Raw genomic sequence first — 144,179 nt, forward strand, 5'->3', positions numbered from 1 at the left:
GGCACTGAAAAACTTGCGATTTAGACCTCTTCCGTCAGATTCCTCTTTCGTCAGATCTCTAATTTTTTCCGTATAAGTCAGAATTTTTAAACTACTGACTAAACAGCATTCTCATGACAAACACGTCCGTCAGATTCCCCTTTCGTCAGATATCTTGATCTGCAATTGTACATCCTCAAGAGAATTAATATTTAATAAGTACGTAATCCTTGCAACGCTAATCCGACTTGCACTTAGGTATCCGGTTCTTTCTCTCCCAAAGATAGAACTGACGACAGCGGAATCTGACGCTGGGAATTGGAGGTACTCCACATAGGTCATTCCTGACGACATTGAACTAAAATGCTAAAAAAAACTGCTTCTGACGAAAGAGGAAACTGGCGGATGAGTTTCTAAACTTCTAAATCAATCGCGTTTCGGTTTGTGTGTTTATGTAGTACTTAGGATGTATGTATGAAGTAAATGACTAAACAGGATCACTACAAGAATATGTACCAGCAGCGGCTGATGGTCCATAAAGCCGATTCCCACCGGCTTACCTAAAATTGATAAAATTGATAAGTAGTAAAGTAATAAGTAATTAATTAAGTAAGTAAGTAATTAAGTGTTGCCTAGCAGAAATTTTCACCAGCCGCCACTGATATGTTCCTATATTTCCAGGAAGTACCAGTTATATACGAGTATTTCGTTCTTTTTGGATCGCTTATCTTCAAGACTTTCAACCGCATTCTTGTTACTGGTCTTCTGGTGTCTCATCTGCAACAGCAAATGTCCGTCACCAAGCTGGCCTGCCTTCGTGTCATAAATGAAGCCTCAAATAGTAAGACAACATGACAATTTGATTAATTATGTACCTACCTACCAGAACATCTGCAATCGATTTTCTGAACACTAACCCGCTTATTCAATAATCGTTCACTAAAGTTTATCAAGCCGATAAAAATCCATTGTCCCTTTCCGACGTATTGATGAAAGGGACAAACGACGTATTGATAGAAATTTTTATCGGCTTGTTAACTTTAGTGAACGTTTATGAACAAGGGGGTAAATGTATCTATTAGGTACTGTGACGTCATGAGATGATTATAATAAAAGGAAGGTCAGTTGACACTCGCCCGGAGCGGGGCGGGGGGTAGGCATTCTGCCTGCAACCCTGGCAGCGAGCGGACGAGTGCAAACTGGACATTCGAAATCCGTAAATATTGTGTTATTTCATTCCCCAATACCTAATACGTGAGGCAGGACGTCACAGGTACCAACCAGATCTAGGTACCAACAGAGAATTTTTATGTGTGTATTCCATACAGGCGAATATCATAATAACGATTAGGATCGGACCTAAGGAGCCTAACTAAGTAACTACATGTTTTTTTTTTCTAATAGACGATTTTTTTTCATACATAATAATTCAGCACGCACACATCCACATCAATTAGCGTACCTACCTAATTGTCATTACGACATGACGTTTATGTCATTTCAAATTAAGTTGGACGCCGTACATTGCCGCTTGGTCAGATTTAAAAAAATAAGTACTCTTAATTAATACCCACCACTTTTTAACAAAATGATTAGCCTATACGATTCGTATGATCAGATACTATAACTGGATACATTATTCGCCCGTATGGAATCCACACGCTGTATACCTATTTTCGTTAGGTACATTGTGTAAGTAATAAGGGCCTAAAAAATTACCGTGGGGAACATAGATAGAAACCGTTCGTCAGCTCGTTTGACATGCACGCCCCGCTGTATGCTCAATATAAGCGTGAACTCAGGCAACACTTACGGCCCAGCGTCGACATTGGTCTAAGCACGAAAGCGGTGAGCGGCGGCCATATATTGGAGCGAGACATAGGGATGGGACTTTTCATTCACACGTATGGCTGCCGCTCACTGCTGTCGCGCTTATACCAATGTCGTGAGCGGGCCGTTATCATTACAGAGTGGTCCCGCCGGCACGCAAAGAACATGCTTCGTCTGCTGTCCCTCACGCGGCCCATGGCGGTCTTCGGCACCTTCACCATCAGCTCGATGCCAGTGAAGCTGCTAGCCCTCACCGCAACTTACGCCGTGGTGCTACTGCAGTTCTACTTCCAAGGATAAGTTGCCAAAGTGTAGAATTCTGAATCGCATGCGCTGATCCCTTTGGATCTATGGCGGATTCCTTGGAGCAAAATCTATTATTATTATATCAGTAATATCAAAAATTAGGCCGCTTATTTTATGTTTTGAAGATTATGGAATAAAACAATAGGTATATAGTATAATGCTTAGGACAAATGAGTTTTAGGATAACCATTACATTATGGGAAATAATCGTTATAGGGCATTTTCAGAATTTGAGACACCCCAATTAGCGTAAGTTGTTAACAAAAATTAACTCGCTGTCAGTTTTGTGACGACAATTAAGCATAAAATCTGTCGCTGCAATTAAGCATAAACGCTGTAAAGAGTTCGAAACGTCGGGATGTATTTTAAATTCATTATACGCGATTTAATCCGTTTCCATAGTTTTATTTCATGAACTTACGCTACTTAAGTGGGGGGTCCCAAATTCTGAAAATGCCTTATAGCGAGTAATTAATAGGGCGGCTGATCACTAGGTCAAAACAGTTAGGGCAAGTGATTTTTTTTTATATCGACATATAAGTATGTTTAATCTACTATTCTGTGCAATATCTAAATAAGTAATAAAATCATTATTGATTATTAATTAATTTTGAAGCAAATGTACCTAATGTGAATTTTAAGTAATGTACGACAAAAAATTTACCTAACGATGGAGCAGTCTATTCCTAAGTAGGTACATAATGTTTCAGCTTTTCCTGCTTTGTCTACACATGTTTTGCAACCAACCGTGGAAAAATTCATCACCGTAATAACGGCGATATTTAAAAGCAAAATACTGCAGGATATTTATGTCCTACCTTTGGTGCAGTCAAGAATGAATGGCCGTTGCACAAAACGGGCATTAAATGCACTTGTGGACTTAATGGAGGACATATTCACTGTAATAGAAACTTAAGAGTTGGGAAAAATCCATTACCTTAGTGTGCTGACTCATGATGATGTGACGCGGTGGTTGTTCGGGTCTAAATTATTTTCGTTGTCTTGTTCCTAACCAAGTAGGTTAAGGCCTGTCCACGAACTATGAACTGTTAGGAATAAAATCCCATCAATAACCGAAATGAACTGAATCTTTCCGTGCTCTGTGAATCGGTCTTTGCTCATTTAGTTCAGTATAGGATCGGCGAGCGCGAGCGGTTAGGATCAAGAAAGAGTATGTGACGGCGCCGACCGGGAGCGAGGTATTTAGCAAAGCGACACAAACACGTCAAGTTTTCATATTAAACTTCGGTTACTTACAACCTTTCGGCCCGGAATTGTTATTGTCTGTGGAATATTCGTATCATTTTGACACTAGTCGGTCCCGTTCGTTCTGATCTTTCCGACCGTAGTGGTCGCTGGTCTGACTGAATTAAATGAGCAAAGACCTAAAAGAGCGAACTAGTTCGTGGGAGCGATTGAACGAGATCGGAGCGCTCCGATCAACGAACGATATGGCACAAGCCTACCCTATGCAGCTGAGCGTCGACTCAGGGCACTTGTATTGTATGAGCTTCAATGGCACGCCGCTCGCCCTGCCCCGCTGCACAGTGCACACCCAACCCAATTAGCGTGCAATCTTACACTTACGCCGTGGCTTGCGTGGGCGACGGTCGGTCGGTTTCGGATGCGACGCATACGAAATCAAACCTTATCGATTTGGAAGTATGAGACGCGATGGCGACCGTCGCCCACGCAAGACACGGCGTTAGGCTTGTATTAGAAAAGACATGAAATACACAGCAAGCAGCAGTAAGAAAGATATGCAACATTATGCAATAAATGAATGCACGTTATTATAGGAGTAGATTATAAAATACATATTATTGCACACCTCAATAAAAAACAACATAACAATACAAAAGAACCTAGGAACACATCAGTCGCTTGCCTTTATCGCAGTCACATGGATAAAGGCAAGCGAATGACGGAAGGCAGGGGGCACCCGTCATCTCATCATGAACTTCCGTTCTCTCATACAGTCTATCCACCATTTCGCCTTTTTTATGTGGATGCGCACGACCGCACAAACTTTGACTACCCTGCCTAATATTGCCTGGTTTGAAAATAGCAAATAGCTTGATTATTAGTTACAATTTTCTGACAGTATGCCTTTCCAACCTGTATAAGAAGCGGCCGGGTGCGCGCACGACCGCACAAAAGCCGCCGCCGCGTCACTTTAAGCTTAATTACAATAACTATTTGTTACAATTTTGTGACAGTATGACAGTCCATCCTGTATTTTAAGAAACGGCCGGGAGCGCGCACGACCGCACAAAAGCCGCCGCCGCACAAACACGCCGTTTGATGCCCACACGTGCATTTATGTCGAGGATGACGAAACTGTGGATATGCCAGTCAGCCGGCCTAGCCAGATGACAATCGTTGACGCTAGACGCCAATCGTAACGCAACCTGACCCTGTCGCGCCTATACGGAAGAGTGGTAGAGATAGCTAGCTACAATAAGATTATAAGTAGCGTACGGACATGTGGTGGCATTCCGGACAGAGCGGGCAATGGAGTCGCCTAGATACATTTTATGATTAAATGAATAACGATTAAATGATTTATCTAAAACATAGGTATTATACTTTTTAATTATTATTCAAGTAGTGACAAAGTTTCTAAACTAATAAAAGTATACATTTTATTGCCTCAATATAACTTGGGAAAAAGGAATTGAAAATTTAAGCTACGGTCTAGCTCTAGAGTCTAAGAACAAACGAGGACCTACCATTACCCAGAAATGGGGCACTCAATAATTAGTTTTTACATGTTTTCAGGAGGTCTTACGCCATTGATTACTTTAATAAGAATTAAATTGTGAATATCGTGATCACTAATGGGCCACTTGCAATATCGAAGTTTTTACGTTTGTCAAAAAAATACTTTTGATAGCTACTGTAAATGTCATATTCAATTTTAATTTATTCATTCAATCATAAAAATTTTGTTAATAATAACGACTCCATTGCCCGCTCTATCCAGAATACCACCACATGTCCGTAGTGTCCGTACACTAGTTATAAGTCACAAGTATGTTACTAACCAATGGATCCTAAAGTAATCTGAATAAAGAAATTATATTATTATGTGTATCCGTTTAAAACTCCCGGGCCTTTGAACCTGGTCATTTATAAGGCGTGCGTAGGGATACAGATCCAACACGTAGAGGCCGTTTGGGGAGCTTTGACGTCATGTAGAACGCCTGCTGGAACGCTGCCATTCAAGGGAACATGAATAAACTCCTAGCCATAGCCATCTTCCAATAATGCCATGTTCATATTGTCATGCAGCCAATTTGGACTTTTAAAAGCAACTTTTTAGACAACCTCTTACAACAACTATGGGAACAAATCAAATTAGTTTAACAAATATTTTGATTTGTGTTTTTTATGTAGTCACACTACTATATATAAATTAAAAACCGGCCAAGTGCGAGTCGGACTCGCCCACCGAGGGTTCCGTACCTACAAAACTTTTACGTTACTCACATAATTCTAAAGACTGGGCTAGGCTAGGCTAGAAGTATAGGTTCTCTAATGAGCATAACTGTGTTTAGCGCCACCTCTCGACGAATTCGCGAACTAATTAGCACAGCTTGCGTGAGGTCTTTTATAATGTTAACCAAATTCAACATTTTTTATTTTATTTTAAAGTAGGTGTTTTATGTAAAATTTCGTAGCTATAAATTTTAACACCCTTATTCATACACTAAAGTGTCATAAATAAATAAATCATAAATCATAAATCATATTTTATTTGTAAACATAGGTACATATAGATCTTACATGGAGTTGTGTCAGTGTCGCTATGCTTTGCCTGTAGGCATACAAATATTTTTTGTGGCGATTGAGCATGCAGCAAATATTAAACAAATGACCTGAGACTAAACCTAATCTTAATGATATTCTACAATTCAGAATCGGAGAGAAATTCTTTAATAGAATAGTAGGCTTTCCTTGCCAAAAATTTAAATAGACTTTTTTTAAAATCTACCATGTCACCTAATTCTAGTATGTTGTTTGGTAATTTATTGTAAACCTCTGTCCAGTCGATAAAGTTCGTTTGTCCCTTTCTATCACACCAATACGTCGGAAAGGGACAAACGAAATTTATCGGCTTGATAACTTTAGTGTACGTTTATGAATAACGCGGTAAGTAAGTATGGTAAACATCAGAAAGGGTGAGTAAAACAATCTGAAAGGTTCTAAGTTTTACTTAAAGGTTTTTTTAATCTAATCCAAATTTGGTTATGGTAGCTGAAAAAGTATACAGAATAGTATAACGCAAGTTTCTAGCGGGAAATTACTAAAAATATTATTTAAATTTTAACTTCTGATTAGCAGAAACGTCTGCGCTGGAGTATCGATTCAGAGGCCGTGAGTTCAAGTCTCACCCAAGGCAGACATTTTCCACTTTTAAATTTAAAAATATTATTTAGTAAATACATTATCTATTGTTGTATTTTGCCTTGAACCTTGTAGTACCTATAGGTACTCTTGTATATGCGAACTAAAGCCAAGCGATAAAAGGTAGCTGAATAATGTCAGATTGTACGGCAACGAGAGACGTGAGCCGACTGCGCGAATGAGTCGCGCTTTCTTACGTCAGAAATTGCTTGACAAATATACCGGGTGCACCTGCCCGGTAATTAATGGACAACCTTTTAACCACCAAGAGGGCACCTTACAGAAAATCGACATTAAGGTTTAGTAAAAGTCGCCTGGTTTTCGAGATTTTCACACTTTTTAATATTTTGGGTAGTAGGTATTAAAATTTTAAAAATTATGAAAATCTCGAAAACCAGGCGACTTTTACTAAACCTTAAAGTCGATTTTCTGGACCAATATAAGGTGCCACTCTTGGCAAATAAGGGGTTAAAAGAAAACGAAACTATGGCATTGCAGTGACAGCTGGGCGTTGCCAGCCTCTCGCCTACACCACAATTTAACCAATATCCCATAGATTTTCTGGACCAGTATAAGGTGCCCTCTTGGTGGTTAAAAGGTTGTCCATTAATTACCGGGCACCCTGTATAATATCAAATCGTACGAGAGCAGCGAACGTGTGCAGGCAGCGAAGGGAGCCGACCGCGCGAATGATGAGTTCGCGCGGCGAATCCCGCGTGACATCGTCCATCGACACCCCTCCTCCCTCCCAAACCCGCCCGCAGCGGCGCGCGGTGTCTCCGCCCGCCTGTGTATCGTCCTTCAATTTCTTTACATATCGAAACTTATTACTGAAGAAGAAGGTTCAAAATTGAATGAATACAGGTGTATAGATATTTATGTAGCTGACTGTACGATAAAAAGTATAATTCGCACACTTAATTGTAAAAATATAATGTATACGGATTAATTAATTTAATATAGATAGGTAATTATTGATATATGGCAAAACGAAGGAAATTGTTTACACCTCCGCAAATAAGTATCAAATGATAATTTTTAATTTACCATGTTACTTCACGTACCTAGGTACTTATTTTAAAAACCCTAAAAATGTCTATTGAGTTTCTGCCACAGACCACCATGTGGTTTCTGCATATTCTGCGCTGTGCATAGAATTTGCAGAGACATTGCAGAGAGCGCACGCAGACACCGGCGCGGCGCCAGTGGACGCGTCTGTGTGTGTGAGCTAGGTATGCATACAACTACAACTACTGTAGGCACCGCCCCCCTCAGTAGATCGATGCGATAACATCAATTTAAAAACTTCCCGAGCCTCGTGGCGCCCACCATACAAAATTTTTGCTAGGGAATTTTGATTCTTATTGTACTTGAGATTGAATTCAATTTCAGTTATTCGAAAAATTTTATAAACAAAAGAAATTATATTTTATTTGTTTATGAGAGTTAAAATTCCATTGAAACCATTATGTACTTTAGAAAGTACATTCGGCGCCACGAGGCTAGATACACTGTCACCTACAAATTCGACACTCAAAAGTGTCCGATCGCTTAGTTGCAAATGTTTGCGTCTAGTTGACATAAACGAAAACTTCGCAATGTAGTAAAAACTACTTTCATTTTTTTACAAAAACAACGTAATTAAAGTTCATTTCTTAGTAATTAAAGTTCAATTTCAAATGTAAGCAATTGGCGGTTATGACATTAATAAATGTGATCATCGCGCAAGCCATAAAATTTTATTACCGCAGGTGGCAAGTGTGCATATTTTTAAACAAATCTACGTCTTATCTTATTGCAACCAACATAAGTTTAATTCAGTTCGCGCTGCTGCGCGGTAGTTTAGAACGATGCGATAGTCCATCAATAATCAGCATAATCACCTAAAAACGCGACGAACGCCGTCCACTGCCGCGATCTAGATAATGAATATGACACTGAAAACCGTGGACGTGGCCTTGAGCGTTCGGATGAATCGGATGGTGTCCTACCGCAATCTGAGGCGCTGAATGTTTTAAGACTGTGCACACTTACGCCGTGTCTTGCGTGGGCGACGGTCGCGCGACCGTCGCCTTCACGTCTCATCGCATCGTCTACTTCCATATCGATAAGGTTTGATTTCGTATGCGTCGCATCGCCGTCGCGCGACCATCGCGCGACCGTCGCCCACGCAAGCCATCGGCTTATCAGTCGCGGTCGTCAGACGCGTTCCATAATTTGTTTCAAGCTTTATACACAAGTTTTCCTTTCAATAGCAATAGCTAACGTAACGCTTGGCTTGAGTAATAAAAACTGTATAGTTAAATTAATGAAATATGTATAAGTAGGATATTGAAATCTTCTTTCTTCGTTGAGCCATCACAGCTAACTTTAACTTACAAACGGTCTTAAGCACCTGCACTTCTGAAGGCGCTTAAGTCATTTTTACTAATAAAAAAAACCACAACGTTCTATGAACATTGGTCAAGTGCGAGTCGGATTTCGACTTTTCCATACAAAGAACTCATGAGCGCCTGAACGACTATGATGGCAAAGTTAACGTTTCGCACTTTCAAGACTTTACGTATATATCTCGGAAACGATAAGAGATAGAGCAAAATGGACTTCAGATTTGGGCTTTCGGTGGCACAAATTCTATGTTTTCATCAACAGACACCTTTTTTGGACCGATTTGAATAAAATTTTGCTCAGTCAATTTATAAACAGTCTTAAGCGCCTCTTTTTTAGTAGGAACTTAAGTCATTTTGTACAAATGAAAAAAAAATTGAACAAGTTCTAAAAGGAAAAAGACAGAAATGAATTTCTTTATACCTGTCCAACTCGCTTACACAATTTTAAGACGTTTAGTAACTACTTGCAGCGGCAGTGAGTGAAATTCGCAATCTGAGTTTTTTTCTCTTAAGTCCGACTTACGCTTGACTGTAGATTTCTAATAGGTTTTCCTGTAATCTACAGGGAGAGGGCTATCTCGTGTATTTTTTGAAAATTTTACGCTAAGTAGTTTCGGAGATAAGGGGGGGGGAATGGTCATTTTTTGCTTATTTTCTTAAATTACTTCTAAATTACCAAAACAAAAAATAAAAAAAATATATATTTCAGATGCTGATAAAATGCTCTTTCATTTGATATGTAACACAATATAGTTTTAATAACTTTGATTTTTAATTTTCAATTTAACCCCCCAAAAGTGACCCCTGTGATTAAATTTCATTTAATTAAATTACATGTCCGTCTTTGGGCCACAGGTTTACATACGTGTGCCAAATTTCAAGTAAATCGGTCCAGTAGTTTCGGAGAAATCGGCTGTGACAGAAGGACAGACAGACACGCGAGTGATCCTATAAGGGTTCCGTTTTTCCTCTTTGAGGTACGGAACCCTAAAAATCGAAATAAGATGTCATAAATTAAAGAAAAAATGACGAGCACCACCAGTGGTGAAGGCCGGATTCGAACCGGCGTCTTTTAGCAATCCGGGCTTAAGAGGGCATTCAACGAAAACGTCGTAATAATGTAAAATTGATAGTTTTAGTCGGCAAAATGCTACACTTTCCGTCATCTAAAAGACTTATTAAGTTCAGGATTCGATTAGGACATCTTCTTAACTTACATGTTGTGAGACTGGATTTTTAAAAACTAACTCACTTAATTAATTATGATTTTTTTTCTGGTGCATGTTTAGGAAAACCCGCGAAAAGTGCTGACTTAGTCCGTCTAATTTGTAAAATTTGGATAGTTTTGAATGCTTCAAGTGGTAAATTTGTATTATGTATATCCTGTACTACACTGGTGGTGCTCGTCATTTTTTCTTTAATATGTGACATCTTATTTCGATTTTTAAACCTCTTACAAGTTAGACTACGCACATGCCTCCTCCACAATACATCTCATCCCCCAGTTAAATTAGTTACGTTTTCAGTATGCCGCCCGCAACGGTTGCTTTTTCGTCCGCGAGAGGGCGCTCGTGCGTGATACCGACCAACCACCTATTTGCACTTTTATTGCTATGCTACTGAAGTTGAAATTTGATCGTGTGGGGGCTGGAGATGAATTGGCCGTTCGTTTTTGTAGGAATAGGGCCCGATGGCTTAGATAGTAAATAAGGTTGGAATTGTTGGAAACCGGTAATAATAAACACTACTGTTTATATAATAGGTACAATATTAACAGTCTGCCATATTGTACTACCAAGAAAGTGGACAGTTGAATATAGGATAACTAGCTTTTGCCCGCGGCTTCGCTCGCGTTAGAAAGAGGCAAAAAGTAGCCTATGTCACTCTCCATCCCTTCAAATATCTCCACTTAAAAAATCACGTCAATTCGTTGCTCCGTTTTGCCGTGAAAGACGGACAAACAAACAGACACACTCACTTTCCCATTTCTAATATTAGTAAGTATAGTAAGTATTAGTAGACGACCGGTCTGGCGCAGTCGGTAGTGATCCTGCCTGCTACGCCGCGGTCCCGGGTTCGAATCCCGGTAAGGGCATTTATTTGTGTGATTAGCACAGATATTTGTTCCTGAGTCATGGATGTTTTCTATGTATATTTATGTATTATAAGTATTTATATATTATATATATATCGTTGTCTGAGTACCCACAACACAAGCCTTCTTGAGCTTACCGTGGGCCTCAGTCAATCTGTGTAAGAATGTCCTATAATATTTACTAGCTTTTACCCGCGGCTTCGCCCGCGTAATAAAAGTATTAATTAAGATTTTCATTTGGATCCTTAGGTTTCTCTGTAGGTATATTTATCTGCGATTATTTCGATTGCACATAATACTTTTGCTTGCAATGATTGTAGAAATATTACACATCGACCACAGCGTAATAGGTAATTCTATATACGCTGGGGAAACCTTTACAAACATCCCACATAGCCCGTATTTCGACACTATGATCGGTGGGTAAAAAGTACTTTTTTCTATTATCCCTTAAAATTTTTTACATTTTGCTTATACTTATCGCAAACGTAATCTTCAAGCAAGCAAACAACGATCGTCTTAGAGCACATTGATTGTAAGAGACCGCCGACCGATTATCCGTATCCCTCTAACGATACCCATATTATCCGTATCCGTATCCGTATCCGTATCGCTATCGCTATCCCTATCCCTATCCCTATCCCAATCCCAATTCCTATCCCTATCCCTATCCGTTATCAAGATGTTCAATGATTTCTTATCAAGTGCTAAAATATAAAGTTTCATGGTTTTATCTTTTAAAATTAAGAAATCCCATACAAACTTTCAACCTCTTTTTCAACCCCTTCATCCCTTTTTTTCGAAATAAAAAGTAGCCTATGTTCTGTCTCAGGGTCTAAAGATTGTCTGTTCCAAATTTCATCAAAATCGGTTGCGTGGTTTAAGCGGGAAAGCGTAACAGACAGACAGACAGACAGACAGAGTTACTTTCGCATTTATAATATTAGTATGGATTATTTATTTAAAATCTTCATACTAAGAATCGTACCTCGATTTCTTTGCGCCCATTGATGTATCATAGGTAGGTACCTATATATATTTAGTCTAAGTTTGCGCCCTATTAAATACTAGAGTCTGGCTAATGAAAGTAGAACCCGAAAAAACTAGGCAATTTCAAAAAAATTGGAGCTGGCAACACATTGATAACATGGTTTCTTTTGTATTATTTCTAATTTATTTACAGCACTTACTTTACTAATTTTTATGGTGTTATTCATTATTATTTATAGATTTCGCTGTTAACTTTTACCGAAATTCGTTAAAGTGACAGTCACACTGACAGATGACAGTAGATGATATGACATCCAGAGTTGCTGTTTTAAAAAAAATTGTTCTTAAAAAAAAACACGCAAACATATTTGGGGAAAATATGATTTTGACCACTTCCGCTGCGAAACAGCGCCATCTAGTTTTAAGCCTAAAAGGCCCATACATTTCAGGGGTACGCTTTTTTGTATGAGCTTTGTCTGTCCCGGTATTATATGGTCCTTGATTGAATATAGCCTAAGAACGGTGCGATATTTTTGAAAATAATTCTACAACAGTAGTTTTTTTTCATATACAGCGTTTAATCGCAATTTAAAAAACCTATATTTTCGAATCCACCAATAGTTTGGAATGGAAGATATTAAAAAAAACTACGCCCAAAAAATAAGCGTTTTCTTTCAGCAAAATACCTTACAGTAATTTAATGGTGGACACATGTAAAAAAAAAATCAGTTTTTAAGGTTTACAACCCGAAGCCACCTAAATATATGACGGGAAATAAGACTTTTTTTAATGTTATAGAATTTTTGAATTTTTTCTAACGTGCTCTAGAGCAAATATAACAACAGATATTTTTAAGCAGAAATGAATAGCACATAATATTTCAGAGATTTAGCATATAAAAACCACCAATATATTTATATGGAAATAAAAAAATGTAAATATTTGACCGGGCAAATTAGGAACAGATAATAGTACGAGGTTGACTTTTACTGTCCCTATTTAACAATATTAACAGCATGATAATCCACCCAATAAGTTTGACCTTTATTTAATAATATATTTACATTTTTTGCGTGGTTTGGTTTGGACCTTAGTGTCTTACATTTAGGAATCCATATGGCAAACCACCACGCCAGTGGAACTGGGCCGAGAGTAGGTGATGAGCCGTGTCGCATGCTTTTTATTCTGTTCTTCTATTACATATTAACGTAAATGAGGAGGCACACTGACATTTTACCCCGCCAGGCGGCGCCTATGCAAGAGTCTAGGCATGTCACTGTCATTCATATGTGTGAGAGAGAGAGAAAAAAACATAATTATCAGCTTCTCGCTCTCACGTCTCACGGACTAATAGGGTGGCGCCATCTGTCGTATCCTTTGAGTGTCCCGCCTCATTACATGCCTATTTCTACATAAGTAATATTTTAGGTAGATTAAAAACAGACGTTTCCCACCGATAATAAAGTCCAAAGTAATTTAAAAAATTACATATTTATTTTAGGCATGCGATTTGACAGTCGTCGAAAAGAGTATATACTTGTCAGTACATACATCTATCTCACGTTTTTCTCTTCTACCATTTGACAGATCTCCGTCATCTTGTGAAATGTATTCTTCCATTCTTCAGAATCGTTGAAGCAACGCTTGTTACAAACACGCGAAAGCTATGCAAACTTTGATTAAAGTAAAATAGCGGAAGATAGGTGACGCGCCACTCAAATGTGGCCCTCAAAAATCAAGCTCCCGTCGCTTGATTGCCTTCAGTTGCAATCGGCACTGCGTGCGCATCGGATGTCGTGAGACGTGTGACGTGAGGAAATTATAAATTATTTTTTATAGGTAAAACGTAACCAAAATGCTTTCGTGTGCTTTTATGCGTTGCACAAACCATTCTAAAAGGAAAAACCAATCGCATGGAATCACATTTCACTCGTAAGTACATGAAAAAAATTATTTTCTAAGATAATTTATAAATTCAGTCTTTGTTTTGACGGCCATTTTGTAGAGCGGGATAGAAATATAAGTTTCATTGACGTGCGACCAAATACGCATGATACATTAAGGCGATATATTTCCGTAGACGCTGCGCGCACTCGTTTTTTGAAGCCGTTAAAAACATAGGAAAACGCAATGGAAAAATCTGAAAACGATATATGTTAAATTTCAGGATCTAATGAGTATGTTATGGAGTTGAACAACATGAATGTTACAACTTCGCTCGATAGAAAATGACTCCAAAGTTACCTCTTCTCTTAACAATAAATCGTTCCCATGGCTATGATAAGAACTTTTTTGACTTGTTTTTTACTTCAATATATAGGTAATAAGATTATCTAGATGAATCTGATGAGTTTGTGCCGGTAGCGTCATTAAAATAATATAATATTTACCAAATACTACCAAATCCGCAAAGGAAAGATGGAACAACTATGAACCCAATTTTAAGACCTGTTACTAATCCTGTTTTTGCAAAAAAAAATTTTTTTTGAAAATTGTTTTGAAATTGAAAACATTTTCGATGGCACTTATGGCCTCTTCAGTCGCGCGGCGGCGCTTTCAGAGGATGGACCTGTGTCAGTTTTCTCCGCGTGGTCACGTGTCATTGAAGCAATGGGGAACAAAGCTTTGAGGAGGCAAAAAAATAATTGCGTGCTAGAAAACAAATAAATAAAGAAAATTCTAATCAAAGCCCGTGAAAAGGTAAGAAAATGATAATTTATATATACACGTAAGTATTTCATTTTCATATGATGTTATCAAGTGACATTTACGATATCTAAACATCATAGATTTTAGAAACCCCTAGATGACGGGTCTGTGACGTCATTACAGCACAACTTTTCCACTTAGAAAATATATGACTGATGTCCAGCTAGTGAACAAACTTACGCAAAATTTTCATAAAAATATTGAATTGTTCGAAAGAAAAGGCGGCGGTAGGTACAGTACTGTTTGAAGATCAGGTACGGTAGGTATTTCTGTCTTTCAAAATTTGGTATAAGGTTAATTAGATCGTGCTACCCTCCGTCTATATTTTTTCTGTGTCTATGCCAAACATGTGGCCAGCCTGACAGAAATTTTGTTTGACAACTATCGCCATTTTTCCACAATAGTTAAAAGATTTCAGTATTTTAACTTCTCAATAAATTTTGATGTAAGTCCATAATCATACATTGATAAAGCTGGACAATTTTTTTTTATTTTTATTTGGTGGGTATAGTTTAGTTTAGTTTAGTTTATTTATTTCATAATGGTAAATTACAGTATAAATTATTCTACGTTAACCTATATGAATTTACATTATGATCGTCAATTATAATAATTTGGCATGCAAAGATACAATAATATAACGTCAATAATACTATGATTACGGTACTTGATATTTAAAGATATTTGTCTAATTTGCAAGATTATACGAATCCTTCAACAAGCTGTCTGACTCCTTTGACAATAGTTGATACTTGATATGAATATTACTTGAGAATTTAAGGTAGGCATAGAATGGTATTGATAATTTATCCTGTGCTGGGTTGTATTCCATTTGGAGGTACGGTAGTGGCGGTAGTGCCCCCGCCAACACGAGTCAAGCGAAGAGAAAAGCTGTTTTCTGGAAGCATTTTGTCGTTCTTCTGAATCCTCGAATTTTGGGTCTGGTTTAAACCAGATAAATATAATTGTCAGGATATGATATCAATAGCAACTTTATTAAATAGACAAAGTTTCAATTGCATAGTTTTCATACTTTAGATTTTATTCATATCTTAATATAAATAGCACAGATTTCATCAGTGATTGGCTGAGTGACTTCATCATGTTTGAAGTTGTAGGTTCATAAACAACAAGAATAAAATTCGAAACTTTGGCATATATACCGCTTAAAGGCTTTTAATATGAAAAAGAAAAAGCGTTATTTATTGACGACTGACAAATTTTATGTGTCTTTTTAAACAACAGTGACATGACATAATATCTTTTTACATAAAGTCTATGGTCAAAGAAGCTGATGGTTACTGTGTTCTGTTAACAATAGGTTTATAAGAAAAAACTTCTACATAAAGTAGAAAACACGCCAAGATGTTAATCTTTCCCCTCCTCCCGCCTCCCCATTTTTATATCCCCATTTTCAGTTTTTTTATATATTCAGGAAAACCGTAAAAGCTACGGTTATGATGTTTAGGAGAAGTAGGTATATTTCCATAAAATTCTCTACACAGTATTATCTTTGCAGGTAAATAATTGTAACTCGTAATTTTCAAATTATGCTCCTATTTATTATGGGACTAATGATGAAAACGCAAAAAAAAAATCTATTGTATACATTTCGACTGTTATGATACAGCTCATTTCTATGGAACGTCCAATTTTTTTTTCGTGGTTTCAGCATTGGACCCTTAATAAAAGTTGTTCATAATGACATCAAAAGTCACTATGCAAAGTTTGAATGGTCCTTTTCATTTCACCCTCTCGATCTGTAGCTAAGTGCGATTACTAAGAAGTTTCGACGATGGCAGTTGGAGAATCCGAAAAAATCGATTTGTAGCTTAGGGACGTCCTTAAAAGCAACGACAACGCTGACCAAACATACTGTAACTATAAATCATTCGTATTACTTACACAAATGATGAAACCTAATAAAAAAAAATAAGGCGGTGATCGTTTACTATCAGGCGATACAGCTGCTCATTTGCCTCCTATTTCATGAAAAAACTAAGAAAGCCCAGTTAAAATACGGCGATCATTATACTGCGATCCGTCTGTGTCATGCTGCCGCGCGAATTTGAGTTCCCGTGTGCGATAAGCGAACAGAGCCGCGCGGGCGGGGCGGCCCGGACGCCGCGCACCTCACCCCCTTGGTTTGGTTAGTTTGACAGATCATCTCGCCTTAATGACGCTCAAAGATTGCCTTTTGTGATTTGCCTTCGCGGTAGCGTCAGCATAAAATGTTGATCATAATAAATCATCATCATCACTACATAGTATAAAACAAAGTCGCTTTCTCTGTCCCTATGTCCCTATGTCCCTATGTATGCTTAAATCTTTAAAACTACGCAACGGATTTTAATGCGTTTTTTTTTAATAGACAGAGTAATTCTAGAGGAAGGTTTACATGTAGGTATAGTACCCGTGCGAAGCCGGGGCGGGTCGCTAGTAATTTATATAATAAAACTTTTACCTGGTATTGATTGTTGATTGATTAATGATTATATTATTTTTTCGTTAAATGATATTTGACCTCATTTTTGCAACAAACTTTAGTAGTACATTATTTTGTTATTTTTATTTACAAATAATAAAATAATGATCAACTAAAGTTTGTTGCAAAAATGCTTGCCTTATCGACAAGATTTTTTTTAATTCACTCGCACCAAATATGTTTATTTGTTTTCTAGTTTTCCTGGAGATGAACTTGTCAGACACAAAAGGCTTATTGTAGTGCGTAAACAACTACAAGAGCCAGACTGGACGCCTCGACTTTTCTCGCTATGGTGAGGGGAAAAGTTTTGTAAATAACTATTATTCTAAGTATAGGAAAGTACCCTATCGTAAGCAATTTTAATAAAGTTTGTCTTAAAGAAAAAATATGAGGTCACTATTTTAGTTCCATCAATTTCTGCCATTTCATATTTTCAAAAAGTAATAGTGTGTTATGAGTGAGATTCGGGTTGCAAATAGAAAAAAAACAAATGTTTTTTTTTCAGAATTATGAAAAAAAAAACCGAGCACCATGGTTTTTTTTCTAAATATGTTTTTTTTTTCACATGAACAAATAATTCGACAATAACGGTTTTTCGTGACTTGTAACGTGTTTAAATAACAATAACGTAAATTTTAATACGATTAACATTCAGTATACAAACGTTTATTGGGGAATCCCCGAAGCTACGTGCAGCGTGGAGAGCCGGTCGTGTTGCCAACAGTAGTAAATAGTGATAACTACCAACTACAGATTTCGTAAATGTTACTTTTATAAGACCAGAACTTTAAGTTATTTGATTAAATTCGTTTAATAGTTAACATTAAGTCTAAAACTGCTTTGCAAATTTTGAGATTTCGTACTTTAGAAAAAAACATACTCCAGAAAAAAAGTTGGTTTTTTTTCACGTTTTTTTTCCATGTTTTTTTAAGCCAGAAAAAACCGTATTTTTTGCAACCCTAAGTGAGATACATGTCATCAAGCTCTTATATTTTCATTTCAATTTTACGAAGTTTCACTTCTTTCGCGCGGAGTAACTCCACGCGCTTTTTTCTAATGTCTGTATCAAATAAGATATTGTTGACAGTTGTGGCAAAAAGTGCCTCATCTAAATTTTGGTTAATAAGTTCATAATTTAGTTTTTAAGAGCGCTATGACAAAAAAGGCGATATATTGTAAAATGTACAATATTTATCGGCAAAATTGTACACTTTACTCATACTAAAAGACAGTAAAAGTACTTGTTTCAGTTAGAAAATCTAATTAACTGTCGGTTCATTAAAAAACATATGGAAGAAAAAGCTTTTTCAATTAGTAATGATTTTTTTCTGATGCTCGTTTAGGAAAAACCGCGCGAAGCACAGATTTCGGAGCTCTTATTATGTACAATTTGATAAGCTCACTCTCATAAATGCGGTAAATTTAAATTCCTAATATCTTGTACTTTAGGCCCATTAAACAATATTTATCATTTAATCCTTTGAAATTGAGAAATTGAAAGTAAAACGAACTCAATTTTGTCTTGAAAATACATCGAAACAAGTGATCATTTCTCCGAAAATCTACATGTTATCGAAGTTATTTTAGTATATAAATAATCTGCACAATGTGCTTAAATTGCTGTTATCCATTTGTCGTTATAATATTTTATCATGATTTTTTGCCAATTTTTTGAAAACTAGCCTTCCTGTCGCTATTTTACCGGCGACGGACGCCTGCGATTTCAGTGCCGCGCCGGAGCTCGAGGAGGTGAGACGTATGTCGCTTCGCTCTCCGAGTTTTCATCGCAAACGTCGAGAATATTTATCGTTGTGTGGGTCGGACGCCTTGTTTATACACGGGCTATCCTCGCATTGTGTGTGTGTAAACAGCGACCAACGAATTTGATCCTAGATCCGTAAATATTTGCTTTTGTAATATTTTGTTATGTTTGAATGTTAAAGTATTACAACGTTATGATGATAAATATGTGAAAATTACAATACGGTCAAGATGATAAGACACATCAAGATGGTACTCGGGATCTGATGATGGAGCCAGAAGGTGGTCACCAGTACCAGTGAACCATGTAAGTAAACGACTTCGTGTTTAGGCTCGTTGGGTTCGTCTCAACAAGACCTTTGACAAGAGGTGGTACTCAGGGTCTGATGATGGAGCCAGATGGTGGTCACCAGTACCAATGAACCATATGACTAAACCACTTCGTATTTAGGCTCAATGGGATCGTCTCAATAAGACCTTTGACAAGAGGTGGTACTCGGGATCTGATGATGGAGCCAGAAGGTGGTCACCAGTACCAGTGAACCATGTAAGTAAACGACTTCGTGTTTAGGCTCGTTGGGTTCGTCTCAACAAGACCTTTGACAAGAGGTGGTACTCAGGGTCTGATGATGGAGACAGATGGTTGTCACCAGTACCAATGAACCATATGACTAAACCACTTTGTGTTTAGCCTTATTGGGTTCATCTCAATAAGACCTTTAACAAGAGGTGGTACTCAGGGTCTGATGATGGGGCCAGATGGTGGTCACCAGTACCAATGAACCATGGAACTAAACCACTTCGTATGTAGGCTCATTGAAATCGTCTCAACAAGACCTTCGACAAGAGGTGGTACTCAGGGTCTGATGATGGACCCAGATGGTGGTTACCAGTACCAATGAACCATATGACTAAACCACATCGTCTTTAGGCTCATTGGGATCGTCTCAATAAGACCTTTGACAAGAGGTGGTACTCAGGGTCTGATGATGGAGCCAGATGGTGGTCACCAGTACCAGTGATCCATGTAACTAAACCATTTAGTAATCAGGCTCATTGGGTTCTTACTTCTTCTTAATAAGACCTTTGACAAGAGGTGGTACTGAGGGTCTGATGTTGGAGCCAGATGGTGGTCACCGGTACCAATAAACCCATGTAACTGAACCACTTCGTTTTTTTATGTTATTCAAATATGCGAGTTGATTTTTGGTGACCACAATCTCTCTCCATCATCAGACCCTGAGTAACACCTCTTGTCAAAGATCTTGTCGAGACACCCAATGAGCCTAAACACGAAGTGGTTTAGTCATATGGTTCATTGGTACTGGTGACCACCATCTGTCTCCATAATCAGACCCTGAGTACCAGCTCTTGTCAAAGGTCTTATTGAGACGATCCCATTGAGCCTAAACACGAAGTGTTTTAGTCATATGGTTCATTGGTACTGGTGATCACCATCTGGCTCCATCATCAGACCCTGAGTACCACCTCTTGTCAAAGGTCTTGTTGAGCCGAACCCAATGAGCCCAAATACGAAGTGGTTTAGTCATATGGTTCATTGGTACTGGTGACCACCATCTGGCTCCATCATCAGACCCTGAGTACCACCTCTTGTCAAAGGTCTTGTTGAGATGAACCCAATGAGCCCAAACACGAAGTGGTTTAGTTATATGGTTCATTGGTACAGGTGACCACCATCTGGCTCCATCATCAGACCCTGAGTACCACCTTGAAGTAATTAGAATTATATTTGACTTATTTTATCATCATATTAATATATACTTTACTCTAATACTTATCATATAACAAAAGCAAACATTTGGGATGGGATCTACTTAAATATGATCACAGTTTATAATTATTACTTTAAATTTTTAAATAAATTTTAACGTAATTAATATTATTTTGCGCTATATTCTAGTCTTTTCGTACAAAATAATGTTTATTAGAAATCAAAAGTTTATATCGAGATAGTAGATTGTGGTTGTTATCAAAATTCCATAGGAAGGATCAAGATTGTTTTGTCCATTATTGTAGTGCGAGCGAGTGATAAGACGTGCTAGAAAGGGTCGGCATATTGGCGCGCTCGCGCGGCGGGTAAAATACCTAATTTCGCCCGACGCCGAAATGTTATAACGCTCTTAAAAAATACATAGCAAAAAGTATAGAAAGAACCTACTACTTTTCGACTTTTTATTTACACTACATACCGACCATACAACTGACTCTAATTAATCTTGGTTTTCAAAAGTGTAAAATGTAGACCTAAGTGCGTTTTCGCATTATCCGATCCGATATCGGATGTCGGACCGATATCCCGTACATTACAGGCGGAATCTTGGATTCGTCTATTGATATCCTTCCGACATCCGTTATCGGATCGGATAATGTGAAAACGGTCTAATAGCGACTCAATTAGTTTTTGTTCCTTGGCGGTCATTAATTTGAACTAATAAAATTATTTATTTAAGTCTATACAATTACAAAGAGTATTATAATGTATTATACATTCATTTTGTAATGTAATCCAACGAAATAACTTATAGAAATATATTCTACCCTTTTTGCTTGTTTTCCGATTACTATTTAGCCAATTTTTCATTGAGTCATACCATGGACTTTCAATAGGGACTGAGCTCACACTTTTTTTGCCATAATAAATTGAACTTTGTCACCGGTGCAGAAAAACGTTCTTATTAGGATAGTAAAAGTGTATCCACATGAGAGGGTCAAAGTTGGGGCTGCAAATTCAATTATTGAACCACGGAATGAGGGAACAGATGAACATACATACATACATACCCACATACATACCGGTGCCCGTGTGGTGACGGGTTAAGAATTTCACCACCGCCTTTCCTCCCGTGGGTGTCGTAGAAGGCGACTGTGGGATATGGGTTTAAATTGTGGCGTAGGCGAGAGGCTGGCAACCTGTCACTGCAATGTCAGTTTCGTTTTCTTTCAACCCCTTATTTGCCAAGAGTAGCACTGTAACTTTAGCAGTTTCATGTGCTCTGCCTAGTCTGCCTACCCCTTTATGGGATACAGGCGTGACTGTATGTATGTATACCGGTCAAAATCATAACCCTCCTTTTGCGTTTCCGTAGTCGGGTAATAAAATACAAATATGTATCTACTCTTTACTGCACAGTTGCACACCTCTATACAGGAAACAACATAGTAAGTAGGTATATGTCTCAGGCACATTATATCGTATTATTTGTGACAACAGACATATGTAAGACATATGTAACTCCGTATAGACAGCTACAATCTAAGAAAAAAATATAGATAAAGGTACGGTAGGTACGGTGGCCTAGATGGCGTTACACCTTTGGGGGACGCTCGGCTATATGGCGCTAATATTATTTTCCCCTCACTAGCTCGGAAACACGTGTTTTGTCCTTTAATACCAGCGGGTAAAAACGCATTTTATCCACTAGTGGGTAAAGTAATTTGACCTTCAATAACGTCAAACTAACTACTTTAAAATTGATAAAAGTAGGTGAATCTAGTACTTAATAAAGATTATTTACCACCTGTGGAACTACTGGAAGCAGTGATAAACGCATTTTTTGCATTGTAGTTTCCTCGCTATAGTGAGGGGAAAAGTTTTGTGTTACACTCGGGTGCAAATGTATTTTACTTCTCGTATGTTAAAAAACTCGCAAGTTCAGGATTCTATTCTCGAACCACTCGCTTCGCTCGTGGTTCAAATATAGAATCCTTTCACTTGCTCGTTTTTCAATTCCACACTCGGCGTTAAAATACAACTTTGCCCCCTTGTATAACAAATAACTATTAGTTACTACCTAATTTTAACACAATCAAGCTAAGAATATGGGCCAAATTGTCAAAACTGAGGTTTAAAAGTTTTAAGCTTGTGACGATAGATAGCAGTCTATGCACTGTGATTGGTGATTACATATTTTACTTTGACAGTAACTCTCTATAATACTTGATCCTCTTTGGTATTACACATTACATAGCAACATAAGAGATAAAACAACTGGTGGTCTTAATACCTCTAAAATGCTATATATTCCAGATAACCTTTAGGTAGCGGAAACTAATTTTATATTGGAAATATTTTTTAACCGACTTCAAAAAAGGAGGAGGTTCTCAATTCGACTGAATGTTTACTGACTCGAATCTGTATGCCATACGAATTAGACAAGTAAAATGTGTGAAAAGTTTTAATTCACACATTTTATTCAATATCTAATCAAGGCCAAAAAAATCACGTTGGCTAAGCTAAGAGCTTCAACCAAATACGCTGCCCAAACATTTTTTTTATACTACGTCGGTGAAAAACAAGCATACGGTCCGCCTGATGGAAAGCGGTCACCGTAACCTATGGACGCCTGCAACTCAAGTAGTGTCACATGCGCGTCGCCAATCCATTAGAAATCAAGTTCTGAGGAAGGTTCGGATTGCCGACGACTCAAAGGACAATAGACGGAACAAATTAGTTCCGTAGGTCCTTCCGTCACCAGCACACCGCACCCTCGTTGAGCTCTGGCAGCCTTACTCTTAGCCCTTAATTGGACAGTGTTCGCTGTGGCGAACATACATTTCAAAAAAATCTACTGGTCACATTTTCATCTTTGTTTATATTTCTTTCGACTCAAATTGTAGCTTTGTGTTATTTTAATTGGTAGAAAATTAATTCATTGCTGACACAATATTCGTATGTCAGCAGTGCACGCAAAATCGCGGCAAGACGGCAACTGCGAAGTATCATCAAGTTATTTATGACATTATATTAGATTTTTATGGTGTCACATTAATAAAAACGACATTTATCGGTTACCAATGAGGTAATTAATCGTACTAAAGAGTTTCTAGTTTAGTGTATGTCTTAATTTAGTGACAGTGACACTTAAAATGTCATGTTCGTGGTACCGAACATTGCCATCTTCACAGTGAAATAGTAGGTTTGTTACATGTTCGGTGTGGCGAACACCGCCAGCTACGCAGTGTTTGAATTCCAGGGTTGCATGTTCGGTGTGACGAACATTGCCAACTTATCGGTGGACCTTATACCAAAATATTTATTTTACAAAAGAGCACAAAACTAAATTAAATTACATTAATATAATGTCTAAATAAAAAAAATGAATAGCTAACTCTAACCTAATTACGCACATCCCGATGCAGAAGTACCTACCACTATTCTTGCCGCGTTACCGTGTTGAAGCGCGATGGATGTGCATAAGGAAGGTCCTACAGCGAGGATTCAGACCCCTTTTCCTCATGAGTCTTCCTACTTCCCCAAAAATACTTTCTAAGAGTAGATTCATCCATCATCATTCATCCAAGTAAAAAATTCTCAATACTCTCATCCGAGGTTCGCTTCACTCAAAGTGTAGTTAGGCATGCATTTTTTGCCCTCGTTGTCAATAAGTCCAATGGGCCTGAGGGTATTCCAGCTATTGTGCTGAAAACGTGCGCTGCGGAGCTTACCCCAGTTTTAATTCGCGTTTTTTGGCATTCATACTGCTCAGGTAAATGCTCGTCATCCTGAAAGACTGCTTGAGTCCATCCAACCACAAAGAAGGGTGATCGCACAAACCCTACACACTGTCGGCCCATTGAGGCCCAGATGAGAGAACCTCTCTTCTCTCCAAGGCAATGAAGTAAGTGGATAATAACCAGGTCTTGGCGTACCTGATGAACACCAGATTATAGTGACCGGCAATACGGCTTCCGCCATAGTCGTGGCGCTGGTGTTCTTTTGGTATACTTATAGTTGGGCCACCGCCATTGAGAACAAGGGAGAGGCATTGGCAGTTAGCCTAGATATCGCTACCTAAGGTTTTTGATAGAGTTTATCATAAGACGCATCTCCCCAAGCTACCCTCGTATACGCGGGCTCCCAGAAAGGCTTTGCACGTGGGTCGCCAGCTTTCTACCTGGGCGAAGCATTTCAGTTTTCATCGACGATCAATACTCAGAAATCCGGCCCATTAACGGAGGTGTACCCCAAGGATCTATGCTATCACCGACCCTGTTCTTCCTTCATATCAATGATAAGCTAGAAACTAGCAATATCTATTGCTATGCGGATGACAGCACAGATGATAGCCAGTACACAGGTCGTGCAAATGCCTATCGTGAGCAGGTTTTGGAAAGCAGAATGCAACTTGTGTCTCAAATCGATGCCTCTCTTGAGCAGGTATCCGAGTGGAGTAAACATAATCTCGTCTAGTTGAACCCCAGTAAGAAGTTTTGCACATTTTCCGCATATAAAACCCCATTTGACATAACATAGCGCCTAAATTCCAGGACATCCCCTTTAACGTCTCCAAGAGTATCGAGATATTCGGTGTCAACATTACGAAGGAGGTCTAGTTTCGGGGTCACAAAGTACAAAAAGGGCACACAAAGTGTAGGCAATACTTTTATGTTCATTTTCTACGAAAAATTTGTATGTTTCTTAACATTTATATAGCAAATTATTTCACACTTTTAATTCTTGATTAGCTGGCAGTGTTCGCCACACCGAACATAATTTTCCTGAAAAACTGAAAGATTATGATTTTTTTCATTATTTTTTCGGGGCTCCTTATGACCCATAAAAATAGTATTCAACAAAAAAAAATGGTATTTTTAATGTTTCTATGTCTGCCAAATTAAGGGTTAGGCAGGAACACAAAAATATGAGTAACTATAACAAGTGCTATTTGGCTGCGGTCTTCTGTAAGGCGGAGGCCATTTGTGCTAACATCTCAATCTAATCTCGGCTATCTTTTGAGGGTAACTTTTTATGGTTTATTTCCCATGCCCGGCTTGTCGTAATAGTATTGTAATAAAAATACATGAAGTATTATTAAAACGCAACATGATTCAAACGAAAACATTTATTTAATAACAATTTTGTACACAAAATAAACTTAAGTTCAACAAAAAATAACTAATATTCATTGATCTAACACAGATCTAATCTCACAGCATTTAGTAATGCACTATATATTAATATACCTAGATATTTTTCTGGCACGAATGTCAAGTTGTAAGTGCTTGACAAAATAGAAACATCGACAATCCTTTTATCGATAAAATAGCCTTACATAAAGTTAATAATTAACACTAATAATAACCTCTAAAATCTTGAAAAATAATGTAAGAACTTATAATAAATAATAATAATAAATATTATAGGACATTCTTACACAGATTGACTGAGGGCCCACGGTAAGCTCAAGAAGGCTTGTGTTGTGGGTACTCAGACAACGATATATTTAATATATAAATACTTATATACATAGAAAACATCCATGACTCAGGAACAAATATCTGTGCTCATCACACAAATGAATGCCCTTACCGGGATTCGAACCCGGGACCGCGGCGCAGCAGACAGGGTCACTACCGACTGTGCCAGACCGGTCGTCAAAATATTATACTTATGTAAATGTAAACTATTAAAATATGGTTCGTTTTATTATTATTGTCCATTTATTTTCAAACATGTGACATTTGTATAAAACATTAATGTTATATTATACACCTAAATTCAAGCCTATATTTCCTAAACGGGGTAGGCAGAGCACATGAAACTACTCAAGATCCAGTGCCACGGCAATAATTAATGACATAATTATAATAATCAATCATATATTATAATGTAAGTTATCGATGAACTAAATATCGGAAGTCACTAGTGTCACTTCGTTCGTGCTAGAAAAATATCTAGGTATAATTATTAACGACGGTGGCCGATGTAAAATTCCTTTGTAATTTTTTGACGGTAGTACAAGTAGTAGACTAATAGAGAGAGCGGACAAGCCGACGGCGAACGTGTCGCAGTTATTAGCTCATTGAGCATTCAGTCACAGTATAATAAAGAGTACTAGCGTACGAAAGTGCCGCCGTCCCCCTCTCGGTTACCTCACAGTTACCGCCTGTCAAAAACGCGAACAGTCGACCTTCATATATTTCACTCATACAAGCATGGTACGCGTTCACCTACACGACTGTGCTTAGACTGTGTGCTAGGAACGCGCCTCTTTGCCGCTCACCGCTGTCGCGCTGACGCAAGTCGTGCCGGGCCGGCAGGGTGCGCGAGTGCTGCCGGCGCTGCGTAGCGGGGCCCTGTCGGCTTAGGGAACGAGATAGATTTTCAAACACGATATGCCTAGGAATTTTACTATACAGCGAAATGATCGGCCACCGACATAGTTACATATGGAGATATATGTTCTATATATCGTATGAAATCATCGTATCTACAATCTACATTCACTTTTCGTTATCAGGTCACAAGTGGTAACTTGACGGGGGGAAATTATTCCAACATTATGACGCTGCGTTTGACAGGCTGCAATCTACACTATTGTTACTATTATCAGAACCTGTATTTTTGCTAATATTTCTGGTTAATTGAACAAAAAAGTTTAAAAACCGATTATCTACATTATATGATTCTACGTATAATCACATATAAAACCAATTTATCTACAATTTAGTTTCGGTCATCAGGTCACAAGCTTTTAGCCTTCCTGTCTTTCAAAAGGCTAGTAATAAAGAACTCCCCAGCTCTATATGAAGACCTAACTAAAGGGCCACTAGCGGTATACAAGAAGCCAAGTTCGTTGCCTTTGCGTTCCCAGTGCTGGAACTTGGCCGGGGTGACGTATTCGAACACTTTGAGATGGCGCTTGGTGGGCTGCATGTATTGGCCGAGGGTGAGACAGTCGACGCCTACGGAACGTAAGTCTGGAAAATAAATAATGAATAATATAAATCCTGCACTGAGAGAAATTTGCATTGTGAATTTAACAAGTTCGACTTGTTGCGGTTTATCCGTTTGAATCAGCCAAACGTATGTTTAAAACAATATGTGTCAGGTTGTTTTTATAAAATCGACTTGTTGATTCAAATATATTGCCGATTCAAATGACAAGTAGCTTGTTGTTTGAACCAAAGAGCACGTAGCCGCTATTTTAACCAAAAAACTTGTTGAACGAACTTATGTTCTGGTTGAATTTTCTTTCAGTGTGGACATTGTTGAGCAGATAGCGCACTTTAAGGCACTGGTCCCACCGCGAGCTAGTAAGCTATGAGCTATCGGCTATAAAAACGAACAAAAGATAATCACTCCCATGTAAAAGAGACACGGCGATGTTTATAGTTACTCGCCCACCGGTGAGCTATCAATATCGCCGTCTCTTTTATTAGCACGGGAGTGCTTATCTTTTGTTAATTTTATAGCCGATAGCTCATAGCTTACTAGCTCGCGGTGAGACCAGTGCCTATATCAAGAATACTTGACTTTGAAGTACTCAAACAACGATAAGGTACATCGGGGCAATTTCGACTCATCCATTTCACGTTTTGCAATGTTTACATTGTTAAACAGTGTCCACCGGTTATGTATGACACGCGTGTTTAGTTGATACATGGGGAACTCAACTTAATAGTGTAATAATGAAAAAAATGGATCAGTTACAATTGCCCCCCCAGTGGAATTTGCCCCGCTGTACCTTATAAAAATAAAAATGTATGTATATTTCCATCATGGAATATACATTTTTATTTTGGTACAAATAAAATACGCTCCTTTCAAAAATTCTGATAAAAAGGATCTTATTGCCAATTAAGAATAAGTAAAAACAATTTTACTTATACTTTTACTTATGCTTCTAGTGCAATAAGGTCAATTACATCTAAAATTACAAGCGAATTTTGTCCATACTGCAGATGAAACATAAGGACACTTTAAACGTAGAATGCCACATATTTGACTATCTCAAGTAAAAAGTACCACACCATTGCTTAAATAAGGACGAAATTTTGTTACAATTTTCTTTTTTCAGTTTTGTTACAAGTTAGTCATAAGTTAGTGTAGTGACAAGTCAAGTTAAGTGACCTTGTGACACCTTTTGCTTCATAAAAGCACATATAATCTTGCGTACCTTTCATGGTCTGTTCCACTTGTTCGTCTGTCTCGCCTAAACCCAGCATGATGGACGTCTTAGTGACGAGATCCGGGTTCGACTCCTTGGCCGTTTCTAGGACTTTCAGCGTTTGTCGGTACCTGTAGCATTTTATTATAATTTTATAATAAATATTGCTTAAAATTATTATAAGTTTAGAATTATTATGTTGGCTACTTTGAGGAATTTTCATTTTACTTGCATCTATAATTTTTTTTGCAATAGGGAACTTGACTGTAGTTAAAATAAAATATTTTATACCATGCACGAAATAAAGCATCAGATAATTATAAGAAAAACATGGACAGCAGTTATTTTTAAATCCAATTTCTATTTAATAAGTCAGGTAGAAATATATAAAGTAACTGAGTTGACCGTGACGTCACTCAATTCGATTTCATATAAATTCCATATTAGCAAGTCGTTCAAATTCGTTCTGACAGTTCTTGAAAAGAAGCTGATTTGACTAGGAGGCAAGTAGCCTAAGTATTACTGTGAGTGTACGGATTTCCTTATTTCTTCTTTAATCTTCTTTAATGAGAACCTTCTCGTGACGACAATAATACAACAAAACAGAACAAGCGAAATTAATTCAGCCGTTCAAACGTGTTGTGACTAAAGGCAAGCGCTGGAAACCTAGCAGGAAGCACTGTTGCCACTTTCGAAGTTATACGTTTTTTTGCTAGGCTGTACAAGACAGTTCATATCTCCCGAAAAACGTTTCGGGAGATATGTAACAAATCGCACACATACTGAGCAAGTGTGATGAAAAGAGTATAAACTCGCCCCGACCGGCGGTCCCGGACGAAGGGCGTGAGTCGCTCGACGATCTCGATGTTGTGCGCGAACACGTCCAGGCCGCAGTTGGCGATGGCGTCTATGCACTCGCGGTTCCCTCGGAAATCGGGCACCAGGCATTCCACCACACACCAAAAGGAGCAGTATGTGTGAGAAAACGGAATGACACTACGATGTTGCCACTTTTAAATTTCTACTCTTTTTGGTCAGAGCGTCAATAAGAGCGTCAGAATTCGCGTCAGACGTATTCAAAATCAGGAGAGGCTCACTCCGCGATTCTATCGCCGCGCTACAAGTAAATGCCGGGGGCCGCGAGTTCGCGGCCCTTTCAGTGGCGACGACCTTCGCGCGGCACAATATAATTCAATGTCGTCTGCTCGCGTGCGACCCGTTTGTTAATGTAGGTAAGAATTTAGAATGGCGGCTTTTTGTGAATATGAAAGGAGTGAGCCTTCTGTACTTGTACTATTATATATTTTGTGCTGTCGGCTATAAAAACGAACAAAAGATAAGCACTCCCGTGCAAGTAAAAGACACACGGCGATATTGATAGTTCACCGCAGGGTAACTATAAACATCGCCGTGTCTCTTTTATTTACACTGGAGTGATTATCTTTTGTTCGTTTTATAGCCGATAGCTCATAGTTTACTAGCTCGCGGTGGGACCAGTGCCTTAATGTAGGTAAGAATTTAGAATGGCGGCATTTTATGAATATCAAAAGAGTGAACCTTCTGCATTTGTACTATTATATATTACCAGCTTTAGCCCACAGCTTCGCTCGCGTTAGACAGAGACAAAATGTAGCCTATGTCATTCTCCATCACTTCAACTATCTCAACTTAAAAAATCACGTCAATCCGTCGCTCCGTTTTGCTGTGAAAGATCGACAAACAAACAGACACACACACTTTGCCATTTATAATATTAGTATGGATGTACCAATATCGCCCGGCATTACCGATCTCCTTCTTCTATCTGTGGTTATTTGGCTGTGGATTTATAAGTTAAAGTCGAGTATGAACTGACCCCGCCCTGCGGTCCCGGACGAAGGGCGTGAGTCGCTCGACGGTCTCGATGTTGTGCGCGAACACGTCCAGGCCGCAGTTGGCGATGATGTCTATGCACTCGCGGTTCCCTCGGAAATCGGGCACCAGGCATTCCACTAGAATCTCCTTGTTCCTGGAAAATAAACAGAAAAATAAGAAGCTTGAGTCCGACTATACTTCGTTTTTCTTAGCATTAGAGAAACCTATCAAGAACGAGATATAAGGTTTTTTATCGGGCACATTCTGCGGATCGAACAGTGAATACGAGCAGGAGCGGCTCACTCCGCGATTCTATCGCCGCGCTACAAGTACATGCTGGCAGCCGCGAGTTCTCGGCCTAATCAGGGGTGGCGCGTGTTCTCACGGAACGCACGTTCGCACTTTCTAATGTTACTTTAAGTCGCGAGTTTTTTTTAAGTTCATATGCGACGTCCGCATGTGGAATGGCTAATAATGCTTAGTTAAATAGATATCATGAATCAAATAAATACCATAGGACATGTTTACACAGATCTACTATTGATTAAGTCCCCCGAAAAGATTCAATAAAGCTTATGATGTTGGAACAAACAAAAATATATAAATACTATATATATGTATATACCTAGAAACTACCCAAGACTTTAATATAATAGTATAACATTTTATCTGAGTATTAAATTGTTTAAATCCGTAGGCAACCCTATCACCGGGCGCCGCACACGTGCGGCTCGTTTCTTTGTTAGAATTTTGTAGGCATTTAAAAAGGCGGCATGTCGTGAACATCAAAGCAGTGGGCCTTCTGTACTTGTACTATTGTATATTCTGTGATACGAGTTAATAAATATCTCGTATTTATTATGATATTTTATTAATAAATTCATTACTCAGCGTTGTGAACAGATAAGAAACATAACTTTGGTTAATTTATATTCTAAGATGAAAAGCTAAGAATTTTAATAAATTGTGTTGTACCTATTGTAAAAATTATATGGTATGCAATGCAAATAAAGAACTATTGAACTATAGGCAAAGTAGGTATAATTCAGAATGACAATTGATATTTTATTTATATTACTAAATAATTTCTTATAAGCGCTGGTAGCCTAGCGGTAAGTGCGTACGACTTTCGTTCCAGAGGTCGCGGGTTAGAACCCCGGCTCACACCAATGAGTTTTTCGGAAGTTATGTGCGAAATTTGATATTTGCCAGTCGCTTTTCGGTGAAGGAAAACATCGTGAGGAAACCGGACTTGCCAATAAGGTCTAGTACCCTTCGGGTTGGAAGGTCAGATGGCAGTCGCTTTCGTAAAACTAGTGCCTACGCCAAATCTTGTGATTATTTGTCAAAGCGGACCCCAGGCTCCCATGAGCCGTGGAAAATGCCGGGATAACGCAAGGAGGATGATGACTAAATAATTTCTTAAATTTTGGCTTGGATTGATTATATATATTAAGAGCGTTATAACATTTCGGCGTCGGGCGAAATTAGGTATTTTACCCGCCGCGCGAGCCCAATATGCCGACCCTTTCTAGCACGTCTTATCACTCGCTCGCACTACAATAATAGACAAAACAATCTTGATCCTTCCTATGGAATTTTGATAACAACCACAATCTACTATCTCGATACAAACTTTTATTTTTTAAACATTATTTTGTACGAAAATACTGGAATATAGCGCAAAATAATATTAATTATGTTAAAATTTATTTAAAAATTTAAAGTAATAATTATAAACTGTGATCATATTTAAGTAGATCCCATTCCAAATATTTGCTTTTGTTATATGATAAGTATTAGAGTAAAGTATATATTAATATGATGATAAGTCAAATACAATTCTAATTACTTCAAGGTGGTACTCAGGGTCTGATGATGGAGCCAGATGGTGGTCACCAGTACCAATGAACCATATGACTGTACCACTTCGTGTTTGGTTGGACTCATTGGGTTCATTTCAACAAGACCTTTGACAGGAGGTGGTACTCAGGGTCTGATGATGGAGCCAGATGGTGGTCACCAGTACCAATGAACCATATGACTACCACTTCGTGTTTAGGCTCATTGAGTTTGTCTCAACAAGACCTTTGACAAGAGGTGGTACCTACTCAGGGTCTGGTGATGGAGAGAGATGGTGGTCACCAAAAAATAAACTCGCATATGTGAATAACATAAAAAACAAGAAGTGATTCAGTTACATGGGTTCATTGGTACCGGTGACAACCATCTGGCTCCATCATCAGACCCTCAGCTCTTGTCAAAGGTCTTGTTGAGAAGAAGTAAGAACCCAATGAGCCTGATTACTAAATGGTTTAGTTACATGGATCACTGGTACTAGTGACCACCATCTGGCTCCATCATCAGACCCTGAGTACCACTTCTTGTCAAAGGTCTTATTGAGACGATTCCAATGAGCCTAAACACGATGTGGTTTAGTCATATGGTTCATTGGTACTGGTGACCACCATCTGAGTCCATCATCAGACCCTGAGTACCACCTCTTGTGGAAGGTCTTGTTGAGACGATTCCAATGAGCCTACATACGAAGGGGTTTAGTTCCATGGTTCATTGGTACTGGTGACCACCATCTGGCCTCATCATCAGACCCTGAGTACCACCTCTTGTCAAAGGTCTTATTGAGACGACCCCATTGAGCCTAAACACGAAGTGGTTTAGTCATATGGTTCATTGGTACTGGTGATCACCATCTGGCTCCATCATCAGACCCTGAGTACCACCTCTTGTTAAAGGTCTTATGGAGATGAACCCAATGAGCCTAAACACGAAGTGGAATAGTTCCATGGTTCATTGGTACTGGTGACCACAATCTGGCTCCATCATCAGACCCTACCACCTCCTGTCAAAGGTCTTGTTGAAATGAACCCAATGAGTCCAAACACGAAGTGGTATAGTCATATGGTTCATTGGTACTGGTGACCACCATCTGATGGCTCCATCATCAGACCCTGAGTACCACCTCTTGTCAAAGGTCTTGTTGAGACGAACCCATTGGGCCTAAACACGAAGTGGTTTAGTCATATGGTTCATTGGTACTGGTGACCACCATCTGGCTCCATCATCAGACCCTGAGTACCACCTCTTGTCAAAGGTCTTGTTGAGACGAACCCAACGAGCCTAAACCATCGTGTTTACTTACATGGTTCACTGGAACTGGTGACCACCTTCTGGCTCCATCATCAGATCCCGAGTACCATCTTGATGTGTCTTATCATCTTGACCGTATTGTAATTTTTACATATTTATCATCATAACGTTGTAATACTTTAACATTCAAACATAACAAAATATTACAAAAGCAAATATTTTCGGATCTAGGATCAAATTCGTTGGTCGCTGTTTACACACACACAATGCGAGGATAGCCCGTGTATAAACAAGGCGTCCGACCCACACAACAATAAATATTCTCGTCGTTCGCGATCAAAATTCGGAGAGCGGAGTGACATACGTCTCACCTTCACGAGCTCCGACGCGGTACTGAAATCGCGAGCGTCCGTCACCGGTAAAATAGCGACAGGAAGGCTAGTTTTCAAAAAATTGCCAAAAAATCATTATACAATATTATAACGACAAATGGATAACAGCAATTTAAGCAGATTGTGCAGATTATTTATATACTAAAATAACTTCGATGACATGTAGATTTTCGGAGAAATGATCACTTGTTTCGATGTATTTTCAAGACAAAATTGAGTTCGTTTTACTTTCAATTTCTCAATTTCAAAGTATTAAATGATAAATATTGTTTAATGGGACTAAAATACAAGATATTAGGAACTTAAATTTACCGCATTTATGGGAGTGAGCTTATCAAATTGTACATAATAAGAGCTCCGAAATCTGTGCTTCACGCGGTTTTTTCTAAACGAGCATCAGAAAAAAAATCATTACTAATTGGAAAAGCTTTTTCTTTCATATGTTTTTTAATTAACCGACAGTTAATAAGATGTTCTAACTGAAACAAGTACTTTTACTGTCTTTTAGTATGAGTAAAGTGTACAATTTTGTCGATAAATATTGTGCATTTTACAATATATCGCCTTTTTTTGTCATAGCGCTCTTAACGGTTTTGAACAGCAGCTGACCAACGGCCGCCATCTTGCCGTGCAAATTTGCTCGGGCGAGGTAACCGTCCGCGCATGAGCACGGACGTTTTTCTCGCGGCTAGTCATGAAAGCTAGGGTGAATATTTCATTGTATGAGTGAAATCTGTATTGGCATACAGTACAAGCCCTTATGTACTTACTGTCTTTTTATTTCCCTAACTGTTTCTGCAAAGTGAGCTGATCCTCCGTCCGGCAAATCTGTGAAAACATAAAAGCATGAGATTAGTCAAACACGAAAGAACAAAACAAAACCAACAAAAAAAAAAGAACAGTGAATAACACTAAAGACATATGTAACTCCGTATAGACAGAAAAAAACGTACCTCAAAACCATACAGAAAAAAGTACGGTGACCTAGATGACGATACACCTTTGGGGAACGCTCGGCTAGATGGCGCTAATATTAATATTTGAAATTTTAACACACATCAAGCTAAGAATATGGCCCAAATCGTCAAAACTGAGGTTCAAAAGTTTTAAGCTTGTGTCGAGAGATGGCTGTCTAGTGTCTATGCACTGTGGTTACACATTTTACTTTGACAGTAACTCTCTATAATACTCGATCCTCTTTGATAACACTAAAGGAAACAGTGTGTCCATATTTTGCTAGACATAGATATCTACGAGCGTTTCGTTTCGTGACAACAGAGGTCAGCACGATGTAGACAAGCACCGACTGCGTGGCTCCAGCAGATCAAGCAGTGGCCGAGCGCGCGAAGTTTTCACTGCACTGCTCGAACACATTACAAGTATATCTCACCGTCTCTATCGACAGAGGTCAGCACGATGTACCCAAGGCCCCACTGTGCCACAGCAGTAGCCGTGTTCCGTGGCTCAAGTGGGTCGAGCGGCGGCGGGGCGCGGGAAGTCTTCACTGAGCAGAACATGCAGCCCCGCGTGCAAGTGTCGCCCATAAGCTGTAAAGATAAAGAAAACATACAATAAATAATTTGTTCTAGCATTAACAGATGTTGATGAAACAACTCCCAGAAGACGTGGTCTCAACATAAAATGTGAATCAGTTTAAAAATAGACTACAAGCACACCACATCGTGATCGGCAAAAATTGTCACGATTTGGATGCCGCAAGACGGGCGAATATCTGGCACTTCTGGCAGACCCAGGCGGAGATGGCGGGAAGACCTGGACGCATATCATGGCGACTGGCCAGAGAATTCCCAAGACCGTGTGGAGATCCATGGGGGAGGCCTTTGCCCAGCAGTGAGACACTATGAAGGCGTATAATAATAACAAAATTACCATAATTGTAGCCGTAGACATGCCCTGCTTGCCACCGCTCCAACATTCCCTGATGTTCGGACAGCGAGCCTCCTCGCACACAGTACTGAGCTTCAGACTACGTAATTGTTCCTTCACCTCATTGAATTTTGAGCCTGAAATAATTGTACACGAATACATCAGCTTTTTCACCAACAATTCTGAGTCTCTGGTGATTCTCATAACATTCTCTTTCATAACATTTCGTTTCGTGTGTGTCTTTAAAAAAGTGTACAAAACGCGAGAACTTGTGTTATAGTGTTTCTGTTTATTAGATCTAACCCACTTATATGTTGTTACCACAGATGTCATATATACCATAGATCAAGCAAAAGTATCTACTTAGCGTGTCAAATGAACTCAGTGAAATCCACTGAGTTGTCCGTCTTTACTCGCAGCTTGCAGCTTTCGGGCGTCAATTTTTGTAAGTTGAAGTCAACCAAAACATAAAAAATGCCTCGTTACGTGATATTCAATTGCAACAACACAAAAATTATGAACAATCAAGAGCCTGAGACATATTTAAAATTACAGGCAAGAATCAACTTCAGTACAAAATTTGACACGCTCGGCCCCTATACAAATATATGAATTTGTTTCTTCTATCTAAATTAAGTTCTGTGGTTGTTACATACACAGTAAAAAACATACATACATACATACATACAATCACGCCTGTATCCCATAAAGGGGTAGGCAGAGCACATGAAACTACTAAAGCTTCAGGGCCACTCTTGGCAAATAAGGGGTTAAAAGAAAACGAAACTGTGGCATTGCAGTGACAGGTTGCCTCTCGCCTACGCGGCCTACGCCACAATTTAACCCATATCCCATAGTCGCCTTCTACGACACCCACGAGAAGAAAGGGGGTGATGAAATTCTTAACCCGTCACCACACAGGCCACACACACAGGGCACAGTAAAAAACATACCAAAAAAATTCAATGTCCCCTGAGCCACACCTCGGACAATGACGATTAAATACATGAAAGAGGTGCGTTCCTATGCACACAGTCTAAGCTCGTGTGGATGAATGCGTGCCATGCTTGTATGAGTGAGATATGACAGATCGACTGTTCGCGTCCTCAACTGGCGGTAACTGTGTGAGGTAACTGAAAGCACTTTCGGCAGGTAGCGGGAGTGGCCAAACGGTATGTTAGTACTCTTTATTATACTGTGCCTGAGCTGTGAAATAGCCCATTATGTCATAAATATAATCAATTGAGCCTCTTGGACTTTTTCATAACAAAGAGGATATTGATTTTGTCATTCACATTGATAATACAAATAGCATGATAATAAAAGCCGAAACATAAATCTTTGTGAATGAAACAATCAATACTTTAACACCTTCGATGTGGCAATTGAGTTAACTCGCAATTAACCATACTTCATATAAGGTCTTTCAGGCCAGTACAACTGCAAACATTATGGTGATATTCGGCAATGTCTGAAAGCTGTGACAGATTTGTACAAAAGTTGATTGACAAAATCATTGTTTGCTTTGATATCAACAAACATTGATATCAACAAATATCTAACTTGAAAAGGTTTTTAACAACTAATGATGGACATTAAGGTTTATTAATTTAAGTAAAAGTCATTATATGCAATTAGTTGAGTACCTTAAAGACCCAAGCATTAATGCAATATCTTATAGCAACATGACAGGATTTCAATTAAATCATACTTAAACTATAGAATATGTACTATGTCATCAGACTCTCTACACAAATAACTTATTATAATTATGCACATTTGGAGGTAAAAAAACATCCTGGTATTAAATAAAAAAAAATAACACAGACAATTGGGACAACTAACAGATAACTAAGCTAGCGCCAACTATAAAGTGAAGTTTCTGACCAATGTCCTAGACAAATCTAACTCTAAATATACTTAATTTCATTCACCATGGTGGGATTTCACGATCAATAAGTGTAGATGATAAGACTAGGGCCTTGATTTAGACAGCGTGTGAACTCGCATGCGATTGTAGTCACATTGCGGGCTCTGAGGTTACACACAATTTTGCACATCCATCAAATACCGCAATGTAATAAAACGCGTATGCGAGTTCTCGTACCGTCTAAATGGGCCCTAAGAATCATTAAAGCAAGAGCTAATAAAAAACAAATGTTGACAACTCTGCCGTGTCAACATTATGGTTTTCTGTGTGCAATTTCTAGAGAAATGCCGTCATGGTACCAGAAATAGGCTTTACCTGTCGGTATAGAAGTCTTCAACCATGGTGGAAGCCTCAATCGCTCTTGTTCGCCCTTCTCCCGTTTCAGTTTCCCTTCATACTCTTCCCAATCCTTGGGTCTGTCTTCCGCTATAAAATTAGATAGCCCAGGCCCCTCACGGAGCTTCTCTCTTATCGCATCCAACTTCGCCGTGTGCTTGCACCTCTGAAACGGAAAAAAACTACATGTAAAAACAACGTGACGTTTCGTCACATCTTCAGCGACACTTCAGAGTAATGGTATTATAAATAGGTTAATACTTCTTGGCTTCGGCTGATCAAACAAGTTTTTATCGGATTACGAAACATATTCTTAATATTTAATTTATTTGCGCCTGCACGTAATAACACTCAGCTGATAGTTTCAACTTGATTTTGATTTGATCTGACTTCTGACGTCTTTGACGTTGACGTTTGGCGCTAATGGTCAATAAGCTAGGAACATACTACGCGGACGTCCGTCGTAAAACGACCGCGACCGCGACCGAACAGTGTGCACGGAACAAAACATCCAGCGAGCCAGATTTCGAACGGACGTCCATGCGCTCAAGGCCACGTCCACGTCCGTCGACCGATAGTTTGCACGGCTATGTGTATTTCCATTGTCCAGATTCCCGTCCGCGGTCGATTCACGACGGACGTCCGCGTAGTATGTTCCTAGCTTGCGTTTCGTTACGTTGGGGACGTTAGCAATGTTACCAAATTCTGAAATTTAGTCGCCATAAATAAAGCTAAGAACATACTACGCGGACGTCCGTCGTAAAACGACCGCGACCGCGACCTATCAGTGTGCACGGAACAAAACATCCAGAGAGCCAGATTTCGATCGGACGTCCGTGCGCTCAAGGCCACGTCCGCGTCCGTCGACCGATAGTTTGCACGGTCATATGTATTTCCATTGTCCAGATTCCCTATCCATTGATTTTCTATCGACCGCGGACGGGAATCTGGACAATGGAAATACATATGACCGTGCAAACTATCGGTCGACGGACGCGGACGTGGCCTTGAGCGCACGGACGTCCGATCGAAATCTGGCTCTCTGGATGTTTTGTTCCGTGCACACTGATAGGTCGCGGTCGCGGTCGTTTTACGACGGACGTCCGCGTAGTATGTTCCTAGCTTTATATTGGTGTTTTGTTGTATATGTGTGGGTTGTTAACGTTCGTGATGTAAACTTTGTCGGTAGTTAATGGCTAAAAAGAAATAAATTCATTAAGAATTCATTCATATTTACACATCATTTAAGTAACGTTAACGACCGTTTAAAAATTGTACGTTCGGTCTTTATGGCCATTATTATTTTGAATGATTCACGGTTATTTTCTTTAGACTTCTGTTAACCAAGTACCTTTTTGAGTTTTCCGTGACCATGATGCATGTAATTGCTTCGAAACGTCGGGAGCTAGCCAAAAAACAAAAAGGCAATCACCATTGAGGTATATGTACTACGTACTAGAGGCGACGTTGCCAAGCGAAAACTCTGCACATGCTGACAAATGCGCGGGGTGCGGGGAGCGGTTATTTACGCGTAGAGTAGGTCTACCACCAGATGTGACACATTATTATATTCTGCCTAGCGGGAATTTTACATTATAGTTAAATAAAATACGGATGTTCTAGTCAAACTTATTTATTTATTTACAACTTAAACAACACAAATTAATACAAAATAATTGTGCTGTATTTATCTTCTTCTTTAAAATACACAATGAACATGTGTGGTCAGTTGGTAACCAAGTTTCCTCAGCACGATTCTTTTGGACAAAGCGTATCAATTGTTCCCTTTTTTCATGACCAGGCCGAAGAAAACTGCAAAAAGTGAGCGTGCTAAAAATACAATTTTACTCAAAAACTATTAACTATATATATGAAACAAATAAACTTTTTTTATATTTTAGTAACATAATTAATGAAATAGTAAGTAGTTACTTAATAATTTTCCAAATATAAATATTTATATTTCGCAACTCTATTAGAGGATTTAGAGGTGAAACACATTAGTAGGAACAGTGTAAATGGCACATCTGCGCGGTTAATTTTTTATAGTCTATGATTGCGTCACCAAAATGGCGGCAGTGTCGCTCCCGCTCGCGAGTTTGTAGAATATTCAATCTTAAAATATTATAGACGAGTTTTTTGTTTAATTTACCGATGAAATGTCACACCTTGGCTTTTATTTGATTTCCTCGAGTGATTAGTACAATTTTTAAGTACACGAGAAGGCATTATTCACGTGGAAAGTAAAGGCATCACGGCACGTCACTGCACCGCAAGGACCTGGTAAGGACTGACAACGTTGCGGTCCATGGACCGCAGTGCGTTGTGTAAAAATTCTCTTAGCAACGTCGCCTCTAGTACGTAGTACATATACCTCAATGATCCCGGGCAATATAATCATTCTAAACTCTTATTAACTTTCATTGTTAAAAGTAACACCGAATTTTTATGTTACAAAAATAATGAAATAGGTAATCATCTTCCTTGCCATTCACCACGGCTCATGGGACTTTGCCAACTAATCCCAAGAATTGGCGTTACTAAAATAATGAAATATGGGCACGAATCAAATCAGGCAGGCAAGCATGGTTGCGTGATAAACGATATACGAGTAACGTCAGGCCGCCCTTTTCGCACTATTTGTATCATTTGTATGTGTGATAGGGAATAGGGATGCACCGATGCGATAAAGTTTATCCTACTAGTGTGCTACGCCCGCAGCTTAGCTAACTTTAACTCCATCTTTTGCCATCATATGATATACAATCTGACCAAAAAGAGTAGAAATTAAGCTTCTGTACCGTTATTTGAAGCCTATTTAATATATTGAGAGACAGCGATACTGCTTGTAGATGCGTAGCGGTTCACAGCAGGTACCTACAGCTGAACACCTGTAAACAACTTGCAACTCCAGTTTTACGATTCAGGTTTCCCCTTCCACCAGGCGACCCGTGCCGTAGGGACGGCAACGATGTTTCATCATTGGCGTTCTGTTTGTCGGAACGTTCGGTTCACTACAAAAAATTCTTAGAATTCTTTAATTCTTGGAATTTTTTGTAAGTTTAATCAAAAATATCGTTTTAGAAAACGGTTTTACCGTTCGTTTACTATTATAAATTAAATGTTTTAGAAGCTGAGCACCTGATCGATTCACTTTGAGCGCAGCGTGTCGCGTAAGTAAGCGATTTTTTATTTCTTTTTCAGTTATTTTTTTCAGTGAATCGATTCGTCTTAAGCACGGAACAGGTCAAGAAAGTAAAAATTGAAAAATGATCTCCTTGTCCTCTTTGAGACTAAAACAGTCCTAATTAAAGTCGTAATTGACGCGATTAGTGTTTGTTTTGCCTTGCGGCCGAAGATGAGCCTGTGCTGTGACCTGATAATTTCCGTGCGTGCCCATTGTGGTAGGTATTGTGCTGCGGGATAAAATTCCTTTACAATCTCTTTAAATAGATAACGGAATTCAGAAATAGATCAAAAGTCGAAAGTTAAAACCTATAGCTGCCGGACTTGGCAAGGGCGTCAATAAATATTTATTGATTCTAAGTATCATGTTGGCTTTTATATCCGATCCCTGTGTGCCTTAAAATCGACTTGCCGCTCTAAAGAAAGGTAACTAACAAACCTATATCATTAGCGTCTTTGGGGAACATGTTTGTGTAATCCGAAAAATGTTCCGTAAATAAATATGGGCAATTTTAAATGCACAGTACGGTATCGTCAGGGATACCTCTGAAAAATGTAGTTTGGTAATGTTCTTATACCTTAATCAAATCTAAGCCGCTTGCCAGTGGAAGTAAAGGATTACAAAGTGAAACTCAGGTATGTGGAGAGTTGTATTAATTACCAAATATAAGTTCCGGTTAAAGATAATTGAGAAAATCCGCATACGAGAGAGTCACTCTTTAATCCTTAACTATAATAATAGCGTTTAATAACGCAAGGCGAGCGTATTTGATTAATTTGATTACTTGGCTGCTGCGTAAGCAGAGTAAAAGGGTGCATCATTGCACTAGCTTACTAAAAACTTCTTACCTGCGCAAGGTGTGAAGAAATTTACAACCAGTATGTTTTTATTTTGTGTATAGTCCGCTTAAGGATATTAAAGGCTAGTATAATAATTATTATTCTGTGGAAGCAGGCATTAGTGGAAAAAATATCAAGTGTTAAGACGGTGTAAAAGCACTAGTCTAACACAGTAGGCAGTGACCCTGTCTGCAGAGCCTAAGATGGTTCTGGGTTCGAATCCCAGTATGGGAATATGTTTGTGTGATGCACACAAATAGTGGGACGTAGTTGAACGAAAGATAGCCATCCTCTAAAAATGGCCTTTTATTTGAATGGCTTTTCCTTTTTACGTTGAGATTATATTCAAATAATTATGTTTGTATGAATTGGATCTTTTTCCTTTTACTACGTCCATTTTTTCCCGAGTTACGGTTGTGTTATTATGTATTTAAGTATACATATGTCTATAATAAGAGTAATATGTCGCCTTGCTACCATAGTACAAGCCTTCCTCAGTTTTTGGCAAAATAGATTCCCCAATGTCTATTTATTTTGGTACCGATAATAAATTTCCCGCTTATTAAGGCTTATGAGTATTACTATTTATCTAGATAAAAACCAGCCGTCTGCGCAAGACGTGCATCTTCCCATTTTCATATTTCCCGCCTGCGCAAGGTGTGTGAATAATATGATTGTTAAGACAGCTGAAAATTTTGCAGTCTGCGCAAGGCTTGCAATTTTCGTGACTCAATTTTCTGCCTGCGCAAGGCGATTAAATAGTTTATTTAGCCTGCTGAAAACCTGCCGCCTTCGCAAGGCGCGTGTTTACATATCCTGCGTCACAAGCAGATCAAGCAGATGTGGTATAATAGGTATAATACAATTAGCATGGTTCTAAAGCGGTTTTTGTCGGCCTACGCAAGGCGTTTTGAAACTTACGTGTAATGGAGGAAACAACACAATATGATAACGCCTCCTAAGCTTAGTACCAAGTGCTTACTTTGTTAATTACAAAGTCATTTTGACAGGGGTTATATATTTCTACTGCGGAATCACTTCCCAGTAATCATTAAATAGTCTCGAGAAGACTTGTCAAAGCGGACCCCAGGCCTTCACAGGCCGGGGCCAATGCCGGAATAACGCAAGGAGGATGATGATGAGTCTGGTGAAGACTAAAAAGATTATCACAGTTATTGCTGGCGACTTGATAAACGTGGTTTCTTTTTTTGTGGAAACTTTTTCCACTATATAGTTATCTACTACATATTTTATCTTTGTCGTTAACGACGTTTGAAACACCTAGCTCACGCTGACGCGGAGTGAGTTGACACGATAATATTCAAAATTAACCACGGTTTTATCAGCCTACTTATTTAGGTTTTAAAGTGGGATTTGAGGTCATTTAATCATTTAAGTAAACCTGTTGATAGTGTTGATGCATATCAAGGCCGCAGTATTCTTTGGTTCAGGATATTAACCGTTTCCCAAACATCTTAAATGGGTTATTTATTCTATTATTTTAATCAAATAGTTATCTAGCCCGCTGGCCGCTCCGGCGCCACATGGGGCCAATAATCTAAAGATCAGATTGGTTTGGACTGTTTTAGGTCATTAATTTGTTCAGTTAAGCCCACGTGGGCTGAACACATTTTAAGGAATTGGCTATGTGGATGAAATAGCAAACATTTTTGCATAGTTTTTCGCTATGTAAGAATGCAGTTGTGATATGTTATTACATATTTTGAGGCTCCAGGACCAACCTGAACCAATGTTACAAAGAACCATTACATTAAAATGTGTTCACATCCTCATAAAGTAGCACGGGGTGACTCGTCTACTCATTATTTAGTCCGAATGAAACAATACGTATTTAAATTATGAGTTTTAGGTTAAGATTACCGCCATAACACGTTTTTAAAAATAAAAGAGGGAAAAAGGACACCTACGTAAGAAGTGATGAAATGTACGGGTTAATAAACCCAACTACAAACTTAAAACGCTGTCATATTACAGCTTTTAATCTGTTTTTTAAATAAAGTAACCTCTATGGTTAATAAATATATCACATTCATGGGGTATTCGGAAAACTATTTCTCATACCTAATCATTGTTTTTGGTAACAATATTTTGCAAGATAAGTACTTGATGTGGTTTCAAAATGATTTTAATACTCATATAAAGATGGACCGTCAAAACAATTTTAAAGCTATGCCGAATAAGCCCATGACCCATGGGGTTTGATGAGTGTCTCAAAATTTTGTTTGGACCTCAGATCTCGGAACTACAGATCTAGGTACCTTAACCTCAATATCATATTCTTCATTACAAAACCAGAAGGCTACGTCATGCCATATAATGGAATGATTATATATCTTTATGCTTCCAACGAAAATCACAGGTCTTAGCCGCATACATACGTATCCTTAAGGAGAAAAATATTTGATTGTAACATCTTGCGCTTTCATAAGCTGGTTACCCAAAACAAAAAGGCATTTATATACGAAGAAAATTCTATCATCAGCATTGGCTTAACATGTGTACAAATTACAAATAAAACGCTTCGCACATGTGCGTCTAGCCGCCTAGGCGTTGTTAGCCTATGCCAATCCTTGGCTTAACAGAAAGTACATACATATTGGGTAAATAACTAACAAAAAATATTAGGGAACTGGGAGAGAACTCTCCAGACAAAAAGTCTAAGGTTAAGTTGTAGCCTGTTAACCAAGGCAATTAAAAGTTGAACTATTGTAGTACCACTACTACCAATTGCACAGGAGGTACTTTGTTTAGGACTGTATTCATAAATGGATTCAATGACCTTAATACGTATACTCATAATGTATAACGAATGACTAAGTTATACTTTTACAAAGCCTCAATAGTCTTGTTACTTGATATACTTACACTTCCTTCCTGGATGATAGATTCGTTTACCAAAAGAGTATCTTATGCTTAGGAGTTTTCAATGATGAAAAATTCACAAGTGTGCTTATCCTCAATTTATGATAATAAGACTTTTTAGAGTGATTAGTTTTTTTTTTTTTTTTTTTTTTTTTTTTTTTTTTTTTTTTTTTTTTTTTTTTTTTTAGCACTTACCAAACGTGCCCAGATTATTATTTCCGTTAATAAAATTGGAACCACGTTACACATGGGTTCAGTATGGGTTATACCCAAGAGGCCAAGAATATTTCCGGCATACTAGAATGCTCGGGAAAATTACTAAAATTAGATTTCATAAAACGAATTAAGTACATTACGAAAGAACCATGGTTGTCGGAACATTAGTCATACCATGGGTATTAAGGTTTTCAATAGCTGCGCACATTAGTGTTATACACTTTTAAAGTTGTAGCCGATTGAGCGAAATTTTTCTTCGCTACCAAATTTTGCCATGTCATAGCCATAAGGCAGTAATCATAATATTCACTGTCTATTATGTAATGCTGTAATTGCCGGAAATAAATAGTGACTATTTGGATAAGGCATTAATGAATGGATCAGTTCCTTAACTGTTTTCTATAATATCATATGTAATAATATCATGTCATGCAAATCAATATATCAATATAATGTACCTATGTCATGTCGATTATTCTATGATACTGAAAAGAGATAAACGAGTTGTGAGGAATTTGACACACAATCCAAAACTTAAGTTTTTCGCTTATACCCTAAAAGTACCTAATGATACTGCAATAACCCTACTTACTGGCAATTGCAGAGTCGGGGTCAAAACATTAAAAACATACTAAGTGTATTAAATTGAATATTATAATGAAATAAACGTAAACATAAGTCATGACCTGACCTTGTTAGGGGGATGAAATAAAAAAGTAACAGGTTTTTCATAATTTATTTTAATATCATTATGGGTATATACATAATAAGTATATACATAAAATTTAAAAATGTTTCAAACTTTCCTTACCGACGAATAATAAGTTACAATAGAAAAATAGGTCACTGTGCACTTATCAATTCAGTCACTGCAGCTGCTGTCAGCTGCAATTCACATTCCTCCATATAGGTACACAAGGTATCTGATGTGTGAAGTGCACTTGAAGTTGTTATTTCCATTGGCGATTCAATTAATCACATTGGCGTTTCTTGACCACCAGGCGAATACAGACACGTCTCAATATATTAAATAGGCTTCAAATAACGGTACAGAAGCTTAATAGCAGCGTTTTACCTTACAATAAAACGCATATTAAGCGAAATACCTTATTTGAAGCCTATATTTTTAACTACGCCTGTGGCTACAACACTCAGTTGCAATAAACCAAGGCACATTTATTTTTCCATTTGAGGGTATTTGTTGTTCGCTGCTAGTAAACAACATTTTTAGACTATTCAGTTTCGAAAATACGTCTTTATTTCATTTCACATTTGAATTCATAAATGATGCAACCGTTTGGTAAGTGGTATATTGCAACTTCGGTTAAATTAATATTTTGAGAACCAATGATGAAACATCGTTGCCGTCCCTACGGCACGGGTCGCCTGGTGGAAGGGGAAACCTGAATCGTAAAACTGGAGTTGCAAGTTGTTTACAGGTGTTCAGCTGTAGGTACCTGCTGTGAACCGCTACGCATCTACAAGCAGTATCGCTGTCTCTCAATATATTAAATAGGCTTCAAATAAGGTATTTCGCTTAATATGCGTTTTATTGTAAGGTAAAACGCTGCTATTAAAAAGTGGCAACAATGTAGAAAGTGTTATCCCTTTCAAATCAATATGTGTGAGAAAACGAGACGACACTACGATGTTGACACTTTTTAATTTCTGCTCTTTTGTGATCAGTGTTTGGCAGCTTCCGATTTTATTTTTGTGTTAAGATTGATCAGACGCACGACAATTGTTTGCCAAACTGATTAATTAAATTGTCTAATACGAGTAAACTAAACATTTCCTTTTCCGGTGATTCTAATAATTCTAATTGGACTTTAATGGACAAAGAACTTGAATGGCCACAGCTGTGTAGGGACATTGTCTGTTTTACGAAATATCACCTCATTAACCCTTTACCGCATATATGGTTCCAAATTTGGAACGTAATGTTATTTTCCTCGTAAACCAATTAAAACGTCATTTGTTTTGCTCAACTTGTAATAGGTAGAAAGTACTCATATTAAGGAACGTTTTCTGTACTCGTTATAACTTCTATCTAGTCTGTGGTTCATGAAACATGTTCATTTCTACCGACGATTGGCAATTTTTAGTTGCAAGTGCGATTACACCGGTCAAATCTTACATGAAAATCGGCTAAAAAAACAAAGTGTGATGTAAAGCTGGATTTTTGGTATGTTATTTGGAGTCCTTGGGGGAATGTAAGACTATATTTTGCAAGCAAAAAAAAAGTGTGCTAACTTCGTAATTTAAAAAAAAAAGTAAAAAAATCGGACTTTTTTTGGTTTTTATTTTTTTATTAAAAAACTATGCGTTTTTGGTCAAAAGTTGCTTTGTAATGTTGAAAGCTCATTAAATTTCAAACAGTTTGACATCTTTTTTATCAATGTCCGTTAAATAGTTTTCGAAATATGAAGCGTGAAAAAAGGTTAATTTTGACGCATTTATAAAATGTAGCGTTTTGCCAATATTTTTAGACAAATATCTGCAAAATACTTCATGATATGATATATATTGCAATATAACATTGTATAAAATTTATTTTGCTTTAGTTTTAGTGCAAATAAAGGTCAGTAAGACGAATAGTTACTTTGGTAAAAAAAAAAATCTATAAATAGAGAAGCCAAGAGTCTGGTAGATTGGTTAAGGTATAGTTTACGCTAAAAGTTTTAGGTTGAAAGTGTTATCTATTCGATCTTACTTTCTTTGATATCCGTTTATCTGAAAAAATTGTCTAAGCTAACTTTGCATCGATTTGACTATTACTAATGAAGAAATAAAGTACAGTAAAATTTTGAAGTTTAGTAAATTAGAAAAATAAAACAGAATTAGTTACATTTTACTTTTTCCGTTTTGAGGGTCCTGGTTCTACATCTTGATGGCACAACTCCTGTAGTGATAGAAAGTCCACTTGAGTTGTATTTGACCACCAATTGCTGTGGAATAAACTACGGGAACGGAAAGCGCCCACGCCAATTATTAAAATACTGGAGAAGTGGTATTCCCAGCAGAAGAACGAAGTAAGATGGAAGTCAACTCTGTCCACAGCCAGCGGGCTAAACTGTGGCGTGAGACAAGGAGGCAGGATGTCTCCGGCTCTCTTCAGCGTGTACATGGATGGGCTGTCGCAGGCTTTGACCAGTACCGAGGTTGGCTGCTCCATCAATGGCCAAATGATAAATCACATCGCATATGCAGACGATATGGTCCTACTAGCACCATCTGTGGGAGCTATGCGTAAGTTACTTGCAGAATGCGAGAGATACGCCAGCCAGCATAACATGAGATATTGTACAATCCGGACAAGTCTGAATTTATGCTCATGGAGGCAGCACATATGCCCACACATCTACCACCTCTTTTGCTTGATGGAGTTCAATTGCGGAGAGTACACGAAGTCAAAATCTTGGCCACATCTTGTTGTCCAGTTTAAAAGACCAGGAGGACATAGAAAGGCAGAGGCGAGCCACCGCAGTAAGGGCGAACATGTTGGCTAGAAGATTCGCCAAATGTAGTGACAGCGTAAAAAGACAGCTGTTCCTCAGTTTTTGTACAAGCGTGTATACTGTCGAGTTATGGTCCGACTACACCTACGCGGCGGTGAGAGACCTGCGCGTGCAATACAACACATACTATGTACTGATATTTCGTTAAACGGAGAATACTATGATTCGGGCACGTCCACGACAACGCTCGTGAGATTGCATCGATGTTATTGACCCTCAGTGATATGCTTTAAAAACCAGTCCGTACAAGAACAATTACTTCGGAACAATCTGATTCAATTAATGAGGGTTTTCTACTCGTAAATATTTTTTTCCGCCAAGTGGCGATCCTGAGGTCTTTCTGACCGTAAACTTAACTTACTAAATAAATGTTGATTTGATATACGCAAATATGTGTCTGAGTAATACTTGAACAGCCCCCAAATAATAATAATTCGTTCTCCGCTACGCCTCCTGTAAATATATGTAAACCTAAACTATCCCATTTGGCCATTACCATCCACCGATTATTTCTGATCCAGTTATACTAGACTTATCATATAATCCTATTTTTTTAAATAACTGGCACTCTTTTGGTCTTAAATGAAAGCTAGTGAAATTTTCTACATTTTTATTTTACAATTTATGTAATAGCCTGAGTTGTTTTGCTGATATCTGTCTCAAAATATTAGCAAAACGAATATTTTCATAGAAAGGGGAAAAATGCTCTTTTTTGACGCTTCATATCTCAAAAAATATTTGACGGATATTGATAAAAAAGATGTCAAACTGTTTAGAATTTAATGCGCTTTCAACATTATAAAGCAACTTTTGATCAAAAATGCATAGTTTTTTAATAAAACGGCAAAAACCAAAAAAAAGTCTGATGCTTTTACTTTTTTTTTAAATTACGAAGTTAGCACACCATTTTTTTGCTTGCAAAATATAATCCTACATTCCCCCAAGGACCCCAAATAACATACCAAAAATGCAGCTTTACATCACACTTTGTTTTTTTATTTCTCTTTTTGACCAGTGTAGATCTACAATTTTGATATACGATTTTCGTGATTGTATTCAGTGTAATAAATATATTTTAAGTGGTAATTATTAAAACAATGGATGCCGCAAGATTTTGTGGTAAAACGCATAAGTATTTATATTTAAATTACTATGTATGATGTCGTTAAAGTATGTTCCTAAAATGGATCACTATGCGTTATAGGTAAAATAGATTGGACTAATGTGGAACTGTATGCATTAGTGGTTTTTTTGTGAGTTTGACAAATATGGAACTTCATGCAGTCAGTGTTTTGTACATATTTTATTTTACTTACAAAAAATATATGTATATTGCCACAAATGCGGGTTATTTTTGCCTCAACAAAGACCGCAATTGTTTCCAGATTTTTCACGTAAAATGATTTATTGACGACATTGTTATTCATCTAAAAAAATATTTTTATAGTGTCTTCAAGTGGTTTTGGTTTTCTTTTTCACGCGAAATAATTAAAAATAAAAAACTGTTTTGAAATTGTATTTTTTTTTGTCATCTTCATTCCCATACATATTACCGCATACTGTTCCAAATTAGACCAGGGACACGGCGTAGCCATTGATGCATATATGGTTCCTAATCTGGAACTGGTGGTTTTTTACTAATATTTCTAATTAGGTTGAATTTAGATTTTTTTCATAATTTTTACGTTATTACGTTTATGTTATTTTATCACATATATTTAATTCGTAGAGATTAAAAAATCCATGCGGTAAAGGGTTAACAATATCTGAGTTGTACACAATTGTGAAATTAACTAGAAATTTATTCTAATTGGTAAGTTATTAATATATCTACATTTAGGTAGGCACATATTGGAATTATTGACACAGCTGAGTCCAAACTATGAGCAATTAAAACTTTTCAGTAGTATCACCTCAGGTTCGTACATCGGCAGACTAATTAAAATGGCGCTGGCGTTTATCCTTATAGCTACAGTAGGTTATTGTCTGTATCGCTTCTTTACGCGAAATTTTAACTACTGGCGGGACCGAAACGTTGCAGGTCCTACGCCCATCCCTCTGTTCGGCAATATAAAAGAGTCTGTTCTTCGCCGGAAAATTATAGGAGCCGTCTATCAGAAAATATATTACGATTTTCCTCAGGAAAAAATTGTGGGAGTTTACAAAATGACTTCACCGTGCCTACTGATCCGAGACCCGGATATCGTGAAACAAGTGTTGGTCAAAGATTTCGACATTTTCGCGGATCGTGTATTATGGTCTGGTAAGGAAGCATTGGCCATGAATCTCCTCTCCGCACCTGCGAATACATGGCGTATATTGAGATATAAGTTTACACCACTCTTCACTTCTGCAAAATTGAAAAACATGTTCCCTCTGATTAATGAAACAAGTGATAAATTCATTAGATTTCTAGAAAAAGTAACTCAAACGCAACCTGAACAAGAGGTAAAGGCTCTCATGAGTAAGTTTACTATGATGAATATAGGAACTTGTGCGTTTGGGTTAGATTTGGACATGACCGAAAAATGTGAAGCAACAGAATTCTTGGAGAAAATTAATGAAATGATTTTTACTACACGATACACCGATGAAATTAACATGCTGTTTCCCGGTATATTCATTAAAATTGGAGTACCAATTTTCCCAACGGAAATTACAAAATTTTTCAAAAACCTCGTCACTCAAGTGATGACTGCAAGAAAAGGAACGCCAAGCGACAAAAATGATTTCATGGATTTGCTTTTGGAGATGAAACAACTTCATACAGTGCAGGGAAGGAAACGATCAGAAGAGGAGGACATCGAATCTTTAGAAATAACGGAAGATTTAATGGCCGCTCAAGCCTTTGTGTTTTACGCGGCAGGCTTCGATACTTCAGCCACACGTATGTCATATATGTTATATCAACTTGCATTGAATCCAGAAATTCAAGATAGATTAGTAAAAGAAATTCAAGAAGTTGTAGAACGACACGGTGGAAAAATCACGTATGATGCTTTAAATGACTTAACATATTTTGAAAGAGTTTTGAATGAGACTCTTCGCATAAATAGCCAAGGTGTATTGATTAATCGCGTCGCGGTTGCGGACTACAAAATTCCAGGAACCCATGTAACTCTCGAAAAGGGACAACAGGTGGTTATATCATTAAGTAGCTTACATAGCGATGAAAAGTATTGGACCGATCCGGCGAGATTTGATCCAGACAGGTTCACTCCAGATAACGTGGCCAAGAGACACCCGGCAGGATACCTTCCCTTTGGTATGGGGCCAAGGGGTTGTATCGGTGCCAGGTTCGCAAAAGTTCAGATGCAAGTGGCGATGATGAAGATTCTCCTAATGTTCAAGGTAGAAGCCACAGAAAACACGCGCAAAGAGTTTCACTACGACCCGTACAGAGCTTTGACATTTCCAGTGGGAGGAATCAAAATTAACTTTATTCCTAGGCAGTAGAGCATAGATTAAAGAATTTTAAGAGAAGACGCAAATATTCGCTGTAATAAAGTAGCTGCAGAGCTATCTAATTAAACCAACAGCCAACTGTTTCTCGATACAGTGAATTTTCCATTTTTCACTAAGTACCTACCTAACTATGTCTTACTTAGCTTGGTAATGTTGTTTACACCTAACTTAATTTAACAAATATACACACGAAATAAAACTATGGAAACGGATTAAATCGCGTATAATGAATTTAAAATTCATCCCGACGTTTTGAACTCTTTACAGCGTTCGTGGTCAACGGGTCACCCCGTCACCCGTTGACCACGAACACTGTAAAGAGTTCGAAACGTCGGGATGAATTTTAAATTCATTATACGCGATTTAATCCGTTTCCATAGTTTTATTTCACAAATATACACATTTAAATCACAATAAATGCCTTGTTAATTAGCTTTCAGAATCTTTTCGATATTAAAATTATTTAAGCAAAAATAAAGAAGTTGCAGATGGCGATGGCGGTAGTTTTATTTTACAATCTTGACTGCGGCTTTCTAATTTCTACTAACCAGGACTTACTGGCTGCGAGAAATTTCAACTAAACGGAATGCAATGTTTTTCATTAAGTATATAAGAATTATATATACTAATTTTAATTTCAATTGTGTATATGATTGTACATACCAGTTATTACTTTTTACTATTATTGTAATTTGTTATTAGATATTTTCTTCATTTTATTGTGATTATAATTCATAATTCATAATTCTTTATTTGCGATAGATATAGTGTTTACAGATCTTAGTCAAACATATAGTTTCATATATCTAGACTTAAATAAGTCATGCAAATTTTACATTTTTTAGCTTACTTGCTAATACTAACTACTTAACTAAAGCTACTTACTTACATTATTAAAATATTCGGTGGTACTATAAAAACATTTCTGGACTAGCCAACTAAATAGTTGTCCCCTAAATTTTTTCACTGGCAGATCTCTTAACGGCTCTGGTAAATGATTAAATATCTTAATACACATCGCATAACAATTTTTACCCTTCATTGCAGTGTGCATTTTTGGAAGGACAAGTTGATCTGGATAACGTGTGCTAATTTTTGTAACCTCTCTTTTCTTTTGAAATAATTCATTATGCTGTTTAACAAAAATACACACTTCATAAATGTACATTGAATGTACTGTTAGTAATTTTAAGCTAACAAAGTATTCTTTGCAGGATGTTGGTATGTTGATGTTGGCTATTGCTCTTACACATTGCTTTTGCGCTAGGAAAGCACGATGAATATGCACAGAATTTCCCCATATCAATATCCCGTATCGCAAGTTCGACGCTACCAAACCGTGATATGCTTTTAAGGCGGTTTTTGTATCCGCTATTCTCGTTAGTCGCCATAGGACATATGCAAACCGATTAATTTTAGAACAAATCTTGTCAACGTGCTGTTTCCAACTACAATGATCATCCAACACGAAACCAAGAAAAGTAGTACTCTCACATTCTTTTAAATTATGACCATTATATGAGACATTAAGATTAATTTTTTTCCCCCTTTGGTTGATAAGTTGCATATATTTAGTTTTGTCTAGGTTTACTTGCAAATTATTTGCTTTAAGCCATAGTATTATATCACTGATGGTATTATTAATTGAGTCATTGTAGTTCGAGTTATTATTGTCAGGTATGACCACCGATATATCATCAGCAAATAGTGTGCAATTATAATTGCTAATTAATGGCAAATCATTGACGTAAAGTAAGAAAAGAAGAGGCCCCAAAATTGTCCCTTGTGGAACTCCTACTGTGTGTCCTATTGTGTTTCGTTTCTGATTGGAATTTCTCTTCTATATTTTCGCAGTTGACACTTGTAATTTCAACCATTTGACGTCGATTACTGAGATAGCTTCTAAGAAATTTCTGAACTACACCTCTTAAACCATACACTTCACATTTTTTTAGAAGGAGGTCGTGAGAAACATGGTCAAAAGCTTGGCTCATGTCGAAAAAAATTGATACTGTTTTGTTTCCTTCATCTACATTATTAATTATATTGTTCACGACGTTAAAAGCAGCTAGTGTGGTGGATTTTCCTTTTTGGAAACCGTGCTGTTGGGTACTTAATACTTCGTATTTATTTACAAAACTCATTAATCTTTTGTGCATGGCTTTTTCTAAGACTTTGGCGAGGATTGGGATGAGTGTAATGGGTCTGTAATTTTCTACTTTTACTTTGTCCCCTTTCTTGTAGATAGGCTTGACGATAGATAATTTTAGTTTATCAGGGAAAGTGCCTTGCTCAAATGTCAAGTTTATCAGATAAGATAACACAGGGGCTATTAAATCACCTGTCAATTTCAGTACATCAGTTGGAATATCATCATACCCAACAGATCGGGTATTATTCAGATTTTTTATCAAGTCCGACACTTCCTTTGAGCTTGTGGGCGATAAAAACATATTTGCATAGTTACTATTAAGATGGTAGTTATATTGCAGAAAAAGAGAGTCAAATTCGTTATTATTAGTGTTAGTGTTGTTGATAAAGAAATTGTTAAACGCGTTTGCTATATTCTTGGGTCCCTCGATCAAAGTATCATTAACAATTATTTTATTCATATTATTCGTTCTATTATTTACTTTCCCCATATCCCTATTAATGATGTTCCAACTGGTTTTAGCCACATTTTTAGAACTACAGACAGATGTTTTATTATCTATTCGTCTGGATTCATTCATTCATTATTTATCTTTATTGCACAAAAGAAAAATATTACAGTACAAAAGGACGACTTATTGCTTTAAGGTATCTCTAACAGTATTACAATATTATATTCGAGGACTATATAACTCTGTGCCCCCGTATACCTACATTGGTTGAGGTGGCTCTGGCAGCATCAATCTTAGCCTTTCAGGATGCCTCCTTATTTGGCTGCACCTTACCGAGGCTTATATTCTTTTTATGTGTTTGTTACCTTGCTTATATCTCCGTCATTTCTTACCTTTTTAAATACCAGTGTTTCATGTGTTTTTATTGTATGTTCATACATTGCGATAGTGCCGCTGTAGTAGTGGAAACCCAGTTCTTAGAATGTGATCTATGAAGGGACTCGTCCAATCGTGGTGTATAATTATAATAAGTATAGGTGTAAGTAGATATAATATTATTTTATAGATATAATATACTTTTGTAGATATAATATACTTTTTTCCTATAAAATATGTAATAGTTTTAAGAAACAAATTATCATTGACTTAAAGTAAAATTAATAAACAACTAGCTTTTACCCGCTGCTTCGCCCGCGTACTAAAAGTATTTTTATTCAAACGTATACAAAAATTAAGATTTTCATTTGGATCCGTAGGTTTCTCTGTAGGTACATTTGTCTGCGATTATTTCGATTACACATAATACTATTGTTTTTAAAGAAATGCTTGCAATGATTGTAGAAATGTTACCACATCGACCTCAGCGTAGGTAGCAGGTATGAGTAGGTATGTATTCTATATACGCTGGGGAAACCTTTATAAACAACCCACATAGCCCGTATTTCGACACTAATGGTCGGTGGGTAAAAAGTACTTTCTTGCATTATCCCTTACAACAACGATCCCTTCCCACTGAGCCGCCTGCTTTTTGCACTGCGTTTTACACTGCCTGCATATCTCTCTAACGATACCCATATTATCCCTATCCCTATCCCTGGCCCTGTCGCTGTCCCTGTCCCTGTCCCTATCCCTATCCTTATCCCTAACCTTATTCCTGTCCCGGCCCGTCCCGTCTCGTCCCGTAGCGACTACATTATATAAGGAACCTACGTGCCAAATTTGGAATCTCTAGGACCAGCGGTTTCGGCTGTGCGTTGATATGTTAGTCAGCCAGTCAGTCAGTCAGTCAGTTTCTTCTTTTATATATTTAGATTTAGAATGTTCGGGAAGGTTCTTGTGTTTTCTGGAGTGTTCTGGAGCGTTCCAAAACGTGTGAAATTAGTGTTGTTCATGGGAATGTTCTGGAATGTTCTGAAAATTTCTGAAATGATCTGGAAGGGTCCAGAATGTGTGTGAATGTTTCGGTCGATGTGGAGTGTTCTGGAAAGTTCTGAAAACTTATGGAATAATGTAGAAATTTCATAAATGTGTAAAACTTAATTCAGTTTAACACATTTTGGAACGTTCTAGAACATTCTAGAAAATATTAGAATTTTCCAGAGCATTCTATATCCACTGAATTCAGTTTTGCACGTTTTGGAACGTTCTGGATCATTCTGGAAAGTATCGGAGCTTTCCGGAATATTCTATGTCAATTACATTCAGTTTTGCACGTTTTGGAACGTTCTGGATCATTCTAGAAGATATTGGAACTTTCCAGAACATTCTGTATCAACTACATTCAGTTTTGCACATTTTGGAGCGTTTTGGAGCGTTCTGGAAAGTATTGGAACTTTCCAGAACATTATATATCAACTACATTCAGTTTAACACATTTTGGAACGTTCTAGAATATTCTAGAAAATATTAGAATTTTCCAGAGCATTATATATCAAATACATTCAGTTTTACACATTTTGGAACGTTTTAGATCATTCTGGAAAATATCGGAGCTTTCCAGAACATTCTATATCAACTACATTCAGTTTTGCAGATTTTGGAACGTTCTGGATTATTCTAGAGAATATTAGAACTTTCCAGAAGTATCTAGAACTTTCTAGAACATTCCATATCGATTGAAACATTTGCACACATTCTGGACTTTTCTGGATCATTTCGGAAATTTTTAGAACTTTCCAGAAGTACAGATATATAAGTACAGATGCACTTACCCACATTTTTTATATTGCGTGACACATTTAAAATTATATTGCGTGATACAGAAGTAGAGATGTACAATACAGAAGAAGGACAGATATATATTTTTTTAACATTTTCGCCACCCACAGCCACCCACTTCCACCCACCGCGACCAAACTCCCTTACTTTCATCTAGAGACCAAGGGGTATTTACCACCCCAACAGGGGGTTGATTGGAATTGATAGTAATAGAGAAAACCCCGGACATACGTACATTAGCGTTAGCATTTTATATATGTATATAGATTAGAAACTGTTTGAAAAATAATAATTTTATAGTTAAAAATCAGGTTTCAGCATTGTATAAACTTATGTAATAGTTATTTGTTTTACAAGGGGGCAAAGTAGTTGTTTAACCGCACGTGCCAATATTGATACCTGAGCAAGCGAAAGATTCCAATATTGAACCGCGAGCGTAGCGAGTGTTTCAAAAAGTGGAATCTTGAGCGTTGCGAGGGTATCAAGGCACGAAGGTTAAACAAACTTTGCCACCGAGTGAAACACAAAAATTTTCACCACACCAACACGATCAAAATACTGACTATAAAAGATCAAAATAAATCAAATCCATCATTTATTCAATATTTATGATTCAAAATCATCATTTATAGGTAAAATCTAGCAGCCAGATTAAGACATAGAGTTAAAATTTGTATGAAATTACTTTGCCCCCTTGTGGATAAAATGCAATTTTGCTATCTGTTTTCCAATAACAAAGAAAGCCTTTACCAGTTGGTGTGGTGAAAAATAATTTATTTAATTCTTGTTTGCACGTAGGTATGTCTGAGTTTAATGCCTACAATCCCGCTAACCGCTCCTAAAATAGCTTATATTTTAGATAAGAATAAAATATGTTTAAGTTAGGGCACTCAAGGTCTATTAACACATCATGTATTTTCACATTATTGTTTGTATGACTGTTTGTTGCCTAAATAAATACAAAAAAAAAATTCATTATAATATATATCGGTTACCTAAACTATCATTATTGCATTATAATAATTATTATGTTCTGATACTACCAATGATAAATCAGATTAGGTACTTAGTATAAAATGTGATCAGGTAACTTTATTCATCTTGATCTGCAGATTTTATTCACATTGCATAGTGTAAAGAAAAACAGTAATATAAACGCCATAGTAAAGCCTAATACAATGAATATTAGTTCGAGTTCGTAGTATTCGGGCCAGCTCATGCCCGCGGAAGGGGCGCGAAGGTACCGCGCGCCGCGCAAGCGCAGCACACGCTCCGTCCACCACGCCGCTCGCTGCAGCGGTGTCATCGGCTCGTCGTACATTAAAGTTCGCAGTCGCATGACATTCTCCCGATAGCTGGTATGAAAAGACCGATTTGTTAGTCGTATATATTATAGTAGTTGATCAAGAATATTGTATGATTGTTTCTATAATAACTAAGTACAGTAATACAATTTTACGTCGTACTATACACCAGTCTGTAAAGACAATATGGTTGTAATAAATAATGTTAGAAAAAAACCTGCTTCAATATTTCTTTAGATCAAATTAGTCGCCCTAGTAAATTCTCGAACGTACCTAAGTATCGCACTATTTGTAAAATTTGATTTTTACATGTCTCGTGCTTACATGCCGGACTACATACCTTTTGTCATCAAGGATAGCAGTAATAGCATTCATGAGAGTTTCTTCTGTTAGATCACTGAGGAATATTCTCTTTCCAATTTTATAATCTTCATACTTCTGCGTATTGTAAAATTGGTCCATCATCATTGGGATGCCTAAAACAGGCACTCCTGCGTCGATCGCTTCGTCTGTGGACTGTTGACCTCCTTGTGTGATGAAAAGTTTAATCTTTGGATGTTCTGTAAATTACGTATACACAATTTTATAAAGAAAACAAACAAATGAAGAAATTGAATTAAGTAATTATTTATCAAAAATATTTTAATTGGATTGAAGTCAAGTAGAAATTATACAATACAACCTACTGTACATAAATAAATAAAAAATTATTCTATTATATTCTACATTGAAATGCCATATCTTATACTATTAAACGAGCAATTCTTGTATATTTATTTATTTATTTATTTATTTATTTATTTATATATACCGACGATCTCGGAAACCGCTCTAACGATTTCGCTGAAATTTGTTATGTGGGGGTTTTCGGGGTGAAAAATCGATATAGCGTAGCCTTAGATCCCGGAAAACGCGAATTTTCGAGTTTTCATGAGTTTTTCTTTCGCGTTTGTAAACGTAAAATATGGTCCTTAATTTCGCCGCGCGCGCATCGATTCCGCTTAGCTCAGTCGTACGAGGTCGGTCTAATGTACGCAGATAGATCGTAGGTGTCAGGGTTTCGAATCCCGGCCAGAAATTAAGTTTTTGTTTTTTGGCTTTTTTTTTGTTTTTGTATTTATAAGAGTTTTTTTTAATCTAAAGACGTGATATATTAAAATAGAACCGAGCGAAGCTCGGTCGCCCAGATATTACATTAGTTATTTCGACAGTGTGTCACTTTGTCGATGATTTACTTAAGCTAACCAAAGACACAATGCAACTCGTAACCATAGAGCTAATAATAACATTTGACATTTTAACACATATCAAGCTAAGAATATGGGCCAAATGGTCAAAACTGAGGTTAAAGAGTTTTAAGCCTGTGTCGAGAGATTGCAGTCTATGCACAGTGACTACACATTTTTCTTTGGCAGTAACTCTCTAGAAACTCGATCCTCTTTGAACTAACTTACTTAATAGATCAGACTGTGGAAACCATTTTGATATGCGGATATTCTCTGTTTTCCCCGGCAGCTCATCCTGGTCCCATTTCCACAAGATGTCGTATTGCAACTTTGAGAACACGTTTATCATAGCCTGTATCTTGTATGCTGACAGAACAGACAGGTTAACGTTTGTCCCAAAACTTAAGTAAATCACACCGTTTGTGGATGAATCGAGGTATTCCTTTAACTCCTAAAAATACATAAGCAAAAAAGATTATTTTTAATAGTTACATGATGATGATGATTGTGATATTCTGACACATTAGGTAATTACGTGAGAGCTTTCGGAGATGTAGCTGAGACAGGGAGTAAAGGAAATTTGTCATTATCTTACGTGAGATAGCACATCATTTTAAGAAGCTGTAAATATTTTGTGATTGCACTGATTGCATGATACAAACCTTAGTTAACCCTTTACCAGGTTTAAGATGCATACCACCAAGGTGAATGACAGCAGGCGGCATTGGGCGACAGCCCTCCCATAAGCGATGTATATTAATAAGAAATATGTCAATGTCATTTTCAATTATATTTAAAGCAGGGGTGTCGTCACCGAAAATCCGTTTGACAACTATGTTTTCAATCATTTCTCGTTTTGAATAACTATTTAACATTGAAAAAATACAGTACCAGTAGCCCATTTTTTCCCACAGTGAGAGACCATAAAAACGCGACGCGAGCATTTGTGGATACAAAAGGGGATGAATGGGAGCTCCCATGACATAATAGTTGTCTGCCACAGCGCAGAAGGAACTAACTGCTATTATTGGCACTTTAACTACGTGTGAAAATGCGAGAGCATATCTTGTGACGGCTTCCACTAATAATACATCAAAATCATTATTTTTATTTTCAATTATCTCTCTAACTTCTCCGAGTGCCATCTGGTTCTCGAATACAGTAAGAAATGTTTCACGCAGACTGTTTATATCTGTTGCGATACATTTTATATCACCGTAATTTAGATTTGACGTCATATTTCGATATATTTTGTATGATAAATCGTGCACATCAATTTCAGTAAAATTTTCTGGAGCATGATGTTGCGAAAATGAAGGATTTGGTGTTATTATAACGTTTTCATGGCCACGTCGCATTAGTTCGTGAGTCAAAGCGTTAAACACCACTTGATGACTTAATGATGGAGTTGGAAATACGCCCAATATCTTTGCTGCACGTATATTCAAAAACACTGAGACACAAATAAGGCTAATTCGATACATGGCTTTCAACTGGCCTTAGTAAAACTACTGTACTCTGTTAATCTTGCCACATGTTAATTTTAAAGGAAATATGACGTATTTACGTTTAGTTGCGCAAGTAAATGGTTCCGCACCTGTAAAAATATGATATTGATATTTTCTATTGACCTGATATTGTGAGTTTGCCAGCCGAGGTCAATTTTTTTCAAGTGCGGGCGGTCGGTTGTCGGTGAAAGTTAGACGGGTTGTTTCAGTTGTTTAGAGCCATTATCATGAATTTTAGACGTTTAGAATACAATACTAGATAAAATTTAGAGTGACATTGACAGTGTGTTTTATTCGCTACCGGGAAGCGTAAACGATTGGCAAGTTGTCTACGTATCCATGTAAGGATTTTCCATTTGGCTAAGGAACCCTAAACAATAAAAGTGAATAATAATGACAAATACATCTGTTACCGCCAAAAACGTGGCAACTTTACCACAAATTATTTAATAAAAACGTATTATTTAGGCAAAAGCCGATTTTTATTTATATTCGTCTGTAGCTATACAGGGTTTTACAAACCTTGACGTCAAGATTTCTTTTAGATTCCTCACATCATGGGCTATGAGAATATACCCCATGTATATAAGCCGATTTCTGTAGTGTTTGAATTATGAACTTCATTTTTTTTTCTTCAAAAAAATTTATTAAAAAAACTGTTGACTTTTTAATACTTTCTTTTTGCATCATCATCACTGCAATCGGTGCAAGTCGGAAAAAATACAAACTTCAAAGTTTTACGTTCAAAATTATATCACTTTTTTTCTTTTAAGCGCAGGTTGTAAAATTACCGAAAATCATTCGGATATAGGTGGTAGGTATTTTCTCATTTAAGTACAAAATGTAAGATTGTGTGTGATAAATTTTGAATTTGAGCGTTTGTAGTGATGATTTTACAAAAAGAAAGTGTAAAAAAACTTAACAGTTTTTTTTTAATTAATTTCTTCACTCAAGAATTCCTCATGAAAAAAATTCGTAACTCGAAAACTACAAAAAATCGGCTAATATTCATGGGATGAATTCTCATAGACCATATAATGAGGAATCTAAAAAAATACATGAAGGTTTGGACCACCCTCTACTGAGGACTCTACTTTTCTAACAAAATAAATGACACACTTGTGGCTTTCTTCTATCTTTACCAACAAGCAGGATTTAATTTATTATTCATTAATTTATTAGTCAGTGGCCGGACAAACATATTTTTTGCAATAAAAACAGTCAATACCTCCAAGTAAGAAGGTAAAGTTGTCGCAGAATATGTCATACTTTTTCATAATTTCTGTCCGTTGTTTGTCTTCTTATTAATTTAGTGTATACTTATTTGTATTTAGAGATTTAAAGATTATGAAGAAAATATTATATCAATACTAAAAATATGTGTATCTGCTTACCAGATTTAAGCGACCACATTTTCAGCGTCAAAAAAGATGTAGCCCGTCATAGTTATTTAAAGTTACTTTTTCACCGGACCGGGATAAGTGGCGTACACGAAGGGAGGCTCAGCAGTGGGCGATTAATGGCTGAAATGATGATGATGATGATGACTTTTTCACCATGGGGCCGATTTTTGAACGTCGACCATTCGATTTCTTGAACTTCGTTCAAAAATATCTCCACTACTTAGCGATTTAAATTCTACTAGGATAATCGAAATCGAGTCGTCTTTACCACTATTTTTCAAAAAGAGCGTTTCGTCGTTAGCCAGAGATTTTTGAACGGCGAATTAGTGCGTTCGAAATTAAAAAATATATTTCGTAAAACCCTTTTATCCCTAAATGTAGACATGTAGACTATGGCAAAGTTGCTTACGGACGGCAATGTTGCCACATAGCTCATTGTAGTAGGCACTAGGCGCAAACTTTTTTTCATTTCCATTCTCAATAGTAGTTGTTAAGTTTCCGTGAAGCCGCTGGGATTTATTTTATCATTATCATTTTTCTAAACATTATTTTGATTTACCAAATATTATGATGTTCTTTATGGGCTTAGTTTTCATGTTGTTCTTTTTTTATTGTATACATACTTATAATTATTGGTCAAGGCGTGGTGTCAAGCAAATTAGTTTATTTTCGTTACTACGTATGTTCAAGTTACAGTGTCTGAATCAGGTTAGCGAGGTAGAGTTGTACGAGAACCTTTACGCTGCGAATTCCAATGAAAAGATTGTCGGATTTTATGTTTTTACTTCACCAGTACTCATGGTCAGAGATCCTGAAATAATCAAATATGTCCTTATAAGAGACTTTGATACATTCTACTCAAGAGGAATTTTAGAACTAGACAAAGAGCCTGAACCATTTCTCAATCAAATATTTTTTAGCGTAGGTGACTTGTGGAAATTATTAAGGAAAAACATTTCGCCTGCCTTTTCTACCGGAAAGATCAAGGGAATGTTTCATCAAATCTTGGAAAGAGCGGAAAAATTGCAACATATTGCATGTACAGCGGATAAAGGTGAAATCGATGCTGTAGATTTAGTGAAACGTTACTCTGTAGACGTCGTTGGAGCTTGCGGATTAGGTATCGATTTGAATACCTTAAATGGCGAACATGAAGTGGTATTGAAACTGTGTAAACGATTTTTTAAGCCCACAAAAAGAGATATACTTGTGTACTTATTGAAACTAAACATGCCGGCTATATTTAAGCATGTCCACATTATTTCATCTTTTCTTGAAGATACTACTAAAGCTGTGGTGGATATTATTATGAAACAAAGAAATAATGAGCCCTCCGACAGGAATGATTTTGTAGATTTACTTTTGAAGTTAAAAAAGAAGGGTACGATGGTTGGAGACTCTTTGACACGCAAGAATGTTGACGGTTCCCCTACTAAGACGGAGGTGGAGTTTACCGACGCACTACTGACTGCTCAAGTGTTTATGTATATGGCCGCCGGGACTGATACGACGACTTCTGCGACAAGCTACACACTGTACGAGCTCGGTCACCATCCTGAATACCAGAGAAAATGCCACGAAGAAATTGACTTCGTGCTAGCGCGTCATGGGAACCAATTAACTTATGAAGCTATTAAGGAAATGAAGTACCTCGAAGCCTGCTTCCGGTAACTATATTTATTTGTTTTCTCGTCATTCAGTCACACTCTTATTATATAACGCACTGTATCATATGAAATAGAAGTATTTTATTTCTTAGAAGTCTATCTGCTACTGCTAGTGCCTCGTATTGTTTACTTTACGATATTGGCAACAATGGCAACCAATTACCCTGATTAACGGTATAACATCTGTTACAAAAAGTGATTATAGCGACGATGAAATAATAGAGTACTTTCTTATACTTAATGAAATATTTTATGCAGTGCATGAAATAGTGCACTATACATCCGCCTTGCGTTATTCCGGCATTTGCCACGTCTGATGGGAGCCTGGGATCCACTTTGACAACTAATCCGAAGATTTGGCGTAGGCACTAGTTTTTACGAAAGCGACTGCCATCAGACCTTCCAACCCGAAAGTTAACTAGGACTTATTGGGTTTCTAGCCCGGTTTATTTACGATGTTTTCATTCACTGAAAAGCGACTGGCAAATATCAAATGACATTTCGCACATAAGTTCCGAAAAAGTAATTGGTACAAGCCGGGGTTAATTCACTAGGTAACTAGAAGAAAAATATGGACAGTAGTTATTTTTAAACTTAATTTCTATTTAATAAATCGAAGAGAAAGATATAAACTTAAATGAGTTGACCGTGACGTCACTCCTCACGATTTCATATTAATTCCATACTATCAATTCGTTTCGACTAGAACGAAAGCAGTCTATCATCTATCAGTCATTTGTTTCGTTTAAAATATCGAACGTATTAAAAGTGAACTGACAGTCAATCCAATCGCTAGTTGATTGTATTACCTCTCTTTTCTAATTCCTCTAAATTTTCAAATCTTTCAGGGAAGCATTGCGCTTGTTCTCGCCAACTGGCAACTTTATGCGCAAATGTATGAAGCAGTACACCATCCCCGGCACTAATGTCACGCTCGACCCCGGCGTGTTGGTAGTCGTCCCGGCGCAGGCGGTGCACATGGATCCTCAGTATTTCCCCGACCCTGAGCGGTTCTGTCCTGACCGCTTCTACGGAGAACATGCAACCTTCAAGGATGCTTACATGCCTTTTGGTAAAGGACCTAGAGCATGCATTGGTAAGTTAAGATATTATTTAGGTATACATATACATATTTGTATTGTGTGGCTGCCACGTGGCTGCAATAGGCTACTTGACCCTTTTTAGGGTTCCGTAGTCAACTAGGAACCCTTATAGTTTCGCCATGTCTGTCTGTCCGTCCGTCCGTCCGTCCGTCCGTCCGTCCGTCCGTCCGTCCGTCCGTCCGCGGATAATCTCAGTAACCGTAAGCACTACAAAGCTGAAATTTGGTACCAATATGTATATCAATCACGCCAACAAAGTGCAAAAATAAAAAATGGGAAAAAATGTTTTATTAGGGTACCCCCCCTACATGCAAAGTGGGGGCTGATATTTTTTTTCATTCCAACCCCAACGTGTGATATATTGTTGGATAGGTATTTAAAAATGAATAAGGGTTTACTAAAATCATTTTTTGATAATATTAATAGTTTCGGAAATAATCGCTCTTAAAGGAAAAAAAAGTGCGTCCCCCCCCTCTAACTTTTGAACCATATGTTTAAAAAATATGAAAAAATTCACCAAAGTAGAACTTTGTAAAGACTTTCTAGGAAAATTGTTTTGAACTTGATAGGTTCAGTAGTTTTTGAGAAAAATAAGGAAAACTACGGAACCCTACACTGAGCGTGGCCCGACACGCTCTTGGCCGGTTTTTTTAAATCTATTTTATATTATTTATTACTGACCATTTAAGTTATGAAGCATAAAGTTCATCATGCCAGTGATTAACTAACTCGGCATGAAGTTAAGTTAGGTTCTATGACGTCACTACACGTCTGACAGCGTTTTCGGTGGCCAAAGTTAAAATAAATATTACACACATTTTTAATCGAAAATATGTAGCCACCATACACTTTTAATACCCAAAATCTATAAAAATTGGTTTCTTATGTCAAATACTACAGGAAACAATCATTTCTTGTGCCAAATTCGATAAGAGTCTATAGTAGCCTATACCTACTTATTAGTCGAATGTCGATAATGAAAAAAGGAAACCAAACATTTTACTTAGAAATTAGAATCCACGACTAATAAGTAATTAGAAGCACATCCCATTTTGACATTTAGATTTTTTTAAATTTCAGCTCCCATATTCGACCGTAGTTTTAATGAAATTATGCAATTATATTGAGTTGTGGCAACCAACAAGACGATATAATACATATATTATATATTCATAAATACCTACTTCAATATGTAGAAAATACAAATACTATGCTTACTAGGAGTTCTATCGCGTCCTCGTGCACGCTACTTCAAATATGGACCCTTGAGCAAAAGCACAGCAAAAGTAAAGTCGAGTTGTGTTACTTTCATGTCGAACGGGTGTGTAATGATTGGTATAATTTTTTTGGTATTGTAACATTTGATATAACAACATTTGATATATTTTTAAAGGATATAATCACTCATTTGACATAATTAACATTTGGTATAACCACAAAATATCTACTTTTATTTTGTATAATCATTATTTCGTATAACACTTATTTATAATAACCGTTATATGGTATAACTATCTATTCATATACGACTAGTATAATATAACTAGCAAAAGGTATAAAACATTTCATGAATTAATTTTATACTTTTTTGAAGGGATCACAGTTCTAACCTAACCTACTTTTCTGACAGTACATATAAATATAATAATAAATAAATAAATTATTGTAAAAATGTTTTTATTCTAACTGTGCGTTAGAAAGAATTTGTGTTATACAATTTATTTATTATCGGAAATAATCATTATACTCAAAGTAGGTATGTTATAATAAATGTTTTTCGAAAAAAATATCACTATATTAAATAAGAATTATACAATTTGTTAGTATATTTATTTGTTGTTATATGATTTAATAATTAAGTATATCAAATGATCGTTATAACGACTAAAAATATATCAAAAAAAGTTATATCGATCGATACGCACCCGTGTCGAACGACCCGGGGCCCATTTCTCAAAACTGATAGTTACAAGTTACAAGCGGAAGTTTCTTTCCAACTTGTCATATTAGACATTGACAACCGCTTGTAAATTGTAACTTGGAGCTTCGAGAAATGGGCCCCAGGGGCCCGTTTCTCGAAAGGTATAAGCCTTGTATTACAAGTGTGTTTCCATGACAACCCATACGATTTGACAGTTCGCGCACTTGTAATACGAGGCTTGTACCTTTCGAGAAACGGGCCGCAGGGATCGATTTTTTAATTACGAACGCACGATTTCGCCATTCGAAAGTATGAGGAAAACGACGTAATGCTATTTTTGAAAAAGGACGGCTAGTAATTTTAAAACTACGAGGGACGTTCAAAAAGTAATGAGAATGGATATGTTCCTGTATCTTGATTTAATTTTTCTTAACTTGTCCATGTAGCAGTACTCATTAAAGTGAAATTGCATAATTCAAATTTTTACTACTTTCATTTGTTTTTCTTTGATATGTAAATAATTGACACAAGGTGGGGGATGAAAATTTTCAGTAAAATAAGAGCATGTTTTCATGAATATTTGACATGTCGTGAGTTCATTTCTGACATGAATATCAAAAATAATCATACTTTAAATTAAAGCTGGGTTTATCCTTTGTTAGTAACATCAATAAAAAAAGTTCGTATACACCGTGTCCAATAAGTTTGAATACAGCACAAATAGCCAATAAAACAAAATGAACAAATAGTTACTACATTATTATTATATTTTATGAATGGCACTCTTATTTACTACATTCACAACAAATGTTTTGGAATAACTCCAGCATTAACTTGTTTACCAGCCTCAAACGCTTCTCAAACGGATCACACGCGGCACGCACCGTTTTCTTCACATTTCATCCCAAATACTCTCGATAACCTTTTTGAAATGATCTAGGTTTATGATTTTATAAAAATTTAGTCTTCAAAGCATGTATGACCATACAAAATAGTCTAATACGCCTAAACCTGGAGGCCTGGGTGGCCACTCATGTTTCGGATAAAAAACTGCCAAATTAGTCTGAAACTACGCTAGAATACCATTTGCCGAATGTGCTGGAGGTGCGTCCTGTTGGGACACATGATACTCATTCCCAAGCATCCTTTTTAACTTTAAGGCATTTTTTTCTCCAAAACCTTGGTTTTAAAGAAAAAAACGTTGATTTTAACGCTTTTATCTGTAAGTACTGAAGGTAGTTTACCTCGCTTACATACTGCATCCCACACCTGGGCCGATGGTGAGCTTTGGAACCTAGGCACATTTTTCTAGTTGCCCGGAACGTTATCTATCCTCGGTACCCATAATAGTTTATTTTGGACACGTGGCGTCTGTTTTATCACATACAGATTCTCCTTATAAAAAATAACTCGTCACCTGCGTGCCGAGCAAGTATTTTGTTGGCACTTTACCTCTTTGTTTTTCTTAGACACTTCGGAAATTCCATGTACTTTGTGCTTGTATTTTATTAAGAGGAATATACTCTTTAGTTTAAATAAGAATTTGATGGCCTGTGATCCCTATATCTTTAGAACTGAGGTAAAATGTGAGTATTCGGACTTATTGGACACGGTGTAGATACATTTTCAAACGGTATGGTATCCAAAAAAACTCTAGGTGCTGTTTTGGGTCATGTTCACGATTTTTACAGATTATCACGAAAATTGAGAATATAGATTGGAAACAAAATTACATTAGTATTAAAGAAGAACATACAATTATTTTTATATTAAAAAAATGATTAGTTACAATAAGAACATTTTAAACAAACAAATAATAATGGTTTTGGCCTTCAAAATGACAGTCGACAGGGCTGAACCCTCAAATTGCCGAGGGTGCTGCTCAAGTTAGTGTATTTAAAGCTACAAGTGACATACCTAATATTGAAGGTAATATAAGGGTCATTAATATTTTATACCCAACCTTTAAATAAAATTGTAAAATAATCGCTACTCTGAAGTATAATGAAGTGAAGTGCTTACTGACATGGTATTTAGACTATCGTTAAGATTTCAATTTTTAAAGGGGGCAAAAAAAAATAATTGAAAAAATTAAATATGTAAATAAATCACAAAAAAGTTACTTTTAATTATAAAAATATAAGGATACTTACATTCTTATGTTTTAATACTCATTATCATAACTTATTGAACGCCCCTCGTACCTATACGATCCGCTACAGGAGATAATACTTAAACATTAATTAGATATTGTTAAATCGTTTATTTTTAGAACTAGGTATTATGAAATTATTTATATTATTGTATTTGACGATCGTAATATGAATTCTTGTAGATTGACATGCAATTTATACTGTAATTTGTATTATGAAATAAATGAATCTGAATCTGAATCTATAGTGGTAATGACCACTCGTTTTCGATTCTGTTAGTAGAATTTAAATCGCTAGTAGTGGAGATATTATTGAACGAATATCACGAAATCGAATGGAAGAGATTCAAAAATCTGTCCCCTGTATTTGAATCATAAAATAATTTAAGCAAAAACACTACTACTGTAACAGCCTGGCAAAAAAGAGTAGAAATTAATAGTTATTTGTTATACAAGGGGGCAAAGTTGTATTTTAACGCCGAGTGTGGAATTGAAAAACGAGCAAGTGAAAGGATTCTATAGTTGAACCACGAGCGAAGCGAGTGGTTCGAGAATAGAATCCTGAACTTGCGAGTTTTTTAACACACGAGAAGTAAAATACATTTGCACCCGAGTGTAACACAAAACTTTTACCCTCATTGTAGCGAGGAAACTACAACGCAAAAAATGCGGTTATCACTGCTTTCAGTGGTTCCACAGGTGGTAAATCATCTTTATTACTAGATTCACCTGCTTTTATCAATTTTAAAGCAGTTAATTTGACTTTATTCAAGGTCAAATTACTTTACCCACTAGTGGATAAAATGCGTTTTTACCCGCTGGTATTAAAGGACAAAACACGTGTTTCCGAGCTAGTGAGGGGAAAAAACTAGTATCATCATAGTAAATTAAAATCAATTTGTGTAAGATGCACTTATTAATCTATTCTTTTTTGGCAGGCTGTAATTATTAGACCATTAGGCTTATCTTAAGTACCTATCTCTTTCCAGATAATGTCTTAAAAACCGTTTTTTTTTATAGGTGAGCATTTGGCTTACATTCAGTCGCTGGTGGCTGTGGCAGCGGTGCTACGTCAATCTTGTGTATCGCCGGTTGGCGAGCGGCCTAGCCGTGTGCCACGGGATCTCAACACCACCATCATACAGAATATTAAGGCTCCACTACGAATCAAAGTTACGCTACGTACAAATTCAAATGAAAATATTAATAAATTATAATACTCAATATAATGAATGTAGAGGAAGCGGTCTCTACTCTATGCTCGTCGTGCCCACCATCAAATTATTCAATAAATAAGGTAGATTTTCCATTGTATCACGATTAATTTATTTTTATTTTTTATTTAAATTATAAGTTCCAAAAAGTTTAATATTATAAATCACAAAGGCAGGACGAGGTTATGTGTGTGACCACGTTTTAGATTGTTATTTTTTAAATGTTACGTAGATATTATTAAATTAAATTATAATATTAAATAAATATAATTAATTATATTAAATTATTCCGAATTGTTGCATGATCTTAATTCATTGTTTTGGCTTTTTCTATGTCCTTCCTCTAAAAATGTCAGACAACGTGCTTTCTTCACCTCCAAAAATGTCCCAGTCCCACATATATTTAAAAGATCCTAAGTCAAACCAAGTTTAATGTACGGTACGAGACACGCGGGAAACACTCCAAATCCAAAGGCAAGTGCAGAAATCGGATGAAAAAATATGTCGTCCTGTAAGTATCTAATCGATATCCTCGGCGCTCCTCTCTGGTCCGAGGACTCTTATATCTAGTGATCGGAGGGCGTCCCATTGGGCAAAGACCCAAGAACGAACAGAACGAGGCACGCTTTGCATGATTACAGATGACATGTCAAAATGAAGCACCCTGGTGGAATTAACAACTGAAATATATATCATACACGAAAGAAAAAACGACAAGGCCCACTGGTGGCGGAGCCGGGAATTGAACTCCGGTCTACAGCCTACGCGGCTAACGTCTTTACCACTAGACCACCCAGTTGTGAACTTGTTCCTCAGTCCCGTGCCCCTTTTATAATATTCTGTTTAAAAAAACAGTTGAGAAACCGCTGGCTAAAAGATTGTTAGCAAGTTCAAGTTCACTTAAGATGTACCTACCTATGTAATTAAAGTTCAGGATATGAATAGGCTTTTATACTATAGCTATATAGTTATTTCTTTTACAAGGGGGCAAAGTAGTTGTTTAACGGCGCGTGCCAATATTGATACCTGAGCAAGCGAAGGATTCCAATATTGTACCGCGAAGGTTCAAAAAATGGAATCTTGAGCGTTGCGAGGGTATCAAATCAAGACACGAAAGTTAAACCTTGCCACCGAGTGAAACACAAAATTTTTCACCGCTCCAACACGAACAAAATACTGACTATAAAACATCAAAATAAATCAAATCCGTTCATTTACTCAATATTGATGATTCAAAATCATCATTTATAGGTAACATCTAGCAGCCAGATTAAGACATCGACTTAAAATTTGTATGAAATTACTTTGCTCCCTTGTGGATAAAATGCAATTTTGCTATCTGTTTTCGAAGAGCAAAGAAAGCCTTTACCAGTTGTTGTGATGAAAAATACTTGTCTAATCATTTCTAAATTTAAGATTGATGTACACAATTAGGAAGTAAAAATGGTGTTTACAGTTTTAGCCGTTAGAATAAGCCTTACAAGGTGATATGACGCTCATGGCTGTCTCTAAACATATTTTTCGAAGGTTTCATTAGTCATTACACAAATAAAATTTATTATAACTCAACTTACGTCAGTCTCTATTATTACCGAAGTACTTATTTGTTCAGCTTTTCAATTTCATGACGCAAATTAAGTAGTTGTTAAGGAAATAATTAGGTACCTATTATTTAATTTTGGTAAAATCCAAATACATAATATTAAATTAAAAACACGACTTATGATTATTTTTCTAGAAAGTCAATTAAATCACATATTTTTTGTGTCAGTAACAGCCATCGACCTAAGGCATGTTAGAGCGCTTAGAGAAGAAATGATAGCTCAGGTTAAACTCGGCCGGGTTTAGCCCGTTTCTTAAAGCTCCTAAAGCTCCCGTGTGATCATAATTAAATCATCACGTGATCACTCTTGCTTGATATTAAGGGTTCTGGAATTAATTAGGTGCTTGGAGAGGATTACTTAGGAAGAAAGCTTGTTTGTCGCTTCTCTAATCGTTAAAGCGCATTTCAATCATAAGAAAATTTTGGTTTTTGTTTCTTAAGGTACGTTATTTTTACTTTCAAACAAAATTATTGTATTCTATATTTTAACGTATTTTTAACTCCCTTTGGTAGTTCCTTAGAATGCAGAAATAGGATGTCATTATGTGATGAATTACGAAACAACTTACGTTATTTATTTACTTTGTTTATTCGGTAAATATTCGGCAATGTAACCGAACTATTCGGCCGAATACGAACATTGAAAAACTTGCCGAATATGCCGAATACCGAATATTCAGCCCATCTCTATTTATTACTGTCCAATTAACATACAAAAAAACTACCATATTTTAATACGACTTGAAAACCACAGAAAAACATTTATAAAGTTTTTTTTTTGTTTATTGAATAAGCATCTTACATAATGAACATAAGAATAAATACAATGTCCCCCAAAACTGTTTACACAGTTTGACTGTGAGATCCACGAGTCTATACAATATATAATTAGTTATAACGTTAATATAATATACGGATTTACATATTACTGCTAAGGTAAGTAAAAAGTTGTTAACAAATAGGGCATCTAAAGTTTATCTATGTAGTATTGGAACAAAGACCTTTTGAACCTATTACTTATTGTTTTTCTCCATTCTAATAGCTGCAGGTAAGGAGTTGAGTAAGTAAGGTAATCGTTTGTTAACAAGTCTATCCCCATAGTAATTACTTACTCTGGGGACAGCATATTTACCTGCAGCTACAGATCTGTCATGTTGATGGCTTATTTCGGATAAGTTACTCTGACACATGTTAATGCACAAGCCGCAATAACAGCTTACCACGGATACGTTTCCTCTACTCTGAATTACGGCCTATTATTGTGGGGTAACTCTGTGGAAGTTCAGAGGGCTTTTATACTCCAGAAAGCTTGTCTACGAGCATTGGCTGGCGCTAAATTTGATGCCCCATGCAAACCTCTATTCCAAAAGTTTCACATTCTCCCACTAGCTTGCATGTATATTTTGAAAGTGAGTCTGTTTACAATTTCATTTATTTCATTTATTATCAACCAACTTACACTAACAGGTAAACCAAACATGTAAGTTATAATAGGTTACATTACATTAAACTATACATACACAACTATATAGGTAAATTGAACAATTAACCACCCGGATTATTTTACAAAGCGTGAAGTAATGTTTACAAGACAACTCCGGGCTCAATACCAACATCTTCTTTACCAACCAGCATGCAACTCTGATGTATATAAGAGAAATGCATTTAACATGTGTATTGTAATTTTTAACAACCTCCCTAAATATTTAAGAATGTTAAACGGAAATGAGTTAAGGATAAAATTGACTGAGTGGCTACTTGGACACTGTTTTTACTCAGTTAAGGATTATTTGGAATGTAATGAGGATTGCTGATTTGGTGTTGACATAAATTATTTTATTGCTTTAGCTTTTGACAATTCTGGAATAATACCCTAGTTTATAATTATTACTTTTCATTCATTGACTATCCTAATTCTACTTTACTGTCATTTATATATATATATATATATATATATATTTTTTTTATTGTATAATGATTGCATGCTCATAGTTAGTTAATTAGTACTCGTACCTTCATGTGCAAACTGTAAATAATTTGCATGTTGATGTTATGTCGACGGGATACTGTGATTAATAATAATATATAATAAATAATTTAAGCAAAAACACTACTACTGTAACAGCCTGGCAAAAAAGAGTAGAAATTAAAAACTAACAAACAAACAAACAAACAAAGCATTTATTGCAAACATATTACAAACATATAACATGTGGGAGTAATATGACCCTGCAAGGGCGCAGCAATCTTATAACTACCAGGGGCGGCTCACTCTGCGATTCTATCGCCGCGCTACAAGTACATCCTGGCGGCCGCGAGTTCGCGGCCTACTCAGGGGTGGCGCGCGTTCTCACGGAATGCACGTTCGCACTTTCTATTGTTACTTTACGTCGCGAGGTTTTTTTAAGCGATGTCCGCGTGTGGAATGGCTAATAATACTTAGTTAAATAGACATATTGAATAAAATAAATACCATAAGACATTCTTACTTAGATCTACTACTGATTAAGTTCCACGGAAAAGTTCAATAAGGCTTGTGAATCTTGTGATGTTGGAACTTGAACAAAAATATATAAATACAGTATATAAACCTAGAAAGTACCCAAGACTTGAATATAATAGTCATAACATTTTATGTGAGTATTAATTAGTTTGGATCCATTGGTAACCCTATCACCGGACGCCGCGCACGTGCGGCTCGTTTCTTTGTAAGAATTTTGTAGGTATTTAAAAAGGCGGCATTTCGTGAACATCAAAGCAGTGGGCCTTCTGTACTTGTACTATTATATATTCTGTGCAACTACTTAATAGTAGGTATATAAATAAATTACAAATTAGGTTTTACAAGTTATTAATAATACTTTTAGCTACTTAATTTTGTTATAATAGGTATTAATTAAACATTCTGTCATCAAAAAACTCTTGCAATGTATAAAAGGTACTAGTATCATCATAGTAAATTAAAATCAATTTGTGTAAGATGCACTTATTAATCTATGTATTCTTTTTTGACAGGCTGTAATTATTAGACCATTTGGCTTATCTAAGTACCTATCTCTTTCCAGATAATGTCTTAAAAACCGTTTTTTTTTATAGGTGAGCATTTGGCTTACATTCAGTCGCTGGTGGCTGTGGCAGCGGTGCTACGTCACTCTTGTGTATCGCCAGTTGGCGAGCGGCCTAGCCGTGTGCCACGGGATCTCAACACCTCCATCATGCAGAATATTAAGGCTCCACTACGAATCAAAGTTACGCTACGTTCAAATTCAAATGAAAATATTAATAAATTATAATACTCAATATAATGAATGTAGAGGAAGCGGTCTCTACTCTATGCTCGTCGTGCCCACCATCAAATTATTCAATAAATAAGGTAGATTTTCCATTGTATCACGATTAATTTATTTTTATTTTTTATTTTATTTATAAATCACAAAGGCAGGACGAGGTTATGTATGTGGTCACGTTTTAGATTGTTATTTTTTAAATGTTACGTAGATATTATTAAATTAAATTATAATATTAAATAAATATAATTAATTATATTAAATTATTCCGAATTGTTGCATGATCTTAATTCATTGTTTTGGCTTTTTCTATGTCCTTCCTCTAAAAATGTCAGACAACGTGCTTTCTTCACCTCCTAAAATATCCCAGTCCCACATATATTTAAAAGATCCTAAGTCAAACCAAGTCTAATGTACGGTACGAGACACGCGGCAAACACTCCAAATCCAAAGGCAAGTGCAGAAATCGGATGAAAAATGTCGTCCTGTAAGTATCTAATCGATATCCTCGGCGCTCCTCTCTGGTCCGAGGACTCTTATATCTAGTGATCGGAGGGCGTCCCATTGGGCAAAGACCCAAGAACGAACAGAACGAGGCACGCTTTGCATGATTACAGATGACATGTCAAAATGAAGCACCCTGGTGGAATTAACAACTGAAATATATATCATACACGAAAGAAAAAACGACAAGGCCCACTGGTGGCGGAGCCGGGAATTGAACTCCGGTCTACAGCCTACGCGACTAACGTCTTTACCACTAGACCACCCAGTTGTGAACTTGTTCCTCAGTCCCGTGTCCCGTGCCCCTTTTATAATATTCTGTTTAAAAAAACAGTTGAGAAACCGCTGGCTAAAAGATTGTTAGCAAGTTCAAGTTCACTTAAGATGTACCTACCAAAGACCTTTACAGAGGACAGCTCAATCACATTTTTTGCCATACGAAATTAAACCTTATTACTGAAACAGAAAGTCGATCGTATCAGACTAGCGAAAACGGTCCACATGAGAGGGCATTGTTTGGGCTGGTGTCCCTCTCGCACGTGTTGCCAGTGTTAATGAGGTTCCCATATTAGTAGTATTTTTATCTGTATATTACCTGACTTTATAACTTCTTATTTTACTTTAATGTTATATTCAAACTAGAGTTTCGATATATTTCAAAAAATATTGAAAATAATTATAATGTAATTATTTTGATGCCAGTAAATCAAAGATTTGTATAATTAAAAAATACTTTCAATTGGGTGTTAATAGATTTGGTAGTAACTTTAAAAATTGACTGGTATCCCCAATTTATGACAGTGATGACGTCACTGAATAATGTTGACATTGTCAGCAAGTGCGAGAGGGACACCAGCCCAAACAATTACCTCTCATGTGGACACACTTTTTGGCCTAACTAAACAATCTAGTTTAATAATTCTAAATCTATGGTACCTACCTATGTAATTAAAGTTCAGGATATGAATAGGCTTTTATACTATAGCTATATAGTTATTTCTTTTACAAGGGGGCAAAGTAGTTGTTTAACGGCGCGTGCCAATATTGATACCTGAGCAAGCGAAGGATTCCAATATTGTACCGCGAAGGTTCAAAAATGGAATCTTGAGCGTTGCGAGGGTATCAAATCAAGACACGAAAGTTAAACCTTGCCACCGAGTGAAACACAAAATTTTTCACCGCTCCAACACGAACAAAATACTGACTATAAAACATCAAAATAAATCAAATCCGTTCATTTACTCAATATTGATGATTCAAAATCATCATTTATAGGTAACATCTAGCAGCCAGATTAAGACATCGACTTAAAATTTGTATGAAATTACTTTGCTCCCTTGTGGATAAAATGCAATTTTGCTATCTGTTTTCGAAGAGCAAAGAAAGCCTTTACCAGTTTGTGTGATGAAAAATACTTGTCTAATCATTTCTAAATTTAAGATTGTTGTACACGATTAGGAAGTATAAATGGTGTTTACAGTTTTAGCCGTTAGAATAAGCCTTACAAGGTGATATGACGATCATGGCTGTCTCTAAACATATTTTTCGAAGGTCTCATTAGTCATTACACAAATAAAATTTATTATAACTCAACTTACGTCAGTCTCTATTATTACCGAAGTACTTATTTGTTCAGCTTTTCAATTTCATGACGCAAATTAAGTAGTTGAGTGGTTAAGGAAATAATTAGGTACCTATTATTTAATTTTGGTAAAATCCAAATACATAATATTAAATTAAAAACACGACTTATGATTATTTTTCTAGAAAGTCAATTAAATCACATATTTTTTGTGTCAGTAACAGCCATCGACCTAAGGCATGTTAGAGCGCTTAGAGAAGAAACGATAGCTCAGGTTAAACTCGGCCGGGTTTAGCCCGTTTCTTAAAGCTCCCGTGTGATCATAATTAAATCATCACGTGATCACTGATATTAAGGGTTCTGGAATTAATTAGGTGCTTGGAGAGGATTACTTAGGAAGAAAGCTTGTTTGTCGCTTCTCTAATCGTTAAAGCGCATTTCAATTCAAAGACGGATTGCTTGAAGAGCTAAAAAATCTATATGGCAAGGGATACCTACAACACAATGGTTGATCAATGTTTTGGCAACTTTAGATAAATATCTCGGCGAGTTTCTGATCCCTACAAGCTCATATTTTTAACATGATACGTTTAAAATCTATTAAAACATTTTCCATTATAATTGATCTAATTTTATTATAGTAAGAAACATTTGTAAGTTTTAGGCTTCCGACAGACAGTCTTAAAAATTCATAATCTTAAAAAAAAATTGTATGCAAATTGACACTGACAGATCTGTCAGTGACGTCAGTGTCTTGTCAGTGTCAGTTTGAACTGTCAGATTGCATACAAGTTTTTTTTAAGATTATGAATTTTTAAGACTGTCTGTGGGAAGCCTTGCACTATGAAATATTAATATCCATCACAATTTCATTCATGTTTATTTATTTTCTTACATCATACATATAATGGAAGCTTCTAATTTCCCTTTGTTATCTTGGTGTTATCCATGTATTGTATTATCGATATGTTACATGATTTAAAATTGATATAACCACATCCCTACGAACTGTGCGGTGCGAAGGATATTTTTTTACACACACATACACAAGATGGTGGTAAATATTTCTTTTTTGCAAGTGGCAATGTGAGAATTAAAAAAAAAAAACTAAATATATTTAATAATTAACAAAGGCACTTGGGTAAAATATTTACAAAATGTAAAATTACTTATTCTATTCTATTAGTGCTTATCGTGCTTTAATTAAAAGCTATATTTTAGTAACAAATTAATTATTTAAGTGTATTGTGATTGTCTTTTGACAATCATTTTAGTGACCTTGAATTACAGCAGCTGTCAACTTAACCAACAAGCTAGTGAAGAGTGAAGTCAAGCTAGTCTGAAAATGGAATACTTTGTTTTGTGTTAGTTACTTAGTTTTTAGTTTTCCAAGATTCAACGATGAGGAACGTTAATCCTCATCTCTTGGAAGACAAGATGGACGAGGCGGTGACGCACTACATCACCCACCAGCCCAGTGATGTGAGTTTGTTTTGCTTGTTGACGCGACAAATCCATCTCGAGATCCGTACATAATTTCACTATTATTTTATCATGTGTTTGTTCACTTGACCATTTCAATATTTGTCTTTCAAAACTACAAACCACATGGTTACAAATTTCATTTATATATTTCTTGTATATAGAAATGCCTATTGTGTTGTCTTAGGTATTTTGTATTCTGCTAACTGTCGATTGTGAGTTACCTGCTTGTGTTTGTTGATATGACAAAGCTTTTTAATGATCACTTTAATGATAAAAAAAAGGATTTATTGCCACATTTATACACCTAAAATGTTATTTTGATTGTTTTTGTTGTATCTTTTGAGATGTCACTCTAAACGGTACAAAATTATTTTTATTGATAAAACTTACAATTCTAAATAGTTCGATTTAATTATTACATTTTGGTACCTACATACAAAACTGATGAATATAATTAGTGTTCAATTTTGATTTATTTAAATCAATTTATTGTTCTCTGTGTGACGGACACTCTTCAGCTTCACTAGTGCCCTGCACTCTTTTAATTATTTTTGGCGGAAGAATATTGTAAATAAATACTATAAATGTATTATAGTATTTATTTACAATATTCTTATTTTATTCTTATATTATTTGGACATCCTTAGACAGATTGACTGAGTCCCACGGTAAGCTCAAGAAGGCTAGTGTTGTGGGTACTCAGACAATGATATATATAATACTAGCATTTGCCCGCGGCTTCGCTCTCGTTAGAAAGATACAAAAAGTAGCCTATGTCACTCTCCATCCCTGCAACTGTCTCGTTTTAAAAAATCACATCAATTCGTCGCTTCGTTTTGCGTTGAAAGACGGACAAACAAACAGACACACACACTTTCCCATTTATAATATTAGTAAGGATACAAATACTTATATATATAGAAAACATCCATGACTCGGGCACAAATATCTGTGCTCATCACACAAATAAATGCCCTTACCGGGATTCAAACCAGGGACCGCGGCTTAGCAGGCAGGGTCACTACCCGCTAGGCCAGACCGGTTGTCGGAATGTAATGAAACAAATGTATATTGTTATTTTCCAGTCTGTTCATGTGGATGCTAACTCACTGGCACTGAACATACAAGAGGATGAAGGCGGCAGAGTGGTGACAGTAATGCCACAGAACTTCAGTCAACAAATGTGCCGGTATAGTAACATTTACAGTATTTCATTTACTTAACCCTTAAATGCATGAATTTTTCTTTTAAAGAGATATTAATATATGTGATAGACAATGGTTTTCTGACTCTGGGAAAAATAATAAATAGTTATTTGTTATACAAGGGGGCAAAGTTGTATTTTAACGCCGAGTGTGGAATTGAAAAACGAGCAAGTGAAAGGATTCTATAGTTGAACCACGAGCGAAGCGAGTGGTTCGAGGATAGAATCCTGAACTTGCGAGTTTTTTAACACACGAGAAGTAAAATACATTTGCACCCGAGTGTAACACAAAACTTTTCCCCTCACTACAGCGAGGAAACTACAACGCAAAAAATGCGTTTATCACTGCTTCCAGTAGTTCCACAGGTGGTAAATCATCTTTATGACTAGATTCACCTACTTTTATCAATTTTAAAGCAGTTAATTTGACGTTATTCTAGGTCAAATTACTTTACCCACTAGTGGATAAAATGCGTTTTTACCCGCTGGTATTAAAGGACAAAACACGTGTTTCCGAGCTAGTGAGGGGAAAAAGATATTTAAGATCAATTTATATACCAAATCAGTGTTAGAAGTTAAATAGGCCAAATCTTATTTATAACATATATCGTAATTGGTAAGTTTTATTTAAAAAAAGTGACTACTTTTAAAAAGGTTAACTATTTGTGAAACCTTTATAATAAAATGTTTAAACATAAACTAATTACTAACTCCAAAAAAAATCAGCTTAAATCACATACTAAAAATCACCATCGTTCTGTTTTTTCACACTTTTCCTCCATTTCATCTTAATACTTAAATAATAAATAGTAAATCATTATATTATTTAATTTATTTAATTGTTTAAAATAATAATAAGTAATGAATAATAATTAAGCACTAAATGTGATTTTGGAGAGCTACATTTCGAGCCACGGGCCATCAAAGATATGATGCATATATACATCACTGTTTGAGCCGGAACTCAAGTTTCTTTAAATAAAACAGGGATAAAGTATATTACCATTTCTTTTAATGGATTTAGTTACAATGAGAGGTTCTAGTCTAGGACACGTAGCGGAGAGAGAATTTTGATTAGAAAAGAAGGGTCGCTGGTGCCGCGCACCGTGCTTTTATAGTGTCGCGACGGGGGAAACCGCGGCGCTTCAGTCTTCATTCCTATTGGTCCGGCAGGTCGAGGCTCTGGCCGCTGCTCATTGGATCAGCGGGGTGACCGGAGGTTGGCTATCCTGTCTGTGTTGCCAGTCAGGGCGTTAACAATCACCATGCATTTAAGGGTTAAACACTGTCTGCAGATGTATAGAATTTTGCTTGTGTTTCATTATCGAATGACAGGTGTGAATAGAATGCCACACATAGTGTCTTTGCACCTTACGTGTCACTCATCATCATCCTCCTCGCGTTATCCCGGCATTTGCCACGGCTTATGGGAGCCTGGGGTCCGCTTTGACAACTAATCCCAAGATTTGGCGTAAGCACTAGTTTTTACGAAAACGACTGCCATCTGACCTTCCAAACCGAAGGGTAACTAGGCCTTATTGGAATTAGTCCGGTTCCTCACGATGTTTTCCTTCACCGAAAAGCGACTGGCCGATATCAAATGACATTTCGCACATAAGTTTCGAAAAACTCGTTAGTACGAGCCGGGGTTGGAACCCGCGACCTCCGGATTGTAAGTCGCTCGCTCTTACAGCTAGGCCACCAGCGTTTCACACGTTACCTGTCACTCTTACGAAAAATTTGAAATTCATTGTTTCTGCCGTGGTTATACGATTTAAATTGATTAAACAGTAGGAAGGGAACCCACCATGTGGTATAAAAGAAAAACAAGAGCGTGTCGGGCCACGCTCAGTGTAGGGTTCCGTAGTTATTCGTATTTTTCTCAAAAACTACTGAACCTATCAAGTTCAAAACGATTTTCCTATAAAGTCTTTATAAAGTTCTACTTTTGTGATTTTTTTCATATTTTTTAAACATATGGTTCAAAAGTTAGAGGGGGGGGACGCACTTTTTTTTCCTTTAGGAGCGATTATTTCCGAAAATATTAATATTATCAAAAAACGATCTTAGGAAACCCTTATTCATTTTTTAATACCTATCCAACAACATATTACACGTTGGGGTTGGAATGAAAAAAAATATCAGCCCCCACTTTACATGTAGGGGGGGTACCCTAATAAAACATTGTTTTCCATTTTTTATTTTTGCACTTTGTCGGCGTGATTGATATACATATTGGTACCAAATTTCATCTTTCTAGTGCTAACGGTTACTAAGATTATCCGCGGACGGACGGACGGACGGACGGACGGACGGACAGACAGACATGGCGAAACTATAAGGGTTCCTAGTTGACTACGGAACCCTAAAAAGGAAAATGTCATTCGAAAATGCGAAATTGTGAATTTGTAACTATAGATTGCTGGACACAAATACTTAATTGGAAAATTACACACAATACATTGTGAGTACTTTATACGACAGAGGGCCTACCGCAAAGCATATTTAGCATTGTGCCCCTTTGTCACACTTGTATATTTGCTTGCAAGAGTGAGTGCCGTAGCCAAATGGCATTTCTACGACGCGAAACGAAAACGAAACGCCGCGAATGGTAGTCTGGCTCTGTCGCGCCAATACGCACGAGCTATAGATATAGATATCTACGAGCGTTTCCTTTCGTGAGAGTTTGTGCGATTCGGCTACGTACCCAGGAATCCAATAAGTATGGCTAACATGGTTCATTGTAGGTCATTTAAGGGTCCCCCCACATCTAGCGTCTTGCGAGCGTCGCGTCGGGCCAACTGTATGGGCAAAGCCTGACGCCGCGTCGATGTCGCGTCGACGCGGCGTCTTTTTCCATACAGTTGGCCCGACGCGACGCTCGCGAGACGCTAGATGTGGGGGGACCCTAAATTGTAGACTCCTCAAAAAACTGTTTAAGGACTTGCATAAGTTTTTCCATGGTTTAGTATGTGTAGTACTATCTGGCGGCAGAATATATTGCCTATTGGTGTAGGAACACCCTCCTTACCTAGAATCTAATCTTTCCACAGGCAAGTATCAGTGGGGGAGCATGTGGAGGGCTGGGGGGAGGAAATGCTGGACCCCGACGGCCGGCTGGCTGCCATCGTGGCTCAGCTCGCCAAGTCCGGAGCCTCACACTATCACCCGCCTCATAAGGTAACTTATTTCTCTATATTGTAAAGTTAAGCTTGACTGAATTTCATTAGAACTATTTTTTTCATACTATACTGAAAAACATAATAAATCGTCAGTATCCAGAATAGGCTACTTGCCTCCTAGTCAAATCAGCTTCTTTTTAAGAACTGACAAAATGAATTTGAAAGACTAATATGGGATTAATATGAAATCGATTTGAGTGCCATTTCTACCGGACTTATTTAACAGAAATTCGATTTGAAAATAACTTCTGTCCATGTTTTTCTAATAATTATCTTATGATTTATTTCTTGCATGGTATAAAATATTTTATTTTAAGAACAGTAAAGTTCCTTATTGTAAATGATTTTAATAATTCTGTTTCAGCTAACCACAGTGAGGGGTGATATGGAAACGTCAGTTATGCTAGATGGTCAGTTAAGGCTTTTCAACGCGCAAACTTTGGTGAGTAATATGTTATCCCACGCATTTTTTTAAAACAATTATTTAATTATAAATTTGAAAATATCATACACCAAAGAAAAAGTGATCAAGCCCACTGGTGACTGAGTCGGAAATCGAACCCCCGGTTACATAGCTAAAACTGAGCAAAATTTTCACTTGAGCTTTAGTGTTAAGATGATTTCTATTTTTACAGCTTGTACGTATTTCTTCTCTAATAAATCATTCCCACGTCAAAAGGGACTTCTGTTAATAATTATGTCTCTCACACTCAGGAGCAGCAGGGTGACTCGATAGTTGTTCAAATGCCGTCACTACCGCCTTTACCACCACTGCAGGAAATGAAGCGATACTCTGACGCTGACTGGGTCAACAAATCCAAAAACAATATGAAGGTATGTCTAACTAGACCTTTCTCTGTACTCGGTGGTACAGTCAACCAATTGGAATCCTAGGCCACTGTAGAACTATGTCATAGTGACGTTAGTAATCAGCTTGTAAGAGATCTCTTACTGCTTGTCATTTTGACATGGTTGTAGAGTGGCCTAGGGTTCCAATTGGTTGACTATACACTCAATACCATGGAGGAATAAGTAAGGGAAGAGTTGTAACTCCATACGGTTCACTAATGTTTGACCAAAACAATTTTAGCTAATGTTCATTTTACAAAAAACGTTTCATCAATATAGTAATTGGCAAATATGTTATTCCGCATAGTTATGTATCATTTTACAAAAACTTACTTGACAAATAATCATTTAGTAACTAAAACATTAGTACAATGTGTTAGGTACTTAATAAACTATCAATTGTATATTTTTCATGTTACCTAATAGTATGTTTGACAAATTGATACATTTACCAAATGTCATGTAATAAATTGTTATAAAGGGGTTCCATCCAGACCTTTCTTCTAGCCTAGGCTAAACTGATGGACCCACTTTTTTAGATCAGTTTGGTTTGTGATGGTCACAGTTCTAACCTAACCTAACCAACTTTTCTAGTAATCGTATCAGTTGTGTGTATCACAGTTTTAACCTTTTTTTTTTTTGCGTTGGAAAAATACTTTATGTATACCCACACACCTGGGGGAGGTTGTGCGGGTTATGTGGGACTCGGCAAGAGGCGCCGCTACCCACTAAAAAACCAACGGTATGCCTGCGCGCCGCCAATGGAGCGTGGCCACGGGAACTCTTGAGTACGCAACCGTGACCACGCCGGCGCCGCCCGCCCCTACCACTTGCAGCGGGCCCTTCTCTGTGAGGGCTAGAGAGGAACCTCTACCCCTGCCTCCTCAAACGGCATGTGGGCTACACGCGCGCCTCCTCTGTGCGGCCTTTGTAATGGACAGTGACGCCCCCGCGCCACTGCCCAGACTTCACTAGGTGGGGGGGAGGAGGTGGGCATAAGCTCTTCTCCGGGCCCCTGTGCGCTTACGGCGGATAGGGTGCGAAGCTGGGTCTGCCTCCCTTTCCCTTTCCGCCGCCCCCTTCTGCGACATTACATCCTCGCAGAAGAAGAGGACCGCTTTCCACGACCTCTCGTTGGCGACCATAGCCTTAACCACGGCCGGCAGGGAGAGGTCGTCTCCCACCACTGCCACGAGGTCCCGGCGCTGCCCCGCCCAGGCAGGGCATTCCTCCAGAGTATGCTGCGCTGTGTCCTCGTCGCATCTGCACTGATGGCACTCGGCTGTCACCTCCCGTCTTGCGAACCGGTGCAGGTAGCTACCGAAGCAGCCATGACCCGTAAGCACCTGCACCAGCCGGAAGGTTAATGAGCCCCATTCTCTCTCCAGCCAGTCTTGTAAGACCGGCCGGATTGCCTCGACAGTCCTGTGTCCTTCCTCTCGTTCAGCCAGTTGTTCCTCCCATTGGAGGACTATGGACTGCTGGACGAGGAGCTTCTGTGCCTCTACTTCTCTGGGCGCAGGATGGTACTCCTGGAGCCGGAGGTCCCTACGCCACTCATACAGAGACGCTTGGGCCTCCGCCTTCAGGTTCCAAGGAGGCGTTCCCGCTAGTAAGCACGCCGCATCGTATGAGGTGGTGCGATACCCGCGTACGACGCTGATCGCCATCGCCCTCTGAGCCCTCTTCAGCAGGGCGAGATTTCGGGCCGCCAGGTTCTCCGCCCAGATCGGTGCCCCGTACAAGGCCATCGATCGCACCACCCCCATATAAAGACGGCGGCTCGCAACCTCCGGCCCACCAATGTTGGGCATCAGTCGCTTCAGTGCGGCCGATGCTGCCATGAGTCGGGGGGTCAGGCGGACAAAGTGCTCGCGGAAGTTCCAGCGGGAGTCAAGGACAAGTCCAAGATATTTCATGTTGGACTTGACCTCGATTCGAGTGCCACCAACAACGATGCTGGCTCCAGCAGGCGGCGCCTTCCGGGCTGTGTGGAAGCAGAGTGCCTCAGACTTGTGCAACGCCACCTCCAGACCCAGCATCGTTATGCGCCTCACCACCTGTGCTACCGTCACGGTGGCAAGGCGTGCTGCATCACAGTTTTAACCTAACCTAACCTACAACTAGGGAACAAATAAAATTATTTTATTGAATATTATTCGATTTGTTCTTTTTTTCAAGTAGTCACACTACAATACTATATATATTGGGTTGGTAAGATTTAAATTTGAAGTTTAAATTTTCAAGCTGATTACAGTATACTGATGCGGTAACAGTCATTCCACTTGGTAGGAGTTCCCAGTGAATAATACCATGAATATCCTACCAAACGGACAGCATAACTTTTTTCGGGTGAGGCTCTGTTTTTGGTGCCTCTATTCCTTTTTCGTTTGGAGCTAGCTACTGACGTTTGCGTGTGTGATTTATATATAAGACCCATTTTTCATCTCCAGTGATAAGATGGTCCAACCAGTTGAATGTGCGGCGAAAAGACAGAAGTTGTATGCAGATATCGGCACGGCGGTTTATTTGATCTCTATCAAGTTCGTGCGGTATCCAAACACTGTATTGTATTTGTAGTTTTTTCCCAACTCGTGTAAATGTGTTTCTATGGTGACATGAGAGCAGCCTAACTCGGTAGCAAGAGTACGACTCGTTAGCCTCGGATCTCCTTCAATTAAGGTTTTTAATTTGGCTACATCAATCTTCACCGGTCGACCAGACTTAGGTTGATCTGATAATGAAAAGTCGCCACTACGAAACCGCTGGAACCATCGTTTCGCCGTGGCCTCAGACACAACTTCAGGAGCAACACGCTGACATATATTACGCACTGCTTCGGCGGCTGAATGGCCAGACTGAAATTCATATAGTAAGCAATGCCTTACATGCACTTTTAATTCGTCCATTTTCTTCCTTATATTAGCTCGGCGACAGCTAGTGAATGACTGACGAGAAACTGTGCGACTCGCCCTTTATATACTTTCGACCATAGAAGATTCTAGAACTCTCTCAAAAATTTTATGTGGAATTCAATCGATCGCTCATTACTTTCTTACCAACCCAATAAATTTAAATAGATATCATACACGAAAGAAAAAAAAATTGTTTTTTCTTTCGTGTATGATATCTATTTAAATTTATAACCTAACCTACTTTTTCTAGTATCACTTCGGTTTTGTGAGGGTCACAGTTCTAACCTAACCCACTTTTCTAGTATTACTTCGGTTTTGTGAGGGTCACAGTTCTAACCTAACCTAACCCATTTTTCTAGTATTATTTCGGTTTTGTGAGGGTCACAGTTCTAACCTAACCTAACCCACATTCCTAGTATTACTCCGGTTTTGTGAGAGTCACAGTTCTAACCTAACCTAACCTAACCCACTTTTCTAGTATTACTTCGGTTTTGTGAAGGTCACAGTTCTAACCTAACCTAACCCACATTCCTAGTATTAGGTACTGCGGTTTTGTGAGGGTCACAGTTCTACGACCCAGACCCAAACCCATATTATAAATTACTATTACAGATTCACTTGTCAAATAATACATTACAGCAAACATTTTTAGGCTAATCGTAGGTTTATTAGTTAAGTTATTTGTTAATTTGTCAAAAATATCCCTTATAAAATGTTATTTTGTAAGTTAAATATTTGGTTATGAGAATAATTTGTCAAAAATGTATTTGTAAAGTGAAGACTTGCCAAAATATAATTTTGCCAGTAGTTGGTTGTCAAGTGTCAATTTGCTAAATAAGTTTTGGTCAAACGATAGGACACCTCTAGCTAACGTATGAAATTATTTATCTGTGCAATGGACTAATAAGGTGGTGCCATCTGGCATAACCTTTGAGTTGGTCTCCTCATTGTACAAATGCTGCCGCCTTTACCACCACTAAAAATGATGAACAAATCTCAGAACTTTTTTAAGGTATATCAAACTCATATGAGTTGCTTAACTTCTAACTTGAATAAATATTCGAAAGGTTCTAATTCGTTGTTGTTGTAGTCCTAAGGCACCCCAGAGGTGCAAAGGGCCTTCACAAGCTCGCACCACGCCGTCCTATCTTCAGCGACCCTCGTGGCCTCGCTCCAGCTCAAACCAGCCGCTCGTAGCTCATTTTCGACGGACCGCTTCCATGAGTGGACAGGGTGCCCGGGGCCACGGCTTGTATTCTGCAGTTTCCAGTCGAGAGCAATGCTCGCTTTATTTCCTTCCCCTCTAATTCATTAATTTACTATTATTTGTCCATAGACAACCAGTGTACTAGACTCCGAAGGTCAAGTTCTAGAGCTGCCAGACGCGTCTCCAGGTCAAAACAGGCAGCAAAGCAAGAAGAGTCTGCCACACAAGAAGCGGATATCACGGAAACTGAAGCGTAATACTGGCAACACTACTCCGCAGCAGGTCAGTAGGTACTATATTGTCCACAGACTAACAGTGTACTGTACTAGACTCCGAAAATTAAGTTCTAGAGCTGCCAGACGCGTCACCAGGTCAAAACAGGCAGTAAAGCAAGAAGAGTCTGCCGCACAAGAAGCGGATATCACGGAAACTGAAGCGTAATACTGGCAACACTACTCCGCAGCAGGTCAGTACTATATTGTCCACAGACTAACAGTGTACTAGACTCCGAAGGTCAAGTTCTAGAGCTGCCGGACGCGTCCCCAGGTCAAAACAGGCAGCAAAGCAAGAAGAGTCTGCCACACAAGAAGCGGATATCACGGAAACTGAAGCGTAATACTGGCAACACTACTCCGCAGCAGGTCAGTAGGTACTATATTGTCCACAGACTAACAGTGTATTGTACTAGACTCCGAAGGTCAAGTTCTAGAGCTGCCGGACGCGTCCCCAGGTCAAAACAGGCAGCAAAGCAAGAAGAGTCTGCCGCACAAGAAGCGGATATCACGGAAACTGAAGCGTAATACTGGCAACACTACTCCGCAGCAGGTCAGTACTATATTGTCCACAGACTAACAGTGTACTAGACTCCGAAGGTCAAGTTCTAGAGCTGCCGGACGCGTCCCCAGGTCAAAACAGGCAGCAAAGCAAGAAGAGTCTGCCGCACAAGAAGCGGATATCACGGAAACTGAAGCGGAATACTGGCAACACTACTCCACAGCAGGTGTGTGATTTTTCATTTCATCAACTTTTAATCTTAAGATCAGTTGCAAAGTAACAAACAAAAAATATCTAGGTAAGTTTTTATTAATTACATCAACCAATAAAACTGTGATTCTGACTATAAGATTGTGCCTATTCAGGTGTCACTCATACAATGAAATTATCGTTCCATCCATTCCTGCCACTTTTCGAACATCAATCTGTATTTGTACCTTGTTGTTTTTAACGTGGCTCTAAAGGCAATTAAAGTTCCATACCATTATCTTATAGGTTTAGGAGAAGCTTTTCATAAAGTCATTTTCAGATTGATCTGCTGAGAACGATAAAAACTGGTTTCTTCCTTCGTGAAGAAACCGGTTTACTTAGATTACAACAAAATTCTTATGAAGCTTGCGTTATTGTGAAAGTTTTGAGTAAAACCGTTATTAATTGCTATTTTTTAAACCGGTGCTTTTGAAACCCAAATCATGTTCTAACACTATTATTAACACTTTTCATTTCTTTCGCAGGACATAGTAGTAATCAGCTGTAACGACGAAGTGCAACAGGAGGAAATTCTCCCCGACAACTATGTGACTCAAGTGCAGCACCAAACGCATCTCGCTGACGACACACACAACATCACGCACGAGGTATCATATACCATAACATTAATATAATAACCAGAGGGCGGAATTGACAACGTTTCAAAATTTTCAATGTCCCTAAATCGAAAACAATTTCGAGACATACGCTTGTAGATCACATAAATATTTTTTTTAATTTTTTTTCCGTACTTTTAGTATAAAAAATCTTAAAAATAGTTTAAAGGGGAAGTGACGTCAAATAGCTGATTTAGAGCTGCCACTATAACAAAAAAATCTTCCAGTTGGGATGTCACTTGAGTTTGACAGTCTTGACACTTATCACAGTTCGTAGCAAAGATATTAAAAATTTCATGGCTTAGTCTATGGTTCGTAGTCATTCACTATGGTTGACAGTGACACCTTGACAGTCAGACATACCCAAGAATTTTATATATATCTCTGGATAGTGCGTGCCGACCAATGAGTTGAAGCCAGGTTCATTCACCTTTACTCCTATGTTCTATCTCATTCCAACACTGTGATGTATTGCCAGATAAGTTAATAAAAAAAACGTATAAAACATTCTTCAATCAAATTGACTTACTTTTCTTTGTATTATACAAAAAAAAAACTCAATCAAAAACCTTATTTCTCCGGTATTTACCTCCTGCGTACTATGGGAACACTAATAATAAAAAAATATGCCCGATATGTCAGAATTGTCAAAATTCATTCACCGATTCAGAGATTTATTTTGCAAAATAAACGTTTTTCGACGATTTACTTAAGTTCTGAGCTATGTATTGCATAGTGAACCATTGTGGAAGTAAATGGAAACCGAAATCCGACGTAAAATTTCACAAGTAAGTACTTATTTTACCAAAATGTTCATAAACCTCACTGGCAATAAATTTTCTTCTATTTTGCTTGTAATCTTGGTTAGTTCTTATCATTATATTGGTTTCATTGTCTCAAATTATATCAAAATTCCCACGAATAGGTTTAGAACGATAAATATGACCTTTAAAGAAAAATAATGCTATGTGTGGTTTTACGACTAGGGTGACCAATCTTTTTTCTTGCATGGTATTTACTCTTATTGAATGGAGCTAAATCTATCAACTTGGTACGGTTTCTATGTTCATAGTTCATATCACAGTATAATAATACCAACTTTATATAATTTATGTCTTTACAATTAACATGAATAATATTAAACTTTTCAGTGTTCCAAAAGATGAAGGAAGGAGGCAGCGTTGGCTGTTGGCTGTCGATTGTACCGATAAAAGGAAATGTTTCAGAGCGTTCGACAATTTGCAGATTTGCACTTTAAGCCTGAAGATTATGACACAGAAAGAAATTTTAAAAATCAGTCCAGTAACGACGGATATATCGTGGCCTAAACATTAAATTGAGATACATATATACATGCGAAGAGAATTGAAATACGTACGAATTGAGAACCACCTTCCTTGAGATTTGGGGCGGCGCTTAAAAATAAAGATACTGTTTTAAAACGTCCTAGTATTTCATTATTTCCCCATTGACAAATACTTCCCTTATATTTTTGTGGCTATTCCCACTAGTTACCACCAAGTTTTTACCTGTCCTAACTACTGGGATTTCCCCACATTGTTAATTACCACACCGGGGGTTGATAGCTACTGGGATTAGTTTTCCCAGTAGTTACTACCAAAATATTATTGTGATGACCAAAACACTAAAATATATATTCCATTGCATGCTTTAATAAACACAGGTGTCAGTTAGTAAAAGACAAATACTTATGTAACTCCGTATAGACAGATAAAGTCTAAGAAAAAAACTTTCCTCAAAACCATACAGAAAAAGGTACGGTGAGCTAGATGGCGATACACCTTTGGGGTAGGTACGCTCAGATAGATGGCGCTAATATTAATATTTGACATTTTAACACATATCATATCATATCAAGCTGAGAATATTGTCAAAACGGAGGTTCAAAGGTTTTAAGCCTGTGTCGAGAGATGTAATACGTCAAATTCCGCGGGATATCCCTAATGTATGCTTAATCATGGACACCCTAAAGAAAGAGATGCAAGACCGGCGTGACGTAATTCAAGGTCATTTGACCTTCTGGCTTCAAAGTAATGTTCGGCGTGCAACATCCATGTATATAAGATTCTTGGACATACCGGACTGTTTGAGCTGACCGTTAAAACTTTTTTTTTAGAAATGATTTTGTCGTTTTCTTAGGTGTATGAAACAACACATGTGACGTCACGAAGCTGTGTCTTGACGTTTGTAACTTACGCTCTTTCTGCTCGAAGTAGTAATAAGAAGGGATTTTCTCATTAAAATAGCAGTTTTTGGAAAAATAAAAAAATACGTGTATCTTTTAGTATTGAGTTCTTTCAAACCAAACAATAAAAAGTAGTACTCAAAAATATGAAATGTTGTCAATTGCTCATAGCAAAAATCAAACGTCAATAGAGTTCGAACGTTAAATTTTATCGACATTTTCAGCTATCGATAAATTCAGTCACCTTTTACATTTCTGACTTTAACATGACCTCTGATTAGCTATTCGACCATTTGATTTTGACCTCTTTGATTAGATTAAAAGTAAATTGTATGACCTTTGACTTTGATTATCATTTCTGTCACTAGCCCTTCAACTAATTCACGTTTGAAAAAAATGGTTAAAGTTGTATTGTGTTGTATTGTTAATCCAAAACGAAACACAGACAACACATGGATAAAAAACCGGCCAAGAGCGTGTCGGGCCACGCTCAGTGTAGGGTTCCGTAGTTTTCCGTATTTTTGTCAAAAACTACTGAACCTATCAAGTTCAAAACAATTTTCCTAGAAAGTGTTTATAAAGTTCTACTTTTGTGATTTTTTTCATATTTTTTAAACATATGGTTCAAAAGTTAGAGGGGCGGGGGGACGCACTTTTTTTTCCTTTAGGAGCGATTATTTCCGAAAATATTAATATTATCAAAAAACGATCTTAGTAAACCCTTATTCATTTTTAAATACCTATCCAACAATATATCACACGTTGGGGTTGGAATGAAAAAAAATATCAGCCCCCACTTTACATGTAGGGGGGGTACCCTAATAAAACATTTTTTTCCATTTTTTATTTATGCACTTTGTTGGCGTGATTGATATACATATTTGTACCAAATTTCAGCTTTCTACTGCTTACGGTTACTGAGATTATCCGCGGACGGACGGACGGACGGACGGACGGACGGACGGACAGACAGACATGGCGAAACTATAAGGGTTCCTAGTTGACTACGGAACCCTAAAAAGTATCCTTGTCTTACTTACGACGAAAACCACTCAACAGTATACTGATAATTTCAGTTTTATCGACAGTCGATAAAAAAATAACGTTTCAACTTTATTGACGTTTTATTTTTGCCATGAGCACTTCCGCTCTCTGATAATAACACTAAGGGCCGGTTGCACCAAACCGTCTGTCTCCGTTAAAGCGCTCGTTAAATTTTATTGTATGGGAAAATCCTTAGACGTCTGCTGCGTGACGATGATGTGTCTGTCAAATGTGGTTGATGCAACTGGCCCTAAATCTCTTGTTAGTTAAAAGGTTAAAGACGAACATTCGTTAACACGACTCTTCCTATCGAGGTTGAATTGTATTCTGGTTACAGGTTCGGCCAGTGTTGATTTGCTGCATATGCGGCGAATATTACGGCGAGGAGCAACTCAAGTTCTACCAGCATCTCAAACACCACTACGAACCTCACTCCATCATCATAGAAAACCCTGTCTCCGACCTAGGAATAGATAAGGTATTCATATCCTCCATTGACTATGCTCTGTAAGGTTTAGCTCCCTGACTATTGTTTCCAGTAACATTTCCTATGTTACATCAATACACATACCATACACAAAAAAGTCATGGTTGTATGTTCACTTCTTCGGTGCTCAATAGTTCTTGTTTCTGTTTAAGAAATAATGAAATACATAAAGAAGGTCTAACCATTTGTATGAAGTCTTATCTTATGGGTAAAATCAGTGTTTTAATTCTTGGGCCTGTAGCCCAACCAAAAGGCCCAACGTACAATCATTGATGTTCTGTGGCGAACGTTACGTAATTGGCTCTGTCGTGCCAATCCGGAAGAGCTAGAGAGAGAGAGAAAAAACTACGAAGCGATGGGAACGTGATACGATTGCACGCTTGGCTAGATAGAGCCCTGGTTTGATCCTACACCGCCTTACATTGTTATTTCATTCCATTTCAGATGACCAACACCTGCATAGAAGACAACGTAGCGAACCTCCCAGACTCAATAGTAGAACTATCACTAGAAAACACCGTCCCAAAAACGATGTACCAAACCATAGACAAACACATCCTATACACATCTAGTGATAAGACGCTGCAGTATTCGAATAAGGTGCAATACTCTATGGCCAGTATGGACAAGGAGCCCACTGGTGAGAAGGGGGACTTGTATGACACCTTGGATAAGCTGGAGATGTATAATTGTATGAAGTGTAATAAGACTTTTAGGAAACAGAAGCAGTGTGAGGCGCATATTAAGGAGGTGCATGGGAAGGTAAGATTTTTTTTTCATTTTTGACATTAATATTCAAGTCAAGTTTTTAAAATTAAATGGCCTCAGTTCATTGGTGGGACTATTTTGCCAGTGTCAAGGTGATTTAGGCTAATTGTTATTGATTTTGGTACGGTAAGTACGACAGTGTACGGTAGTTGGCACTTGTAAATTGATAGCTAGATTTTACAAGGGCACATGGACTATCGGCCGTTGACGAAAAAAAGTGGCTAAACGCGTTTCGAGATTAATTCTTCATCAGCCTCTTACTATAACATTAGTTTACTGCATATTAAGCTATCGATATTACACTTTAAACAACATTAATGAGCAAAAGAAGGAGAAATTATTCACGACACGATACCGCTAAGATGGCGTTCGAATCGGAAGTCGACATTAATATTTCGTCGAATAAACCTAAATAATCGTTTGTCATTATCTGTCATCTTGATTTTTGACATGTATCTGTGAGAAACGGACAAATTTTTAACTAATCAGCACGGGAACGAGACGATAAAATATCAGGCCGTCCCTATCGCACTTACAAATAGTGCGATAGGGACGGTCTGCTATTTTATCGTCTATCGCGCGACCATGCTTCCCGTGTAGTACAGTAACTTTTTTTATGAATAAGGGGTAGTGTATGGTACAATTTATTATTTGAATCTTAATTGATGCTTAATAAAAAGGTCTTCTTTAGATTTGTGTAATACCTAACTTTAATTCTCTAGTCTATTAGCTAGTATTCTGTACCATGTGTCGGGCCTCTGCAGAGTTTTTGAATTCGGCTTTAAAGACTCATTGACCAAAAAATTTTTCCATAAAATTCTCAATAAAGTCTGGAATGTAATAGCTACACGAAAACGCTTTTTCTAGAATCAATGACAATGGAATGTGCGAGCAGTGATGTCAATAAAATAAAATCATGCATGCGGGGTTAGAAAGAGACAAAAAGTAGCCTATTTCACTCTCCATCCCTTCAACTAGCTTCGCTTAAAAAAGTCAACTTAATTCGTCGCTCCGTTTTGCCGTGAAAGACGGACAAACAGACACAAACACTTTCCCATTTATAATAGAATAGAATAGAATAGAAAACATTTATTTAACGCCACAACAAAGTACAAATAAAACAGAAGTCATGCAAACAAAAAACATTAGACGCTAAAATAGGACCCCCACTCAGCATAATGCCGCAGCGCTAATATTAGTATGGATTTCCCCAAATCTAATCAACTATCAAACCCTCGTTTGCACACAACAGCTAGAAGACATGAGCGAGTTTAGCGAGCCGGAAGACCTGATGGAGGGCATCCACGTGGCCGTGGAGGGCGTTGAACCCGCGGAGGGCGAGGCCTACGAGCAGGCGCTGCTGCCGCACCTCACCGTGGAGAACGGCACCGTGCACCAGGAGCACGTGAGACACTGGTGAGTACTGGCCCACGTGAGACACTGGTGAGTACTGGCCCACGTGAGACACTGGTGAGTACTGGCCCACGTGAGACACTGGTGAGTACTGGCCCACGTGAGACACTGGTGAGTACTGGCCCACGTGAGACACTGGTGAGTACTGGCCCACGTGAGATACTGGTGAGTACTGGCCCACGTGAGACATTGGTGAGTACTGGCTCACGTGAGACACTAGTGAGTATTGGCGTGGAGCGCGTGGAGCCCGCGGAGGGCGAGGCCTACGACCGCGAGCACGTGAGACACTGTTGAGTACTGGCCCACGTGAGACACTGGTGAGTACTGGCCCACGTGAGACACTAGTGAGTGCAGCCAGTTTGTGCGGGAAGCGAAAAGTATAATGTCTGTACTGGCTAACCTTGTAGGACTCTTCCCGTTCTCCACAGAATTTCAGCCGATTTAAATTGTGTTCAACATTGTAAGAAAAAATGGCGTGCGCCTCTGGTAAAAAGACACTAGTTTTTACGAAAGCGACTGCCATCTGACCTTCCAACCCAAAGGGTATACTAGACCTTATTGGAATTAGTCCGATTTCCTCACGATGTTTTCCTTCACCGAAAAGCGACTGGCAAGTATCAAATGACATTTCGCACATAGATTCCGAAAGACTCATTGGTGCGAGCCGAGGTTCGAACCCGCGACTTCCGGAACGAAAGTCGCACGTACTTACCGCTAGGCTACCAGCGTTTGATGGCCGCCGAAACCGCCACTGTATTAATAGTCTATGCTATAGTAGGGTGGTTTTACGGTAGGTGCCATATTAGACTTATATTGACCGGGATATAGACCGTGATTACCTTTTTGATTTTTGTCGAGCTCCCGATATTTCGACGCAGTTGCATGCATCATGATCACGGAAAAACTGACGAAGGCGGGTGGATGTTAAAGTTGTATAGACAGCGCGCGATCTACCCTCCTTCGCGCGCGTCGGCTGCGTTCACTTTCAGCGTTACCACTGGTCGCGTTCACACTCGATGGTCTGGAAGGAAGGTAATCACGGTCTATATCCCGGTCAATATAAGTCTAATGAAAATAACCGTGAATCATTCAAAACTCTTAGGTGCCATATTATCTTTTTTATTAACCCCCGACGCAAAAACGACGGGGGTGTGATAAGTTTGACGTGTCTATCTGTCTGTCTGTCTGTGTGTGTATCTCCCGAACGGATGAACCAATTTAGATTTCGTTTTTATTTTGTCTGAAAGCTGAGTTAGTCGGGAGGGTTCTTAGCTATGTTTCATGAAAATCGGTCTAACTATGTCGCGGGGGTTTTTTCAAAATTTTAATTTTGTGGTTAGGTTATTTACCAATAAACATTATCCTCCGTCAGGTACATGCGCGGCAACCAGCAGACGGCGTGCGGGCCTGACGCCTACTGCCCCGTGTGTCCGGAGCGCCCGGACCATCAGAGCGAATCGCAGCTCAAAGGTACATGTTAACAAGGGATATGATAGATAGATACATAGATACATTCTTTATTCATGCGACGACCGGTCTGGCTCAGTCGGTAGTGACCCTGTCTACTAAGCCGCGGTCCTGGGTTCGAATACCGGTAAGGGCATTTATTTGTGTTCCTGAGTCATGGATTTATTATATGTATATAAGTATGTATTTATCTATTTAAGCTTTGCTTAGTTTGGGGCTAAGTTGATCTGTGTAAGGTGTCCCCAATATTTATTTATTTATTTTTATACGATATTATGTTGATATGTATGTCATACATATCAATAGACACTGTAATACATACATGTCAAATGATGCTGAATTTTAACATTAAACTGTATCTTAGCTATACATACATATAAGTTAGTTGAATTGAATAACTTTTTATTTAGTTAAATGTAATAACTTTTTCATGTATTGGATTTTTTCATACGCACATTTTGACGCAGGTTGATCTGTGTAAGGTGTCCCCAATAATTTTTTTTAACCCCCGATGCAAAAGCAAGTTTGACGTGTCTGTCTGTTTGTCTGTCTGTGAGTGTGTCTGTCCGTGGCATCGTAGCTCCCGAGCGGACGAACCGATTTAAATTTAGTTTGTTTTTGTCTGAAAGCTGAGTTAGTCGGGAGTGTTCTTAGCCATGTTTCATGAAAATCGGTCTACTATGTCGCGGTCGGGGGTTTTTTCAAAATTTTAATTTTGTGGTTAGGTTATTCCATTAATATCTGTGAGTTCTTGTAATTGGTTCTTTGTGTTTATATTTTACGCTTATCATTTATGTAGGAGCTCGCGCGGCAAACGTCTAATGTAGACTTGCCTCGGACGAGGCAGGTTGCTCGGCCGGGCAAAACGCACGCACTGCCACCGCCTAGTTACGTCTACATAGCACGTTTGTTGCGCGAGAAAATTGCTCGCGACGAACCTCGCTCTGTATGGACCCGGCTGTCGCTTTCAAACTTTTTCGTAGGAAGTTTATTTTCTGTTTGGTAGGACCAAAGAGGATCGAGTATTATAGAGAGTTACTGTCGAAGTAAAATGTGTGATCACAGTGCATAGACTGCCATCTCTTGAGACAGGCTTAAAGCTTGATGTGTGTTAAAATGTCAATTATTTTTACTAGCGCCATCTAGCCGAGCGTTCCCCAAAGGTATAACGCCATCTTGACCACTGTACCTTTTTCATTATGGTTTTGCGGTACGTTTTTTTCTTAGAATATCCGTCTATATGGAGTTACATATGTCTTTGGTAGCACTATCATTTATCTTCTGCCCTTACAAGAACCTATAATCCTATATTTTACAAGAAATCATAATCTCACGTTTCTCTACATCCGCAGAGGAAGTCTTCCAAAGAATATTCGACGTAGAAGTACCGGCGGCCGAGAATTCCAATTTCGGCGAGAATATAATTCCGGACACGGAAATTCCGGACGCGGAGAAATCGGACGAGAAGACGGATAAAGGGAAGAAGGGGAAGAGCTTCGAGTGCCCGCAGTGCGGGCGCGTGTTTCAGCACAGGTTCGTTAACAATTAACATCAGCTTTTCAAACTGTGTATATATGTAAGCACATATTTGTATCATCATCATCATCATCATATCAGCCTTTTGTCGCCCACTGCTGAGCATAGACCTCTCTTCTAGTACGCCACTTCTCCCGGTCCTGTGGGGCAATCATGCTGGTCGCGCGATAAATGATAAAACATCGGGCCGTCCCTATCGCACTTACAAATAGTCCGATAGGAACGGCCTGCTGTTTTATCATGCGTTTTTCTTTCGCGTTAGCAAACGTTAAATATGGTCGTTAATTTCGCCGCCAGCCCGCTTAGCTCAGTCGTACAAGGTTGGTCTAATGTTCGCAGACAGATCGCAGATGTCAGCGTTTCGAATCCCGGCCAGAAATTAAGTTTCTTTTGTTTGTATTTATAAGAGTTTTTTTTTATGTAAAGACGTGTTATAATAATGACTAATAACATACAATCACTCCTGTACCCAATAAAGGGGTAGACAGAGCACATGAAACTACTAAAGCTTCATTGCCACTCTTGGCAAATAAGGGGTTGAAAGAAAACGAAACTGTGACATTGCAGTGACAGGTTGCCACTGTTCCCATCCCATATCCCACAGTCGTCTCCTACGACACCCACGGGAAGAAAGGGGGTGGTGAAATTCTTAACCCGTCACCACACATTGATTAATATAATATTGTAATTACAGAAACAGTCTGCTGTACCACGTGCTATCGCACAAGGGGAAGCAACACGTATGCCGCGAATGCAACAAGGGGTTCTACACATCGGGGGCGCTGAAGGTAAACTTTAAACTACAAACACTTCGGGCTCATACTCTTCGCTTCAAAATAGGCTAGTTTCCTTCTAGTCAAATCAGCTTGTTTTTAAGAACTGTCAAAACGATTTGCTAATATGGAGTTACTATGAAATACTGAGAAGTGACGTCACGGTCAGTTCATTTACTTTATATCTTTCTTCTTTGACCCATTAAACAGAAATTATGTTGCTTTAAAATATTTTAAGTATAGGAAACTAGCCTATATTGTCTGCTTTGCCCAAAGGTTGAGGCATTAAGTTCGCCTATTGTACGGTGATGCCTATTTCTAAGGCCAAATGTCACGAAAAAAATCATATCCGGAATTAAGAGTATATTTACAAAGTGATCAAAATCTTGCATAAAATTATTAGCTTGCATTAGTTTAAAATATGTTCATTTGACGGTGGCATACAATAACAGTACTTATATGTATGTGTTTAGATCCACAAGCGAGTACACAACGGCGACCGGCCTTACAAATGCGAGGAGTGTGACCGCGAATTCCGGCAGTGGAGCGATCTCAAATATCACAAGGTGTCCCTACACTCGAACCAGGTAAGAATTTTATATAAGGTCAGTGCGGGCAAGACCGGCATACTTTATATACATATATAAAGTTTGAGTGGATAAAACTAGACTAATAAAGTAGTCTGGAGTGATCCGCATGGTCCTATGGGCTAGCAAATTTTATATTCTACACAGCTTTTATAGTACTTTGGTGAATTTAGTTTACCTGTTACGCTGTGCAATTTTTGGATATTAAAAAAAAATCTCTCTTAATAGGTCCCATGAACATCCTTAATTTAAACCTTTACGATTATTACACATAATTATTTTAAAATTGGGCGTATGTGTAGTCTACATATTAAACTGACCTCCAACGTTTCAAGGACGGCGTTATCCCCGTGGTCTCAGAGAAGACTCAACCATCACGAGTCCGGATTCAAAAATATTTGCTTACCTTTAATTTGTTTGTACTTTTACAGAAACATTTCAAATGCGAGTTCTGCAGCAAAGAATTCGCTCGCAAATATTCTCTGAGCGTCCACCGGCGGATCCACACCGGCGAGAGAAACTACAAATGCGAGTATTGCAACAAAAGTTTCCGGGCTTCCTCCTACAGACTATCACATATGCGAACTCACACAGGTCAGTTCTCATTCCACATACTTTTATATGACTATACGGAGTATACATTGTATTAATATATTTGATTCCAATCTTATTCATTCTCATTTGAAGCAGTTTTTGATATCAATCCGAATATGGAATCATTTTCATTTTTAGACACATCGTCCTTTGGCTTTTCTGATCACATTTTGCCGTTGGGTGTTGTCATAATTGTTTCTCGATATGTTTATCTCTTGTTACTTCGCTTCATATCATCATTATCAAAATGTAAGCAGTGTATCAAATTGTGAACACATCATCATCATTCTCTTGCCCTTGTCTAAATCACTTGGGATCGGCGCAGCATATTTTCCTTTTCAATACATCTCTATCACTCGTCATTTCATTATTAACAGGTATCATGTCTCACAGTCCATCCACCTCTTCTTCGGTTATTTTCTCCCGTTACTCCAGTACGTAGCTCACACTCTACGCTTGTTTCAGGCGACAAACCGTTCAAATGCGTGACGTGCGGCAAAGGATTCCGCGTCGCCGGCGACCTGCGGCGCCACGCGCTCACGCACGACAAGCTCGCGCGCGACAAGCTCGCGCGCGTCAAGCACGAACCAGACAAGTCCCCCAAGAAGGACAAGAACAAAGAACACAAGAAAAAACCACCCGCCGCCACCAAACTACCCATACTCAAGAGCATACTCGACAAAAAATCACCGAAAAGCAAAAAGAAAATCGGCGCACCCAACGTCACCGTCGACCCAGATAAAGAACAGTTCAAAATTAACAACGAATTCACGAACAACGTTGAAGTTTTCGACAGCAGAAACTTCAAGTTTAAAGAGATATACGTGGACAAAGAACATCTGCGAAACTATGAAATAGAAGAAAGGTTACCCGATGAGAGGAACTTCGCCGTGCTCAAGCCTATGTTCAGAGCGAACGATCATATAGAACCGGAGAAAGTGTATGAGCGGACTGAGAACACTGATGGTAAAATGGCAGTTTTCACGCAAGTAGAAAAAAAAGAATATAGTTCGATAGTGTCAAATACGCAAGTGACTTTAGCTGATATTAATAGGCATTTAGAGAGAGAACCTAGGGAAGTCAGGAGTGACAGTATGAATGGGGAGGCGATAGAAAATGGGATACTGGAGAGGTTAGCGGCTCTGTACAATATACCTGCGGTATGAGGAGTAAGACGAATTCAGTTGTGTCAATCCTATTTCGTATGAAGCTCCAAGTGCAAGGAAATGGAATGTCAAACAAACGTTAATTGTGACGTATTTTCAGTATGCAATAATTACATAATTATGTAGTGCATAATGCTTTATTACCATCATTTTCTCGGAAACGGCCATTGTCATTCTACTTCAGTCAACTTCAGTAGTTTTCGTACTTTAGACTGACTGAAATAGCATGACACGTTCGTACATTTTCGTTAAAATATTTAAATCGAGTTTTGCCATTTATAAGTAGTCAAATCGAAGAATTTACTGCACACTTTTTAGTGTACTGCAATAAAAACAAAATAATACGCGAAAAGTGCAATTGAATCGGTTTTTTTTTTGTATGGAGGTGGTTCATTTGTGCATAATATCTTTACATAAGGACCAAACTTAGTGAAATTTACTTTTTTATTTAAGCTTTTATTTACTTAATTATGTCATAAAATCGACCTGAAATGTACAGTCAACCAATTGGAACCAATTGGAATTTGGTAATAAAGAATAGTTGAAGTTTTAAAAAAAAAATTGGAACCCTAGGCCACTCTACAACCATGTCAAAATGATAGCAGTAAGAGATTTCTTACAAAGTGATTTATAACGTCACTACGACATAGTTCTACAGTGGCCTAGGGTTCCAATTGGTTGACTGTACCTATGTATTTTGTACAAAGTATAAGTACTTTACATGTAAATATTATAATGTAATCAATATAGGTAGTACAGTCAGCATTAAATAAAAGGCGATAGATATTGACGCTGGATATGTGTAACATTCATTTTCTGTCTCTAATGCGCTAAAGAAAGTTACCGCATCCCGGCTCCGTCGAACAGAAAAATAGTAAAAAAAAATGTATTTGTGTTTTTTTTAAATTATAAATGGGCTTACTCTTGGCCACAGACTAGCCAAAGGCAAAGACGTGGCCTACGATGGAGTGAGCTCGCCCAGAAGATGCCTGTTCACTCTTGATTTGAAGGTTGCCGGGTTATATGAGCTCGGAAATATAGCTGGCAAGGAATTCCACTCCTTGGCAGTGCCCATAAGAAAAGAAGAAGCAAAGCGCTTCGTTTGCATAAAAATGAGGTTACAAATATAATTGGTTAGTTTGTTTGTCGTTTATCTATCTTATGCTAACTGGACTTTTTCAAACCACAGGGGTCTTAACTAAGTGAATAAGTGTACCTTTCCGGAATTTAAAATATTGATTTTATGAATATTAATTTGTTCCTCCTTTACATGGGCATTATACAAGTGTATATATGTAAGTTGGTAAGTATTTTAAGTATATTACAAGAATAAAATTTATTGTTTCAATATGGTTATAGTCTCAGACGTCTCAGCGGGGTAGCTGAGTTGTCATATGATAATACAATTGCCAAAATATAGATATAGCAAATTTGAAGTATTTTCGAAAACATAAAAATTGCGACTAGAAAATGTGTAATATTAATTTTAGTTACTGTCACATTTTTTGCTGTCACAAACAATAAAACTTCAACATCAATTACAGTACCCGGCGATAATGATAGCACATCGGTTTTTCAGACGAAATTCTACGAAGACTCGTAGAGCGTTGTCTCTTTCTTACTTATGTGACGTTAATTGCTTAGATGGAATCTAGCAATAAATTATACTATTAAACAATAACAACTAAGGGCCAGTTGCATCGACCACATTTGACAGACACATCATCGTCACGCGGCAAAGGTCTATGGAACTTCTCATACTATAAAATATCTTTGTATTCACTGTGTTGTGGCAATAAACGAATCTTCTTTCTTCTTTCTTTCTTTAAAATTTAGCGAACGTTTTGACAGTGACAAACGGTTTGGTGCAACCGACCCTAAGAGTTAGGTCCAGGAAATGGTGGCTCATTTTTGTGCTAGCCATTAACACTAAAATGACACATTTCGTCACTACTTTGAAAAAATCTCGTATCTCACGCTGCTCCTCAAAGTTAAAACGCAGTAAGTCTATATGCATTCCATACATACTTACTACAATTTTCTTTTCATTGACAGACGAAGATACAAGTTTTTTTAAAAATAGTGACGATTTGAGTGTTTAAATTGTGTCGCTGAACTTCAAATTCTGGGTAATACCATTCTGCTATAAGGTTGATTATCTTTCAGATCATATTATATTTTCTATATTATTCAACCTTAAAGCAAAATGGATTTACTCAGGTTTGAAGTTAAGCGACACAATTATTGGTGGTAAATAGGTTTTCTGTACATTACTTGGGACGATTTTAGCATCAGGATGCTTGATTCTGAATCGTAAGAAGCCAAGAAGATGAAATGTGTTAAAATCCAGTACTGCGAAAAGCTCGGCTTACTAGGCTGGTTTGCTACCAAAATCATAGTTATATAATCTTGGTCTATTAACATAACATCACATAATATAATATAGGACTGTGTAAATAGCATAATAAAATGACCAAATAACTATTGATCAATTTAAACTTGTTAAAATATTTTTTGGCTTTCCATAAAAAAGGCTCATTAATCATGAATGGAAATCAATTTCAAATTAATATTAGGACCTTATTGCTCGTCTGTTACGGAATTATGTTTAAATAGTGCTATACAGGGTGTCCCAAGACTATGGGACATGAACGGAAAGTACCTTAAATATCGTAGATAGGGTATTTTGCTACAAGAAGACTTTATTTTATTTTTAAAACTAAGTAAAACTCCATTCATAGATTTTTAAATAATTACATGGTTAAACCGGGAATCAAACCCGCTACACGAGAAAAAAAAAACATCCTGTAATTTTGTCATACCGATCGATAGGCTTCATCATAAAGATTATCTTTCTCTAAATAACATAGTGTCGGAGATAAAAGGAAGACCATGAATTTTAACATTTTACATGGCAGACTCCTTAGCCTTAAAATTTGTCCATACATTAAAAAAAAAAAAAATTTTTTTTGAATGCAGTTTTACCAAGTTTTAAAAATAAAATAAAGTCTTCTTTCAGCAATATATCCTATCTGTGATATTTTAGGTACTTTCCCTTCATGTCCCATGGTCTTGGGACACCCTGTATAATACATTAAAAATTGCAATCAGTTGTTGGAAATCATTGCACGTTATTCAACATTACTATTTTATCATGCCGTCCCTTTCGTTTCCTAATTTGAGGTAGATAGTTAGATAAGTAACTTTATTTTCAGTACAGATAGTGTTTTTTTACGCACGAGTGCGAGAAGTGGTTAATTTCTTGTCAGGTCGAAACTTCGGATGGCCATCTGTACTGAAAAGCGTTGTACGATACACGTGCGAAAAAGAAATTCGTAACTCGTGTCGATTTAAAACACTCCCTTCGGTCGTGTTTTAATTTATCGCCACCAACCTGTTTTCAACTTCCTTTCGCACTTGTATCGTAATGTACTAATAGTATCCACAACAAAACATACAAAGGCTTACAATAAATAAGCAAGAAAAAAGAAATTAGGTAAGAGAAGGTGCTTATTTTATCACAAAACAAATGTTTTAGTTGCGTAGGTACCTATACAGCCCGTGAGGTACCAATAGGGCCTTCGGCTTTCAAGTGAAATCGGACGTACGTAATCGTAGGAGGTCCTGAAAGTTCACGCTCTGTTTTCCACTTCACACGCATGCGATCAACATAATGTAGGAAAAATGCCATTATGATCGTATATTCCTTTACGCGGTGAACGCAGCACTAAGTACCTAAGTATTGTCATTTTTCATACATTTTGTGAACGCAAGCGTTCAACGCTGGGTCTATCGCATAAAACAATTACACGCTTAACTTTTGGCAGAAATTAAAGTTGTGTTATTTTTCTTCAAACGCTGTAAATAATTTACTAAATAGATTCGCATTTTTTGCATAAACTTTTTCAAGTCTATTGTAAATTAACTTAAATATTATGGTGTAAAAATGACTGATAGTTGTATACCTACATTAGTTAGTAAATTCTAACCCCCTTATTCATAAACGTACGCTAAAGTTATCAAGCCGATAAAGTTCGTTTGTCCTTTTCTATCACACCAATACGTCGGAAAGGGACAAACGAACTTTATCGGCTTGATAACTTTAGAGTACGTTTATGAATAAAGGGGTAAAAATATAACTTTTTTCATAATTAATATTTAAATTATCGCAGCAGCTCCAGTTATACTATAAAATTCCTAGAAAAATATTCTGACGAAAAGGTTGAAATATTCCACCTCGAACTCGTCTCTAGAATTATCACCTGCTTCTATGAAATCAACTTGAGTAAGGCCGGCAACAGACGGTCTTAAATTTCATAATCTTAAAAAATCATAATCTTATGGAATCAGATCGAGTGCCTTGCCACACACATTCTTAAAATTCAAATTATTCACAATCTGTCAGATCAATCTGAAAAAAGTGTGTGGACAGTTGCGAAATTGTATGGAAATCCGTGCACTCGATCTGATTTCATAAGATTATGATTTTTCAGATTATGAGTTTTCTGTTGCCGGCCTATAAGGCCCACAGATCAGCCTGGCAAACAAGAGTAGAAAGGAACTATTTTTTTATTTATTTATCATAGTAACACTTACTGTTATCAAAAGTGACTCAGTTGTTGCCACATACAAATCGGTTTACATAAACGGAGGCGCCCCTATTATTTTCTACTTTTTGCCAGGATGTAGTTTGCTAGACGATATATATATAGATACCTGGCCCTGTAGTCGAATGGCATTTCTACGACGCGAAACGAAAACGAAACGCCGCGAAGGGTAGTCTTGCTCTGTTGCGCCAATACGCAAGAGCGATAGAGTTAGATATCTACGAGCGTTTCGTTTCCTGAGGGTTTCGTGAGCGTTTGTTCCATTCGGCTACGCACGCTGACTACCTGTGGGCCCCTTTATTATTCCCAGGTGTCTATTCTGCATAATGTATGTATGTAAATATAATAAACATTACTAAAACTTGTAAACTGTATTATACTAATTGTACATTTTTGTAATTTACGTTTAATATTAATTACAAAAGAATAAACAGGATTTCTATTATGCATTCGTTTTATTAAGGGTTCTAAACCTAAAAATTACCTAAAAAACCTTTAGAAAGAAAGAAAGAAAAAATATTTATTTGGTATAAGAAAAGTATAGGTACAACACAATACAAATAGAGTGAACCGGTATACCAAATAGGATGCCGCTCAGCGTAGACCGTGTCTAAGAGATACGGCACTGATTTTCAGGGCACCCATAATTAAAACTAAACTTAAAACTACGTATAACAAGATCAAAACAGACCATACAAGGAACATATAGATCTAAAACAGAGAGAAGAAAAATCAAGTATCAGGACTCATTCATAAAGAAAGAGAGAAAGATAGTGAATTGGTTATAATTTAGTTATGAATGTGGCCGCTTGAATGAATTTTATGAGATGAACGTTACGGTTTTGCCCTAATCTGCTAAACAAAGGCCTTTGTTTCTATTATTCGCCGCGGTTAGCTCCCGTTTCCACAGCACGTGCTAAAGTCTCAGTGATGCTCAGTGTAGTTAAAAAGCAACTATCATGGGTATAAGTTTTGTTTTATTTTACTTTTTAACCCCCGACGCAAAAACGACTGGGTGTTATATGTAAGTTTGACGTGTCTGTTAGTGTGTGTGGTCTGTCTATGGCATCGTAGCTCCCGAACTGATGAACCGATTTCGATTTAGTTTTTTTTGTTTGAAAGCTGAGTTAGACGGGAGTGTTCTTAGCCATGTTTCATGAAAATCTGACCACTATGTCGCGGTCGGGAGTTTTTTCAAAATTTTAATTACCTTATATAACTAGGTCGTGTATAGTCAATCAAAGTTAATTGCGTTTCCGCGATGGTTTTATTTCTAATTTTAGTGACACCTAATATTTATGTGATATTGAGATGCCATTTCAGTACCTATACAGTCACGAAGATAACTCGACAAATATTTATTTTCATTGTTAACGAACAACTTAAAGTGCGACATGAAATAATAGAATATGAGGGCGCCAGTTTTCGAGTAAATTTACTACCTAATAAAATTGTGTTCAGTACTAAGCAAAGTACTGAACACATGTACTAACCATTTAGGTGCCTAGTTTTGACTGCGAATACATCATCAGTGCATGTGCTATAAAGTTAAATAAATCACGATAAAAACGGCATAATTCCAGATTATCCCATCGTACCGAGCATTTTATCACATTGATCACAAATGTACACTATACCCACAACAGTCATTTTGCTGATTACTGTGACGGCTTCGCTTTCTGTGTTACACACACAGCCCGAAGATGCTAAATTGAATTTCACTGAGCTTGGAAGGAAATATGGATATTCCGTCGAAGAATACGACGTAGTCACTGAAGATGGATATATTTTAACGTTATTCCATGTTGCTGGCAAGAGAGAGGGGCCTATTCTTCTTATGCATGGCATTTTAGACTGCGCTGACACTTTCGTTATAAGAGGAAAGCTGTCTCTAGTTATTACATTGGCGGATAAAGGGTATGATGTGTGGACTGGCAATACAAGAGGCAACAAGTATGGCCGGAGACATAAGTATCTTGATCCTGATGCCGATGCAGAGTTTTGGGACTTTAGTTTTCAAGAAGCTGGTTACTATGATCTGGCTGCAAAAGTTGACTTCATTCTAGATTCGACTGGTGAGAAGAGCATAAGAACGATAGGACATTCTCAAGGTACGGCAGCACATTTCGTTTTGTTTTCAACAAGACCGGAATATAACAAGAAAATTAAAGGATTCATAGCCTTAGCACCCATCGCGTTCCTCAGTAACCTAATCCCTCCTGTCTCAACGGTGGCTAAGCTAGGGCCAGTGATTAACAAGTTTCTGAAATCATTAGGAATAGAAGAGCTGTTAGAAGACCAATCTGCGACTCGTGAGCTCATTGAGCTGATATGCAGCCAAGGTATTTTCAGCTACAATCTGTGCTTTATACTGGCCGTTTCACCATTTGCTGGTTTCGACCCTAAAAGAATTGAGCCTGATTTTTGGGAAGTCATCATAGGACACTACCCGGCGGCTTCAAGTCGAAAAAGCCTTTTCCACTTTGATCAAGTTGCTCTTGGGAAAAGATTTGCTAAATACGACTACGGACGTTTAGAAAATATTCGACGGTACAATTTTTCTCTTCCCCCAAATTACAACTTAAGGCAGGTCACAACAGAAATCTATTTGATTGTTGGCCAAAACGATGGATTGTCGAGGGTGAAAGATGTAGATATACTTAGATCATTGCTCCCTAGACCACCTAAATACCATTTAATGGAACCAGTACTGTGGAGCCATCTTGATTTTGTTTGGGCTAATGATATGGATAAATACTTGTATCCGTATATATTCTCAACATTGGACGACTTTGCACGGTAGGTAGGAATCTAGGAATGTGTTTTTGTAAATAACACCTGAATAGTAAACATGTATTTTTACTTGTTATTCGTATAATAATAGGTATACCTACTAAAGAATGAATGGAATGAATGAATAAAGCTTTGTTAAATTCCATAAAGATTTTTTCCCCTCACTACCTCGGAAACACGTGTTTTATCCTTTTAAAAACGCATTGTGTCCACTAGTGGGTAAAGTAATTTGACCTTGAATATAGTCAAATTAACTGCTTTAAAATTTATAAAAGTAGGTGAATCTAGTAATGAAGATGATTTACCACCTGTGGAACTACTGGAAGCAGTGATAAACGCATTTTTTGCGTTGTAGTTTCCTCGCTATAGTGAGGGGAAAAGTTTTGTGTTACACACGGGTGCAAATGTATTTTACTTCTCGTGTATTGAAAAACTCGCTAAGTTCAGGATTCTATTCTCTTAGCTTCGCTCGTGGTTCAACTATAGAATCCTTTCACTTGCTCGTTTTTCAATTCCACACCTTAAAAATTACGCAAATTTAATTATTTTTTTAAAATCGGGACTTAATCGCGTATGACTACATTAAACTGACCTTCCCTCCTCCTCATCTCTCCTCTCTCCTCTGACCTCTCTCTCTCTCTCTCTCTCTCTGGTCTCTCTGTCCTCTGAGTTTAATATGTAGTCATATACGCGATTAAATTGCGATTAAAAAAAAATTATGTGTAATAATCGTGAAAGTTTAAATCAGTGTTACGCAAATTTAATTTGATTATTTTAGAAAACATTGTTGGATTATAAAAAAATATAAATTTCAAACAATGCGATCGGTGCAGTTTGCTCTATCCTTATAAGTACTATAATATACTTATGCTCAATTTTATTTATTAACCGACTTCAAAAAAAGGAGGAGGTTCTCAATTCGACTGAATGTTTTTTTTTTGTTTTCACATAATATCAGCTAAGTAGGTATGTCCACTTGCACTTCCGATCTCTCTCGATGAATGCCTTTAATATGTCTAGTGTCAAAATCCAATTAGTCGTACTCTAATTGCTTAGGTAAAGTCAGGTGGGTTGTTTACCTCCATTGGCGTATTCTGAAACGCAATAGCCTGTTTATTTATTTAATTACTGCTACGGAACACGTAAAAAGCGAATGTTTTTGTTTAATAAATCTATTGCGTTGAACTGCGGCTTTTCTATAAATAGGTAACTAGGTAGTTATTTATAGAATGGCCGGTAGAAATAGGTATGGCCAACTGTCCATAGGGTGCATTGGGATAAAAATAAAAATAAATAAATATTACAGGACATTCTTACACAGATTGACTGAGGCCCACGGTAAGCTCAAGAAGGCTTGTGTTGTGGGTACTCAGACAACGATATATTTAATATATAAATACTTATATACATAGAAAACATCCATGACTCAGGAACAAATATCTGTGCTCATCACACAAATAAATGCCCTTACCGGGATTCGAACTCGGGACCGCGGCGTAGCAGGCAGGGTCACTACCGACTGCGCCAGACCGGTCGTCATAATAATCATGATAATATCGAAAGTCGTCTAATTTCGAAAGTCACATAAAAATCACCATTATTTCCATCATATCAAGATTCCCCTTTCGAAATTACCCGAGCATTTCTGTGCTTCGAGATTACCCCAATGCACCCTACCTATTTCAACGAGCGTATGAAGTGTCCCATTGCTGGGAAAAGGTCTCCCCGTCTTCTAGACCTAGGCCTATATGTTATATGAAGATGAAGAATATGATTACTTAGGTACCTACTTTTCGAAGGACGCAAAAGTACAGGGTGTTTATAGTCTATGCTATAATTTACGGGGTAAACATATGGATGGTAGGTACTACCAAGGATGATTTATACTCTGTCAAACAAGTTTGTCAGTAAATAAGAACTAAGAAAACTATAGGTATCCTTTTCTCTAGCACCCTAAAGAAAAGGATGCAAAGTTTTCTTTGTTCTTATTTACTGACAGAGTTTATTATAGGATTTACAATCTTCATACTAAGAATCGTACCTCAATTTTTTAGCGCCACGTATTAAATACTATCATGATGATGCCTTCAAATATTTTTTTTTTCAAAATGTGTATTGACGTGATATCATGATATTAAAATAAAGAAGCATGTCATTTGTTCTTATAAAAAATTAAATCACTCAAAAATATTTGGGGAAAATATGATTTTGGCCACTTCCAGGCTGTGTAACAGCGCCATCTAGTTTTAAGCCTAAAAGGCCCATACATTTCAGGGGTACGCTTTTTTGTATGGGTTTTGTCTGTCCCGGTATTATATCGTCCTTGGTACTACTTTTACTATACCTATAGGACCTAGAGGGCGATTTTTGAATCTCGCATACGGGATTTTGTCACTAAAATACCGGTTGAAAACGGTGACTTTATTATTTTCAGTGACAATTTTCTGAATTCGAACGCGTGAGACTCAAAAATCGGCCCGCCACTCACAATACTGATACTCTCCCTGAGGAAAATATCAAACATCAGTAAATTTTCTTTACTCGTGTACATTTAATCGAAATAAGTTAAATAAGAATAAGTGTCAACTGTCAACCCATATGATTTGGCCCAGAATTTACCGACATTCCTGAATCAGTTGATTCACTTCCTCACTTCAAAGACCTCGTTTCAGGTCACATTAAACACTTAAACAGCGGAACGAGAAGTCATCTCAAAACTTCTCTAAGCATTTGGCGACTTCCGTTTGAATCCTGGCCAAGAATTCTAAAACTTGCTTTGTTTATTTACTCTGTAGTTTGTTTGTGGTTGCACTGGTAATGTAATTCACCTACTGTTATTATGCACATACAGCATGTATAGTGAAGGCAGTACAGTCAGCATGAAAAATAGCTGATCAAACAACGCTTGAATCAAAATCGAAATAAATAAATACTATGTGGGACATTCTAACTCAGATTGACTGAGTCCCACGGTAAGCTCAAGAAGGCTTGTGTTGCGGGTACTCAGACAACGATATATATAATATACAAATACTTATATACATAGAAAACATCCATGACTCAGGAACAAATATCTACAAATACCACAACAAATATCGTCATGTACAAATGACTTCAAAAGTGAGCTACTCATACGTGAAATAATTAATACCTACTTGATACGTGAAACGAAAAGGAAACAATTTTGTTTTGTTTTTATAATTTATTGAAATATGATAACAAAACTATTTAATAAAAGGTATGTATAAAAATAAACAAATAATTTAATTTACTATTCACGTATCAAGTAGGTATTAATTATTTTACGTATGAATGAATTAGTATGGAAGTCCTGTTCACTCCTGCTTACGACTCATGAATCACCCTGTATAGGGCTACAGTAAATTAAACAAAAAATCCAAGACTAGATATGTCTAGAAAATAATTCTAATATCTGCGTCTTATGCTCTGTTTTCGACAGGTCAACGAATCAGAGTTAGATACCACACAAATGGAAAATGAGTATAAGAACTCAATGACTCACGAAGATATGCCCCACAGACGCTCATTCATTCGCCATAAATTATATGTGTTTTGGTTAGACATAGCTGCATGTTTTGATGTTAATCCGCGTGATTTTTAGCGCAAATAAGGATAAGTACCTATGTATAAACGCTTGCCAAATAAGTATTGCGCTATGACATGGGGTTCTTCAAGAAGCAGGTATTTAGGGTTCTCAACGGTCGGCAACGGATGAGTGGCTCCCTTGATGTTGCTTATGTCCATGGGCGGCGATGACTGCTTACCATCAGGCGGCTCGTCTGCTCGTTTGCTGCCTATTTCATAAAAAAAAAGTATTCAAACAAAAAAAAACATTAATACCTATTGTACTACTTGGCCGGGATCAGAAAACGATTACCGACAAACAATAGTATAGTACATTACGATCATCATCATCAATGGCCTCTAACATCAATAATATGATGGGTTAAGCAGCGTCCATTAGATTGCGGCACTTCCGCAAATGGCTAGTGAGCCCAATGCGAGAGCGGCAGCCGCGACCGCAAATCTGGCAGGAGAATGTGGCTATGTCCAGTGACAAAGGTTACTTAGCGCGCTGGTGTCTTAATTCTGGGCGAGTAGGTACATTACAATACAAGTGCGGAAAAAGGGAGGAGAGATTTCCTTTTCGAGCGTGTATCGTACGACGTTTTTCAGTACAATAAAATTGGACAGCAATTTCGCACGGTCTAACAAGAAATCAAAGGCAAATAGCACCATCTTGTACTGAAAATAAATTCAGTAAGTACAGGTGGTGCTTTTTGCCCGCACTATGGTCTAGTGCGCAAAGTGGTTCATTTCTTGTCCGAATTTCCTTTTCGCACGTGTATTGAACGACGTTGCTGCGTATGCGGCAGGTATATTAGTGTTGACTAAACGTCTCTTCTAGTGACAAACTGGTGCTAGATGCCCTTCCGTCAATTTTAACTGAATGTACTATTTCGCCACTAGTTTGGCATTTCCTGTTTCTCGCACTTGTATCGTAACCGCGAGCAGTGTTAATGCTACAATTCAAATGTTATCTTAAAGCTTCCATGGATAAACTAACTCAATTTACTTATCAATGAGTCTAACCTAAATAAAATAAAACCCAGGTTGTTTTTTATTGTATCCATGTTACCCACATACCTACTCCAAAAAACCAAAAAAAGATAAGTATTCCGTGGGTTGCCTGTAAAGACGGGTTAAGAATTTCACCACCCCCTTTCCTCCCGTGGGTGTCGTGAAATCGACTGCAGTATAAGTCCGTTTTCACATTATCCGATCCTATATCGGATGTCGGAAGGATTTCAATGGAAAAAATCCAAGATAGTGCCTGTAATGTATGGGATATCGGTCCGACTTCCGATATCGGATCGGATAACGTAAAAACACACTAAGGGTTCAATTGTAGCGTAGGCGAGAGACTGGTAACCGGCCTCTTCCTGATATAATCAAATCATAGTGTCAATTGTTTTAATCTTAATTGAATTGCTGTAAAATAATTGATGAACGTATAATATCTATAATATTATTAATAAAATGTCTATGTCTAGTGAAGTGATACTTGGGTGTTCTGATTTCGGTACATGTTTAGCCAAGGATCCCTCATCCCGCCGCGCTTCTAGAAGTCAATTTCGCACCTTGAAATAAAAATGCTGCGCTAGGAAAAGCAGTTTAAATAAAACAAAAACCAAACAACATTTTTATTCTATAGCAATAATCCTAACATGCAATTACGGAATCACCTCGAAAACAGTAAATGAACACTTAAACAATTTTGGAATAACACGTCTGTCAGCGGACGTAGTGAATTTACACTAAATCGAACGCGCCGAAACAAACATGTCCGAATTCCGCCAAAAGAAAACAAACTGATGAATCTGCCGAGCCCACGCGAGTCATGCGTAACCATTGAACTGATCCTAAATACAGCGCTCTGTTTACTTTCCTAGAAGATATAATGCTGGTGGGTTAATTTGGGAGCTGCAGGCTGAAAATAATCTCACGTATGCCGGCTCAATATAGATGGAATGCACGTGCTTCGCTTTGCCTTGTTTGGACATGTTTACAAGTTTGTGTGAATCTGGTGCTTTTAAGTACCGACAACTGAGGTGAACAGGGATGGCGGCGAATAGGGATAAAGTCAAAAATACTTATATCTGAAAACTTCTATATAACTTCTCACACAAATTGTATCATACACAAATCACGAATTATTTTAGAAATTTTCTGGTCAATCACATTTTAAGTTGGTCCCTTTTCACCCCGGCTATCCATATTCACCTCATTTGACAGTAATGACGGTACTTTATTTTAGCTTTTAGCAAGGCATGCTTTTCCGGTCAGGAGACACTTTCTGCTACCTTGCGGCAAAGCGACGAGTAAATAAAATTGCTCATTATTCCACGTGGCTTTCCAACGTCCATATACCAAGCCGTCATGAAGTCATGATAACTGACCTCCTGTGCAGGAAATAAATGTCATTCAAAGACGAGATTAGGGGCTGGTTGCATCAAACCACCTGTCACCGCGTTCGTTAAATTTTAGTGAGGTACAGCGGGGCAAATCTCGACTGGGGGTCAATTGTAACTAATCCATTTTTTCCATTATTCCACTATGATGTTTAGTTCTACATGTATCAACTGAGCACGCCTACCATATTTAACCGGTGGACACTCTATTTAATAATGCAAACATTGTAAAACATGGAAAAAATGGACCAGTTACAATGGCTCCCCAGTCGAGATTTGCCCCGCTATACCTTGTATGGAAAGTTCCATAGACTTCTGCTGCGGGACGATGATGTGTCTGTCAAATGTGGTTGATGCAACTGGCCCTAAGTAAGAACATATAAGATAAAATAGGTAAGGCTTTTGGAATCCCTCTGACCAAACCGGATAGATCTAACGCCGTGTCTTGCGTGGGCGACGGTCGCGCGACCGTCGCCGTCGCGTCTCATCGCATCGTCTACTTCCATATCGATAAGGTTTGATTTCGTATGCGTCGCATCGCCGTCGCGCGACCATCGCGCGATCGTCGCCCACGCAAGCCACGGCGTAATAGAATAGCACAATCGAAATAAGACAAAAAATTTAATCTCTAGAAGAGTCGTGAAACGTAGTGTGACTGGTATGTAGTAATGTACGTAATGTACATTTGATGTTCGAAGAACCTCACCATCGTGCATCGCCATCTTGAAAACTGTGTGCTTATCTACCAGGGTACGCTGCCAAATGCACAAACGCTTACGGTAATATCGTTTTCGTAGCTAAGCTACCTATCTCTATCGCTCTTCTGTATTGGTGCGACCGAGCCAGACTGCGTTTCGATCGCTGTCTAGCGTCAACGATTATCATTTAGCCGAAGGACGGCTATTTTGCAGAACTTCGCATAACACTGCTTGGTAGGTACTGTGAATCCGTAAGAATATGTACTCGTATATCATCATTATATCAGCCTTTTATCGCCAACTGCCGAGCATAGGCCTCTCTTCTAGTACGCCACTTGTCCCAGTCCTGAGCTAGTCTCATCCAGTTGTGACCCGCAATTTTCCGGATGTCGTCCACCCAACGTGCTAACGGATGCCAAGCTCAATCGTATTTCATATCATATCATTCTTTATTGCAACCATGTTCATTTTACATACTTAGGATGGTATTCAAATATTATAAGGTAGGTACATGATACCATTATAGTGCAATGAAGAAATATTGTGTGTTTTGACTGATTTGTGTAGTAATAACGGTGATCGAAAATGTGTGGCTATCCTGGGATATTCTGAGGCTGGTCGTGGAAAAGTCCCAAAGGCTTGAACTAAATACTTCCTCGGTGATATTAGCCACACCAATTTACCCGTGCATCACAACGGTAAACAAAAAGTGCACGAACATTTCGCGTTTGTAGGTAACCAAACAAAAAGATGATCGCATCAGTCACAGTACCTAGTGTACCTACTTACTTGTTTATGATATTTCTTACAGTTGTGGTTAAAATATAATAAACTAGCTTTTGCCCGCGGCTTCGCTCGCGATAAATTCGAAAATTGCATGATGCTCCATATAAACGTCCACCCCGTATTTTAGAGAAGTGGGGGGTGAGAAAGAGACAAAAAGTAGCCTATGTCACTCTCCATCCCTACAGCTATCTTCACTTAAATAATCACGTCAATTCGTCGCTCCTTTTTGCCGTGAAAGACGGACATACAAACAGACATACACACTTTTCCTTTATAATATTAGTATGGATAGATCTTGTTCACTATGATGAGCAAATTTGTCAATTTCAACCTTTAACCCCTGAAAAGCTGATGAAAGCTACTGAATTAATAACTTTTGATTTGTTAAAGTCACATTATTGTTTTTTCCAGATACGGGACAGGGGCTCAATTCGGCATGGCGAATTTGACGTTTCACGTTGACTCTCAAATGATAGTGGATTGGATCACGGGTTGTCGAATACGTGCAGCTGTCATCTGGATTGGTACTAGGTTGGGACTAGAGCTCAGGCAATGTACCGGATAAAATTTTTGTAACATTTATTTTTGATGGAGTATTTTTTAAGTTTTGAGTATTTTAAAAGAACGGACTTCTATCTTTGAAATAAATAACATATGACATTTTTATCACCTCGTATCTCCATTTTCACTGTTACTTGAAGTAAAATGTTTTTTTGCTAATAGACGGTCGTCGTCGTGCCAGCTACACCAAAAAATATTTAAAAAAAATATTGCTTAAAAATATGTTAGTTGATTAATCTCTTTGACTCAAAACTTCGCGATACGTCCGAGCCTTTCTAACAAAAAGATAAAATATTCACAAATAACACCTATTTGTAGAAATCCTAAGCACGGCAAACGATTAAATTCCCTTTTTTGTGTCAAACTTGTAATACTGGCAATACTTTTGGTACACACTTTTGGTCTGCATTTTGCTAACGTGTCACGACTCTAGTATTGATTCTACTTTGATTTTACTCTTGTGTCAAAGTGACAGAATGAGATTGCAATTCGAATCATCATATCATTACAAAGATATGAATTGCGTAATTTTACACGAATTTAATCTCTCATGGCCTGACAATACGAACCAAGGCATGCGTTCTCCTGAATGGCACAGTATATAGACTTTTTTGTCGATGGGTATGGCCGCCATGTTTGGTTTATGACACTTAGACGGGGATTTTGTCGTACCAAAGAGTAAATTGCAAGTTTTTTTCGGCACAACTTGGTTCCTCTACTCGTCGCAAGATGGCGTTGGCATTATTAAAATAAACAAGAATGACGTGCATTTGCGTCGGTGTAGACCTTTCATGAAAACGTAGATATGATAATTTTATATTTAAAAAAAAAGCTAACGTGACATAAATTTGACAAATGTCTAAAAGAAATATAGTATCTTCTGTGTAATATCTTCTTCCGTGCACGTGTGATTTATTGTTTAGTCAATTTAAATATCACTCTAAGTAAGAACTGTTAGACAAAACACTCGTAGCATAATTGTATATTTCAATATATCACAGCCATACATTTTTATATTCTTTCAGGTGATTCTGCTTACCCACAGAGGCAAACACTACTGATAGATGCACTGACTTTTGGATGCACCTGTAGGATCTCCAGAAGCTCGTTATACCGCTTTACAAGTTCGAGCCCGCAACTGTATAGAGCGGTGTTTTGGGCGACTAAAAATCAGTTGGTAGTGTTTGTCGTCAATGGAGAAACTGCACTACAAGCCAGCAACGGCAGCTAAGATCGTTAAAACGTGTTGTGTGCTTGACAATATAGCTAACAAAGCGAATTGTGAACTGCCTCCGCTGAACCGACACGAAGAACAGGAGCAGCAGCAGGAGCAGAGATTAGCGGCGGAGTTTGACGCCCGTCAGCAGAATGCTGATATTTATTTGGCAATGGCTCCTGACAGGTGTTGGCTAAACAAAGACCTGCAGCTGGGTCGCGCTGCTCGTCAAGCGCTTGTCCGGCAGTTAGCAAATTATGTAAGTAGTTATGGTAGGTCTATTTCAGTTTATAGTTAAGGTGAGCCAAAAAAGCTATATTTTAAGTTCACATCTTAACCATTAGTATAATTATCATTAATTTCATTACAGAACCCATTTTTTCCTAACTTTTGTGTCGTCATGGGAGTGTCGTAAATTAGGTTTCGGGGCTGCTGATTTCAAAATTAATGTTCAATTTGGAATCTGACATTTGACACAAATTCGTCATGGGTATTGCTATATTATATTAGTATAATCAAGAACCATTTAATATTGGACTGACATAGCCCATACAAAAAAGCGTACCCCTAAAAAAAGCTCAATTTTTGGTTCAAAACTAGATGGCATTGTTTTGCAACCCGGGAGTTGAAAAAAACATAATTTCACCTATATTTTTACTTGTTTTTAGGGTTCCGTAGTCAACTAGGAACCCTTATAGTTTCGCCATGTCTTTCTGTCCGTCCGTCCGTCCGTCCGCGGATAATCTTAGTAACCGTTAGCACTAGAAAGCTGAAATTTGGTACCAATATGTATATCAATCACGCCAGCAAAGTGCAAAAATAAAAATTGGAAAAAAATATTTTATTAGTTTGCCCCCCCTACATGTAAAGTGGGGTTTGATATTTTTTTTCATTCCAACCCTAACGTGTGATATATTGTTGGGCAGGTATTTAAAAATGAATAAGGGTTTACTAAGATCATTTTTTGATAATGTTAATATTTTCGGAAATAATCGTTCCTAAAGGAAAAAAATGTGCGTCCCCTCTAACTTTTGAACCATAAGTTTAAAAAATATGAAAAAAATCACAAAAGTAGAACTTTATAAGGAATTTCTAGGAAAATTATTTTGAACTTGATAGATTCAGTAGTTTTTGAGAAAAATACGGAAAACTACGGAACCCTACACTGAGCGTGGCCCGACACGCTTTTGGCCGGTTTTTCCATTTAAATCCTTCCGACATCCGATATCGGATCGGATAAAAACGGACTAAGACAATAGATACTGTATCCCATCAAAAACAAAACTTGTAAAAACACCAAGTCTTCGCAACTCATTTTGTTCGCGCCCTTTTCATTCATTATCATTCATATCGTCCATCCCGTTCGCTCTTCCTTATGATAGGTTCAACCTCATTTTTATTTGTCGTGTCTCCCGCCTTTTTGCCGACCTTCTTAAAAAATATAAGAAAATACGTCAATCTGCTAAACTAAAAGACATTCGATGTCAATGTGAAAAAATATCCGCAACGACGAATAAAGTTATAATTATTAATTAAATAAATAACGATTCGCGAGTGTACACAAGAAAGAGTGAACCAAGTAAATATTCGAAAGGGTGGCCGCCCGCTGAACTGTCGAGAAAACAACAGCAGTAAGTTCGGCACGCATCAATTACCATAATTTTATTTTTCCGTTTTATTTTATTTTATATTACTTACAATAGTTCGTCAGGAACTACGTAATCGCTGGTCCTTCAACACAGTTCTTCTGGCGTAAAAAAGAGTTGAGATCCCTGTAATACCAAGTCGGTTAATTTATTCAGTCCCTAATACTTAAAGGACCTTCTGCCATAAATTATTACGTAGTTTACTAATAGCTATACGTTCGTATTTTGCATTTCTCATGATGCGTCGAATAGCATTCAAATGTATAAGATGAAAACGACTCGACGCCGCTCAATTCCGCATATGTGGAAGCCAGGCTTTATGGAAAAAGTAGGTTTTTGTGACAACTACCAATAAGATTTTGCCAGGGAGACTAGAGATAAGGAGGAAAGTCTGTCGAAGTAGAACAGTCGCAAAAATGACCGGCTGAGCCTTTATAATTGCAGTTACAAATATCTCCGCTTGGAGCGCATGTCTCGCTCAATGATCAGCGATGTGAGATGACATTAGACGTTCTTTTCTCTAGGCTAATTTCGTCAGACTGAGCAAGTCAAGACGTAGTCCCGTGGTAGTGCGCTGGCTTCGTACGCAGATGTTCTCGGGTTCAATTCTGACAGCGATCTTTCTGTTTTTTTTTTATACATTTATTTTCTTTTTGTGTATTTTATTTGTGTTTATTTATTGTTTTATTCATACAAATGTTAACTTAAGCCCTTTTACATTGTTTGCCCCATCTTAGGATTCTTCAGTAATGTTGTAAGTCTTGCAAATGAAATTTAAAAAAGTTGTAACAAAACAAAAATTCTACTGGCCGGTTTTTTTTAACACGTTCACTGCGAAACAGGTCATTCTGACCCTGTTCTGGACTTCCCCCTGGTGCGGCGACAGAAATGCGCAACTTTACCCTGGTGCGAAGCCCATATCATTGTTATATTTTATTATTTTTATATAGTCAAGTATACGTTTATATTTATCATTTTACACTCTATTTGACAGCATATAAATTAATAAACAGGTCACATATGTCCTGTTCGCACCAGTCTTAGACTTTTGTTATTCAGTGCGGAACAGGGCCTTTAATGACCTGTTACGCACGACCTTGTATAGCACTGGAGCAAAGTGCAAAATGCATTAGTGTTGTTACCATATTATCAATCCACACGTTATTTTGTGGTGAAAAAATGTGTTTCGATTGTTTTAAATGAAATTCGTTAAATACAATATAACGCTTTTATACGCAAAACGCTTACAATTTTGCTAAATATTATTACGTAAAAATATATTGTAAAAAGTTCAAATTGCTTGATGCAAAATATTTACTAAAATTTCTAAAAATCGTTTTTTAAATAATGTTAAGAGCAAAGTTAAAAGTTTTGGTTGTATATAAAAATCTGGTTACATTAAAGGTAAAGAAAGTAAGAATTGGATCGATATATTAGTTCGTTTATTTTCCTCATCACTACTAAATCATCGACATTTTTACCTGTGCCCGTTCTGGCTGTGCGGCACAAGTCAATTTTGACCTGTTAATTAATTCGTCTATAAAATCTAAACGAACAGTCATCAACTTCGGCGAAGACAGTATTGTGTAGATTAGTTATTAGACTAAATATTGTTTCAATAAAATTTAATAAATGTGTATCTGGTAAAGGTATTTTAGGTAAAATATGAAACCCTCCTTACAAGCTGTAATTGACTTGTACCGCACAGAGAAAGCTCAATACAGGACTCTCATGGGTTGTAACGCACTGAGAGCGAGTTCACAAAATCCGGCTCCGCAGTGAACGTGTTAAATAACGACATTTTTATTCAAATGACACTCTTAGTGACATCTAGCGACATAGATTGACGGCTGCCAGCTGGGGTACGGTATTTAGTATGGACTCTGCTGGTCCTGTATTAAATGGTTCTTGGTATTATGTAAAATACCCCATAATGGACGGTGATACCATTATGGACAAATCCTTAAAAATAATAATTTGAAATTAGTTCCTAAAAATTAACGGCATTGTACCATAAACAAGAGTAATAGAGCTGCTTAATTTTGACGTTTCATTTAATTCGGTTATTTCTGAAGGATTTGGCGGCTAGATAAAAGTCATCAGTTTACTGAAAAAAAATATTAGTAAAAATTCTCATTAAATAAGGTTGCTAAGAGAGTAGAGTTCGTGTATAAATTAATAAAAAAAATAATACTCGGTGTAAACTTGAATGAGTTTTACTTACTGTATTAACCATGAGATAAGGTATAAAACATACTAGTTTGTTACTCCAAAGATATAAAGAAATTGTGTTATTTTGCGAGTGTCCATAACTGGACCCGGAAAACTGCGTACCTCCGTTCCGTGGACAAGGAACAATTTACAAAAACCAAAATTTACAAGAAACAATCCTATGTTAAAATAACCCAAACTAATTTTATATGGGCTATATAAAATTGTCTCATTGAGTATTAGTTTGCTTTAAATGTAAATTTTTAAACTTATTTCACCGTTCATAATGGGGGATCCATTACTGGAGAACTGCCGTCCATGATTGGAGAAAAAGCACCTTGCTTTAATTTGTTAATTATGAAGAAACCAATAGGAGTATCTATTCTGCAATGCGCTGGAAATGTAAAAGAAAGATAAGACATTCAAGTTTTAACACGTTTAGCGGTAGAATTTTTACATGTTTCAGTGAAATATCGAAAATAGGCAAAATTTTATCTTAAACTGTCCATGATTGGGCCCGTTACCTTATAGTCGTTGGATAAGTTCGGTTCGGTAAAAAACTTTTTTCTCTACACTTAAATAGGTTTGTAAAAAAGTTTTCGAATAAAAGTGACGTTATTCTAAAACAAATTTAAAAAAACCGGTCAAGTGCGAGTCGGAATCGCCCACCGAGGGTTCCGTACAAACTTTCAAACTCCCCAGTTAAAATAATCTCACGTTTTCACATACCTCTAACGACTTGACTAGAAGACAAAAGTATAGGTACTAATGAGCATTATTGTGTATAGCGCCATCTCTCGGTGAATTCGCTAACTAATTTGCGCGACCATATTAGTATGTTGGTTTTTCAGGGATTATTCTTTATAATGTTAACCGATTTAAACAATTTTTACTTTATTGGAAAGAATTTGATTTACGTAACATCTCGTATTAATTTGAAGTACTATATACATCCGCAAAGGTGGGTAAATTAAAAGTAAAAATCTGAAAAGTTTTTTGTGAATTAAAAAAAAGGTTTTCAAGATACAAACACGATTATATTTTTCCTGTAATATTTAGCATAAAACAAATGTTTCCTAAAATTTTCATAATTTTTCGTTGGTAAACTTCGGAGATAAGGGGGGGGGGAACGGTATTTTTTTTTACATTTTCCTTCAAAATTCTTTTTTTTTCCACAACAAAAATTTAAAAAAAAATTGTTTATTTACGTTCAATTTGAGCTCTTTCTAACGACACCCCACTTGACCTAGTAACTTGAAATTTACAGTTTGCCCCCCTTTCATTTTGGCCATGTTCTACAATTAAAATTAATAAATTAAAAAAAATTATATGTTCTATTTGTAGAGGTTCACAATGTTCACAACTATTCCAAATTTCAAGTTGATAGCATTAGTAGTTCTCGAGATATTTAGGAATGTGACAGACGGACAGACAGACGGACAGAGTCGCACCATAAGGGTTCCTGTTGTACCTTTTTGGTACGGAACCCTAAAAATGATATTGCGCTACCTCTTTCTTAGTTTGCCCCTTCTATTCGGGCCCCGTAACGCCTAGGGTTCTGTTGCCTACGTATTGACTTATTGAGGTGGCGTTCTTTTGTGACATGTCGAAACCTGCGCTGCTCTGATGTTGGAATCCATGAAGAGTTGAGGGATTTTTTAGCAACTCAAGCATTTTCTCTTGTAAATTAACACTAATTAACTTGTAAATTTATTTTTTATGTTACAGTGATTCTTCATCGGACCAAGGCCGATTTGTCCAGGACCAATTTTCGGATCTCCTGGGCTTCCTGGAACAAGGACTAGTGATTGTTTCGAGGAGCTGTCATGGTGTTGGCTCTTGATATTTTATCGTGAAACGCAGGTATCCTTTCAATTGCTAGTTTTTCAATTCCACATTCGACGTTCAAATACAACTTTGCCCCCTTGTATAACAAATAACTATTACTGCCAAGTGCCAAGCCCTTTGCACACGCCAATGGTTGGAAACTTCTGATTTATTCGTGATCATTATTATTGCAGATTTAATGATGAAGGCGCGTCGGAACCCAAACGTCAAGAATCGCCGACGTTCACAGAAGCAGCTACAATGAGCGGAGAATCTGAGAGCCAGGTAATAAGTTTAACAAAATTGAAAATATCTGTGTATCTACAATGCCAACAATAGAGGAAAAACGACTTAACCCTTTAATGCACAGCGATGTATATATGCATCATCTATTTTTGACTGTAATGACAGCATGTCAAAATACAAATTTGAATTAATCTTTGTCAAGGTCATGCATTTAAGGGTTAAATTTATAAAAATAAAAGCTTGACTTCATAAAAAAATACTGAACTGATTAGTTGAAAAGAGTTATATCCCTTTTTTAACAGACTTTTTTTATCGAAAATAAAGGAGGTTATATAATTATTAGGGTTCATGTTTTTCTTTAACTTTACCGCCGCTCCAAATCTCAAGGAAGGGGGTTCTCAATTCGTCTGTATTTTTTTTGGTTTTAGGGTTCCGTACCAAAAAGGTACAAAAGGAACCTTTATGGTCCCACTCTGTCCGTATGTCTGTCTGTCTGTCATATTTCTAAATATCTCGAGAACTAGGTAATTTTGCTATCGATTTGAAATTTGGAACAGGTATGAACATTTTTAACTTCTAATGGCAAACTGTAAATCATGTCAAGCTACTACGTCAAGTAGGGTATCGTATGAAAAAGCTCAAATTGTACATATCAAAACTATTTTTAACCGCCGCCTCAAATCTGTCAAGGAAGGAAGGTTCTAGGGATGGTCAGAGGGCGCTGCGAGTCCTTGTATAGATTACTCATATGAGAGATAATTTCGACCTCAGCATCTGTGACCTGGGTGGCCGAGCGGAAATAGGCATCTGCCGCGATTGCAGGGTACGTTGGTTCGTTTCCAGCCTCAGGCACTGGAGGCCTTGGTCACTTTTTCTTTCATATGTGTAATTTATTTCGGTTTTAAAAACTAATCAGATTTAAAATTCAATTTAACCACCCTTGCGGATTTTATCGAACAGATCGAACTACAAATGAATACGAGATTATATGTAAAAAAATCTCTTCTAAATTAAGATTAAACTATGCAAATGAGTTAACATTAAGAAATAATTATCCCTGAAAAACTAACATACTAAACAGGTCGCGCAAATTAGTTAGCGAATTCACCGATACCTATAGGTAATTATAGTCAAATCTTTAAAGTTATAGGTACATATATGAGATACATGAGATTATTTTAACTTTTGTAAGTTTGTACGGATACTACTCAGTGGGCCAGTCCGACTCGCATTTGACCGGTTTCTTTATGTTGTCGATTTCTCCGTTGTTACAGGACCGATTTCATTTTTTTTTTGATTGAATGTATATATGTATACAGATTTGAGATTAGTCCTATTTTTATCAAAACCCAGTTCTGATGATGGGATCCTGGAGAAATCAAGGCAACTCCTCGAATCTTGAAGGCATACATGTGGTGATTTTTGTGTTTTTATAAGAACAGCATGCATATACGTACGGAACAGTGACATTTGGTGCAGTGGAACTGCTGATGATGGTCAGAACGGAACTCCTCAAGTCTGAAAGGCACACTCATAGTGACTTTGGTATTTTTATAAGAACAGCATGCATTTATGTTCAGAACAGTGGAACTCAGTGCAATGGAACTGATGATGATGGAAATGGATCAGAATGGAACTCCTCAAATCTGCACGGCACACTTACAATGAATTTGGTATTTATATGAGAATAGCTTTAATTTAAGTACATTCATAACAGTGACATTTGGTGCAGTGGAACTGCTGATGATGGTCATAAAGGAACTCCTCAAATCTGGACGACACACTTATAGTGACTTAATTTAGTATTATTATAAGAACAGTATGCATTTACGTTCAGAACAGTGGTCGCGTTAGAGCTCGCGGGTTCGAACCCCGGATCGCACTAATGAAGTTTTTGGAATTTATGTGCGAAATGTCATTTGATATTTGCCAGTAGCTTTTCGCTGAAGGACAGCATCGTGAGGAAACCGGGTAATCCTAATAAAGCCCTAATTACCCATCGGGTTGGAAGGTCAGATGGAAGTCGCTTTCGTTAAACTAGTGCCTACGCCAAATCTTGGGATTGATTGTCAAAGCAGACCCCAGGCTCCCAAAGACCATAACTTTAATTTATTCAGGTATACATATATTGGTTTTTGTGTTATTATAAGAACAGCATGCGTTTACGTACGGTCGACTACAAAGAGATGTATACACTTTTTCAGCTTCTTGCATCGTAATAAGGTGAGAAATGGATACATCTCTTTGTAGTCGACCGTACCAACAGTGACATTTAGTGCAGTGGAACTGCTGATGATGATCAGAACGGAACTACTCAAATTTGAACGAGACACTTATTATGACTTTGGTTTTAGGATTCCGTACCTCAAAAAGGAAAAACGGAACCCTCATAGGATCACTCGTGCGCCTGTCTGTCCGTCTGTCACAGCCTATTTTCTCCAAAATTACTTGAGTTTGGGGTTGGTGCAGTGGAACTGCTTATGATGATCAGAACGAAACTTCTCAAAGACGACACAAAAGGATCTTTGTTTGCTAAGCATATTGAGTTTTTAACTCAAATTTTGTCAAACTCGATTTCTTATAGGTAGTCGGATATTGGATTCATGACGAATTGAGGGAACTCCTTAAACCTTAACGGTAGGTATACGTTATTGATGTATTCATTTGTATTTCCATCAAATAACCAGACATTGAAAGCAGTTTTAAAAAATACACATTTCTACACAACATGGAACTTGACTGTACTTAAAATAAATTATTTAATACCATGCACGAAATAAAGCATCAGATAAATATAAGGAAAACATGGATAGAAGTTATTTTTAAATACAAATTCTATTTAATTCGTCAGGTAGAAATATATAAAGTAAATGAGTTGAACGTGACGTCACTCAATTCGATTTCATATTAGCAAAACGTTAAAATTCGTTTTGACAGTTCTTAAAGGGAAGCTGATTTGACTAGGAGGCAAGTAGCCTATTCAACATTCGTAAGTACCTTTCACCAGAACTCCAAAAGCGGCGGTTTTTTAGGGTTCCGCACCAAAAAGGTACAAAAGGAACCTTTATGGTGCCGTTCCGTCCGTCTTGTGTGTCCGTCCGTCTGTCACATAACTTAATATCTCGAGAACTACTTATATTACGGCTTTTTAACCGGAGCTACAGTCCGGTCTGGGAGAAAGCGAAAGCGCAACTTGGCATGTATTAAGTGCAAAATAGCAATAGAGTGCGATGAAAAAACATTTTCCCCCTCACTAGCTCGGAAACACGTGTTTTGTCCTTTAATACCAGCGGGTAAAAACGCATTTTATCCACTAGTGGGTAAAGTAATTTGACCTTTCAAATTAACTGCTTTAAAATTGATAAATGTAGGTGAATCTAGTAATAAAGATGATTTACCACCTGTGGAACTACTGGAAGCAGTGATAAACGCATTTTTTGCGTTGTAGTTTCCTCGCTATAGTGAGGGGAAAAGTTTTGTGTTACACTCGGGTGCAAATGTATTTTACTTCTCGTGTTTTAAAACACGCAAGTTTAGAGTTCTATTCTCGAACCACTCACTTCGCTCGTGGTTCAACTATAGAATCCTTTCACTTGCTCATTTTTCAATTCCACACTCGGCGTTAAAATACAACTTTGCCCCCTAGCATAACAAATAACTGTTAATTAATGTTCATTGACTATATCACCATTATTACAGGAATGCGGAGCACCTTGCTACTACTAAAATGGAGAACCCGGACCTGTTAGCGACATGGAACTGACCAGGACCGTCGTGGGCTCCTCATGTGCCACCCCGGATACCTTTTCTGATTGTGGTGTTTACAGTACAGTAGTGTACATATTCATGAAAAAAAAATTGTAGGTACTTTTTTTACATTTTTAAAAAACGCACTCTGCATGGTTTTGGAGTTTCGACTTCGTGCTAGATAAAAACCCCCAGGCAAGAGCAAACAATTTTTTTTTCCTAGCCTATATTTGTGACCCACTGCAAAGGCCTCTCTTTTCTTCCGCCACCCATCACGTTTTGCCGCCTGCTTCGGCTAGCCGCAGCAAAATACGTCGAGGTCATCTCGCCTCGTTTTTTTTGGTCTACCTCTGCCCCGACTAGTCGGGTGGTGTCAGTTAGCAAACTATACACCCTGTTTCTATTTTAAATTATATGTGTTGTATTCTTTTCTTGTACAATAAAGTGTTTACTTACTTACTTTTTTGAATTCCGTTAACTTTAAGGGAAGGTTCTTTAGATTAAATACGATTAATTTCTCAAAAAAGCTAGCGTCTTGACTGTTACGTTTACCGAGTTTGAAAAAATAATAGTTATTTGTTTTACAAGGGGGCAAAGTAGTTGTTTAACTGGACGTGCCAATATTGATACCTGAGCAAGGGAAAGATTTCAATATTGAACCGCGAGCGTAGCGAGTGGTTCAAAAAGTGGAATCTTGAGCGTTGCGAGGGTATCGAGGCACGAAGGTAAAAGGAACTTTGCCACCGACTATATATATAGAGCAGCGAAGTGGTCCAATGATAGCAACCTTCCCTAATAACTCTTTTATTAGATTTTTATAATATTAGGTAAAAGACATGGAGACAGCCAATTTTTGGCTTCACTTTTTAACGTGCTAATTCTATAGAGCCAGGTTTCTGGGCTCTCTGGTGATTCTGTGTTTTAAACACATCTTTAGAATAAAAGCTTTACCTTATGTCAAAAAAGTATTTTATTTGAATAAAGGTATTTTGAAGATACCTATTTTGCATTTTGTATTTCAAATACCTTTTTCTAAAACTATTTTGTATTTTTATTTGAAATAGGTAAAAAACCAAAGTATTTGCATTTTGTATTTAAATACATTGCTGGAGAGCATCACTTTGTTTTTCTGTCAATGAAAAGAAGAATATAGTAACTATGTATGAAGTCCATGTAGAGGCACTGCGTTTCAATATTAAGTATCAGTGTGAGATAAGATTTTTCAAAATAATAGTCACGATATTTGTTTAATTTGATAGTCACGTGTATTTAAATTGTAGTAAGTATCTACATTAGTTCAGAGTTTATTGCTGGGTGTGGCCATACTGTAGATAGAGCTCTTTCTTGTACTGTGCCCTTAGGTTCCCCCTTTGTAATAATTGCAGTGGTTCTTCAAATCATACATGCGGTAAATAATGCGGTCGTGGCACAGAATATCTACTAGCTGAAGAAGAGTTACTGTCAAAGTAAAATGTGTAATCACAGTGCCTATTACTGCTATCTCTCGACACAGGCTTAAAACTTTTGAACCACAGTTTTGAAAATTTGACCCATATTCTTAGCTTGATATGAGTTAAAGTGTAAAATACTAATATTGGCGCCATCTAGCCGAGCACCCCCCAAAGGTGTAAAGCCATCTAAGCCACCGTACCTTTTTCTTTATAGTTCTGAGTTTGGCCGTTTTCTTCCTATCTGTCTATACGGAGTTATATAATTGTCTTCCCCTGTTGTAAATAGCAATAGTAACAATAGTTGTGGAGTATACAGATGTATGCGACTAAATAAATGTACAAATGTGTTCTGTGACACAAACATTTAAGACATCAAATAAAGTTTAACGAAGCTTGTTCAGTTGTTTTATTGGGCATATTCTATTATATTTACGATCTAATGCAAAAGTATCTCCAAATGTGGTGTTACCATAGGTACAATATTTTGTGTTGTAGAATTAATTTGCCAGTGTAAAATACTAACGCAACAAAGAGTTTGCACATTTTTGTCAATATATTTGTAGGTAAGTGCGTACTATACTTTGTGAAACAAGTGTGTCAGTAAACAAGAACAAAGAAAACTATATGCATCCTTTTCTTTAGGGTGCTATAAAAATACAACTGTATTTGTATATCGGCAGCAATATTGTGGGCATGGCAATCACATTGAATTTTAAGCGTAGCGAGGGATTTCGATAATAGTAGGTATTGAAATGTTAACGCCCAAGATGTAAATTATTAATTATGTGACAGACATTTAAAGGTATGCAAACTCGTTGCGTTAATATTCTGTACTGACAACAAAGTTCTCGAACAGAAAATTGTCAGTTTGCTCCCTCGTAGAAAAAAAACAAAGTCCCTTTTTGTGTGGGTGAGGTAAAAAACTAATTTCCGCCTTATTATACAAATCATTATTATTATCATAATACAAATCATTTATTCTTGATAAATATAAACAATACAAACACATATTTAATAGTTGTGTTTGTATGTCATTGAAATGAAAACATTGGCACAAAAAAGATAGGAATTTCAATTGCAGTTTAATGGATTTAACATGTTCAAGCTATTTTGTCAATGTGAATGAGGAGACACACTGACATGTTATCCCGCCGGGCACTGACATTTTAGGCGGCGCCTGTACGTAAGTGTAATAATGGGCATGTCATTGTCGTTCATATGTGTGTGAGAGAGAAAAATATATCTTCTTCTCACTCTCACGTATTAAATTCTTTGTCTGTGCAATGGACTTATAAGGTGGCGCCATCTGTCACAAGCTTCGAGTGTGCCTCCTCATTGAATTTCAATGCAAACCCCTTGTATACTAGTGTCTTTACAGAAAGTGAGGAGTCGTGAGTCGTGGAATGTATTAGACCCCATACATTTCACGACTCTTCACTTTCCGGTCAGACTCTATGAATGGCGGCTCTGTAGGAGAAAAAAAATTCAATTTAAGTATTTTGTAAAATGTGTGAATGTACTTACGACTTGATCCGTAAGCGTGGTTTAGAAGCAACTTGAGATTGGGTGACGTGTATATACCTCCTATAATTTGTGGCGTTTATTTCATAATGTGTGGAGCTAGCATTATGTGACGTGTAGATGTCGGTTTCACAAAAATAACGCTTGTCAATAAAGCTTCATTGCTGCTAAAATTCGTTTAATAATAGTCTTTATCGACCATCACCAGTGTAACCTCTTTTTGATAGCCGGTAAATGACATGTTTAGTTCCCCTACTCGCCACCGCATCGTGCACAGCGTTTCCATAGACAAAAAAGTCTAGCGACCAAATCCACATGTACCAAAAGCTGTCAACGGTAAAAAGGACACATGAATCATGTACCGTTTTGCTTAATGTAAAAAACTATAAGCCCTATTGTACTAAGATAAAGTTGATTTTAAATTCATATTTTTTTTCAATTAATACGTTTTGGTTGGCTCAAAACCAACTTGCGATCCGATCTCACATGCGACCATTATCCACAGTTGATTTTGAAATGATACCACTTGACAGTTAGATAACGGTTCGAATAGGGCCCCTGGGCGGTTGACGGCATGACAATACAGAACTGAAGGTTCGTGTCACCGTGAATGACAAAATTTATTTATTTATTTATTTATTTATTATTTATTTAACCAACTTACATTTACAGAGAATTCAGGCATGCAAGTTATGGGTTACAAACACTTAAAACTAACAATAAGCTTATAACTAAAATCAATTAATATCAATAGATGTGGGAGTGGATATGGGCTCGAGGTAATGGGCTGCAGTGGCTAGGACCTTAGGCTCTGTCTGCGAGAAAATGTCAAGAGTGGGATTATGTAAAATTATGTTATTAATATGGTTAAGTGCAACATATAGAGGAGTAGTCACTAGTGTCATTGTACTGGTCCTGGGTATTATGAACAGAGGTGTAATGCGAGGTCTGAGAGTGGTTCTAACAAATGATGATGGTACCTTAAAATAAACATAATTTAGTAACAACGGATTATATATTGATCCACGTATCAACCTCAAAAAGTATTTGACCGCAGCAAGCTGCCTACGTACTTCAAGACTTTGGTAGGAGACCATTCCCAACACAAATGGCGTCGGATACATGTAGGGATAGTACCCAAATGTTTTCCAGTAGAGATACCTAACAAATGACTTTTGTATTTGTTCGAGAAGAACAGTGTACTTTTGTTCGTGCGGATTCCACACAATACAGTTTGTTTCCAGTAAGCTACGTACAAATGCATTATACAATAACGTTAAAATTTATTAAAGACAGATTAAAGATAAAGATATTTTTTTTCAATAGGCATATTACAATGCGCGTATGAACATCAAATACCTAAATAAAGCTACGCCGACTCTAACATGACGCCTCAGTCTCAGGAAGATTTCAGCCCCTGTCTCGATCGGAGGAGGGTGTATCCATTATGGGACCGGCAAGAAACGTACCACATTTTGAGCGACTTTTTTTGAGATATACATGTGAACACGCTTACCGCCCTGCACGGAAAGCATGGTCGCGCGATAGACGATAAAATATCAGGCCGTCCCTATCGCACTTACAAATAGTGCGATAGGGACGGCCTGCTATTTTATCGTCTATCGCGCGACCATGCTTCCCGTGCTGTAGGCCTAGCATATCTTCTTCTAGTTAAGGACGCGTAGTCTATCTCGCGGCGACATAATCTCGCGGCAATCATGTGCTAACCCTGCTGATATATCAGATAGTGTCTGTGAATATATGACGGTGTGGTGATGAGTTAAGAATTTCACCACCCCTTTCGTTCCGTAAGTTGACTGTGGGATATGGGTTCAATTGTAGCGTTGGCGAGAGGCTGGCCAGTCTGCACTGCAATGACACAATTTAGTTTAACCCCCGACACAATAATGACAGGGTGTTATAAGTTTGACATGTCTGTCTGTTTGTGGCATTGTAGCTCCCGAATAGATGAACCGATTTAGATTTAGTTTTTTCTTTTGAAAGCTGAATTAGTCGGAAGTGTTCATAGCCATGTTTCATGAAAATCGGTCCACTATGTCGCGGTCGGGGGTTTTTTCAAAATTTTAATTTTGTGGTTATGGCAGCTTTCAGACAAAAAAAATCGGTTCAACCGTTCGGGAGCTACGATGCCACAGACAGAGATACATACGGACAGACAGACAGACAAACATACAGACAGACAGACACGTCAAACAACACCCCGTCGTTTTTGCGTCGGGGGTTAAAAAGCTGTAAGTAAGCAGTCTATCTGAATAGGTCATAAGACGCCCCCACCTGTCACTGGCTTGATCCCAAAACAAACACGACATACACCGTAACGCGTATTAATACCGTAATAAACCGTGTCATAAATTTAATGTACATTTGAGTCATCCAGTCACGCGTAGTGACGAAACTGTGACGTTGCTGTTAGGACGTTTAGCGCGGCCATACTTGGCTCGTGTGTCGTGGCTAAATTTGCGTTATCAAACCGATGCATTGTGTACTTACTCTTGGCCACAGTCTAGCCAAAGGCAAAAACGTGGCCTACGATGGAGTGAGCTCGCCAGTGAAGATGCCTGTTCATTCTTGATACTCTAGCTCTCTTTGTATGATGAGATTACGGGCGATATAGAGGTATGTATGGAAGAGAAAGACATGCTGTGCCAAGGGCAAGTAAATAATGATGATTAAGCCGATGCGGATCCGCCACTGCCACTAAATCGTATGATCATCATTAATCGTATGGTACCAATAATTCAGACACAATAATCGAAAACACAGCACAACGTTACGGATATGTCACAGACTAATGTCCCATTAGTAGCTGCACAGAATATATAATATATAATAGTACAAGTACAGAAGGCCCACTTGACTGCTTTGATGTTCACAAAATGCCGCCTTTTAAATACCTACAAAATTCTAACAAAGAAACGAGCCGCATCACGTGCGCAGCGTCGGACGATAGGGTTGCCTATGGATTAAAACGAATTAATACTCATATAAAATGTTATACTATTATATTCAAGTCTTAGGTACTTTCTAGGTATACATATATACCTCTATATATCCATACAGTATTTATATATTTTTGTTTGTCCCAACATCACAAGCCTAGTTGAACTTTTCCGTGGGACTTAATCAATATTTAGATCTGTGTAAGATTGTCCTATTCTATTCGATCATGATGTCTATTTAACTAAACATTATTTGCCATTCACACGCGGACATCACATATGAACCTAAAAAAAAACTCGCGACGTAAAGTAACAATAGAAAGTGCGAACGTGCGTTCCGTGAGAACGCGCGCCACCCCTGATTAGGCCGCGAACTCGCGGCCGCCAGCATGTACTTGTAGCGCGGCGATAGAATCGCGGAGTGAGCCGCCCCTGGTAGCTGCGAAAGTGAGAATAGCCGCCCTAGCCGAAGTGACAAACGTTGACGCTTCGTGGCGATCTACATAAAACGATCTAGAGTTTGGTTCTGACCTTCAGAAGGTCGAAAGGGAAAGCTAGCTACAATGCCCTTAATTACGAAGCGTAAGCAATTGTGACGTTGGCTAGGAACCCAGGTTAGACTGAGATAACGCTGAAGAGCATGAACGATTAGTCGCTTGGTTACGCGCCCGGGTTTGCACTACCGGTTACTCAAGCCCACTTGAGCTTCCTTGATGCTATGCGGAAAATGCAGTGACAAAATAAAACAAATTTCAATATTACCATTTATGTATAGGTAAATTCTACTAGCCAGCTTTAGACATCAAGTTAAAATTTGTATGAAATTACTTTGCACTCTTTTGGATAAAATAAAATTTTGCTATCTGTTTTCGAAGAGCAAAGAGAGCCTTCACCAGTTGGTGTGGTGAAAACCTATTTTTAGATTACCTCAGTTAGGGTTCCTCCGTCAGGTTTCAAAAAGTTTGGCTGACGAAGATCACTCGAATATTTAGCGTGTTTATCTAATTGCTACTTTACGTAAACAAAGTGGTACAAAAATCACGATTTACACGAATCCTCAGTTGTCCGTTGATTATATAAATTAACAAGTCCGTTTTTTGTAGACTTTACCTCAAGACAATAAAAAGTTAAAACATGTCATATTATAATCATTGGTCACTTAAACGTGTGTAATATAATATTGAATTATAGAATTTATAGATATGTAAAGAATTATATAAGATATTATAAGCCTTTAGGTAAGTATATACATTCAATTAGGATTGGTTAAAAATAAATAGGATATTAAGTGGGCGTTTTACAAATTAAATCCCGAATACCGAATTTCACCAGATCTGGACGTGTTTGGGCTCATTCTTCTCAGAATCACGACCTGATTCGATCCCGACGATAAAAAATGTGTCCCAAAATTTCCATACAAAATGCGAGTTTTCAATACGTCACGCTCGTAGCAAGTTCATACTAAAATTGTGACGTAAAAGGAAAAAAAAATTAGGACACATTTTTTTATCGCCAGGATCGAATCAGCTCATGATTCTGAGAAGAATGAGCCCAAATACGTCCAGATCTGGTGAAATTCGATATTCGGGATTTAATTTGGAAAACGCCCAAGTACAGGTATTTCATTTAATTATACATAAAACGATACAAGTGTAGAAAAGAGTCACAATTTACAGTACATAATATAGCCATTTAAATTTTTGACGTATTTCTGTAATGACTAATGAGCTCATTACCTAACTAGTGCGGTAATATAGCGCCATATGTATTGTAAATGCTAACTGATTCGGTGACAAAACCATCATAGCAACCGTCGTAGGAAATAATGATTGTTATTGGCGCTACGAATCGTAGCAACGGCGCCTGCGTCGTCTAGCTACGCTTATTTTCACGATTGCTACGAATATAAATAAAATTACGAATAACACGCGATAAATATAATGGTTCAAATTTAATATCATTCTGATGTCGTTGTATGTTTGAATTGAATTGATTGAATTATTTTAACTTTTTTAATTCACAATGCTATACTCAAATCTCAATCTACATACTTTTCCGTAAATTAATAGAAAAACTTTCTTTTATGAAAATACGTTACCTATCTACTCCTTAATCAACATTAAAATAACGTTTATCTTGTGAATTCTGAATAAATTAAAGTTTTCCTTTTAATTTAGCGCAAACGAATACTTATTCGAAAGTGCATAATGCTACATTTTACATATTATATGTACGAGTACCTACTCGATGCGCTTATAATTGGCGTTATAATACTTATGTAGCTTGTAATCTTTATAGGAATCACACACTATGTATAATATATGCGTAAGCGATAATATTTGCGTAAGGTACAGCGGGGCAACTCCCGACTGGGGTGCAATGTTCGGGACAACAATACTCAGCCGAACGGAGCCGATTTTGCCTGAAGCGAACAGATTTTCACCACTGAAAAAGTCATTGTGCAATACGAGCCGGGATTTGAACCTGCGTCCTTGGTATTGAAAGTCGCACGTTTGTCACTAGGCCACCAGTTAGGCCGCTTTAGTATTTTTTACTATTCCACGGATATTCCAACAAATGTCGTCAAACTAAGTAGTTGAGGAAAAAATAAAACAGAACATCTTCTACCTAAGACCTAAGTGTTAAACGGGCATATATAGGTATAGGTAAATTAGGTACGTAGCATCTTAGTAATCTGTGTAAAAGGGTATTCCCTCATAATATCAGACAACAGAGTCATTCTGCTGGTAAATGACATTCCGTTGCATATATTTAAGGAAAATGCGTCACGGAACAAAATATTATGATCATCTAGATTATGTTAGCGGAAAAGTGTAACTTGAATTTAAACTTAAGTATCGAATATCGTAAGGATTAGGCATGTATAGGCATAGCTGGGCACCGTTAATCAAATAGTTAACTTCGATAATCGTTAATCCGTTACTTAAAAAGTTAACTTCGTTAATCGTTAAAGCGATACATTTCGGTAGATTTAACGGAAGTTAAAGTTAATCGATAATCCGTTAACACGTCTTAAAAATAGGACTTCACTGTAGGTATTATGTATTTGTATTTACTAAGTATCCACCAAAAACCATTAAAACCTGTGATTGGGTAAAAAAAAAACCGAAATGTAATAATTACGGTCTCTTCGGGCTTTTACTGCCGTTGGTTGGCTAAATGCTAGGTTTTACTTCGGATTGGTAATTATTGGGTCATTCATGCGGTCGCGATCGTGATGCGTCGGTTCTTCAGATTGAGATAACAACTCGATGCTGTGGGACACGATAGCTAGAGTAATCTAAGGCCCGCGCCGGACTCTTAACTCGATGCGTCGGTTGCGCGATTTGTCTGTCATGCCTGATGATTGCACCCTATTCCCAGGTTAGTGATCGATCTAGCACGCCTAATAAGATTTAGAAGATCTCAAATAAGTCCAAAGTCGCCAATTGGTCTTTAGACTGTTTATAACCGACCTACTACGGGCTTTTACAGTAGCAGTAAGAACGTGGTTTTCGCGGCCGCTTGGGGTGCTGGATTAACGATTAACGGACCCGTTGAAATTTAATGGAAGTTAACGAATCCGTTAACATTTTTTAAAGTTAACTTAAAAGTTAATCCGTTAATCGAAATGTTAACTTCGTTAATTAACGATTAACGGATTAACGAGTTAATGCCCAGCTATGTGTATAGGTAATATGTGTGGTAATAGGCGTGATTGTATGTATGTATGTAACGGGGCCACTTTACATACATACATACAATCACGCCTGTATCCCATAAAGGGGTAAGCAGAGCACATGAACTACTCAAGTTTCAGTGCCACTCTTGGCAAAAAAGGGGTTGAAAGAAAACGAAATTGTGACATTGCAGTGAAAGGTTGCCAGCTTCTAGCCTACGCCACAATTTAATTCAGCCAGCCAGGCCAGGGTTGGGGCCAGGTTGATTCATATAAGTTGAAAATGAAAGATATTTTTTTTGATAAGTATATGCCAGTCGCTTTTCGGTGAAGGAAAACATCGTGAGGAAAGCGGACTAATCCCAATTAGTTTACCCTTCGGATTGGAAGGTCTGATGGCAGCCGCTTTCGTAAAAACTAGTGTAGCAAATCTTGGGATTAGTTGTCAAAGCGGACCCCAGACTCAAAATGATTCAAAAAAGATTTACGTGAGCACTGTGCTAAGTCGCGCCTCGGAGCTTCTAACAAAGATACGGAGAAAACCACATCTTCTTCGCAAAAACATGCAACGTCAGTGTAATGCGCTTATTAGCAAAGCTATCGAATTTCGAATATTAGCAAAAATGTAACGTACGACGTACATAATATCTCATCCGTCGTATCTAGATCTAATATAGATAAATAAATATTGGGGGACACCTTACACAGATCAACCCAGCCCCAAACTTAGCAAATTAAGCTTGTACCATGAATGCTAGGCGACGATATACATACCTATATAGATAAATACGTACTTATTTATATACATAGAAAACATCCATGACTCCGGAACAAATATCTGTGCTCATCACACAAATAAATACCCTTACCGGGATTCGAACCCGGGACCGCAGCTTAGCAGGCAGGGTCATTACGCGCTATTAGGCCAAACCGGTCGTCAAATCTAATATTTGACGTATCTTTTATCGTTCGAATTGGACCTGAAATTGGAATGATATCTGTAAAGGAACATAATTACTACATACTTTCATATACACATTTGTCAAGTGACGTGCGCCTTAGGTACGTTATTGACAAAGCGGTTTGACGGGAGAAATATGTGTTTACGTACTCAATAGTGAGGGACACATTTATATTTCGATGTCGATACAAAAGGAAAACACGATTTACTGTTAGGAAATTCAGAAAAATATTGTGTACACAATATTAAAATAAGCTGTTTGCATTTTTCTAATCCATACTAATATTATAAATGGGAAAGTGTGTGTGTCTGTTTGTTTGTCCGTCTTTTACAGCAAAACGGAGCTACAAATTGACGTGATTTTTTAAGTGAAGATAGTTACAGGGCTGGAGAGTGACATAGGCTACTTTTTGTCTCTTTCTAACGCGAGCGAAGCCGCGGCCAAAAGCTAGTATTTTATGTAATTTTCATAACATAAAATTATCACCAAACATTTTTTGGTATTACCTAAGCTTTGCTTCGCCTTGGTAAAAAAAATCATTTTTTTCTACTGAAGGATCTAAATCTATTCATAGTACCTAATCGGGACAAACTAAAAAAAATCAATGAATTAGGTAATTCATCAACTTGAGTTAGGTAAGCAGTTCCACTTCTTTCAATGTCGATAGAATAAGTAGTCTATATTTAATTGCTTCCGTCAAACGGCGCTTTGGTTATTAAGCTAATTATCAATATTTCATTCTGTCGTGATAATGTTCCCTTTGATTATTACTAAGTCAGTTAGACATTAAATCTTGTTTCATGTAGGAGTTTCATTACAATACAGTTTCCTGTAATTCCTGGTTAAAAACTATTTTTTATTTAACGGTACCATCGCGTATATCGGTCATGTGTTCTAAATTAAAGTTACTATCCTTTATAGGATTAGTCTATGCTGTGTCTAGTGTTGAAAAAAGGCATTTTGTCAAAAACTTGACGATTACTAACACGCTTGAAATGTGTGTATCTGAAATAGTTTTATCGAAAGTTTTGCACGGATCTACTGTAGCCATCATTAGGAATAGCCAGCTCGAAAATGATTTCATCAAAAAACTCCATGAAAGTTATAATGTTAAAATTTTGGGAAAAAATCGCGAGCTATCTGTACATATTTTACCAGACGTCTTCATAGTGTTTTGTGATGACAAAAACGAACATGAAAATATTCTCGCTACTTTAAACCATAATTGCAATCGGAAAAATAATGAATTATTCGTTATAGTTCTACCAGCTACAAAGGAGGATGATTTACCAAGTATATTTAAGATTTTGTGGTCCCACCATGTCATACGTGTTCTTGTTATAATTGAAGATACAGATGAAGATGCTTCAGTCCACTCATACCTTCCTTATGCAGCTGGTCGCTGCGGCCGAGATTACAACCATACTATAAAACTAGGTCTATGCCGAGGAAATGCAGCGAGGAATGTCGTAGAAATGCTGCGCGAATACGATAAGCCTAATTTAGAAAACTGCACGTTCAATATCATGGCTCACCATTACCCACCTCTGGTATTTTCTGATCTCCACCCAGATGATGCATTTGGAGGTGGAATAGAAAGATACCTTGTACAACTGGTACTTGAGGCTGAGCACATGTCCCCGAATATTAAATTTTTACCAGAAATTCTTGATTACGGCACAATTTCTCACCATAATTGCACTGCTACCGGTATCATGAAAAAATTGCATGAAAACGAGGTCGATTCGCTCTTTGGAGGATTCAGTTTAAACTACAGACGATCATTATTTTTCGATTTCATATGGATACATTTAGCGTTTGAAGATATTTTCTCAGCTGTTACCCCTAACGCAGAATTAGTGCAAAGATGGAAGATATATTACACGATTTTTGAGTACAGAGTTTGGTTACTTCTACTTGCTGCATTTTTGACTTGCTCGATTCTACTAATAAGTATTGATAACTTAACCAAATGCAATAGTTCACAAATGCTGAAACTCTTTGGAAACGCAATGCAAAATGTAGCGTTAATGCGGAAAGAAAGGTTATCGGAGAATGTGATTATTATTCATTGGTTGTGGTTCATGTTCTGGGTGACCTGTTATTACAACATGCGGTTGACAAGTTACTCAACCTTCCGGATGTACGAGCCACAAATAGACGAATATAAGTCTTTGAAAAACTACAATTTGACCCCATGTCTTTCACATGACATGATGGCGTTCTTGAAGAATTCGGATGTAAAAATAATTCACGAAAAATATCAAGATACGGAGAGCTGTAAGACTGCAGATCTAGCGTTGGATGAAATTGTTAAATCATCTGGTAAATATACGGTTACAATATACTATAAATATCTGTGGTGGGCATCGCGACACGCGAAAGAGAAAAGTCGTGTGCATATTATGCGCAAGAACATGTACAAAACGCATTATGTTATATTTTTTAAGCGTGGATTTCCTCTACTCCAGCAGTTTGAGAGGAGAATGTCTCGCCTGGTGGAGTGCGGGTTTGTCCAAGCCAGTAAAGGGTTTCTACGGTTCCGGGACGAGGCGACGTACGCAAGTGAGGTCTCCGGCGCGTGGGAAGTGCGCTGCTTAACGTTACACGATCTGATTGTACCATTCTTTATGCTGGCTGCTGGATATTTCCTTGCATTAGTAGTATTTATTATAGAAGTACATCATAATTATCATAAAACAATTTTTTTGTGATGATTAACTGTTAGTATTTTTCTGTATAATGTTTCTGTTGAGTATACGAATGTCAGGGTTTCTAGTGCGATTTATCACATTTTGAAACAAATTTTATAATTTTTAGCCACGTGTTTTGATACGTACATACATCAAAATGCCTTCTAAACATATGTGTATTATTTTTTACTGCATAGCATGGACGTCGTTTTATCACCTATCACTCTTCCTGTCACGTTGTTACTTTAGTCATGGGTGTGTTCCGTGTATATATGTACATATTAAATTAATGTATACACGGTGTTTCCGGTACCACTCAAAACCTCAGACACCCCAACTGATTTTTATTTTTTTAAACTCATCTAGAGTATTCATCTTTTAATCTGATCGTTACTTTTTTTTTGATTGAATTTTTAATTTTCTGTACAGCTCTACTTGACTTTTAGCTCTACATTCAATAAAATAATTGCTAACTACCATCATAAACCATAAGACTATTTATTTGTGTACGTTACTGCAACGACATAAGGTTTACCAATAGACAGCTAAGATGTCACTGTAAAACACTTTAAAGCTTTGTCACAGTAAACTTCAAATTGGACAGGTAATAGCAGTAAGCAAATAAACTCAATATTCAAACTGACAAGGTTGTAATTAGGTACCTACGAGTTCAATTTGTTATGACTTATGATAAACATTAAGATTAAACTGACAAACAACGTCAAACTAGTAGCGGAAAAAATAATCATCCAAGTAACCGGCCAGTATTAATACCCCTAAATACTGAAAAAAGGTAACCGACCTCTAGCAATGCGATATACACAATGTTGTATTACGAGTACAATAGAATGGGCACGTAAAAAATAACTAATAATACTAATTTAAATAAAAATATTACCCCCATCAAGATATAGCTCAATCGATTCTACTCTCGATTCTGAACAAACTGTTTTCAGGTTTTTAGTGTTAAGTGAAACACGGTGTATAAGTATGTGCCTCGTCGCCGAGCAAGAATAGCATAACCTAGGCTATGCTTAGCTTGAGGGCTCCGTCCCTCCTCATTCACCCCCGTCATTCTGTGTAAACTATCCCCCAATATTTTTGTATAAAAACTGACTTTTCAGACTCACTTGCGATTGTTTTGGGGTGGTTGAACAAAATGGGCCATGGGATTGGCCATCATAGCTTGATCTGTCAATCCTAAGAATAGCATCAGATTCTTCTGTTTTTTCGGCTTAGTTCTAGACCTAGTTATACCTATAGTTATACGCCAAATCTCATAAAACAATACTAGATAGAAGGACAAGCAATAAAAATGCCGTGTATGATATATATTGATTAAATTATTATCCTACAGTAATTGCATTAAAGTTTCAGTTCAATAGAAATAAGGCAGGTTAAAGTAAAAATAATAGAAATGAGTACAAAAATAAATACAAATTTTATTTAAGATCTTATTTTAAGTACAAAATTTACTATTTATTTACTTAACTTAATGTGATTCGATCACTTAAAGCTTCTGAAGCTTAAAATATTTAAAAGACAAATAAGTACACATAAATTTAACCTATGAGATTACATGTCTTTGGCACCAAGGACTAGGCCTCCAACACGAACTTAAATTAAAAAAAAAATACAAAATACATAATGAAGAGAGCTGATTTAATAAATCGAGACATTCCCTGATATACAAAACAATAAATTAAGTACATGTCCTATGACTAGACCGAATACTTTAAAGTAATAGTCACATTAAAATCTTAAACCTAACATTGGAATAACTATAATTTATATCACAACATAGGAATTGCGTAAATCATGTTTACGCTATTAACTACATATAAATCAAATACTGGACAGTGATGTCTTCAGACAATACTATTACACGAGCTTTTAGTGTAAACAATCATTCTAAATCGTTACGTTTTGTTAGAACAACTCTTGTTTTCGAAACGTCGCTTTTGAGGAGCTGTTCAAATTGTCCTACAGTATACAACAATTAGGGCCAGTTGCATCAACCACAGTTAACAGACACGTCAACGATGTCTATGGAAATTCCCAAAGAATAAATATGTGCTAACGCTAAATTCGGTAACAGATGGTTTGGTGCCACCGACATTCACATTACGTTACGTTTTCGAATGATATTCGCACTAGAAGAACATCATACATAACACAGGACTATCAAACATTCATACGGTGCAGACATTAAATACAGACCAAAGGTCTTGGAACATATTGAGCTCATAGCACCATTTGGCCCCATATATTAATCCTAATGAAA

General features: G+C 37.5%; 6 protein-coding genes and 1 long non-coding RNA gene across 10 annotated transcripts in view; 4 read left to right on the forward strand and 3 right to left on the reverse strand.

Annotated features, from left to right (window-relative positions):
- Positions 1-26,535: 26,535 nt before the first annotated feature.
- LOC125228740 (lipoyl synthase, mitochondrial) lies at positions 26,536-38,782 on the reverse strand. The gene is made up of 8 exons (XM_048133405.1): positions 38,635-38,782; positions 38,353-38,539; positions 36,111-36,244; positions 35,611-35,767; positions 34,991-35,048; positions 30,722-30,874; positions 28,876-28,997; positions 26,536-27,676 (listed from the first exon to the last, which is right to left on the reverse strand). Exons 1-8 carry the CDS (start codon positions 38,680-38,682, stop codon positions 27,441-27,443), a joined length of 1,095 nt encoding a protein of 364 aa, XP_047989362.1. The 5' UTR covers positions 38,683-38,782; the 3' UTR covers positions 26,536-27,440.
- Positions 38,783-50,918: 12,136 nt separating this feature from the next.
- LOC125229059 (cytochrome P450 6B4-like) lies at positions 50,919-52,768 on the forward strand. Its single transcript, XM_048133836.1, has one exon. It carries the CDS (start codon positions 50,961-50,963, stop codon positions 52,470-52,472), a length of 1,512 nt encoding a protein of 503 aa, XP_047989793.1. The 5' UTR covers positions 50,919-50,960; the 3' UTR covers positions 52,473-52,768.
- Positions 52,769-58,388: 5,620 nt separating this feature from the next.
- LOC125228846 (UDP-glycosyltransferase UGT5-like) lies at positions 58,389-61,328 on the reverse strand. Its single transcript, XM_048133535.1, has 4 exons — positions 60,494-61,328; positions 60,060-60,282; positions 58,946-59,165; positions 58,389-58,656 (listed from the first exon to the last, which is right to left on the reverse strand). The coding sequence occupies exons 1-4, from the start codon at positions 61,313-61,315 to the stop codon at positions 58,398-58,400; spliced, it is 1,524 nt and encodes a 507-aa protein (XP_047989492.1). The 5' UTR covers positions 61,316-61,328; the 3' UTR covers positions 58,389-58,397.
- Positions 61,329-63,247: 1,919 nt separating this feature from the next.
- On the forward strand, positions 63,248-75,881 carry LOC125228826 (cytochrome P450 6B6-like). 3 transcript variants are annotated; one of them, XR_007177327.1, is made up of 4 exons: positions 63,248-64,409; positions 65,258-65,505; positions 70,606-70,882; positions 75,499-75,583. XR_007177327.1 is itself a non-coding variant. In XM_048133517.1 (3 exons), exons 1-3 carry the CDS (start codon positions 63,310-63,312, stop codon positions 75,693-75,695), a joined length of 1,545 nt encoding a protein of 514 aa, XP_047989474.1. In that variant the 5' UTR covers positions 63,248-63,309; the 3' UTR covers positions 75,696-75,881. The 3 variants fall into 3 exon arrangements, 2 of the variants coding, with proteins under 2 accessions (XP_047989474.1, XP_047989473.1); XM_048133517.1 differs by lacking the exon at positions 70,606-70,882 and having other exon boundaries at positions 75,499-75,881; XM_048133516.1 differs by lacking the exon at positions 75,499-75,583 and having other exon boundaries at positions 70,606-71,028.
- Positions 75,882-78,961: 3,080 nt separating this feature from the next.
- On the forward strand, positions 78,962-103,271 carry LOC125228815 (protein suppressor of hairy wing-like). The gene is made up of 16 exons (XM_048133502.1): positions 78,962-79,257; positions 80,346-80,449; positions 83,518-83,644; positions 84,011-84,088; positions 84,361-84,480; positions 88,747-88,899; positions 90,126-90,248; positions 93,845-93,985; positions 94,439-94,756; positions 96,015-96,178; positions 97,548-97,645; positions 98,995-99,175; positions 99,873-99,966; positions 100,425-100,538; positions 100,970-101,132; positions 101,598-103,271. Exons 1-16 carry the CDS (start codon positions 79,177-79,179, stop codon positions 102,296-102,298), a joined length of 2,760 nt encoding a protein of 919 aa, XP_047989459.1. The 5' UTR covers positions 78,962-79,176; the 3' UTR covers positions 102,299-103,271.
- Positions 103,272-119,150: 15,879 nt separating this feature from the next.
- On the forward strand, positions 119,151-128,680 carry LOC125228851. Its single transcript, XR_007177336.1, has 4 exons — positions 119,151-119,211; positions 124,538-124,672; positions 124,831-124,921; positions 128,582-128,680. It is a non-coding gene; the product is annotated as an uncharacterized LOC125228851 (long non-coding RNA).
- Positions 128,681-143,340: 14,660 nt separating this feature from the next.
- Positions 143,341-144,179, reverse strand: part of LOC125228795 — a 2,978-nt gene continuing 2,139 nt past the window's right edge. The window contains exon 5 of one of the 2 annotated variants that reach the window (XM_048133476.1): positions 143,341-144,179. This exon is cut by the window's right edge and continues 263 nt beyond it. The gene's annotated coding sequence lies outside the window, so the exon portion shown is untranslated. The other variant, XM_048133477.1, reaches the window with a different exon arrangement.

Source organism: Leguminivora glycinivorella, chromosome 8 (genome assembly GCF_023078275.1).
Source record: "Leguminivora glycinivorella isolate SPB_JAAS2020 chromosome 8, LegGlyc_1.1, whole genome shotgun sequence".
Lineage (NCBI taxonomy): Eukaryota > Metazoa > Arthropoda > Insecta > Lepidoptera > Tortricidae > Leguminivora > Leguminivora glycinivorella.

Excerpts from the sequence above, each read along its gene's own strand:
- LOC125228740 (XM_048133405.1), bottom strand. The coding sequence starts at position 38,682 with ATGTTTCGTAATCCGATAAAAACTTGTTTGATCAGCCGAAGCCAAGAA. Across the intron at positions 38,540-38,634 it reads TGATCAGCCGAAGCCAAGAA|AGGTGCAAGCACACGGCGAA; the intron begins GTATTAACCTAT and ends TTTCCGTTTCAG. Across the intron at positions 27,677-28,875 it reads AGTGGAACAGACCATGAAAG|ACTTACGTTCCGTAGGCGTC; the intron begins GTACGCAAGATT and ends TTTATTTTCCAG.
- LOC125229059 (XM_048133836.1), top strand. The coding sequence starts at position 50,961 with ATGGCGCTGGCGTTTATCCTTATAGCTACAGTAGGTTATTGTCTGTAT.
- LOC125228846 (XM_048133535.1), bottom strand. The coding sequence starts at position 61,315 with ATGTATCGAATTAGCCTTATTTGTGTCTCAGTGTTTTTGAATATACGT. Across the intron at positions 60,283-60,493 it reads CTGGTAAAGGGTTAACTAAG|GAGTTAAAGGAATACCTCGA; the intron begins GTTTGTATCATG and ends ATGTATTTTTAG. Across the intron at positions 59,166-60,059 it reads TCCACAGTCTGATCTATTAA|AACATCCAAAGATTAAACTT; the intron begins GTAAGTTAGTTC and ends CGTAATTTACAG.
- LOC125228826 (XM_048133517.1), top strand. The coding sequence starts at position 63,310 with ATGATGTTCTTTATGGGCTTAGTTTTCATGTTGTTCTTTTTTTATTGT. Across the intron at positions 64,410-65,257 it reads TACCTCGAAGCCTGCTTCCG|GGAAGCATTGCGCTTGTTCT; the intron begins GTAACTATATTT and ends CAAATCTTTCAG. Across the intron at positions 65,506-75,498 it reads AGGACCTAGAGCATGCATTG|GTGAGCATTTGGCTTACATT; the intron begins GTAAGTTAAGAT and ends TTTTTTTTATAG.
- LOC125228815 (XM_048133502.1), top strand. The coding sequence starts at position 79,177 with ATGAGGAACGTTAATCCTCATCTCTTGGAAGACAAGATGGACGAGGCG. Across the intron at positions 94,757-96,014 it reads TTAAGGAGGTGCATGGGAAG|CTAGAAGACATGAGCGAGTT; the intron begins GTAAGATTTTTT and ends TGCACACAACAG. Across the intron at positions 96,179-97,547 it reads CAGGAGCACGTGAGACACTG|GTACATGCGCGGCAACCAGC; the intron begins GTGAGTACTGGC and ends ATCCTCCGTCAG.